The sequence below is a fragment of the Urocitellus parryii genome, chromosome X (genome assembly GCF_045843805.1).
Source record: "Urocitellus parryii isolate mUroPar1 chromosome X, mUroPar1.hap1, whole genome shotgun sequence".
Taxonomy (NCBI): domain Eukaryota; kingdom Metazoa; phylum Chordata; class Mammalia; order Rodentia; family Sciuridae; genus Urocitellus; species Urocitellus parryii.
In genome coordinates, this window is record NC_135547.1 from 38139304 (window position 1) to 38283482 (window position 144179).

General features: G+C 36.8%; 1 protein-coding gene and 1 non-coding gene across 5 annotated transcripts; one reads left to right on the forward strand and one right to left on the reverse strand.

Moving 5' to 3' along the window:
- Positions 1–3494: 3494 nt before the first annotated feature.
- Positions 3495–3562, forward strand: Trnav-cac (transfer RNA valine (anticodon CAC)). Its single transcript has one exon. It is a non-coding gene; the product is annotated as a tRNA-Val (tRNA).
- Positions 3563–17828: 14266 nt separating this feature from the next.
- On the reverse strand, positions 17829–102025 carry Pak3 (p21 (RAC1) activated kinase 3). 4 transcript variants are annotated; one of them, XM_026396781.1, is made up of 16 exons: positions 101851–102025; positions 83247–83347; positions 80000–80062; positions 78385–78429; positions 77060–77213; positions 75156–75193; positions 67552–67683; positions 65684–65849; positions 56921–56984; positions 40371–40419; positions 40040–40152; positions 38713–38830; positions 37185–37284; positions 36488–36684; positions 20045–20182; positions 17829–17918 (listed from the first exon to the last, which is right to left on the reverse strand). In XM_026396781.1, the coding sequence occupies exons 1-16, from the start codon at positions 102023–102025 to the stop codon at positions 17829–17831; spliced, it is 1743 nt and encodes a 580-aa protein (XP_026252566.1). The 4 variants fall into 4 exon arrangements, with proteins under 4 accessions (XP_026252566.1, XP_026252568.1, XP_026252567.1 ...); XM_026396783.1 differs by lacking the exon at positions 80000–80062; XM_026396782.1 differs by lacking the exon at positions 78385–78429.
- Between the last annotated feature and the right edge of the window lie 42154 nt (positions 102026–144179).

Sequence of the window (144179 nt, forward strand, 5' to 3'; positions counted from 1 at the left end):
TCCCTGTTTTTCAAAGATAAGGAAATTAAGGAACAGAGATGTGAAATAAGATGCTCACAGGCCTGGGGTTGTGGCTCAGCGGTAGAGTGCTCACCTAGCACCTGCAAGGCCCTGGGTTTGATACTCAGCACCACATAAAAATAAGTAAAAATAAAGGTACTATATCCAACTACAACTAAAAAATAAATATTAAAAAAATGCTCACAGTTGCTCAGAAAGTAAATGATGGATTCAAGATAATATACTTTTGACTCTTGAACTTGAGTCTTTTCCATGAAAATTTGCTGTGACCAGAAATTGAAAACATCTCACATACCTCTATATTACCAGGTGTGTAACTATAATATTGTACCAAGGACTATGCAAATAGCATACAAAATGTTTTCTCAGAATTTTTACCTCTTAAAGTTCATCTATGTATATAATGTGTAGTTAGACTTGGTTTTCCCAAAAGGAATCTAATGCACTAATACATTCCAAAGTATATTTTCTTTCTTCTTTCTTTTCTTCTGCTTCCTTCCTTCCTTCCTTCCTTCCTTCCTTCCTTCCTTCCTTCCTTCCTTCCTTCCTTCCTTTCCTTCCTTCCTCCCTTCCTTCCTTCCTTCCTTCCTTCCTTCCTTCCTTCCTTCCTTCTTTGAAAGCCAAGTTCAGTTTATTTCATTTTCACACATACAAATGGGGACTATCCATCATAGCTCTCATAGGGGTTTCAAAGAATGAGTGTGAGTGTGATATTGATGGCAATTCACTCTTTTATTGATTAAAAACAACCATTCTGAGGCTGGGGTTGTGGATCAGTGGTAAAGCACTTGCCTAGCATGTGTGAGGCACTGGGTTCAATCCTCAGTACCACATAAAAATAAAGGCATTGTGTCCAGCTACAACTAAAAAAAAAAGAACATCCATCTTGACATGCATATATAAAGTATCTTTGATTCAACATGAGTGAATCTCAAAATAATTGTGCTGAGTGAAAGAAAAAAATATTTGCTTCTTGATTTCATTCATATAATATGTAGAAAATGCAAACTACTTTCTTGTAACAGAGTACTATATTAGTTATGTGGAAGGAAAGAAATATAAGGAGACCTGAGAAACTTTTGGGGCTGATGATTATGTTCATCTCATTGGAATTGCTCTATCTCCTATCCTGTTTTCTGTTTTACTTTATTATTATTTTTTAAATTTTCAATATTTTATTTGGGCATTATAATTAAACATAATAGTGGAATTTGTTGTTAAATAGTCATAGACATGATATAACAGCATAATTTGGTCTGTATAGTTCCCCAGTACTCCCCTTTCCCTTTCTTTCATCCTTGCTCCCCCTGGTCCTTTTCCTATTACTCAACTCCCTTCAATTTTCATGAGATCCCACTTTCTTATCTGTGTCCTCTCAAATTTCCACATATGAGAGAAAACATATGACTCTTGACTTTCTGAGTTTGGCTCATTTCACTTTAACATAATGCTCTCAAGTTCCATCCATTTCCCTGCAAATGACATTCTTCTGTATGGCTGATTAAAACTCCATACCATATTTTCTTTATTCATTCATTCACTGATGGGCACCTGGGCTGGTTCCATAGTTTGGTTATTGTGAATTGTGCTGCTGTAATTTTATTTAGATCTTTTGCCCATTTTTCCATTTTATTATTTATTTGTTCTTTTTAGATATATGTGACAGTAGAGTATATTTGACATATTATTGATACATGGAGTATAACTTATTAAAATTAGGATCCCATTCTTGCGGTTGAACATGATATGGAGTTACACTGGTCGTGTATTCATATATAAACATAGGAAAGCTACGTCTGATTCATTCTACTGTCTTTTCTATTCCCTTCCTTCTCTTTTGTCTACTCAAATGAACTTCTTTTCTTCCCTCCCCCGACATATTATATGTTAGCATCTGTATATCAGAGAGAACATTTGGCCTTTGTTTTTTGGGGATTGGCTTGTTTCACTTAGCACGACATTCTCCAGTTCTATCCACATACCAGCAAATACCATAATTTCATTCTTCATTATGACTGAGTAATACTCCATTGTGTATATATAGCACATTTTCTTTTTTAAAAAAATTTGTTCTTTTTAGATACACATGAAAGTAGAGTATATTTTGACATGTTATACATACATGGAATATAACTTCTTATTCTTGTATACCACATTTTCTTTATTCATTCATCTGTTGAAGGGCACCTAGGTTGGTTCTATAACTTAGCTATTGTGAATTCAGCTGCTATAAACATTGATATGGCCATGTCACTGTAGTATGGCTGATTTTAAGTCATTTGCCCATTTTAATTAGGTTATTTATCATTTTATTATAGAATTGTAGGTGTTATATATTCTGGGTCTCAGCCATTTAACAGATATGTGTGTCCCAATGTATTTTCTTCCATTTTGTGGGTTCTTTTCTATTTCTTGATGATGTTCTGTGAAGCGCAAAATTTTTAATTTTGTTGATGCCTAATTTAGCTATTTTTTATTTTGTTACTTATGGCTTTGGTGTGATATCTGTGTTCTTTTTAAGATTTTTGAAGTTTTAGCTTTTATGTTTAGGCCTTGAATGCACTTGAATTTATTTTTTTATATGATGTGCAGTAAGTGTCCAAATTCATCCTCTTACAAGTGGGTTATTTTTTTTTTTTTTTTAGTTTTAGTTGGACACAATACCTTTGTTTTTATTTATTTATATGTAGTGCTGAGGATCAAACCCAGGGCCTCGCATGCTGGGCAAGCACTCTACTGCTGAGCCACAATCCTAGCCCCTTTATATCTTATTTAGAGACAGGGTCTTGCTCTGTTGCTGAGTTTGGCCTTGAACTCTCAGTCCTCCTGCCTCAGCCTCCTGAGTTGCTGGGATTATAGGCATGTACTATCATGCCTGGCTTCTCAGGGTAAAATTTTAAGAACCCACGTTAATCTAAAATAAAATATATGTGTCTAGCTCTAGATCACTGTAGGTCCATTTCCAAGAATGCTAAATAAATCAATTTCATTCAGATTGCTAGTCAATTTCATTCAGAAGGCCCATACCTTCTGAAGCATCAAAATAAGAGGAAAATTAGTTAGTTTCCTTCCAGGATGGAGGCTGATCTGTAGCAACTGAAAAGACAAATCCAAACCCCATGGGATGGGAACAACTGAACAATTCTTCTCTGATGGACAGTGCAAAAATATCTTCTCCTCCTTACTTCTCCATGAGTTCTCAGCCTTATAACTAATCATATCATCATGCTTATATACTTTTCCTACAAAACTATTGTACAGAAGAATTTGCTATTACAAAATATAGTCAATGTTCTTCACCATCTTTTTTTGTACTCCTTCCTGGCTAAGTGATCACCAAATTTTCTTTTTTTTTTCCTTTTTGCAGTGCTGGGGGCTGAATCAAGGGCCTCTAACGTGCGAGGCAAATGCCCCATCATTAACCTGCCTCAATTTTTATTTCTTTTTTAAGAATTTAACCTTAAGGGCTGGGATTGTAGCTCAGTGGTAGAGCGCTTGCTTCACATGCATGAGGCCCTGAGTTCAATCCTCAGCATCAAATAAAAATAAATAAATAAAAATAAAGATATTGTGTCCACCTAGAACTAAAATTTTTTTTTTAAAATTTAACCTTTATTTATTTATTTGTTTGTTTTTATGTGGTGCTGAGGATCCAACCCAGGGCTTCATGCATGCTAGGCAAGCGTTCTGCCACTGATCCACAACCCCAATCCTCAATTTTGATTTCTTGATGTGACTCTCCTATGTAGTTCCCAGATCCTTTGTGGACCTGCATCTAGGAGCTATACTTTCTGTTCTGAAAGTAATAGAGAAACTCTTGAGCTTCAGGGCAAGATCTACATAAGGAGATGTACCACAGAGCCACTGGCTCATCCTGATGGTGCCAGAGTCCTTGGAAAGAATTAAAACAAGGACATCACCTATTCTGATTCCATTTTAGCAACAACACTAGCAGCAGTGTGAATTAGAAAGATACCAAGAGTGGAATCTGAGATACCACTTTCCTCAGGACTTCATTTCTTATTTTCCTGGATTATTGAACTATTCCCAAATAATACTATAGGCAAAGAGAAAGGGATGGTTTAAGAGATATTTAATGGGATGAATCAAGAGAACTTGGCACTTCTCAGAAGAAGAAATACAATCAATCAATAAATATATGAAAAATTGTTCAACATCTCTAGTAATCAGAGAAATGCAAATCAAAACCACTTTAAGATTTTATCTCATGCCAGTCAGAATGGCAGCTATTAAGAATACAAACAACAGTAAGTATTGGCAAGAATGCGGGGAAAATGGTGCACTCATATATTGCTGGTGGGACTGCAAATTGGTACAGCAAACATGGAAAGCAGTATGGAGATTCCTTGGAAAACTGGGAATGGAACCTCCATTTGACCCAGCTATCCCACTCCTTGGTCTATACCCAAAGGACTTAAAATCAGAATACTACTGTGACGCAGCCACTTCAACGTTGATAGCTGCACAATTCACAATAACTAAACAGTGGAAGCAACCTAGATGCCTTTCAATAGATGAATGGAAAAAGAAACTGTGGTATATATACACAATGTATTATTACTCCACATTAAAAGAGAATAAAATTATGGCATTTGCAGGTAAATGGATGGAGTTGGATATTATCAGGCTTAGCGAAGTAAGCCAATCCCCCCCAAAACAAAGGCTGAATGTTCTCTATGATAAGTGGATGCTGATCCATAATGGAAGGGGCATGGGAAAATGGAGGAACTGGGGCTGGGCAAAGGGAAGGGAGAGGTGGGGAGGGGGTATGGGGGCAGGAAAGATGGTGGAATGAGATGGACATCATTACCTTAGGTACATGTATGACTGCACATGTGGTACAACTCTACATTGTGTACAACCAGAGAAATGAAAAATCATGCTCTATTTGTGTACAATGAATTGAAAAGATTTCTGCTTTCACATATAACTGATCAGAATTAATAAAAGAAGTATATTAAAAATGTTAATAAAGAACTCAAAAAAATTTAAAAAAGAGAACCTGGTAACTGAGGAAATAGTAAGGGTAAATCTTATGAAGGGGTACTCAGGAAGGGTGCCTAGACATCTGACTTGGGTGATACTGAGAGGGAGAATTCAAAGAATAGATCCAATATGATAAATGTGTTTTTTTTATAACTTAAGATTGAGTATCTTTGGGACATATTAGTGGAGACTTTGAATCGGCATTTAGATTACAGTAAGTTTCTGGAGTTGACATGGGCTGAAGATATTAATTTTGGAGTCACAATATGGATGGGAGCTAGAGACATAGATGTGAATACAACAGACTATGGAAACATCCAGGAATACATCCACACATAAGGGATAGCTACAAGTAGGACTATAGAAAAGGAACTAGAGAACTGGTAACCAAAAAGGTAAGACAATGATTAGGAGAGAGTGGTTTCTGAACCAAGAGAAAACAGTTTGAAAAAGTAACAGTCAACCTTCACTTAGTCAACTAAATTTTATTGACTACCTTGTAACTGAGGAAGCCTGCCCTAGTAGTATTAACGTTTATCTATAAATAGTCTGACAATAGGCATAGTAAATAGATAAATTATAGAAACTGAAAGAATTTATAGATGTTATGAGGAAAAGTAGATCAGGAGTTCTGTTAGAAAAAGTATAGTCTAAATGGGGCTATTATAAAAAATCTCAAGAGTGATAAATATGACTTGGATCAAATGAGTTGCAGTGAAGATGGTGATAAGTGGTCAGATTGTACATACACACATTCTTTCTCTCACACAAACACAATCATATAAGTTCTTTTTAAGTTTCAATTTCATTTAAGTATAATTTAAATACAATAAAGTTGCCTGATTTTAATGGGGATTCATGCACTGTCAGCATATTTTACCAACTGGAGCCCACATGGGTGTGCCCTACTGAGGACCAGAAGATCTCTATCAATGGCTATGATATTATGGAAAAACTTTTCTGCTTTTGGACTGCTGGGCAAAATTGACTCAGAGCAGTAAAAACTATGGAAGGTGTTCTAGTCATCTTGGGAATTTTTTGAAAAGGTTAAATAATAAGAGTAGTAACTATTCATTGATTATCTACTTTGTGGCATGGTAAGCATATTGATCAGCTAAGTTTTCTTTTTTTTAATTCTTCACACTCTTCATGTACTTTTTGCTTTCCTTTTAAAATTGAGGAAATTAATGTTTAGAAAAGAAATTCTAATCTTTCTCTAAAATCTTAAATTTGATTCCATATTGGCCTAAGGGGCATCTATAATTTAGACTTGGCAGCTTGTAGTCTAGTCAAGTTGAGGCAAGAGCCACAGGCACTTGAAACCAATATTGGGCATTTTCTTGTACTGCTGTGCTAGGAAGGATGATTTTACCCTCATAAACTTATTTTTGATGAGAAATCCCTCTTCTAAGGTACTGTGAGAGAAGCACTAGAAGTCGTATAGATTTAGGAACCTGTTGAGCATGGTGACACATGCCTGTAATCCCAGTGACCTCAGAGGCTGAGGCAGGAGGACCCAAAGTTCATAAGCAGCCTAAGCAACTCAGTGAGACCCTGTCTCTAAATAAAATATAAAAAGGGCTGGGGGTATGGCTTAGTGGTTGAGTGCCCCTAAGTTCAATCCCTGGTACCCAATAAATAAATAGGAACCTGATATAGACTAAATTGGAAATTATTAGAAACGTGCAGGTTGACCTCTAAGGCATTTTGCAATAAACTTGAATGGAACAAACACAATCATGCTATTAGAGTTTGTTGACAGGAGCTGCATTAAGTGTTCTGGGTACTGTTGAGGAACTAAGGCCTACCTGCCCCCACCCTGGTGAGCCCAAAATGACTGCCCCATCTATATGGGAGCAAATGGGCTGGACCTATCATAGAAGGCTACAGTATATACTCCAGCCAATAGGAAATCAAAGGAAAGCAACCAGAACACCATCCATATGTTTATCAGCAAAGTAAGTGTCTCTCCAGACAGAGTTCATTCCTTTAATTTCCAGACACTTAGAGGCTAAGGAGCCAAGCTTGTATTTGTCCTTGGTCCCATAGCTGCAGGTGCCATATCTGCTAGAGCCAGGTACCACAACAATGATAAATATGGGGTAGGTGTTTCTTCAAAGATGGCAAAAGAAAAATTCTGGTAGAAAACCTGAAGATCTGAGAAAGATGTGAACTCAGATAGGTACATAGCATCTTATTGATTATTAAGCCTGAAACTATGTACTGCACCTCACAGTTCACATCAGAGGAATAATGGCTCCCAGAGGGGTCATAGAGAGTGTGTAGGCCCAGCATAACCAACATTGTACCCCATTAAAATATAGATGTTAGTGAAAATGACACCAAGGACCTAGCTTCTTTAATAACCTATGCAGTGCTTCAGTTGACATATCATTTGATGGAGGTGCTTAAGTTGGTGTTAGTAATACTCAAAAACCTATTGAGTTAGCAAAGATTACAAGAGTTTACCATAGAGCTAATTAGAGAGGATTTCATTGATCCTGGAATTGATGCCTTTGCTCCATATATGAGCACTTCTGAAAGGGAAATGTTCTGGATTACTATAATAATACACATGCCAGTATCACTGGTAAACAGATCAGCCCAAGTGTCATCCATACAACTTTGCCATACAAGCAGAATCTTCCATGGAATTGAAAAATTCATCTATGTTGCTTCTTTTTTTATTACAGCATTGTAGTTATACATAGGAGTTGGGTTCATCCCTACAAAATCATACATGCATGGAATTCAATTTCAGTTCACAATCTGACCCTTTTCCCATCTATCCTCCCCTCTCCTCTTCTCCTTCCTCTACTCTGCTAGACTTCCTTACACTTATCTATTTATTTATTTTTGATTTATTTTTATTTATACATAAAGGTGAACTTGCCTGTGGTATATTTATTTATTTTTTAAAATATTTTTTTAGTTGTAGTTGGACACAATACCTTTATTTCACTTATTTATTTTTATGTGGTGCTGAGGATTGAACTCAGGGCCTCGTGCGTGCAAGGTGAGCGCTCTACCACTGAGCCACAACCCCCAACCCCCTGTGGTATATTTAAATATGCATAAAGTGTGATTTTTTAAAAAGAATTCTGTGTTGCCTCCCTTTTCCCATCCCTCCACTCTGCCTCTTGATCTCCTTCTTCTACACTACTGATCTTCCCCATATCTTTAAGATATCCTATCCTTCTCTCCTTTCCATGCGTTGCTTCTTGTAAGAACTTTTTAGTATTATTTCTTAATATGAAGGATACAACCTTCATTGTTCAGGATTTGGTAATATGACCCTGCCTACTGTGGGGTGGGGTATTTTATATATATATAAATACATTATATATTACATATAACATCTTCATGTTAGTTAGGTATGATGGTGTTGGTTAGATTGATAACACAATCAACTCAATAAAGTCTTATGATAGAAATACCCTGAAAGTAGTTTATAAGAGATACAGTTCTACTTCCGGTGAAAAATAGCTTACTAAACACAATATACCCCAAATCAAAACAAAAATCATTGCTAAAGGTGGACATGGTAACAAAAGGGAGTAAGATTTTACTCAGGGGAATATTTTGGTAATTCCTGCTCCCTATTTGAATGCTTTTTAAATGATTTAAAAAATATCTGAATTGTATCAGCTAAATCAATTTAAATGTGAAAGGGAATTTAACTCCATTTATTAATATCTGTTCAAGGGAGTTTAGAAAGAAAATGTGGAAAACATGCCAGGGTTGTTCAGTTGTGCCTGTGGGGTTTCAGGACATATTTACAAGAGCTTTATTCTATAGTATAACGTTATTAGAACATGGCATTGTCCTTCTGTATTTTCAAAGCAATTTGATTTTACCAGTTGCAAAATAAAAAGTTGTTTCTCATTACAAATTCTATTCCTATGTGACACTATAGGCAAAAGAGCAACTTGATCCATGCTCATAGGGAAGAACTCATAAGCAATAATATTTGAATTTTCTGCTTCCCCATTGAGACCTTATAAGTACCTTGAAGAGAAAGAGTAAGTCCTACTACCTAAAGTGCATGGGACAAGTGACAGGTGGAATTAAATTAGTAGGGAAGTCCTTGATAACAAGGTAATTGAGAGTTGGAAGTTGGCATGACCTCTGAAATGTCATGAGGGAGGCTGTCACATCCGTTACTTTTCTTATTGCAAATTATGTTGATATAATTGTAGATTCACATGTAGTTTTAAGAACTGAGCTCTCATTTACCTTTTGCCTATTTCCCCTTAATGGTAATAGAGTCTTGCTTCTTGGTTTGTAGGAACATATGTCTCTTGAGAATAGGACCAGGATACTCTAGGTAAAATGTTCAAGTACATGTACAATGGGGTCAAACAGCCAATTTCCTTTTTATTCCAAGGTTGGCTGCTTGGAAGAACACAGAAAGTGTATAAAGCAATGGCTATAGCAAAAGCTGTGGATTAACTTCTAATGGAGACAGTAGGCCCAAAAGGGGCTGGGCTATGCAGAGGTTGACCAGACAAGATCCAGGAATGGACAGGGGGAAACTTACTCCCTGGTTCAGTGTCTGTGGAAAACTGAAAAAGCATTCCCACAACAGGTGCAAAGACGCAAGTGAATGAGTCACCACAGTGCCCTACCCAGAGTTCTCTTAGCCTCAGGGACTGGGGAAAATATTATGGATACAATAACTAGAGTGGCAAGTAAGGAATAATCAGACAGTGGTACTGCCATAGGATTAATGCTAACTGGTATAGGCAATGTTAACAGTAGTGCTTAATATAGGTGTACAGGATTCCAACAGATGCCAATCAAATATTTGGGGGTTGAGACACACAGAATATGTAGAAGAATCATAAATCATGGTGCACCTTGGGTGTTAGCTCCTCCCTACTTCAGTAGGAAGTAAGGGACTTGAACCTGACTAGAGTTTCAGCAATCAAGCTAGGAGGGCTAAGCTGCGGAAAAATGCTTGGACTCAGTACTTCCAAGTTTTTGTGGTAAGTGGAAAAGCCTTTTAAATTTATTTTTTGGTAGAAGATACAGTACTTTGCTAACACACAAAAATTATTTCTAGTTTATTTCTTAGAAATAGAAAAATAGTTGGAGGAAACCTGCCAGGGAAGTTGAGAAAGATGCATGGCTAACAAGTGGCAGAGGGAATGCAGTCATTTGTGCACACTGAAAGTAGAGAACTTGACCAAAAGCTCATTCTTGAGATCCTAATTCACTTATCCACTTATATTTACAGAAAAGATCTCTTTGACTTTCAACGTGGAGAGATACAATGAAAAATAAACCTTGTACAGTGAACTAGAAAACAATGAATTAACATTTGGTAAGATAGGTAATCCATGTGTGGAGAATATAGTATCAGTATGTATCCACCTACACAAAAATATATGATTATGTACACATGCTTCAGAAGGATCACTATGCCCACTGTGCAAGCAATACTGGTGCAATAAAACTCCAGTTTTCTGAATCTGGTGTTTTTGTCTTGAGTCTTGAAGGCTCAAGAGAATCTCCTGATAAATGTGACTCAACGGGTGCATCTAGTGGCTTTCAATGAGCTTTACTATCAATTAGTCACCTTAGAGATGATTTTTACCGGAAATATTAACGTTAGCAGAAATGTCCACAGTTACCTGACAGACGATAGTAGTGCAATAAGTGCTCTTTGGGGGAGGGGTACCAGTAATACCCTTTTTATATTTTATTTTAAAACAGAGTCTCACCAAGTTTCTTAGAGTCTTGCTAAATTGCTGAGGCTAGCTTTTGAACTTGAGATTCTCTTACTTTAGTCCCAGTGCTGGGATCAATAAGTGCTTTTTAAGGAACAAGTGGATGAAGGTTCTTAGTAAGGTAGGTTTGTAATCTATTCTGCGACCTGCAGAACTTGACACCAAATATAAGGCAAAAACTAAACATGGTGCAACATTGCTTTATATGTTCACAATTTTCAAACACAAAGATGATAAAAATCAAATGATTTATTGCATGATGTCTCTTGGCATTTTTCCTTCATCTGCCTTTGGAATCTACCAGCGTTTTGCCCTGCATTGAGCATACACATTAGCTTCTTTGAGCTTTTCTATGTCATAGCCAGATGGACACTCAGTTAGTTATTCAGTGACAGAATCTACAGAGCATTTTCTATATTGCTATATAGCTGGGCATTTTGTCACCTCCAAACATCTGAGACAGTCTACCCCTCCAACCTGTACAATAGGTAAAATGGCCAAAGCCAGGAGAACAGGTGAGAAGGTGACAGAAGAGAGAAGGATCAGCACATTGATGTTTGTCATTTTTATTTGCAATACTTTAGGTCCAAGTTTCAAACTGCAATATTTTCACACTCAAGACACAGTCATGCACAATCCATATTTCAATTTTCTATTGCTTCAACCACAATGTAAAGTAACAATATTGGAAACAAAAAAAATCATTAAAAGATCAGATGCTGAGGTCATAAGGATGTAACCATACCATCAGCATGTCTACAAAAGAAATAACTTACTTAAAAATCAAACAAACAAAAGACCATAAATACCTTTAATCCAAAGTTACAGAAGAATTTCACTACACATGGGTTTACAGATAACACATTTTGACAAAAGTAATGCACAACCAAATGAGATACAATTCGATAAACAGTGAAAAATGTAGATCCTCCTCAACTTATTTTATCTGGATGTTATGAGTATAATCCCAGTAGACATCAGTATCCTTGTGATCTGGCTCCTACTGGCTGATGTATTGAGATTTTAAACTCAACCCACTAATGGTTATTGGATTCTGTGAAACATCTTATCATCATTAATGAATATAGTATATGCGGGTCCATAAAGCACACCACACAAAGTACACACATTGAACTTGAATTTCGCACTCAGGGCTGGTTGGCACTCTGCTATAGGCAGGCAAGTGGGACCATCCTCTAACTAACTTCTGGTTTAACCTTTCCACAGCATACTCATACAACTGGCCAATCCCTGTGAGAGTTGTCATCAGAAACACTATCTTTGGTTTCCAACAAGTAAATTTGTCAACAATGCTAAAAGTATGCAATTTCTTCATTTCTCTCTCTGAATCTTGAAAGTGCTTAGGTCCCCTCTTTGTAGTCTCAGCCATTAATTTGCACAGGGTATGCCATCTTGTGCCACTTTAGAATTTAACTCTATAAGGCCCAGCACTGCTTCATAGGAAAGGAGAGGCCCAAATACAGTTCTATTCTAGCAAATGTGACAGTGTATTTCTGTTCTAGTAGCAAATACTGGCCACAACTTAATGAATACCAGACTTTACATACAGAGTCTATGGAAAATGAAAACTGGAACACTCACCAGAAAAAGGACATTAAAACAAAAACAAAACCATTGTGAATGAACTGGAAGGCTGCCACAAGTTTTATCAACATTCTCTAGTACTACTGAGTTTTTCCATCTTACATGGTTCTATTTTTTTAATTGAAATATAAGAGATTCAGGTTTAGGCATGTGGTATTTGCCATCACATTGTAAGATTGAATGTGCAAAGCAACCTATTATACCACAGGATGTTAGAGCTTTTGGAAAGACTCTGGAGAGCAGCTACACAAACACCCTTATTTGACATGAGAAAACAGTCATGGAAAGGTTATGCCTAGGGTCACAATGCAAGTTAGTAATAAAGTCTATTAGTATTCAGGTCTCCTTCTTCCTAGGCTAGAATTCTTTCCACTGTATCTGACTCATTCTCTAGAATTACTGTCAATTTCCTCTTGGGTACTAAGTCAGGTGAACATAGTTCCTGCCTTACTATTGGTATTATAGGATAGCATTCACCTGATGGCAGCTTCCAAAGGAGATTGATGGCACTAACCAGATTCTACAAATTTATCTTTCAAGTTCAATCAAATTAAGTGACAGTAAATGCTACAAGTTGTATAGTATACTTATATGCAGAGGTGTGCATATGGAGGTGGCATCTCAGTTCCCGCATTTGCAGATTCAATTACATACTATTTAATATTAAGCAGACATTCCCAATGTATGAGAAGTTGGGTTATATTCATTTGGTCACTAAAGGAGTGTAAATCAGAAAAAGGAGTGCAAACTAAAAGCTAACCAACAGAATAATTATAGTAGAAATAATTTTTTAATGAAAAACTTCCATAAGAAAAATATTTCCATTATTTCCAAAGTCCCATTTATTTCCTTCCCAATCCACATGCAAATATATGTTCAGAGTCATGTATTAAGGTCACTCAAATTCCCAGGCCTATTAGACTGTCAGTTTACAAATACTGAATTTCCATCCTCTTGCTCAGAGACTGGGAGATGCTTGCACCACTGGCTATGCATTTGTTTAACTAAATATTAACTGCAAGTAGCTCAAAAAAGGACCATGAGATTCAAGTGGGGATTGCAAGGTAAACACCTCCATGAGTACTTTTACACTGAGAATGGCTAATGAAAAGCCTGTGAATTTTCAAGGTATAGGGTCTGTTTCTGATGAAAGTGATTAACATATTTGAGGCCACTACTTCCTTATTAAAAGTCCTCACCTAAATTTTATTTTTATGAGTTGGAAGGAAATTTCTCTTTTGGTAGATGGTCTCCCTTTCTCTTAAAAACCACAATTACTGTGTACAACCTTTAATTAATCCATACAGAAGCACTCGGAGACCACTCCAAGCCAAAACTAACAGGAATGAATGTAACTGAATGCCAACAGGTAGAGATAATCCTAAGTATTTGTCTTAATGATTTCAGAGTCAGCTTTTCATTGCAAGTCATAACTTCTATTGAAATCATTGAGACTTGCCTATTGGTCACTAAAAGAAGAAGTCTACTTAGATGATAAGATCTTGTTGGACAAAGAAATGGTGAGAGTTTGGGATTTTATCCTTTTAATCCTCCAAAATTCAACCTGAAAATCTGTTAAGATGATCCAGAAAGTTGTTACTGGAAACATTTATCAAGTGGGTAATCAAATGGTCATCCCTCTGACTTAAAGTAACCAAAGTAGACACCTGGATGTCACACTAAAGCAGAGGGCAGCCTGTTTTAAAGCAGAACAATGTATTTGGAGTTCTTGTAGTGGCCTCTCCCTAGTTAGGACTTAGATAATAGTCTCCTAAGAAAGCACGTGCCATACCTGAGCGTGTGCCAACCTCAGCACCCAGGCAAGTATAAAGCCTATGGAATATTGTAACTAGCAAATATCTGTGCCCTGCATGCTCTGGGCTCTGGCCAGAAGGCCTCTGCTTCTGGCATCTTTTCTATGTTTCTATAGTTCCCTTTCTGATGTTTATTCATTAAAAAGTAACAACATCAAAGAAAATTGCAAAAAGAAAAAAAAATTCACATAATCCCACCACCCTAACACAACTGATTTCAATTATCTGTGTTCCCTCCCAGTCTTTGTCCATATGCACACTTATTTTAACATAGTTGTAATCCCTGTTTGATATGTAAAAGTGATTTTATAGAATCTCTCTGAGAACTGGCAGCCTCATTAGAAATAAACAACCCATTCAGCAAAGGAATATAAGTATTTACACGATCTTTGAGCTGAGAAATATCCTTTATAGACAAACATCTCAAACTATCAAAACAGTTTACGGACAACAGGAAGCAATTTCGTATTTCTTTTTCTTTTAGCAATGGAATGTGCTTCACAGGGGAGGGATAGATGTGAGGATCAGATGTTTAAACTAAAAAACTGGGCGCAATTCACAAGCTGGAAAGAAATCTGAATAACACAATTAAACAATAAATACTTGAGTTAAATCTTCACATGACTTGGCCATCCAGTAGCCAAAATGGAACATGGACGCACAAATATTTACAATGACACATAGAACGAGATCAGCAAGAACGAAGTCATTACCCAACATGGTGACTGATTTGAGGGGATAGTGTCATCCCAAAATCCTCATGGGATTATGACAACGCACCGGATCCTTGCTACAACATTAATGTTCTTTTCTTTCTTAAATAAATAATCTCTACTGTGCTTCTCACCCTTCCCTGACTTTCCCACTGCCCTATTCCTCTATCAGGACATTTTGGAATCAACATTCGATAATGTGCCCTCACTATCTCAGGGCATACTAGCAACATTAAAGATCTGGATAGACTCACCTATGTCAAGATGAGTGAAAAAAAAATTCAGGGAAAGGGAATAAACTATAAACCATCTGGAGTCCAAGTTGTTTGAGTGTACCAAATGTGAATCTTTCGGCAGCATTTTGGCACAAGAAACAGCTTCTCTCTAATACTTATAAGAAATATACATAACTCCCCAACACAAGGAAAGGGTTTCAGAAGCTTTTCTCACTGAAATTTACATAGATTTAAATTTGTAAGAGTAATGCCTACTGTGATATAATATCATCAAGTCTTGGTACAAAGTGATGGTAAAAAAGTACTTGACTCCTCATTGTTAATATGTTAAACTGAAAGTATAAAGAGCAGCCATTTCTCTGCCTACAGTGATCTGAAGGATCACTGCTCCAGGGTCTCCAAAATAACAAAAAAGGGCCTTTGCAACATATAAGGGATGCTAACTGATGACTAGGGTTTCCCAACCAGGTTTTCGGCTCTTTCTACTGGCAGGGTATAGTCATCAGGGTAATGAATTCTATTTGCACCCCAGGTACTTCATTGAATTACCTGGCACTATGAGTGAACAAAAAGCTTAATTTATAAAGAAATCAAAATTAAGGCCTCTCTTTTATACTAGAACAGTGTGGCATTAAAAACTTTAGGCCCAGACACCTCTTTGCAAAGTATAACATAATATGCTTCAAATTAATATTACCATTTGAGCTTTTTTTTCCCCACATTTGTTGTTTATCCCACTGTGGACCTTGTTTTGCAGGGGAGCAAGAGGGTCAAGCTCCTCCCAAATTTTATAGTCAAAGAAAACAACAGTAGGAAAATAGGAAATCCATCAGTGGTGTCATCTTCTAAACATAAACATGTACACTATATGGTTAGCAGAAACTCTAAAGAAAGTGCTTTCTTTTTAAGGAATGGTCATAGATGTTAGATGGAAAGGTGTACCTCACAGAGAAGGACAGAGGCCTATGGTCATTAATCTCTTTCCCCCTGTGGGTGAATGTAGATGATAGGTTCTATTCAGATTCCTTATATACTTACAAATTATGAAGCCTCCTACAACAGATTGTTAGCTTTTCAAAGGCTTAGAGAAAAAACTTTCCAGAATTTATAAAACTGCTAATACTCTCAAAAGAGAAGCATATCCTTTTCTATGCAGATACCTTCCAGACATTTTTTCTACTTTCAGAAGATTCAGGAAGTACTAAGTGTTGAATTTTTAATCAATAAATATATGGTGAAATTACTGTCAATTTTTGGTATTTTCCCCAAGCCACAGAAGGAATTCAGTTGGACTATTATTTCTTGGAATATCTAATTAGGAAGCAAAATTACTTTCACTGGGGAATTGAAAGATTTTTATGAACATAATTTTGAAATTCAAAGCTCTGAGAACTATATATACACCATAATCCTGAAACAGAAAATTGGTAACACACAGGAAAAATGGGAACAAGTGCTCAGAGCCAAATGTTGATTGGGATGTAGCTTTCATATAGAGTTGAAAGCTTACTATATCTCTCTTCTCCAAATCTTTTGAATTTTTTCTAAAGTGTTATAAATTGCCAAAATAAATCATTTTATCATAAATAAATGTTGCATGAATCTATTCCCTCCTGACGTGCCTATTTTACAGTGTAAATGTTCCACAAAGCACAAGAGAGGATAAAATAGGTATCTTTACCTTTGTTTACTTAATGTCCAACAAGGATTTCAGTATTATACACATATCTTGTTTTCTTTTTGGCTGTCAGAGAAAGTTCCAACTTTGTTTATGTAAGGTTTCTTCTATCAGGATTTTCTAGGTTTCAGGACCTAGACTCACCCAATAGGTATGTCACAGTTTTAGTGTGCCCTTTTTCTAGTATGAAAACTAACCAGCTGGTTTGTGTGACAAATTGACCAACTCTTAAGCATTGTTGTGAAAATGACAGGATTTCACCACTTCAACCTTATTTAGGTATACAGTAATTAAAAGCCCTTCCTGAAAACACATACTCCTCTCTGCTTTTGGAAAATGTCTTAAAAGAAACCTTTTCCAATACAAATGCAGAAAAATAGGTACACAAACCAAGCCACCACTATAGAAGAAGAATAAAAAATTGCAACTCTATTAGGGCATGGACTTCCACATGTTCACACAGTACTTGCTCTATTTTTTTTTGTTTGTTGTGTTTTTTTTTGTTTTGTTTTGTTTTTTTTTTTTGCTTTGCTTTTTTTTCTTTCTTTTTTTAAAAAAAAAAACATCTTGACATCTTTTTTCTGGACATCTAATGACAATGCAAGTGAAAAACATCACATTGGGTAAGGGGTTTTGAAGGAGGTTTGAATGTAAGAGGTACTACTCTCTAACTTAAAAACAAACACAACACTATGAAGAGGGAATGTGCATCTTTGAGAAATCTTTTTCTTCAAAGTGAATGCACAAAATGAGGGGATTCACTACTGGCTCTTTCGCTTCACGGTGGAAGTGACCACTTGATGGCCACTTCGACATTGCTGCCCTGTTTGGGCTGCGATTCAGGCTTACAAATAAATTACATAATCTGAGGGAGTAGGAAAAGGCTTATAAGAAGTTTCTAATCATTTGAAAGTTAAAGAACCCCCACCCTATTTGACTGTCTTTTCTTTCATCTTTCCTGCAGCAGAGTTTTATTTCAGTCTTACTCATGAGGGAGATGGTGAGGGGTAAGGCGTGCAGTCCTAGCGGCTGCTGTTCTTAATCGCTTCCTTTGCAGCGATAATCAGAGGAGTCAGGCTGGAGAGAGGCTTGGCTAGTTTTAAAAATGGGTGCTGCAAAAGGAAGAGAAAAAAGAAGAATTACTGGAATTCTTTCCTTCAACATGTATATTACTTTACATTTTCAAGCAGCCTTTTCTCATTAAAATGTATTTGAGTACCCAATTAAACATCATTTAATTAAAAAACATGGTGCCAGGGGCTGGGGTTGTGGCTCAGTGGTGGAGCACTTGCCTTGCACGTGTGAGGCACTGGGTTTGATCCTCAGCACCACATAAAAATAAATAAGAAAGTTGTGTTCATCACTAAAAAGAAAAAATATTAAAAACAACAACAACAACAACAACAAAAACTCCATGGTGCCAGCTTTTGTCCTTGAGATGTTTCATCTGTGTCATGAAAATCCTCTGGAAACTGATTAGCATCATTAAAAACTCTAAAGTAGGGATCTTGTAAAACCTCACTGAGTTTGTAATTGTCAGACTTTCTTGAACTGATGAATTTTTCTGGAATAGCCCTTATATTTGAAAGTGTGCCTTCAGTTAATGACTACAGAATTTTTTTTCTGAAGCCAATGGCTTTCTAACTGCTAAATCCAATAGTTGTGTCTCCATCATTTTGTTAAGTATTTCTTTTGTAACCTCTAAGGAGCACAATGATAGGCTAACGTTGGAGAATGGACTTAAGGAGATATGCAGATTCTTGTTTATTTGTGTAAAATGAAAAGATGCAACAAATGAACTATTCAATTCACACTTAAAATATAGTTTTGCATCAGTTATCTGACTGGTTCATATAAAAGTACTGTTGGGTAAATAATTAACTAGATAATTGATTTAATGATCTACTTAGCTGTATAGCTATATTTAAAGAACCTGTATCTTTAGTCATCCCTGGAAGAGGGTATAACAGGAAATTATATCAGGGTGTATTTGTGGGGTAGTGGGAGGCATAAAAAATATGGAAGCAAAGCACTCAAAAGTTCAGGGTTTTCATCTGTAATTCAAAGCTGGATTAAGTAGTAGATTAACAAAGTGTCATTTCAGATTTGACATTTCAGGACCCTATGTTAACCTGTGAAATGTCATGGAGAGCAGAAAAGAGAAGGTGTGGTCTCTTTAGTTCCTCCAAATAGCTTGATCCAAGGTATGATTTAGATTTTTTTTTTTTTTTTTTTTTTTTTGCCCAGATGTGGTTCTGTCTTGGAAGGGAGTTTAGAATTCACAAGAAGAGATTTTTCTGTGCAGGATGGGACAGAACACAGTGATTTTGTGGTGAAAGTTGTGCATAAGCAAGTGTTGCACCTTTTGTTTAATTGGTGTGTGTGTTCAAAGTCACAGACAGAATAAGTTGCCATTGTTCTTAGATGTTAAAGGTCTTGATACCTGTCTCTGAGAAATAGTCCCCAGCAGTGAAGCTATGTGTGTAATCCTAGCCATGTGATTCTTTGTCAAATAGATACATCTTTTTAATTGAAATTTGTTTGTGTGTGATGTGTGGTGGGGATTCAGACAATCTAGGGCTCAAATATCAACTCTGCCATTCGAGAGCTCTGTGAGCCTCAGTTTCCATGTCTGTAAAACAGGATAATAATAACCATGCTATAAAGTTTTTGTAAGAATTAAATGAGGTAATGTATGTACATAATTTGGTAGATAATAGGTACTAACTACCATCATATATAGTCATCCCTGAGAGCCATGAAAAGGACAAATGGTTACAGAGGCACTCACCACTGGATGGTACTCACCCAGGCAAGCAGGTGCCTGCCAATTGGCATCACAAGCAAAGGGGCTTTGACCAGTAAAGCATTAGAGTAGCAAATGCCATGGAAATAATTGCATAGTTATGTAGAGAATTACCTCCGGCCAAGAGCACCTGCATACAACATCCAGGGGCACAAGTAAAGTTTAGAACAAAACAGCAACACCAGAGGGTCACATTGTTTTTTTCCCTTGCAAAATAAGACTCCAGGAAGAATAAAAGAGATTTATAGATTAAACTGCCAACTTTTCAGAAGAAAGGTAACATGTCAATCAAGATGCATGCCTATACTTATGTGCTTGTGGTCTAAAATCAAATGGTAATAGCCTAACTCTAACTACATATCTCTTGAAAGAGCTCTCTTACTGTCACACATTGTGATGGAAGACCTCTGTGCAATTGTCTTTTATTTTCACCTGCAAAAGCTCCTTGGCAGATCCTCGCCTATCCACATCCATCTCAAGACAGCGATTTAAAAAGTCACGGAATACAGCTGACAGTCTCTCAGGATTCTGGAGCTCTGGAGTTCCATTAGTGGCTATCAGATATAATGCCTATAGGAAAAAAAATAGAAAAATTCATTCAGCACATACATATTAGGACCATGGGTCAGAACAGAAGGAACAAATCAATTTCATTCTGGTTTATACTCTGGTTCTTAAAAATTCCATTTAGACAATAACAGTGACGTACATTTCAATGTTTCTATAACATCTAGAAATTATTAGTCTTAGTAGTAACTTAGGTTACAATGAGGTATCATATTTTGCAAAAACTTAGAAATAAAGTTATAAAGCTTCCTCTGAAAGTTATGCCTTTAAAAATTTATATACAATGAATACGGATGAAGCACTAAAGAAACCAAAGATCTGCCTGTAAATCTGTGACTACAAAGAGTTGGTGGACACACATATATCCAATCATGCTGAACTGAGTATAACCCGAAGAAGATGCAGAGAAAGGTGATTATAATTTATTACCTTCTTATCTTATATGAAGAATATTTGTGAGTAGATGGGGGATAACAAAAACATATTTAAAAATTATAAAATTACAAAGAACTAGACGATAGCTGTGCCTGGATGGGAGGCAATGTGTAGGACACAAGGACTCAAAATATTTTTGTCTTGTGACAGCTGTAGCCCTTTTGATATTAATTAGATTTCTTAAGAAGTTTTACCTATAATGAAAGGAAATATGAGAAAAGTTGGCATTGGTAGTCTTGGTACCTAATGATGATATATCCTATGATGAAACATTTGCTAATAATTCTTGTATGTCTTTGAGATCTTTGATGTGTAAGATCACCACTGAGAGACATGAATTTTTGGTATGCTGACAGAATCAAGGTCCCTAAGCCTTCAAGGAAGAGAGTTGGACCCAAGATTGTGATTAATTCACACAGGTAAATAAATCCATATTTTGAAGATATGTTTTTTGCAATAAGGATTCATCTATTCAACACATTTTTGTTTCAAATAGGTGTCAGGTGTGAAAGATGCACTGGAGCAAAATAGACATAATCATCTACCTTCATTCAGCTATTGTTTTGCTTTGTTCTTTAAAAACATTTTTAGTTGTGGATGGACACAATACCTTTATTTTATGTATTTATTTTTTATGTGGTGCTGAGAATAGAACCCAGTGCCTCACACATGCTAAGAAAGCGCTCTACCCCTGAGCTACAATCCTAGCCCATGTTTTTCTTTTTTATAAATACCTTTATTTTATTTATTTATTTATATGTGGTGCTGAGGATTGAACCCAGTGTGCTAGGCAAGTGCTCTACCACTGAGCTACAGTCCCAGCCCCCAGTCCATGTTTTACTTATTTTTTTATTCTAAATAGTCCCCAAAGCTGACTTCCTGATGCTTCCACTGAGAAAATAATTCTAGAGCACTTAGTAGGTACTAGATATTGTATTTGACATTGATGATCCAAGGATGAATAAGACAGTCATCTTGCTTCAAAGATCACACAATTTAGTCAGAAAGAGAGACATGTAGAACACTACAATACAGTGAGATAAGAACTAATACAGGAATCTAAATAGTGGTAATACAAAAATGACACAATTTACGTCAGAGTTCAGAAGAAACTTCATGGAGGAGATTGAAATTTGAGCAGGGTCTTTTTTTTATTATTATTATTTTTATTGGTTGTTCACAACATTACAAAGCTCATGACATATCATATTTCATACATTAGTTTGAAGTGGGTTATGAACTCCCAATTTTACCCCAAATGCAGATTGCAGAATCACGTCGGTTACACATCCACAATTTTACATAATGCCCAATTAGTAATTGTTGTATTCTGCTACTTTTCCTATACCCTACTATCCCCCCTCCCCTCCCCTCCCATCTTCTCTCTCTACCCCATCTATTGTAATTCATTTCTCTCCTTGTTAATTTTCCCATTCCCCTCACAACCTCTTATATGTAATATTGTATAGCAATGAGGGTCTCCCTTCATTTCCATGCAATTTCCCTTTTCTCTCCCTTTCCCTCCCATCTCATGTCTCTGTTTAATGTTAATCTTTTCTTCCTGCTCTTCCTCCCTGCTCTGTTCATAGTTGCTCTCATTATATCAAAGAAGACATTTGGTATTTGTTTTTTAGGGAATGACTAGCTTCACTAAGCATAATCTGCTCTAGTGCCATCCATTTCCCTGCAAATTCTATGATTTTGTCATTTTTTATTGCTGCATAGTACTCCATTGTGTATAGATGCCACATTTTTTTTATCCATTCATCTATTGAAGGGCATCTGGGTTGGTTCCACAGTCTAGCTATTGTGAATTCTGCTGCTATGAACATCGATGTGGCAGCATCCCTGTAGAATGCTCTTTTAAAGAATAAGTAAGAGTTTGCCTGTAGGTACTGCCACAAGGGAGGGATATACTTGCTCATGTGACCAGCTCTCTCACTTTTAAGAAGATATGTAACTTCCTGAACTTACTTGGGCTTTGCAGCAAATTATCACCCCCTTTTACCTTTCCCCCACATGAAGCCTAATATTATTATTGCAGGTATTTCTATCAAAGTCATTTCCCAGAGCAGTAAGTAGAGCTCTTTTCCTTACCAGCAACCCCTGCAGGTAGATGTCCATTAGAAAGAGTTAGGAAGGACTTAAGTAATCTGGGGACTATCAACTTCTAGCACCCACAAGAATCATCCAGAGGGCTTGTTAAAACATGGGCTCCTGGGCCACCCCCACCCTGAGTTTTTGATTTAGTAAATGGGAAAGGAAGAATCTAAGAATTTGCATCTCTAACAAGCGTCCTGTTTGATGCTGCTGGTTCCAGAACCAAATTTTGAGAGCTGTTTTAATCCACCCTGATATTTAATAATGGATCAAACTAGAGGTTCTCAGATTTTCTGCATGATTAGAATCACCTAGGGAGATTTAAAAAAAAAAGTCCTCATGCCCAATTCTCATTCCAATACCAATCATGTAAAAATTTCTGCAAGAGAAACCAAGGCATCAGTATTTTTAAGCTTTCCAGAGATTCCAATTTGCAGCCAACATTGAGAATCACTGGCCAAGAACCTGCAGCTCAGCTAGGATTTGATAAATTAGAATCTCTGCATCATAAGCACACTAATTTAAGAGTCACAGCATTCCATAGGAGACTCTTGCATAACAATGTGTGAGACTTAGAATATCCTTAGTTTCAACAGAGTGCAAGGAATGTTTGGGTTGTTCTTAGTATATGAAGATACCCATATGTAAATACAATCCACTCCAAACACTTTACTTTTCCCCACCTCTCCTCACTCCTTTGTAATTTTCAATTCTTTAATTGATGAAGAGCAAATGCAGGTGGCAGTTCCTAGGGCTTTCATGCCAAAATACAAGTCTTAACTAAAAGGAGATGGGATGCACAAACTACTTTTAGGAAAACAGTGAATGGGCTAAAATCAATTGATGCACAGTTTTAACAGATATATTAAGTTCAAAGTGTTTTAATTCGCAGATGTTTAGTGCTTGAAGCACCTTTTCTCACAAACCATTTTTGTTCCCTTATTATAAGAAAATTAGTTGCTGCATGGTACATTTACTGCCTCCTAAAACTCTTAACTTCGGCTGGTTACAACTCCCCCTAAATCACTGTTTTTTACCTACTTTTTTTCCTGCTCTAAAGCCAAGCCTAGTCCTAAACAAACAAACAAACCTTTTTTCCCCTTTTCAAGGTGTTTTCCACTCTCTCTAGGTCTATATGCACACCATACTATTTTTTTCTCATTTTTCTTTCCTCATTCTTAACTGAATACATTCTATTCCATATCATCTTCTTCCTTACAAGTACATGCCACAAGGGAGGGATATACTTGCTACCCAAGTTCTTCTCATCTCTGTTCAATCCATACCTAATTACCTCAGGAATGTACGCTCCTGTTTCCATTCCATTTACGAATCAAAAATGACCTTAATCATAGTTGTTAAGCCTTAGGAGTGCTAGTGATATAGAGCATATAGGGAGAAGAAAGCACTGTAATTTGAAGGAATATGAGAAGTAATAAAGAACTAGTGTTATGAACCTGTACTGCACTTCAAAGAACACACATGTCCTATTCAGAACTTCTACAAAAAATCTGGCTGTGGATTTGTTGGAAGCTGGGGCTGATAATAGAGTGTACTGGTTGATTGCTTAAGAGCTGACTCCAGTCCTGGCTGGTGAGTATTGATCTGACACTCCCTCATTCCCAATCTATACATACTCAACATTATATCATAAATATTTTTTTTCACAGTTCAAAAAATTGCTAATAAATATCATTTTAAAGTCTGCATTTCATCAACTGTTGTTCATCATGTGGATACAATGTAACTACTGCTGTTCAACTGATTAAAAAATAATACATGTACTAATAAAAAGGTTGGAACACACCAACATGTTAACAGTCATTTTCTTTCTATGGTAGGATTATTGGTGACTTAATTTTTTAAAATGTATTTTTCAGTTTTCCAAATTTTCTGCAGTGAACATGACTGCTTTTATTAGTTTTAAAAAACTCTAAAACATTACTGAAAAAATAAACTTAAAAGCCATGGTATTCAATTTACACAAAAATCCTCATCTATTTCATTTTGTCTTCCTAGGATCAAACCTGCTTTTCATAAAGCACTACCCTTTGAGGAAAACAAAAACCCAGACTATTCCTTTTTCAACTATTGTTTTCATTTTAATTGCAACAGTATTATTTCCAACTAATTTCCATCGCAAATATCCACACTTTCAGCTATATTATGGGTGAAACTGGCCTTTGTGGACTGGCCTGGGAACCTGATCACTAAGTATAATGCTGCTTCTATGGGAAAATGCACTCTGGGTTCCAAATAACTAACTAAAAAATGAACTTTTGGAACACATCCTCTGTGTAAATTGGGGACTACCTTAGTAAAAAAGAAAATTGCTACCCACTGCCTTGCTAATGAGACACAAATATAGTCAGTTGTAGCCAACAAAACAATGACAGTAAAAAGGATTTTGCCAGAAGTCAAGTCTTACATGAAGAAAGATTGAAGAAATTAAATCTGGGCATAAGTGATCATATGTTGGCTTTATCTGAGTTAGTGAAATTTCAAAGAAAATGAGCAATTAGAAATTAGACTAGAGATTTCTCATAGAGTTGGCCATTTCTAATTAAGTAAGAAGGCAGAATCATCCTTGAGTTGTTCTTCTTCACCCAGTAACCTACCCCACCCTTGTTATAATCAGTCTACCAGGTTCCATTAATGCAACATCTTTCATACCCATCCACTTCTCCCTTTCACCATTATCTTTGCTTAAGGTCGGGCTTCTCTTAGACAGTTCTAATAACCGCCTAATTGGTTTTCCTTACTCAACTCTTTTCATTCTTCAGTCCACCCCCTTAACAATCTAATCATGTCTTTGCTTAAAAATTTTTCATGGTCACCTATGATCCAGAAATATGGGGTTTTCAAACTGTGCTGTCCAACATTCACCCTGAAGAACAGTTAAGAGGAAAAAGAGGAAGGAAAGTGAGAGAGTAGAGTTTCTAGGATCTGTCCCCCCATCTCTGTTTCAATCAAATAAATTTTGCTTTTCTCTATTTATTTATGCTTCCAAGCAAATAACATTTGTTCATTCATATGTTTATTTTTACATCATATTATGAATACTTGTTACTTGTTTACAGGTCTGCCTTCCCTTCTGAACTGAAAGTCTGAGGAAGATATAAAGTGTCATGATCCTCTCTGATTTTGTAGCAGTTTGCTCAAAATAGTGCTCCATAAATGTTTTTGTTGCTGAATGAAATGAAAGCCAAAAAAGTACAAATTTAACTGATCTTAGAATATAACAGACTGATATAGAGTATGAAAGCTAAAAACCTAAAGTAATTTGTTAAAAATGTAAGATAGGCAGACAATGAAATAAAGCATCTTTTCTGAGTTGATCAGTATTGGCATGTGATAACTTTTCACTAGCCATGACTCAGTGTGGAAGAAAAAGTGCTCGATGAACAGAGCACATAAGGAGATACCATCAAAAGGGGGAGACCTGGAGAAAGATGGCCTCAACAAGTCTGGTGCAAAGAGAGAAAGGGGAGAGAACAAGTGCTTCCTGGGACTTGAAACTTAACTCAGAAATTTATCTTCTCTGGCTGACCTTGAGCAGAGAATGTACTGTTGGTTATACTGTTAGATCATTAAGCAAAATCTATTGTCTTTCTCAAGTGAGACTATATAGGCCCCATGATTTACTGACCTTATGACAAATACAATGATTGGCCCAAAACTGGTAGCATTCTTCATTGTGATATACATATTACCTAGAAGTTTCTAATATTCTAGAATTCTGCAATGATAACTCTAAATATCTTAGCAACAACACACAAACACTAAAGTTTTCACTGACCCCATATGCAACTGAATTTACCTAAGTACTAACAGAAAACTAGTTCATTCAGTTGAAGAAATAATTCAATTTACCTTATTGGCAATTTCCTCAGTTAAGAAAGATCAAAGCAGTCATTATAGAAGTTACCACATTTCTCCAAAGAAGTCTCAAAACAATCCATATGTACCTAATAAATTTTCATTAAGGCAGTTTTGCAACAAGACTAACCATTTAATTAAAAAGCTTTAGTTTGTGACTTCAGTTCATTATAACAGTTTATAAAGTTTAGGTTAAGACATCAGAAAACAAACCAGGGGGCATACATGGAAATGTATTAGCAACTACAAAAGACCTCAGCACCAATACTAAAGACTCACTTTAAAAGAGGATAGGGTGTGGCAAGCTGAATATTTGGGACTCCAAAAACATTTTCCCATGGAAATCATATTATACATGATGAGTGGGCTCCTAGCCTAGTCCACAATAATGTTTTGAACATACAATGTAACTGAACCATAAATGCAAAAAGACTATTTATCTATATCCTAATATCTGTATAAATATGTTCATGATAAGTTTTGATAGATAAAATTTATTGAATGATTACTATTATTTAATTCAATCAACACATCAAGCCCCTGAGGTAGACTATTATGATTCCCCAATCAACAGATAAAAAAACAGTCCTGTGGGATTAAGAAAAATAACTTGTCCCATGTCACACAACTAGTAATGTAGGAATCACTATTTGAAGGAAGTAGGAATCTATTTCCAGTCTCTGAGGTAGGAGTTCTTCTGAGATAGAAAAGGGCCCATCAAGAAATGAAGCAGCCAGGTGTGATGTGCACATCTGTAATTCCAGTGGCTAGGGAGGCTGAGGCAGGAGGATTGTGAGTTCAAAGTCAGCCTGAGCAACTTAGCAAGATCATATCTCAAAATAAAAAATAAAAAAGCTAGGGATGTGGCTCAGTGGTTAACCATATCGCTGTCACCAAAAAAAAAAAAAAAAAAAAAAAAAAAAAAAAGAAAGAAAGAAGAAGCAAGCAAACAAACAAGCAGGCATGTTGTGCATGAACAACTGGTTTGCTTGATTCACCTCTACCAGTACAAAGGAAATGGTCCTTCTGCAGTCAGTCACTCTTCACCTGCTTGGAAATGGGGAACAAAAGGGCACATACCAAGTTAGGGAGGATGCATACTATATCCTTAGTGTGTATGTGTTGATGGTCTTTATGCAGCTTGTACTCTCACTGTTCCCTGCAGCCTACTGCTCTCTGGTTCCTTTCTTCTGTTAGAATTTTCAACTAACTTTGAGTGTTTTATGAGCAAGATTTGGCAATGAGTGACTTGACACCTTCTGACTAAGTTTGCTCATGACCTGGGATTTCAGAGGTTAAAGGCCAGAGTGTATTGCTGCTTCTGATGTGTTTATGGATTTCATGAAGGGCCCTGACATTTCTTTTTTTTTTTTATTTCCTAAGTAGAGAGTGAATGGAGCACAACCTGCAAAAAGACATCACCATATTGTAACAAACACTGTATTCCATACTTGAACTTATTCAACTTAATAGTCCAGTGTGACAGCAATGTGGTCTAATTTAGCTTCCTACTTGTTTGCATAGAAGTTGTCTGTCTCCAAATTATGGGAGGAGGGCTTTATTGTTGTTGTGCTTTGTTGTTTGATCCTTAAAAAGCCATTTAAATGAACTTATTATAGATCTATCCCATTATAGGTTGATAATAAAAGGTAATTAGGTAGTGCTGACTGATTAGGTGCTAGCCTAGCTTTAGAGTACTATTTTCAAGCACAAAGGACTGGCTAATGCCATAAAATAAATACCAGATGACTCTGACAATGCATGTGTTCATTCTAATCTCTTGTTAAGAAATGCAGAGCAGGATACTTGTGTTCATGGGGCAATCGATGGCATCCCAAGTAGTACTCAAGCCTCAGAGAGTCAAGGATTGAATGTTTTCTCATAGTTGAAGCTAGAGAGAGAAAAATGGAATATAAAAGGGAACCTCAGGAAAATAGAAGGGAGAACAGTAGAGCAGAAGCAGGGAACCAAAGGGGAGGGAGCAGGAGAGGAAAAGGGGAAGAACTTGGGAACAAAGTGTTATCCAAATTATGCTATGTGCATGTGTGACTATATCCCAGTGCATTCCAAGTTTATATGTAACTGTAAGGTACCAATCAAAATAAATAAATAAAAGGAAAAGTAGAGGAAAGGGATTGGGGGAAGGAGAAAGGAAAGGAAGGGTTAATAGGAAAAGAAGGAAAGCAAAATGATGCAGGAAGCAGAAGAAGCTGAGAGAAGCAGAAAGAACAAAAAAGTAGGGCAAGGACAGAAGTCAAAGGACAATGTAAGAGAAGGTGGCTGGCTGGTGGGATGAAGCAGAATCGAAACAGAGATTAAAGGCTAGAAAATCTGGTTAAAGGAACCTAGATCCCAGATTCTACTCTGTTACTGCCACATTCTTCTGGTTCTGAAATGATAAGGAGATGGAAATGCTAATTACCCTGACTTGATCAGTGCATGGTATATACATATATTGAAATATCACATTGTGCTCTATTAATATATGCAAATATTACATGTTAATCAAAAAAATTTTTAAAAACTAAAACAAAATTTAAAAATGAGAAAAGTGATCATGGAAAAAAAAAACCATCGATTGTATATATCTTCCAAACTTCCCATTTATCTTCAACCCACACTTAGTTTCTGGTTCCAAGGCACAATTTAACATTATACATTTGTTCACATTTTATTTGAGAGCATTAGAAGGGACTAATTCCCTGATACCTTAGGGTTTTTCCAAATTAACATATTAGGATCAAAACAACCTATGATATGATCTATAAAACAAGCATTATTGCTCACGTACACTGATTTCAGCTTCTATTTTACAGGTAGTTCATCAGCTGACCAGCTCTGTATACAAAAACACAGTTCCTCCCATCGCTCCCCAGAGTATAGACCACATGTCCCTATAATGGCTTTTATCACTACAGTGTTCTTCATTGGCTTCTCCCCAAGATTACTATCTGTATGGAGTTGCTGAGTCCCACATGCGGCATATTTCACATCATGACCAAGTGTGTTTGCTTGGTAAGATGAGAGGGCTTTTTTTACTCTCCGAGATGTAAATTTAGTCTGGAAGTAATAAGATAGATAGCTCTGAACTGCTCTCTGAAGATTATGTCTTTGAAAACACTCATAAAGACAACGCTCACCCAAACTACGGCGCATTTGGCAAAGTCAGGAAAAGCTGTGGCCTATCTACAGCCAAAAGAACACAGGATCAAAGTAGGCAACCCACAAGATTCCCTGGTTTATGTAAGTAAATCTCATGTGATAGCCCAATATAGAAAATGAATTCAAGAGAAACTATTCTGGTGGAACCAAGAACCCTACCACATGATCACTCTCTTGGTATTTTCAGTAGCCCAAGGAACTTCATGCAACTAACTATTGGGCTTTGTGGAACCCATTAGTAAGCCATAACATAATCAAATTCTACTCATTTGAATCAATAAGGGAGTAGACATTCAACAAGAAGTAAGGAATCTTCATAAGTTTGTGGAATTCCTGACTGACCAACATGGAATAGAGTTCAATCTTCAAATCATATGAAGTTTATAGAGATAATAGAAATCTCCTTGTCTAGACCCCTCACATTCATTGGCCACTGACTGGTGAGTTTTGCCATCTGAGAAGAGGGGGGCAATTCTTTAACCCTCACTCCCAAAAAACAAAGAAAGCAAAAGGCAAGACTAGCTACAACAAAAGGTCAGCTTAATTCTAGGAATAATGTTACAACTCTGGTTCTCCCAGCTACAGAATTAAGATTGCCTTCATAAATTAAACTTTCTTTGCTGAGAGGCTTATCTAAGGCATTTCAGAGTATCCTTTTATCAGAATGCAGGGTTTCTATTTTTCCCCTCTTTGAACATTTTTTTATTGGTACATAGTTGTATACAGTGATGGGATTTGTTGTTACATATCTGTACATGCACACAATATTAGAACTCAAAGGGTTTTCTAAAATACACAATCAGGTTAGAAAGGGTATAAATTAAAATGATAATGAAAGTCAGAAATGATCTTTTTTTTAAACTAATTTCTTTCTTTTTTTAATATTTATTTTTTAGTTCTCGGCGGACACAACATCTTTGTTTGTATGTGGTGCTGAGGATCGAACCTGGGCCACAGGCATGCCAGGCGAGCGCGCTACCGCTTGAGCCACATCCCCAGCCCAGAAATGACCTTAATTGCTGGGCGTGGTGTAATCCATGCCTGTGATCCCAGCAGCTAGAAAGGCTGAGACAGAGGGATCTTGAGTTCAAAGCCAGCCTCAGCAACAGCGAGGAACTAAGCACTCAATGAGACCCTGTCTCTAAATAAAATACAAAATACAGCTGGGATGTGGTTCAGTGGTCGAGTGCCCCTGAGTTTAATCCCCAGTACACATCCCAAAAAAGAAATGATCTTAATTATCAAAAAAAAAAAAAAAAAAAAACAAACCTTGATGTTCTTGGTGAAGTCATTTCTCATTGGCAAAAACACAGATTTCAAAAGCCACAGGATAAAAACATGTGACTAGAGATTTCAGTGGGCAAATAAATGCCTATCACTATGTACAAGATTTGTTTGTTTATAACAAACTCTGATTTTTGAGGAATTGAATTACTTGGGTATTAGGACAATAGGCATATGCATCTCTGGCTCATACCCAAACCATCATGTAAGGACTCAGGAATGATAAGCCGAAAAGAATACCAGTCTTGGATAATGCTTGGTCCCTGGTCACCACATTTTCAAACTTTCTCTCATTTTTGCCTGGTCTGAGTTTTTTGGATTTTAGTTTGCTGTGGAAATCAATTCCTCCTTTGGCTGTCTTCTGGGTCATAACTCACCAGTTTAAGCTGTCTGCTTCTGAATTACAATCTAAATGAGACTTGTAGCTTTCCTATGGCTAAGTCTCATTTTCCTAAGCTGAATTCTTGACAACCAATGATTCTTAAGAGCTGTCGATCTTTTGACAGGCAATATATATTTTTTTCTGATTAAAAAGAAGCCCTGTACTGTTCTATAGTTATTTTAGTTGTAGTTATCCCAACTGGCCCCTCCTTTTAGGCATAGGCTTGCCCTCAAAGTAGGAGTGTCAACAACCCATCAATAAACCTTGCTGTTCCCTAGTGGCTTATGGAAAAAGAAGGGAATGCTCCCAGCTCTTCCTGAAATACATTCAAAACAATATTGACTGAGTGCTAGCAAAGTATGCTTGCTTCTCTGGTGCTCAGGAAGTTTATGTCTGACTTTAATTCCAAATGAGCATGCGCCATCAAACCCAGACATTCCAATCCACAGCACAGGTTCCAGTGGTTAGAGGAAACTAGATGCAGTTTGGCCTTTTAGTTGCTGTTTTTCAGTAGCTAGTGATTATTTTAATCTACTTAACCCTCTTTCCTAGGCATTTAAGCTAAGTAGGATTTCCCTGATCCAATAATAATAATAATAATAATGATAATAATAATAACAACAACAACTAATATTTGTGTAGTGCTTTAAGTGTGGGGAAAGGAAGAGGGTGTGAAGTCTCTTAGTGTAGACAACAGGTCTGTATTTAGGTTTCTGACCTCCTCTCTCCCTGGACTTATATAGGCAATGAACTCTTAATCATGAGCACTCAGATTGATAGCTATATTATGCACTGATATGTGCTAGGTACTCCACCAGCAGCTAGCACATTTTAATGATAAACTTCATTTTCATAAAAAGCAAAATTGAAAAAGAAAATGGCATATCATGGAGATATTTCTTTTTTGATAGTGTTATTGGACTGGAAAATCTTAGAATGACACAGAGCAGAACATGATTTCAAGTAGGCTTTGACAGTAATGCTCATAATTTTTTATTGCTTATGATTTTTTATATAAAATGGAAAAAATATGAGCAGAATAATAATGTGCTCTTTCTTGGTTGAACAACCATGCTCAAAGAGGCATGAAGAAGAATTATTTCTGAGTGTGAACAGTGTTAAGAGGGCTTACTGCCTAGCTTTGTATTTGGCCTAGTCCTGGTTACCATTTTCATTTGGGGGTAGAAATCTGGTGTCATTGGTTCTGAACACTTCACAAATTATTCCAATGTGCAATCAAAGAGAAGAACCATTGATTTAGGATCTCTGTTGCATATACAATACTGATATTGTTTTAGCATTGATACCAATAACTGTCTTCCAGTGATCCAGGGTTTTATATAGCACCATAATGGTTAATGCAAGGGTATTAAACACTTACCTGATACAGCTCCATAATGGTTAATACACGGGTATTAAATACTTAAAGTTCATTTCAACTTTGATAAAGGTTTAGAAAATTATACATACAAAAGGTTCCATGATTTGGTGGATACAACTGAGATATTTAAAAATGTGATATTCCATCAAATCCTGTTGATAAGAACAGCCCCATTATGTGTGAATACAAAGTTAATAAAGAGGCACTCTTTTGTGCTGAAAAATGAAACAAACCAAATTTTTGTTTTATACAAATGATCATGCCTCCTTATTTAAAATCAGGTCATTATAATCACAGGTCTTAAAAATATATCCTCAATTAACAGAAAGTTGAGATCAGCAGAACAGCAACATTTGATTTGCACATCCACAGGGTGAGTTCGATTTTTAATCACAGTCACTTTGGCAAACAGAAGGAACAAGGCACTTTATTATTGGAAGCTACATTAAAAATGTCCATGGGCCACAGAACAACATGTCCAAGGCCAATTGTGTAGAGTGCAAAGACTTCAGGCAGTGGGGGATGGTAAGAAGTTTGTCTCCTCTCTGTCTCTGGAAGGGTACCAACCTCATAACATCAGTACAGTTAATAACTCTCTGACCTTTAAAAGGCATTTTATGAGCAAATTAGGTCAATTAGAATGGAGCAAAAACCCCAACCACTTTGTAACCAGGGTAAAAATGTAGCCAATTCCTTGCATCAAATATATGTTAACAGACAATGTTCATACAGGGTTTTAGTTTGCTGAATTAAAACTAACAAAAGAAAGACACAAAGAAAGCCACAGTGAGATGCAAATGACTTTGAAATGTAAAGCCCCAAACTTCACTTTGAACCTATCCTATTCAGTGTTGTCTGTTCATGAGAATTAACTGAACTGTACAGAACCCTCCAGTCCTTAAGGGGATGGGGTGTGGCCAGTGTAGAGGGAAAGTTCTTGGGAACTACATGCTAACTGATTTATACACATTATTCATTTCGTTTTCATGCCAGCTCAATGAGACAGCTATTGTCCCTATTTTATAGAAAGGAAACAGATTTAGAAAGGCTTTAAGGGACACATCCAACTCCTGTCTAGTGAATCAATTATTTTTCACAAGCATGTACCACTCCATTCTACCACTCTTCTTTCTTTCAATAATTTATCTTCTTTCCTTCCACTTCTTTCCATCTCAAAGCCTTAAAACCAGTGGACAGGTGATAGTACTGGAAGGATTTTAAAGGGAAAAAATCCTAATAGAACACTCTTTCATTCCTCTCTTAAAATCCTAGACGATTTTCTGTTTTACCACACATGGCCTGGTCACCAGGATCCAAGGAAGTGTAGGCTCCCTATGGGCTCATGTTATATTTTTTGCTTTTTAATCTCCCCCTGGTTTCAATGACTATGTTTTTCAAATCCCAAATAAGGGCATCTAGCCTGAGACATTATGTTTTTTTAAGAGATCATGAGGATAGCATATTTTGAAATTAAAGCTTAAAAAGTACTCCTGGTGTCTTGGAGAGATAGGCTCAGAATAGGGCTGACTCAGTATGGACATGTTGATTAATTAATTGGAACCTGATCACACAAGGAGAGTAATGAGCAAAGTTAAAATAAATTCTTATCACTGGAATTCAACAGGGTGGTCTTTCTGACAGGTCTTTTTGTCATAGTCTTAATGTAGGCTTTCCTAAACCTTGTGGTTTGTTAACCTGCAAGTACTTGTTTAGATATAAGGCTGTGGATTCTAAAAGACAAGCTGTTAATTATGAGTTCTAATCTGAAGCTAGAAGATGCCTATAAAGATTAAAACTTGTTTCCTTTTTTCTAACAATTAGCAGCCTAGCTGAAGAGCGATCAATTATAATTGAGGAACTGAAGAAGGTAATAAATGCATTACTGAGACCAGTTGCTATACAGAACCATTTTTTTAATCCTTAAATTCTGCAGGTTGTAAATTACTCATTAGAAGGCAGAAAGCAAAATAGCCATAATCCATTTAGTGCCTCCAAACTCCACAGACTTAGAGGAGGAAATCCATGGAAACAACGGGCCTGATGTGTTCTTTCACTGCTATTTCTTAATGGGCAAAGGTAGTTAAACAATAAGGAAAAGCCCCACTAATTATCCTGATGCGATGGTCCATAGGTCAGGGGTGGACTTGATTAAATTCATGGAGGGTTGACCCACAAATGGTGGGAAAATGCCCCTTCTTTTCCACTCAGCGCCACAGGCAGCTAATCAATGTGAACATCTCACTTCCAGATTATTTCATGAGACCAGAGAAATAGCCCACAGCATTCATTAGGGCATTCACTCATATCTGTTGTTTTCCAGTCAGTGTAGGGACTAGGACAAGAAGCCAAGTACCAGAGAGGAATTAGAAGGGGGCCAAGGAGGAGACTGTCCTCCTCTCCACACATAGGAAATATAGCTCCCATTTACAAAATATTCAGCTGTGAAAACAACTAGACAATTAGTTTGTAGGTTTCTTTGCATGTACAAAAAGGCACATATATTTGGTTTGAATGTGGATTTTTGTAAGCTTAATGTGAGCACATTTAACTATTTACTAAGGGGCAATGGTTTTTTAATACCTAGAAATGAAATTCAATTTTAGGCTCTTAGTGGTAATAACACAGATGATATGAATGAGGTTTTTTTTTTTTAATTTTTAAATGTGTTTTAATTAGTTATACCTGACCATAGAAGGCATTTATGCACTTTGGTATATCATACATAGATAGGATATAATTTCTCATTTTTCTGAGTGTACATATTGCAGAATCATATGAATGATTTGGGGGGGTAAAATTCAAATCTGTGTATATTTCTTTTTTTTTTTCCAACAATATAATGACCTTTAAATACGTAAAACAGCTTCTGGGTCACCGTTAGACTAAATACAATAGAATACCTACTGGTTTGCTTCTGTACTGAGAAGAAATTTCTTTTATACTTCTTTGCCTTTTTCCTTCATGATCAACAGCACCTTTCTGAATAAAGATGGTGGGATTAGGCTATGAAATGGAACTTTTTTCTTTGCAGAGGTAAGTGGACCACATGAGGATCAAATCTCCATTTCTGCAGCAGCAAACTGAGTTACCCAACCCCAACTATTTCCATTCATTTTCTACTTGACAGTCTTCTAATGACGTTTGTGATTTCACCAGATTGGCGCTATGTCTATCTCTGTGTTCCATTCCAGTACCCACCAAGTTATTGTTGCTCAATAAATCATTAATGATAATGAAGGGAAATTCAGTTTAAAATTATAGCTGTTTGGAAATGTATTAACTTTGTTAAAGTCATTATAAAGTAAGTGTTTCCTAGATAGATTATTTAACCATGTCACATGATAAATATTTTTGCTTCCCACATCTTCTCTTCTTTCCATTTCTACTGTTCTTACAGTAGAGAGCTATACTAAAGAATTTTTTTATAACTTTATTTATTTTTATGTAGTGCTGAGGATTGAACCCAGTGACCCTTTTCATTAGACATACTGACTTCAAAGCACTTTAGGAAACCATTGAGGCATGGTAAGAAAACTTTACAAAGCTCACAGTAATTTTGAAATTATAACCTGTTGCTTCTATGTTATTTGTCCCAGGAAAAAGTCAATTTTGGTGAAAACCAGAAATGATATCTGGCCTTTCCCCTTTCCTGGGGATGAACTACCCGAGTTCTCTTCTCACTTACCCTGAGTGGATTTTCATTAAGGTAAGGGGGTTCACCTTCCACCATTTCAATTGCCATAATTCCCAAAGACCATATATCAACTTTTGGACCATAAGCTTTGCGAGTCACCACCTCAGGTGCCATCCAATAGGGAGTTCCCACCATGGTGCTTCGTTTACTTTGCTCAGGAGTGATCTGGGCACAGAACCCAAAATCAGCTGTAGAGATGAAAAATCAATTAAAATAAGCCCACACTCTTTCATTCTACAATAGGATACTTTCAGATATGGTTGAACCTTCCTGTGAAACACTGAGCTTCCATAGCTGCCTAGCTCACATCCTTTTGATACTTAATTTCTCAGCTGGTTCTGGTTTTAGTGGGGTCAGAAATAATCATTGATGTCATTTTTACCAAGCTTTAATATATTTCAGTGTCCATTATTGTTTCCTGCAAGTTACAGTATCCTTCACTTTTCAAATTAGGTACTTGTCATACAATCATAACAAAAAACACTAGAAATTGTGAAATATTAAATGCAAAAATTCTGGACACAATCTACAGGAACACAGCATAAAACAAATTAATTAAAATTGGGTTCTCAATGCTTCCAAATAAATTATTTCAGCAGCCATTATCTTCTATCTTCTTAAGATAGGTAGTAAAAGAACAGAAATTCCCTGATATTTTCTCAAACATGATCTGAATCAAAATACCTACTCAATTTAACAGAGCCATCCATCCCGAGGAGAATATTGTCACTCTTTATGTCTCTATGGATCACTTGGTTTGAGTGCAAGAAATCCAAAGCTTGGAGGCACTATTGAACCAGAAAAAAAGTTCCAATTATATCACAAAGAATTTTTTAAATTCTAAGTTTCATTTCTAGACAAATTATTGGGGAAGGATATAATTTTGTGTTGTCAAATGAAATTGATTACCGCATGCCTTAACACCACTTTAAAATAACACTATAACTTAAATCAGTGATGTTACTTAGCAGTATAAGTTTGATGGCTCCCATGTCAGACTAGGCCATGAAAGAGTAAGGATATAAGTAGCACTAATCATGAATACAGCAAACCTAACACAAAATATAATCATCTTTTGGCCTAGTTATCTGCAAGGTATAGATTCAGCTTGGTCTTTTCAGATGTAGGAAGCCTCTGTGTATATGATTTCATTTGATTGAATAGGTTTGGAGTAGTACCCAGGAATCTGCATTTGAAATATGTGCTCTAAACTACTTCTGATGAAGAGCCAAGTTTGGGAAGGTCTCCTAGTTTATAAAATAACTACAGATACTTGTTTGGAGATGCTTTTGTATTGTAATACCAAAAAATGGAAACCACAGGCTCAGGACTTGAATGACAATAAATTTGATTTATTGCATGAATAGAAAACATATGCATTTAGTGGATCTATGGTGTCTGGGGTGCAGGAAATGAGAATAAGAAGAAAACAAAGGAGGAAATTCAAGCAAACAATTTAATACAAAATGTAAAGATTAGCTGATATCATTTATTTTTGTTTTTCTATCATTTGTTTTCACGTTTTAGTGAATCATTATTCCTATTTTGTTTGTAGAAAACTTCACCATAATGAATGAGATAGAGGACAATGCCCAACATAAGACTCTAATGAAAAGTGTGTGTTTTTAAAATTATTGAACAAAATAATTATAACAAAAATCCTTTATTTAGCTTGGAAGTAAGAACATGACACCATTATTGGAAAAGAGACATGCACAGGCCCACTGGAGGGCTATGGGGAATATCCACCTTGTAGTATGAAAGCAACTGCTTTCTGGGCTGAAGGAGAACCTTGTTTAACTTGCCTTCTGGAAAAAGATCGGAATATCATGTGGTCATATTTTACATGTAGTAAGAAATAAATATTGTGTTAAAATTCCCCCAAATCAGGAATAAGTTCCATGTGAACATCACCATTTTGCATATTAATTATAGTGATATGAATATGGCACCTAAAGGATTAAATATGGCACCTCAAGGATTACATAATGGAACTCAAAAGATTGTCAAAAAGAGCAACTAAAATAAACAAGGGGCTGGGGAGACTGATGCAAATAAATGCTACTTAGGTTAAGATTCAAATTGAAGTCAGGCTCTCCAGTTGTTTTTTCATTAGAAAATTTTTGTTATTGTTACTTAGATGTTATAAACATTCTGAGCAAGCATAAATACTAATTTTGGTGTACTCATTCGTAAGAAATGCTCTATTTTCTTACCTCTCTGCAAACAGCTGCTATCTGTCCTTCATCCATACAGGTCTCTGTGACCACATCAGTCAAAGAACCACCAGCCAAGTATTCCATGACCACCCACAGTTCATCACCAACTAAGTAGCTATAACAAGAAAAGAAAAAGACTTTGACTTGTGACCAAGTCTCAGTTCTGAGAGAAGTCAGTTGTGAGTGGAGCTATGTCTATTATCTATAGTTATTCAAGAACAAAACGTGATCAAATATGGGCACAGAGGTCACCAGAGCCTTACTATACAGGCAAAGAGCATGAAGTTATAGAAAATAACTTGGGGCCATGTTTAGACACTTAAGTAGTATCATTGGGTCTCTGGTTCCTTGTTTAGCCAGAGCGAGGATTTATAAGGAATGGAAGGACCCTTGATGTGCCTTTATGCCCACATCACTGTGAAATTAAACTACAATGTCCATAAGATGCACTGGGGAGTCTATTAAAAATGAAAATTCACTGGGTCCATTTCATGAGTTATGGCAAGCAGCCCAGAAACCTGCATTTCTACAAGTGCAAATACTATTTTGACAAAATTATGAATGCATAGGGTCACTTTGCTGCAAGTGAGTCCCCAAGGGCATTTTATGAAACACTGATCATGACTCTCAATTTCCATCCTCCTTTTTTCCTCTTTCCAATATCATTGATCTACCTGGTCTAAAACTCAGACAGCAAGATCTTAAGCTCATGGAGGTTGAAGAACTAGCCTTTTCTTTTGTATTCCCTCAGAACAGCAGAGTTGTGCTAAACAAACACTTACTGAAACTGAAAGAGACAGATGTTAACCACAAGTGAAGAGTTAGTGCTGTCTTTAAATGCCTATTTATAACACTGCTAATACTACTGATGAAAGAAACATTAATTACCTGGTTTAGAAAAAGGTTTAAGTCTCAATTCCCTAGACCTCACTGTCAGTTCCTCACAAAGCACCCATTAAAGCAGGGCCATTGTAGTCAGCCTTTCTTCATTCAGCCTCCTAGAGATCTTACCCACTCCAAACAAACACTAAAAGAAATGCTTAAAGCACCACGGCTCTCTATTTCCTGCCAATGTGGAGCCACAATCCACAAGTAGAAATTACACAAACTGTTTATGTTTAGAACCAAACCCATAAAACCTTTCATGTTTGATGGGCGGTCAAAGATAAGTGGGTAAAAGGTTAGCCATGTATCTCACACTCTACTACTTTGTAGCATTTGAGAAATATTTGACTGTTAAATTAATAAAAGCCCAATAAAATAATTTACCAAGAAAAGGCCATCCCATAAGAACAACACATACATAATGAGAGAAAACACTTACCTATCTAAATAATTAACAATATTGGGATTCTTATTTTCCCTCATAACCAGAATTTCATTAATAATTAATTCTTTTTTGGGTTGTTGTTGAAGGTTCATCTGCTTTATGGCCACCTGAATGATGATGAAAATATGAGAATGAATCACAATTGTCACAATAAACACAAACATCAATATTTTGGGAACACAGAATGAGGCATACAAATTATTTACTAAGCTCTTTCTCTGTACCACAAATCCATGAGTAAATTATCTACATTTTTTCATAAGAGATGTCATTAACAAGGAATAAATATGAATAAAGGAAAATAATCAGGAATGTTAGCACTAACCTCTTGTCCTGTTGCAATGTCAAGTGCTGTATAAACAGTACCCGATGCCCTGTGAAGGTGAAATTTATCAAATGAATAAGCAATAAAGGTGTTACCAATGTATTTCACTTGCAACAAAATACTGGTTATTTGCAGGAGAGGAAAATTAGCAAAGTCAAGATTAAAGGATGAAGTAAAACAAGAGCATATTTTAAAAAATTATTATCATGGTAAGGACATTGAGCATAAGATCTACCCTTTTAACAAAATTTTAAGTGCACAATATTGGAACAACCTCTTTATAAAGTAATTACACCTGAATCATTCACTGTCTATCCCTTGTGGTGGGCTAGAAACTCCAGTCAAGATTTTTTGGCACCAGTTTCTGGGCCATGCTCTATGCAATTATGGGAAACTACTGAAATATTCTGAATATTCCTCAACTCGTACAACAATGAAAATTGAGGGCCTCTGCTTATACTGAAATCTAGTTTAGCAAAGGCAACATCACTTTTTGCTTTGCTTAGGCAAGTAGAAATTAACCTTCACTTTTAGCAGAGGAACAGTGTGGCTCTTTTAATATATTTCTAATTTTTAAGAATATGTTCATCTAACTAATCAACCACATTCAGTGCTGTACCAGTACTGTAGCTACACAAAGGAATAATGTGGTTTTATTATGGCATTAGTTAGCTGAAGTATTGCTTTAGCCAAATACCCTTTTAAACTCCATCATTGCTTAAGGACTGGTAGTATTCAGGCTTCTATTCTAACATCCCATGCTTAAAAATAGAAATTATAAAGTTAAATTCACAGTAACTTTCTGTGAACCACACCTGCATTTTGAACCATCTTTCACCTCCACCCCCAATAAAAAGGAAAAAAAATACTGTCAATTTCATCTGTGGTAAATAAAGGAATTAGGTTTGAAATCAGTCCTGTGATCCACTAGGCATTGTAATGCTCCCACTTTCCTATCTAAACTCTCTGGTAATTGTGTTTCTCTTTTACTCTCCATTTATCCCTTATGTTGTTTTGTTTTCTGAGTCCAGACATTCTTTTTTTATGTCTGGTATTTCCTAGTATTTCTTCTCTCTTCTTCTCCCTGGGTGAGCCAAAATATTTCTCATAAGCCTAGGAATTTTATATTACCTGGTCCCAGGAAAAAATGGGCAGTGTAGTATAAGGAATATTTGACTATTGGTAGAGATCGGAGCTCTAATATTTGGCATACTATCAACAGCCTATATGACCTTGGAGCAATGCATTTCCTTTTACTGTTTTAATCCTCTCACATGAAAACTAGTGATCACAATAACAGCAAACATATATTGAGCATATAGTGTGTGCGCGTGCAAGACACTGTGACAAACTTCATATAACTTCTCTTATTTTTAAATATTTTTTAAGTTGTCAATGGACCTTTATTTATTTAAATGCAGTGCTAAAAATCTAATCCAGTGCCTCATACATGCTAGGCAAATGCTGTACCATTTGAGTTACAACCCCAGCCCATGTAGCTTATTTTATGTATTCTTTACCTTATTTCTATATAAGGAAAATCTATCATTTTCATGGTATATATGAGGACCCTAAGGTTGAGAGAAGTTAAGTAACCTGGACAAGGTTATACAATTTATAATTAAGGTCATCTGACTCTCTCACATGTAAAGTATAGGGAATGGGCTACTTTGTTCCTAAAGCTCTTTAATTCTATCATCTATAACCAAAAACTGTACTTCCCTCCACATCCTGCATGAGTTTTAAATATCTATTCCAACTAAGCTGAAAAATCACACAAAATAGAGACCACTAAACCTGGAATTGATAATTATAGAAATTTCTTAGGTTTGAGGACTATATTAAATAAATTATTCTCTCCATTTTGTGTTTCTGATTCTGGGTTCAGAGCACATAGTTAGTGCCCAACAAATATCTGCTGAATTAACACATTAATAAAAATATCCTCGAGCAAGCATATGATTGCAATAGAATTTTTTCCATTGAAGAAAACATTTCTTCTACTTAAGTCTACATAAAAACACTTCCTCTTGGAATAAGATATAAGACATTCCTCACTTTAAGGGCCAGAATGTGATTTTTTTTTCTTCTGAATTCAGAGCTGTTCTAAGTTCAAAGGAATAGATAGATCATCTCAACCTGGTGTATATTATAGCTGGAATAATCCCTGAGCAACTTCTTATACTGAATTGCAAAATACAATTTTAAATTCATTTGTATATCTTTACATATTTAGGCCATTTTCACAACTCCTTCAGATGCAAAAGAGTAATGATATTTGCAAAGTCAGGTAATAGTAGTACCTATCTCTTAGGAGTGCAGAGACTCAAACAGCAAAATCTAGGTAAGTATTTAGCCCTGTGCCTGGATCACAGTTGATGCTTAATATGGTAACTGTTATTATTATCTGATTTTACTGCTGTTACTACTTTCCTAGTACAGGATGACTGATTCACTGAGTTCTTGGTTGGTCCTTCCCAATCTCCCAGCCAAAACATCCTTGCTAGCATCTGTCTTTATTTTCCAAAGGACAGAGGTTAAGGGTGAAAAAGTGGAACACTTTGTAGAGGTTCCACATCTTTTTTTCTCCCTAGGGAAGTGTTTTTGTCTTTTTCTTTTAAGCTTGGAACACTGTTATCAAATGAAACCACATGCAGGAACCCTCAATATAAAACAATTAAAATGGGAGCTGGTCCAGCTAAATCTGGGGAGGAAGGCCCAAAATGCCAGCCCAGGCAACTCCCCTTATCCTCTACCAGCATTCCTCCAACCTCAAGTCCATTTCACTGTACTAGGACCTAAAACTGTGATTGACTTGGAGTGAAAGGGGGATTAGTGTTTAACATCTCTTGAGCTTTACCTTGCAAATCCTTTGGGGTTTCTGTCCCCTAATTCCTTCAGCATTTTATTGTCTTAAAATTGCTGGATTCTAACCCTGGAATCCTAATATCCTGGGTTTTACGACATTCAGTGGTATAGAATTGCCACAAATTCCTAATTCACAGAGGTTTACAGACCCTGAAACTCTAGATCATCAGTTATTAACTAAAAATGAACTTCCCCCCTCATTTCCCCTTCCCCCACCTGACTGCGTGTACATAATTATTTAGTGGGAGCCATTTTCCCCTTTCCTCTCACCCTTGTTCCCAGTATTAAAATAGTGATATACTCTCCATCCTATTTACCACCCCAAAAACAAACATGTCGCTAGTTGGTTGGAATTCATTGCTCTGATTAGTAAGTGATTGGTTTACCCAATTCCAGCCTTTGTAGAACCCTCAACTAAAATGCACATACTCAAGTATAATCTGCACAGTGAAATTTAGTGCCTTATCCCTAGCTCCCTCTCAGCATGCCTAATAGTTCTTTGCATCCCAAGTCTACTGTATTTCTATATTCTAACAATCTAAGATTCAGTGGTGTAAGTGCAAATCTCTCCCTTCAACAGATGTCAAAAATTTTAAAGACTCATTTATTGAAGCACTTTCATTGCCTATCACTGGGCTGAGATCAGTATCCCTTATTCCTTTTCATCCTAACCTCCCCTGGTTCACATTCAACTACTTCCTAGTTGTATGACACTGGGTAAATAATTTAATCTCACTATGACTCAAGATTGAAGGAGGATTAAATGTCTACAGTGCTTAAAATGTAAACATTCCTGACCTATACTATTTGTCCAGTAAATATTAGTGATAATGATAATTATTATTTGATTGATGGTAGTCTGTGGATGACTAGGAAGCTCTTTAAGTGCCTGGAAGTTTTCAAGATATTTGATATCTCAAAATTCATAACAGAAATTCAACATTCATCTGAATGCAACTAATTCAAATATCATATACATTTTATTTTAGCTGGAATTATATTAACTAATGATTATGTTAGATATTGCATGGTGGCCAGAAGGCTCTAGGCAATAGTTAAGTTATATGCATTTTAAAAAAATTTAGTTGTAGATGGACACAATACCTTTATTTTATTTATTTTTACATGGTGCTGAGAATAGAGCCCAGTGCCTCACATGTGCTAGGCAAGCACTCTTCCATTGAGCTATAGCCCCAGCACAGTTATATGCATTTTCTTTTTGCATATTTAAGTATAAGAAATAAACAATTACTTAATAAATACAATATACTCATCAAAATTATTTACAATCTGGGGTTCATAGAGACTCTTATAGAGGTCTTGGTGGTGAAGGTGAGAAGACCTCTTCTTGTAATAATTGAAGCACAGTAGTATATATGTACTTCAAAAGAAACAATCTTTAAGCCAAACATGTATCACACTGGTTCCTAAAAGATGAATTCTGCAACATCCTGGAGTATCTTAAAGTATCTCAATATATATTTTACAAAATACATTTTAATTCACTTTAACAAAAATAAAGAAAGAGAAAGAAAGAAAGGAAAGAAAGAAAGAAATAAAGAAAGAAAAGAAAAGAAAAGAAAAGGAAAGAAAGAAAGAAAGAAAGAAAGAAAGAAAGAAAGAAAGTAAGTAAGTCTGGCTAGTCCCAGTGGTGCATGCCTGTAATCCCAGTGGCTCAGGAGGCAGAAGCAGGAAGATCATGACTGCAGAGCCAGCCTCAGCAATTAGCAAGACCATAAGCAACTCAGTGAGATCCTGTGTCTAAATAAAATATAAAAAAGGACTGGGGATGTGGCTCAGTGGCTAGGTGTCCCTGAGTTCAATCCCTTGTACAAAAAAAAAAATCAGTATCTTTCAGCTCTGTGGGTTATACAGATACTAGAAATCAATCTAACAAAGATGGAGGTTAACACTCCTAATTCACTGACATACTGGAGCTGTTATGCTAAAATGGTCCATATTGTCAATTCGATTTTTATGAAGCCACTTAATTACATTCATCCTTATTATCCTTCCATTCCTATTATATTGAAGTCAAAGATTGCTGTAGAGAGAACATATGTTTATGCTCGGGATTTTATTTATTCCAAATCTCAGTTCCTTAGATGGCAAAAAGAAATTATGCACTATTAAAACTCAAGGGAAATAGAGATCATCCAGTTTTACCTCCTTATTGCAGATAAGAAACCTGAAGCCCCAAGAGTGGAAGTATATGTGTAATATGACACAACCAGTAAGTAACAAAGGGCTCCTAACTCTGAATTACAGACCTTAGGGTTAACCTACACTCCAGTTAAAGAATATTAAACCAACACATTGTTCATTCATCATCAATTACAGTTGTGATGAATTCTCCACATCACATTAGATACTTTATCAACAGTCTGTCCCTGACGTGGCCAAGTACATAATACTCAAATGGAAACACTGGCATCTAGCCCAAACGGTCTAGTAAGGAAAAAAAAAAAAAAAACAATTCACTATTTTTCCTGACAAGTCAATTTAATTATCAGCACTCTTCATCAGGTTTTGATATTTCCTGCTAAGAGCCAATGTCAAACCATAAACCTGAGTAGCTGCCAAAGCAGCAGCATGGTGGAGCTAAAAGGTTAGATAAATCACCTTGATTTCAGCATGGAAATGAATTAAAGGAGGGAAAGAAGGGCAAGGAAGTGAAGCTAAAATGAAGCTCATGGACTGGGGAAAAAGAAAAAGACATGAGGACTAAAGAGCTCAATGAGGTCCAATGTGAGCCTAGTGGAAATAAGAGTGAGGAAACCTGAAGGATAGGCAATATCTCCATGTAAGGTTATATATATATATATATATATATATATATATATATATATATATATATATATATATATATAGAGAGAGAGAGAGAGAGAGAGAGAGAGAGAGAGAGAGAGAGAGAGAGTGCCAATGCAGTCATGGTAAGGATTTTAAACTCCATTTAGGATGGTTATTTTTTACATCTACTCTTACTTCTACTGCTGCTAGAAAAGCCTGTATCATTTATTGAGACTTTCTGCTAGCTCTCAGTAAATAGAAGATCTTACTTAATCTTCACCCTATACAACTCCATTATCCTCATTTTACAAATGAATAATAGAAACTGGGAAATGGTAAGTAGCTTGCCCCCAAGGTTATGCAGTTAATCAGCAGCTGAGCTTAAAAATGTAGCCCGCGCTCTTAACTATCATTTCTGTTTGAAATAGATCATTAACATTTTTCATCAATGCTAAGTGCATGTGTGGTACTTCCTCATGGTCACAATTGTATCCATTATGCTAAGCTGCTCCCACTCTCAAATATTTATCTTGCCTCTAATTTTCTGCTTACTTAGTCCATGTGCCCCCTTTAAGCCATTTAGTTTGTCTCAGGACATGGTATGTTTGATTCTTTTGATATAACCATACAAGCTGGTTCTCCTGGTTTCTGAGTCAGTTAAGATTATTATGTGGCTGAAGGTGACAGGACCTGGTGTTAGTTGTTAGGACTCAACTTTATCTTCTTCTGAATATTTAAGAAAGTCACTACTTAGAGGACCCTGTGTAGAAACTGCCTCTCTATATTAATGCACTTGACATAAAAATACACAAAGATGTGTATTTCTTGACACTACCATATATTTACTTGTTTTGTTGAGAAATAAACCCTTCAGGGCTCAAGGATGGAAATGAATAGTGTAACCACTGCATGCAATAATGTTCTCATAAAGAAATTTCAGAGCGTTGTCTTTTGTGTAATTTACTTTTCAAAAGTGCATCTCTAAGGTAAAAAAAAAAAAGTTATGTAAAAATTCATGTTACCTTGCTACCTTTCTAAATGTACAGAATGCAGTTGGGGCCAGATGGCATAATGTTTAATTAGTAGAATTATAACTTTTAAAAAGTATTCTTTTTAGTTGTAGATGGACACAATACCTTTAGTTTCTTTCTTTATTTTTATGTGGTGCTGAGGATTGAGCCTACTGCTGCACACTCGCTCGGTAAGCACCCTACCACTGAGCTACAACCCCAGTCCCCAGGATTATAATTTTTAACAGGGAATTTTCTCTTCTTTAGTTGGGCATGACTTTTCCCAGAGTATTCATGGTCATCTACTTTTAAATAGAGCTGTAACACATTATGGGTTTGGGGCTGGGGAGCTCAGTGGGTTACAGTCCAGTGATAATGAGGCCACAGTCACAGGGCTTAATCCCTGGAAAGTCCAGATAACTCTCAGCTACTCATTCCAACATAAGTCCAAGCAGCTGCTTCACAGTGTGTCCCATTGGGTTCAAGAAGGCCTGGACAGGAAAGGAGGGCAGGTGGCTTAATACAAGCTCATTACTGTGGCTGGAAAAAACAACTCAACGTGCAAACCCTGCTAATGATGGCTGATTGAGCGGCATCATCTTTCTTTACACACAACACAGGGCATTTAAGAGCATTAAGTAGAACAAAGGGCATCTCCCTACACTCTATAAACACTGTTCTTCACAAATGCTAATGTATTTCCAATCTCTTACATCACAAAGCCTTTTATAGAGCTCAGACTACAACTATTTAGTGCTTCATAGCAGTGATCTACCTTGTGTGGCCCAAAGTAGATCCAATGAGGAAGCAAATACTTTTGTGGTGGGTGGTCCTACCCAAAGAATAATTTCTGTAAACACACTACACACCACTTTTGCTCTTGCCATAGTTTCATGAACAACAACAGAAACAAGTCAGATGTTTTATTTTCAGTGCTTATCCCTCAGTTCTGTGGTCATACACTGCTTTGTTATATTCTCTAAACCAAGCTGTTATTTATCAAATCTTTAAGATACAAGACTTAAAACTATTCATATTGGATAAAGGAACTTGATGTAATAAAAAGGGGGCTCCTCATTGAATGGTGAGGTTGTTTGAAAATACCTAACATGGTATATTTACTTTCTCAAGCCTTAAAACATCCACAAGTCTGGGGTACTAATTTGAATAAGACTTTACTGTCGCGTATTACCAAAAAGAACTGATAAAAAAGAAAACAAACAAAAAACTAAAACTAATTTAGAGGCACAGGGACTGAAAGCTTGTTTTATTACACATGAGCTAGTACTAAAGTTTGTTTGTAATTATCAATGAATTGATTATGTTACCATTCTGTATAATGAAATGATTGGCAAAGATTCACATGTTAGACAAAATTCGTTTGGACAGAAACATAGTTTTACCTCTGGGAGGAAAATGGTTTCATGAAATATTCCCATTGTCACTTTCTATCAAACATAGGTACATGGCTGTATTAATCGGGGTAGAAAATATCATACAGCTGAACTACACTGGCCAATGAATTCTGCATGACAGCCTTTTGTATTGCCACATGCTTTCTTGTTAAGAGTTGCTTTCTTATATATTTCCCTCTTAATAATCATTGTAGGGAAGGGTTTTTGTTATAGTATTATAATACCAAATAAATGAATACAACTGTGTTGGCAAGATGGCTAGCAAACAGGCATACTCATTATCGTTGGTGGAGTGTTCAATGAAATGAAACAACCTCTATGAAGGGCAACTATCTTTTCACACAACAATTCCACACTTAGGAATTTATCCTAATTATAAATTTACATAAGTGTCAAATGGTTTATCTGTAAGGATATGCATTGAAACCTTGTTTGTAATAGCAAATATCAGAAAGAAACTAAATGTCTATCAATCGGGGCCTGCTTAAATAATTTATAGCTAATCCAAACAATAAAATCCTATGCATCTTTTAAAAAGAATGAAGTACTGGATTGGGGTTGTAGCTCAGTAGCAGAGCACTGGCCTAGCACACATGAGGCACTGGGTTTGATCCTCTGCACCACCTAAAAATAAATAAATAAAATTATATAAAAAAGAATAAACTACTGATATGAAACCATCTCTAAAACAGAAAAAGAGAGGCTCATAATAGAAAAGGGGAAATATAGTCTGTTGCCACTGTGTTAAAAATATGAGAGAGAGATGCACTGTGTTCAAATACAAGGTTCATTTGGTTTTAATCATCAAAATACAGTTTGGGAAATATGTATTAGGTTGAAATATTCAGTGCTAGTTGTAGATATCCATAGAGAGTACCTGTTAGAATTAGAAAAGAAAGGATGCACATAAATTATTTCTGGGGGTGTCGTCTTATAAGTACAAGTATTAGATGTCCTAAATAAGCTTTTAAAAGATCTCTTTCAAAGTCAATACAGTAAAAGGGGTTTCCAATAACTAAAGATGGAATAGTCTGATCATTAAAAATACTGATGAATGGGCTGGGGTTGTGGCTTAGTGTTAGAGTGCTTGCCTCACATGTTTGAGGCACTGGGTTTAATTCTCAGCACTGCATACAAATAAATGAATAAAATAAAGGTTCATTAACAACTGAAAAAATATTTTAAAAATACTGATGAATGAAAATGAAACAAAATGCATAAACTCATGAGTTTATAAGGATGCTTTTAAATAAAAGATAAAGCTTTCTTCCCTTCCTAAAAATATAAAATAAAACCACCACTCATTGGAAACTTTTGGAAGTAACGTGGGTACCAACTCCTTATACTGAATTGGCAATAATAACGAAGGATTTGGCCCTAGGTTTGATCCAACTCTACCAAAAAAATAAAGAATTCATCTTGACTTTCTTGCATGACTACATTTTAGGGTAGCTAAAGAGCCCTAGCTGATGAAGTATAGTTCTTAAAAAAAAAAAATTCTAAGCTGGGTGCTAGTAACACATGCCTGTAATCCCATCTACTTGAGAGGCTAAGGCAGGAGGATCCCAAGTTTGAGACCAACCTCAGCAACTTAACAAGACTCTGTTTCAAAATAAAAAATAAAAAAGGGGTAGATATAGGGCTGGGAATATAGCTCAGTTGGTAGAGTGCTTGCTTTACATATACAAGGCCCTGGGTTCAATCCCCAGCTCCACACACACACACACAAAAAATCAGTTAGTGGGTTGGGGGTGTGGCTCAGTGATAGAGCACTTGTATGTGGGTTCGATCCTCAGCAGCACATAAAAATAAATAAACAAATAAAATAAAGGTATTGTGTCCATCTACAACTAAAAATATATTTTTATATATTTTTTAAAAAGGGCTAGATATGTGGCTCAGTGGTAGAGCACCCCTTTGTTCAATCCCTACTACCAAGCACACATAAAATATTCTAGCTAGCAAATATGGAAGAATGACAGATTTAGAAAATCCCTATTTTTCAATCCCCGGTGAAATAATTGATTTTAGCAACAATCATCAATAGATGAAACTATTGGATGAAAAGTTGATGGGTAACTTTACATGGAAGGTGAAAGTTACCCAATGAATCCTCCAGTCAATCTACTCATCATTAAATACAGGACAATTGGACAATGCATCCTGATGTGATAGAATACAAAACATAGATAGAGCACCACCTATGAAAACTCTTTCCAAATGCTGAACTTGAATCTTACTAAGCCTGTACAGCTAACACTCATTTATAGGAAATACAGAGAACAGATGAACAAGTTAAATGATACTGTATGCAACTAGCAGACAAGTCCAGAAAGAGGTACATTCTGCAAGATGATGTCTAGTTTAACAAGTCAATGATGTCCTACTTTTCTAATGATGGAAAAAGAAGGGAGACTACTTTAAAGTACAGAGACTTAACAAACACAACGAAAGACAATGTGTGGGTCATCTTCACTTGTTAGTTTGAACAAATCAACTGTAAAAATAGCATTTTGAGATACCTGTAGAATTCTGATTATAGACTAGGAGTTAGACAATATCAAACAAGTGTTAATTTTTTGTAGATCTTATAATGGCATTCTGATTTTATTAAAAATTATTGATAAGTGTTAAATCTGGGCAAAATTAATCACAGTGTTCCTGTACTATTTTCTCTACTTTTGTGTAAATCTGAATATTTGTAACAGAAGATTTAAGGAGTGGTATACTGGATATGTCATAAAACTTTATAGGCCAGATTCAGAAAACAAACATCTTAACATTATGGCATAATGTATAAGGAATAAACTACTGATGGACAATCACATGTTAGTTTAATATCTCAAAGATCTCAGAAAGCAGATGATACATTTGGATAGCCACTGGGAGACTCAAAAAGAGGTTCTAGTAATTATAAAAACAACAATGTTAAATATGCCTATGAATATTTTGAAAGCCACTGATTCTGAAATATAAAAGTAGAAAAAATCTCCCCAAATCAATATAATTTTATGTAATGTGTGGTTTCAAATATTTAAATAGGATAAATTAACAAATTAAACATTATAAGTAGACACTTTTGCAGACACTACAGATATCAAAGGGAATGAATCCCATAGTATAAAGTAAATATTCATTTGATTTCTTTCAAATGAAATTTCCCATAATCCCAACTTGTTAACTTCTTATATCTTCTCAGGTCACTACTCAAATGTACACTGCTCTAAGAATTTTGACCTCACACCCCCTCCCTGGTTGTAAATCATTTTACCTCCCTTTCTTTGCCCATAGCTCTTGGTAGGTAAATTTTAATACTTGCTGTATTCTGCTCTGCATAATAGTAGAACATGGGTAAATCTTTCACTCCTAATAATAACTAGCATTAACTAAGTACCTATGTGCCATGAAGTGCACTAAGCACTTTAAATACCTTCTCTGTATTTCAAAATTTATGAAGTATGTGCATTATGCTTTACTATGAAGGAGAAACCGATGCTTAAAGAAATTAAACAATTTGTCCACAGCTTTCTGAGTTTACAATCTTGCCTCTTTTTAAGGAATTTTACCTGTCTAGACAAGCTAAGGTGTAAGAAGTAAATACATGCTGATGCTGGTATAATCTATAAGGTTCTGAAGGGTAGAAGACAGAAAAGGACAATTAGGATCAGAGAAGCCAAGGAGGGATCTATGGGGGAGATGAAGGTAAGTGTGATAAGTGTGAAGATAAGTGTGTGGGCAAAAATATCAGAGAAAGGCATATGCATGGGGGAAGGGGGTATGCTTATATTTTGATACAATTCCCCTTTTCTCGCTGTCAGATATTTAGGGGGAAAATGAACACAGAAGTCGCTGTGAAGTCCCAGAACCTGATTCTGAACAGTATTATATACATAGTAGGCACAGGATAGAAGTTCACTGAAAGAAAAATGTATTTGTTAAACTGGTTCTAAACTCTCTCTTTAAAGTTGCTGCCTCACAAATGTTTTTATTACACTGATGAAGAGAAAATATAACATGAAACTGAAGGGGAAAAGGGCTTATTTTTCAGTGCATTCTCATTTAAGGAAAGGTCTTAAAGTGAATTCAATGTATTAATGAGAAATCTGTGGGAACAGCTGCCAACATTAGTAAATTCAGCCCTCTGTTACATAGCTACTACTTATTTGGGAATTATACAGGCTTGCCAACGAAGGCTGCTAATGGAAAATAAATATTTGATTTTGTTGTCTCATCCTACCACATTTATCAAACAAGTTCTTTTACATAACTATCCTAGAGAGTGAAGATTCTTCTGTTTCCACCACATACATCTCAGATGAATTCATGTTGTTAATGACAATTTGGGAAGTACCTTCCTTCCTTCCATGCCTCCCTTTTTTCTTTCTTTCTTTCCTTCCTTCTTCTTCCTTCTCTTCCTTCTCTCTCTTTGTCTCCCCCCTCCTTACCTCTCTTCATAATTTCACTTTGTATGCATGTACTCAAAATGGCCAATTTTAGAACACTTTTCACAGCAAACAGAGTGAAATAATATCATCTTTAGCTTTTGACTCTTCAGCTATGTCTTCAAATTATTAGACTTGGAATTCTGAACTTGACTTATGGATGACGGATCCCAATGCTTTGGCTCCAGGTCTGAATGCTGGAGTGGCAGAAACCCATTCTGGAAAAAAGTTAGTTTCCCAAGTAGTCAAGGGTGATTAATGAAGAGGTTTTTTCTTAAATCTGGTTCCCAAGAGTGAGCTGTTGTATTCCCTGAAGCTGAAAATGGAATACTGGGGTTGATTATTCCTAGCATTGAATGGTTACCGAAACAATTTGAATGATGCCACAACAATAGGTAAAACAAAACAATAAAAACCCCACACTTAATGAAAAGAAAATAAAAGCTCTATATATTGAGAGTAGAACTAGTTTGTCTAATTTAGGCCAGTAATTCATGGAAAAATAAATTGAGAGCCATGTAAGTAAAAACCAAGTTAATATATGAGTGGTTTTCTGAATCTACAGAAAAAAAAAGAAATATTTTGCTCATTTACTTTAAACTTAACAACAGAGAATACTAAGAACAAAAAATAAAATTAGTAAACAAATGATAAAATCACATTAAATAAATATATTCAAGTTGCTAGATTTTATATTAAAAGCTATTTTGAAAATACATCTTGATTTTATAAAAATATATCTTCAGTTTATATTATGACCATTTGGGATGTGTGTGTGTGTGTGTGTGTGTGTGTGTGTGTGAGAGAGAGAGAGAGAGAGAGAGAGAGAGAGAGAGAGAGAGAGAGAGAGACACAGAGAGGACAGTAGAAGGGGAAGCAAACATGCATGAAAAAAGATGTGTGCAATATCCAAAGGACAAAGAATAAGATGTGGTGAGAAAGACTAAATCATTATGGGAGATGAAGATACATTGACGAGAGCAAGAGCAAGAGTGAAAACACACAAGTCACATATGCATACACACATGAAAAGCCAAAGGAAAGAGAAAGCTATAAAGACAAACATTTTCATTAATTCAACAAATATTTATTGATGCAAAAAACAGTCCCAGAGCAATGGGGGCAGCAGAGGAGGGAAGCTTGGTAGTTAAACTTTGAGTGCAGCCAAAATGAAGTTGGCTGTTGACCATAACTGTATAAATTTTTTTGAAGGCCTAGTATGGGTGGAAGCACTATGCTAGATACTAAAGGAGACAAAAGGAGAAATAAAATAGAATCCTTATCCTCTGAGGCTTATGAAAAGGTTGTTCGCCTGCAAGTGAACTATCTGGTGATTCCACCATTCTTTAAAATGATGAACTCAGTGGAAATTTAAAATAAACCTTCCTGCAGAAGGCAAGCAGGATTTCTGCTTTGATGTTTTAGTTTAGATTATCCAGACTTTACAAAGGTACTCAGAAATAAAGAACTTTACTTTTCACCTTTAGAGGTCAGGGTATAAATAACAGGCAGAAGGGGAAATCTCTTTGGTATGCAAAGTTGCTTGGTGGCCTAATCTTTGTTCTTGTAGGAATTAGTCTTGCTTCATTACCTGGGAGATATTTGAAACCATTTCTTACTTTTTTTTTTCCTTTTTAAATTCAATGCTATTGTTGGCTCAGTTGGGTCTTGGTGGGAATGAACAATCAAAACAAAATCATAACATCTCTCATTCCCACCTCTAAAAAAGAATTTTGTTTGAAGAAAGCTCTTTGTGAATAAATAAATAAATAGCTCCCATTTAATCCTACAATTAAAGCAATTCTGTCCATTAGAAAGATAATGTGAGGTGGAAATAGGACAAAGGGTATTATATCAAACAAAAAGCTTCTGCATAGCAAAGGGAAAAAATAAAGCAAAGAAACAACTTACAGAATGATAGAAAGTATTAACAAACTATATATCTGATAAGAAGATAATATTCAGAATATACCAGAAACTCAATTCAATGTGAAAAAGGATACATTTTTTTTTTAAAAAAGGGTAATAGGGCTGGGGATATAGCTCAGTGATAGAGGGCTGGGTACAAATAGATAGGTCCTGGGTTCAATCCCCAGTACTGGAAAAAAACAAACCCCCCCCCCCCAAAAAAAAATAGACCTGAGAAGATATTTCTTAAAAAACACATACAAATATCCAACAGGTATCAGAAAATAATGCTCAATATCACTCCTCATCAGGGAAATACAAATCAAAATTTCAGTGAGGTATCATTTCACTCCACTAACAAAGACTATCTTCAAGAATACTTAATATAACAAGTGTTGGCAATAATGTGAAGAAAAGGGAACCTTCACATTCTGTTAGTGAGAATGTGAATGGAAGTTCCCCCAAATACTAAAAATAGAATTACCATATGACCTAGTAATTCCACTACTGGTAATATAGCCAAAGGAAATCAAATCAGCATGTCAAAGACATATCTGAACTCCCCTGTTTACTACAGGACTATTCACAATAGTGAAATAGAATCAACACAAGTATCCATCAACTAATGAATGGATTCAGAAAATATGGTCATATATGCAATGGAACACTATGCAGCCATTAAAAAAATGAAAGCTTGTCATTTGCACCAACATGACTGGAACTGGAGAATAATAAGTAAAATAAGCCAGACAAAGAAAAATAGTCCATGAACTCACTCATATGTATAATGCAAAAATGTTGATCTTATAGAAGTTAAGAGCAAAATAATGGTTACCAGAGGCTGGAGAGTGTAGTGGGGAAGAAGGGTTGGGGACAGACTCATCCATGGATACTAAATTATAGTTAGGAGAAATAAGTTTTGTTGCTCTATTTCACAGTGTGGTGACTATAGATCATGATAATGTAATGTATATTTTTAAAAAGCTGGAAGAAAAGACTTGGAATGTTTTCAGCACAAGGAAGTGATAAATACTGGAGGAGATAGATATGCTCACCCTGATTTGAATATTATGTGATATTTGCATGTACCAAACATCACACAGTTGCCTATAAATATGTACACCACTATGTCAATTTGTAACAACAAAATATTTAGAAAGAAAAAGAACCTAATGTAAACCCTATTATAAACCTCCTAGTGTTACAGTTTAAAAGGTTTTCATAAGTACAATTAATTATAATAGTATATTTTATTTAATTCAACATCTGTTGTTTTATCATTTCAACATGTAATCAATATACAATTTACCAAGGAGATATATCACATTTTTTCATATTGTTTCAAAATTAGATGTATATTTTATATTTACAGCATATCTCTTGATTTGGACTAGCCAAATTGCAAATGCTCCACAGCCAAATGTAAATAATGACTACCATATTGAATAACAACGATCTGGAGGGCTATTTCCAAATGGAGTGTATATCTCACCTTTACTGATAGCACTCCCAGATTCTTCACCAATTAAAATAAAATCTAAATCCAGATTTTCTTTTCTTAGTCCCCTTCAATGCATGACATTGTCTGTTTACAACCTGTCTTGTAGTATTTACCATTGAGGAATGAAGCAAATGAGTTGAGGATTGTGACTTAGGAAGGCACAATTTTTTTTATACAGAACTTTTCTACTTCAAACACTGTTGCTTACTCAGGCCCTCCCATTTAGTATCACACTAAGGCCTAAAAGATATACCTAATTATAGCTGACTTGCAGAACCGTTGACCCCTCCCTTCAGCTCCAGTGATCTAACACTGGTTCCCATGTCTAGCTGATGATCAGGAATATCAGGAACTTTTTGCAAAGTTTTGATTCCTAGAGCCCATGACAGACTTCTAAGTCAAATCTCTGGTACCAGATCCTTGGGAATCCAGCAGATATGTTTGTAGGTTTACTTATCAGTCAGTCTGTCAGCTTGAAAGACCAATATTAAGATTGTAAACACAAACACAATCCAAGAAATGACAAGCATGAATTGGCAGGAATCCAAGCTGTTATTAAATTTTAATATCTCTTGCTGGTGCTCATCTTTTGATATCTCAAATAACCATCACTTACCCTTGACCAATTTTTTCAAATCTTGTGTACTTTTTCTTTGGGTCTCCAACACTCACAATGCTTCCTAAGAGAGAGGTGGGGAAAGAGGGAGAGGGAGAGAGAGAGAGAGAGAGAGAGAGAGAGAGAGAGAGAGAGAGAGAGATTGATTGATTTAAACTGATTGATTTCCCTCTAATAAAGTCAATGACAAAAGTTAAGCAAATACTCCCATATTTATGAAACATGCTACTTTTCATTTGTTTTAAAAACAAATAGTAACATATGAATTAAAGTAGTAATAATTATCCATGATGCTTATATTAAAGTTTGATGACGTTTTTATGTTTTTTTTAGTTGTACATGGACACAATACCTTTATTTTTATATGCTGTGGAGTATCTAACTCAGTACCTCCCCTCACATGTGCTAGGCAAGCACTTTACCACCCAACCACAACCCCAGCACGAATTGATGATGTTTGGAAAACAAAACAGGGTTGGTCACAAAGTTTTCATTTCCTAATATTGTAGATTAGGAAATGAAAACATCTAAGAATTTTTTTAGACACTTTTATTAAACTTTATTATTGGAAAGATGAATTCTCTGACTTGGAATAAAGTTAATCACTACACTACATTCAATTCTGCTGTACAAGTTTCTACTGAGTAATTACTGTACACCTAGTTCTGTTCTAAGAACAATGAGAGATAGGGATGGGTATAATGAAGAACAAAGTTTGATCATAAAGTAATGAGACTTTCACTTTTTAAAAACATACATCCCTGGACCTAGGGCCCTACTAGTGCTTCAAATATTTAAATGGCATTATTGACATAGGATTTACATAGCATAAACTTCAGCCATTTAAAGCACACAATTCAATAGTTTTTAGTATATTTGCAGACTTGTGTAAAGATCATCATGATGTAATTTTAGAAAATTTCATCATTTTCAAAAGGTACCTTGTACTTGTTAGCAATAACTCTCTATTTTTCCTGTTTTCTAAACAATCTCTAAGAAAGCACTTAAAAGTTTCTGATCACTGAAGGATCAAAACCAAATTCTCTAGTTGTGCACAGGTCCTTCACCATCCAGTACCATCTGGCTCCTATTAACCAGTGTTGGTATTCTTCAGTATTCTTCTTCTTCTCTCTCTCTGTACTACCTTGAATTTACATGCCATCACTATCCAATGGATAGGTCTTTATATAGACATTCCAATTCCCCTTCCCATCTAACTCATGAATTCATAATTATCATTTAAATATAATCTTAAAACACTCTCCTTTTTGAAGTCTTCTCTGATCCCTCTAATGAGAATCACATGCTTTTCCTGGAGGCCACGAGATTTGGCTTTTCACCTCTAACTTCAGTGCCTAGTACAGTGGCTGCCACTCAACAAATATTTGTCTATTAAATGGATTAGAATAAGAAATTATGGGGCTGGGGTTGTGGCTCAGGGGCAGAGCACTTGCTTAGCACATGTGAGGCACTGGGTTCCCTCCTCAGCACCACATAAAAATAAACAAATAAAATAAAGGCATTGTATCCATCTACTATAAAATGTTTTTTAAAAAGCAATTATGTAGGAGTTGGGATTGTGGCTGAGCAGTAGAGCGCTCGTGTAGCACATGTGAGGCCCTAGGTTTGATCCTCAGCACCACATAAAAATAAATAAACAAAATAAAGATATTGTGTCCAACTACTTCTAAAAAATAAATATTTTTTTAAAAAAAGCAATTATGTATTTGAATGCTGTGCTGTGTCTATAGATGATGCCTCACGCAAATTTAGACAATATCTATTCTCTGGGCCAATGGACAGCTTAATTCATATCTAATCATATACAGAAAAAAATTAGTAAAGTGTTTCACTCATGGACTATTCATCAGATTGTTGAGGTGGTTCTTGTTTTTTTTTTTTTTTTTTCGTAAAGGAAGTCTATGTTTACATGAGGTTAAATAACACTTAGGCAATATGAGTTGATATAACTTTTTTTCTAGTAGTTCCAGTCTCAATCAGTACTACTGTCAATTCACCCACTCTATAGCCTGGTCAGAAATATGATCATCTTTGATTCATCCTTTACCTCACTGGCTCATTTGGTTTCCTACCAAGCTGGCATCTCTTTACTTCCTAGACATCTCTTCTATCTGTCCCTTGTTTATTACTGCTTCTTTACTTGGGCTCTCATCAACTTTTTCTTTGCTTCGTAATTTTTTCTATAGAAAATAATGAACATTTATCAACCTTATTCATTATATATGTGAATCCTAATTCTCTATTTGATTCTCATCATCGTTTGCCTGAATTATTCCAGCAGCCTCCTAAATAGACTTCCTGTTTCCACCCTCTGCCTATTTCAGATCAGAGTCCACACCTCTCCCATGATGCTGGAAATAGATACCTGATCAAAACATTTGATTCTCTGTGGTTCAGGACACCAGGATGGTTCCCTATCATCTACAGGGTAAGGCCTAAAGTTTTTGGCATTGAGTACAAGGTTTCTCATGATTCAGCTCTAATTCTCCCCATCACATCTTTTACCACTAGAATCTTCTCATCTAATCAAAACAAACTTAATTGCAGCTCAAGATTAGCTTCTGCTTAACAGCTTAGATGCCTCTTCTGTAACTCCAACAAAACCCTCCACTACTGATTCTTTGTTCAATTAACACTGAATACATTAGAGTCCTAGGCATATGATGTCAAGTCTTTATCTGAAATGTCCTTCCCATTTTTCTTCAGGGTAGGCTTCTATTCATGCCTTAATACGCAGATGTTTCCTCTTTGAGGAAGTTATCCCTGATCCCTTTGAATAAAGTTAGTAACTTACCCTCTCTGTGCTACTACTATAGTTTTCCTCTCTCACTCTTTAGCTTTTCCTTTTTTTCCGGTCTCCTTACTGGATCATATTATCCATCTGTTTGCCATCCCCTTTGACACAGTTTCTTAAAGACAGGAGTCATGTCGTATCACCTCTATATCCTTAGTGCCTTCTTCCTCAATGCTGTTTATAAAATGTATCAAATACTCAGTGAATATTTATTTAATTGAACTCAATTAAAATTAGGCATTATCTTTTATAAATGCCTCATAGTTTAATATGGGATAAAGAATATATTTTACATGAGCTGTCTCTATAGAATACCACCCACTTAGCAATTTCTGAGTTGCTATTTTATTTTTCAAATTGTCTGAAGATTTCCACATCACTAAAAGCCATATTTTTCAAGTCATTTATTAATGGGTAAGTGCCTGACCCTTTTTTCCCCTAATGAAACGATGATTTTAAAGTCACTTGAAACCATAGTTTTACTAAGTAGTTTATAGTTTTCTAAGAAAGTTTTACTATTAAGTTGCTGAGCAGACTCTTTTCCATAGACTGATCAAAAGCAAAATAAGCTTCAGCCCAAGCCACTTTCTGAATTATGACCAATTCTTATTGGCAGGGTTCAGTTAATGAGGCTCCATGGTAGTAAATTATTCAACTTTTATTTCCATGGTATGTAGGTTAAAAAAAATCTGGAAATAAATCCTTTCATGAGGATTACCAAAAGACAACCATTTTCCTGGGATTCTGCTTCTGAATTTAACTGCTGTTCAAATAAAATGGCGTCCCCTCACCCATTACCCTTCACAGGAGAGTGTGTGCTGCCATCTACTGATGTTAGGCAAGGGAATTGAAGGTCTTGTTTACAATCCTGAGTCTCAAATACAATAAAGCAAAAGAAAAACATTGTGAACCAATATTTAAAAGGTGAAAAAAATCAGCAAACCAAAATTCAGAGAAAAAAAAATAATAGCAATATCAGAATAATTTCTTACCAAAGAAATTCCTTAAACAGAAACCAAACCATTCACTTTCAAGTACAAGGTTTTACAAAATCACTAAATGCTAGTATTTGGAAAAGAGCTCTCACATTGTGGTTTCACTGGCAGAAAACCCATCAATGCATTCTCTAACATATTAAGCTAATCTGAACTCCTACCATTAAAACATATTCTCTTTGACATAATGAAGGTTTTGACTCCTGAGAAAAAGCAAATTAGTTTCCTAAATTACTATCAGTTCTATCTGAGGATGGCTTAGGAAAGTGAGTTTTGAGTGGGAAATACTGGGGTAGGGGAAAGAAAAGAGGAATAGGTGATTGTAGGACCCTGGAGGAATGAGGATAAAGACATATTTCCAGCATTGCATGTTTTGCTGAATGTGGCTTTTTGGAATTTTTAACTAAAATGTAGGACTTTCTTTATTTTCCAACAGATCCAGACAGACCACAATGAACAAGCCAGACCCAGGCGATCTGTCTGTGTAAAACTGAAAGATGATCTGTTCATTTCAGGACTTAATGATCCCTTGGTTTGGCCCCCACAATCAGTATCGTCGTTGGAAGATGGCTCTGTGGTTTGGACTGCCTGCCTCCTAGCAATCAGCTCCCTGAGGCTAAAGGTGAGGATGATTAAATAGAGGCTTCCTTTTCCTCCTTTAGTGGTAGAGTGCTCACCCAGCACATGTGAGTCCACCCTGGAGTGGGTTGTAGGCCATCCTTTTCCTTCTCTGTCTCCCTTTACCCGCTCCTTTGTCTCTCAGCATAGGCTCTTCTACTCCTTCCCCAAACTCTAATGATACCCCCAATTCCAAGGTCCTCAATCACTTGTATAGAGACAATACATTTGAAATTATTTTTACTTTAATTCTGTCCTACTTCAAGTACTGAAAAATATGGTGACTCTCACTTTGTGAAAATAGCATAGTAGTCATTTTTATGCTATTGTTTATTTTTTAGATGTCTTACATATTTTAACTCATTTAGTCTTCACCCATTACATTCTTAATATCATCTCCAGTTTTTCAGATGAAGAAACTGAAGTTCAGAGAGGTTAAGTGCTTTTGCCAGTGTCACACAGCTAGTCTGTGTCAATGATTCGACCCCAGCTGCCAGGGCTTAAGCTCAGTGATAAAGCACTTGCTTAGCAAGAGCAAGGCCCTGGGTTACATCCCTAGCACATACACTAAAAAAAATTGTGTGTTTCATTGTGTTATCTTATTAAGGCTTCATATACATGTAAGAAAAAATAGTACCTACCAGTTTTTGAATAACTACTATGTGCCACATACATTTGCTGAGGTTATTTCATGAATTATTCTCATTCGATTATTACAGTGGTATAAGGCTAATACTTTTTACTGCTACTATCCCAAGTGATGAGGAAAAGAAAGGTCCACAAAAGTTAAATAACTGGATCAAAGTGACACAGGTAGTAACAGAGGGTCTACAACTTTTTTAAAATTTATTTTTAGTTGTAGTTGCACACAATACCTTTGTTTTATTCATTTTTATGTGGTGCTGAGGATAGAATCCAGGGCCTTGTACATGCTAGGCAAGCGCTGTACCGCTGAGCCATAAACCCAGCCCCATGGGTCTGCAATTTGAATCAGGGTGTTTCTCACTTCAATGCCTGTCCACAACCAGAGGTTGAACTCCCTAAAATCCACCTCATAGAGAGACTTCTTAAATCTAGTTATGATTCTTAACTTCATTTGGCAGATAAAAAAATGAAGCTCACTGGGGCAAAATGACTTGTCTAAGGTTACCAAACGTGAGTGTGTTAGTGACAAAGGGCACAGGAAGGGTGATAGCAAAGCAAGGCCGAGACTGTGACTGCATCTACTAATTAAGAATCACTCCTCCATTTCTCTACCAGTTCTCCCTGTCAAGATGCATACGTATAGTATATACAGTCACAGGTGACCTACTGGCTATAGGAAAAAAGATTTTGAGCCCAAGAATAAAGTCCATTACAGGAAAAAACACTCAATTCTTAATAAAAATGGTACCAAAGGCAGCTTTTCCCTCTTCATGTTGTTGCTTAGTGCAGAAGTGAAGAAACAAGAAATCATACAGGCCACATTTCCAGCATTTATAGTTTGTAAGAAAAGCAAGAGTTTGGCCCAGTAAAATAATGTTTGTCAGCTAACTTTAAAAAAAAAAAAAACATTCAAATGGGGGCTGGGATTGTGGCTCAGTGGTAGAGCGCTCGCCTAACACGTGTGAGGCACTGGGGTTTGATCCTCAGTACCATATAAAAATAAATAAAAATATAAAGGAATTGTGTCCAGCTATAACTAAAACATAAATATTTTAAAAACACAACAACAACAACAACAAAACAACAACAACAAAAAAACCAAAACATTCAAATAGGGCTGGGGTTGTAGTTTAGTGGTAGAGTGCTCACCCAGCACATGTGAGGCAGCACTGGGTTCGATCCACATAAAAATAAATAAAAATATAAAGGAATTGTGTCCAGGTATAACTAAAAAATAAATATTTAAAAAACAAACAAACAAAAAACCCCAAAACATTCAAATGGGGCTGGGGTTGTAGCTCAGTGGTAGAGTGCTCACCCAGCACATGTGAGGCACTGGGTTCGATCATCAGCACCACATAAAAATACATAAGTGAAATAAAAGTATTGAGTTACCTATAACTAAAAAAAAATTTTTAAAAATTAAAAGGTACAAATGCATTTTCATTACAATCCATCTAATGAGATTTGAAACAGATACTAAATACCAGTCTGTTTAAGGAAAGCAAGGCTGAAAGATGTTTAAGATCTGATATAATCTCACAGGTCACATCTATGTGTATAGAACAAAGAAAGAAATTAAGGAAATAGACTAAGTAATTGAACTTAAATTATCCAGGAATTCTTTCATTTCTTCCTTCCATTTTACACAAAGAGTTGGGATATGCAAAGCAAAGTGGGTAATGGGAAGAGTGTAAGCTTTGAAGGCATACAGATAAGAGGTAAAAATCTAGTTCTGTCCTTCATTACTGTAATTTGGTGACTTTGTCACTTAAGCCTTTTCAAGCTTACTTTCAGTGATCTATAAAACAAGAACATTCAAATCTACCTCAAGAGATTATGGAGAAAATTAACCCTGATAATGTATGTAAAGTGGGCAGTACAGAAAGTGCCCAGTAAATGAGAATGATTATGGTTGTAATAATAAATGGTTGGTACTGGTGCTAGAAGAATATTTAATCACATAGAGTAAAGTCAGTTTGCTAAAGTCCCACAATTCCAATTGTCAGTGCTCATTAACAACTACAAAGCCAATCTTTGCCTTTCCAAAATACCTCTAGTTCAAAATGTCTCAACTTTAGAACTGATGACATTTGGAGATGAATAATACTTTGTTGTGAAGGGGAACGGAGGGGAAGTATCCTGTGCATTGTAAGATGTTTAGAAACACTGCTTGCCTCTATCCACTAGATGCCAGCAGCACTCTCTGAATTATGACAACACTGTATCCAAACTTAATAAAATGTCCCCAATAGAGTAAAATGGTCCTGACCACCACCTCCTCAGCGCCTCCTTGTGGCCTACAGCTGGAATTGTTCTCTTCCTTTATAAATTAAAACAATTGCCTGAAAAGAGATTACATCTTATTCTTTATTGTACCATGCTACTAAATATTGTCTTTCAAAAATAATGTAAGTTTCTTGGTGATAGGACATTATCTTTCCATTGTGTCCTGCAACTTTTTTGTTTGTTTGTTTGTTTGGTACCAGGGATTGAACTCAGGGGCACTCGACCACTGAGCCACATCCCCAGCCTATCTTATATTTTATTTACAGACAGAGTCTCACTGATTTTGTATGAGTTTAATAAGTATGATGCATAGACCTTTGACTCTTTTAAGAAGAACACCTAAATTTTTATCTTCTTGACCCAGAACTGAGTAGAATGTGAGTGTTTTGAAAAACTGGGGTAAAACGTGTATATGCATGGGCTGGGTTGTAGCTCAGTGTTAGAGCACTTGCTTAGCATGTATGAGGCGCTGGGTTTGATTCTCAAAACCAAATAAAAATAAATAAATGAAATAAAGGTCCATCAACAACTAAAAATAATACTAATACTAAAGTATATTTTTTAAAAAAATGTATGTGCACAAGCATGTACACAGTAATGCCATTGTGGAAGGAGACTATAAGCATTTGCTTGCTCTGCCCCCAATACCACATAGAAATAACGCTAAATTAAGGGAAAAGGCTGCTTTATTTGTGGTAAGTTGCAATTAACTATGATGGGCTCTGAGGTTGATTTTTCTATTGTGATTGATCAGTTGGAATGCTTGGAGAAATCATAAGACTATAATATCCCTTTTGATGGTTTAATTTCTTTTTGTATGGGGGGAGACTAGGGATTAAATACAGAGATATTCTACCACTGAGGTATATCCCTAGTCCTTTTTTATAGTTTTTTTAAGTTGTTGATAGAGCTTTACTTTATTTATTTGTTTTCATGTGGTGCTGAGGATCGAACCCAGTGCCTTACACATGCTAAGCAAGTGCTCTATCACTGAGCCACAACCCCAGCCCTCCCTAGCCCTTTTTGATTTTGAGACAATATCCTGCTAAGATGCCTAGGCTGGCCTCAAACTTGTTATCCTCCTACTTCAGCCATCTGAGTCACTGGGATTACAGGTGTGCACAACTGTGCCTGGATTGGTGGGGTAATCGTAAGACAAAATCTCTTATGTGATTTGTTTTGTCATGCTGTTACCCTAATTGACATGTTTTTCAAGTAAAAATATTTTGTTACTGTTAAGTTAGGAGAGTGAGTCACAAACCTTTCATCTCATGACTCTGGGTATCCTGGAGTTCATACAAGCAGATACAAACTTCCAAAAGATCAATCCTCCTTCTAAATAGATTAGTAGAAAGTTTCTCTTGAAGAAAGTAATGATGGGAAAAAAATAAACAAACTCACTTAGCTTCTCTAGGATCTCCTCATCTGTCATCTTTGATTTTTTCCTTTGCCGATCTGTATTCCTGTACAAAGTACTAGAGTTGGCATTCTCCGCAGAAGGTGGTGTGACTTCTTTATTTGGTGCTGCTGGTGAAGCAATAGATTCAACCACAGAACGAGTATAGATCTATAAAACAAAATAATACAAAGTTCTATAATTAAAACGTACGTCATGGAATAACTATGATATTGAGACACTGTCATCTCATTTAAAGATAATCGTTTAAAGAGTTTTTAGTTTCCTTAATAAGACTTAGAAAGTGCAAGAGGGGCTGGGGATGTGGCTCAAGCGGTAGCGCGCTCGCCTGGTGTGCGTGCGGCCCGGGGTTCAATCCTCAGCACCACATACAAACAAAGATGTTGTGTCCACCGAGAACTAAGAAAAAAAATAAATATTAAAATTCTCTCTCTCTCTCTCTGTCCCCCTCTCTCTCTCACTCTCTCTTAAAAAAAAAAAGTGCAAGAAATAAAATAAAAGTTCAGTAAGTGAGATGGCATCAAATTAAAAAGCTTCTGCACAGCAAAGATAATGATTAGGAGCATGAAGAGAGAGCCTACAGAATGGGAGATCTTTGCCACCTGCTCCTCAGATAGAGCATTAATATCTGCAATATAAAAAGAACTCAGAAAAAAGAAAAAAATCCATACACACAAAATAATTAAACACTTTTGTAAAGAAGAAACACGAATGGCCAATAAATATATGAAAAAAATTCAACATCTCTAGCAATCACGGAAATGTAAAGCAAAACTACACTGAGATTTCATTTCACTACCATCAGAATATAAATAATAATAAACATTGGTGAAGAGGTGGGGAAAAGGGTACACTCATACACTGTCGGTGGGCCTGTAAATTAGTGCAAATACTCAATAAATCAATATGGAGATTCCTCAAAAAACTAGGTAGTGAACTACCATATGACCCAGCTATTCCACTCCTAGTTCATTCTTTGTCCAAAAGATCAAAAATCATCCTATTACAGCGACACAGCCACATCAATGTTTATAACAGCACAATTCACAACAGCCAAGCTATGGAACCAACCAAAGTGCCCTTTAACAAACAAATGAAAAAATAAAATGTGGTATATATACACAATGGAGTATTACTCAGCCATAAAGAAGAATGAAATTATGGCATTTGCTGCCAAAGGGTATAACTGGAGATCAACATACTAAGTGAAATAATCCAGACACAGAAAGTGAAAGGTCAAAAGCTTTCTCTGATATGCAGAAGCTAGACCAAAATAAGGAAAAAACAGAAAAGTGGTAGGGAAAAGGGAATTCTATCAAAATAGAAGTAAGATCAAGGGAGGGAGAAGAGACAAGATAAGGAAAGACAGTGGAATGAATCTGATCGAAATTTCCTATGTAATCATGTGAATATACCACAGTGAATCTCACCTTTATTTATATCCACAAGGCACTAATTTTAAAAAAACTGTAAGTAAACTGAATTAGAACAAATTATGTTCCATGATTTTATAATTAAAAATGAGTTGTAATGTTATGTATAACTAAAAAAACTAATCAAAAATACCATCAGGGCTGGGGCTGGGGCTCAGTGGTGGAGCACTTGCCTAGCAAGCACGAAGCCCTGGTTTCAATCCTCAGCACCATGTGAAAATAAATAAATAAAATAAAGGTATTGTGTCCAACTACATCTAAAAAATATATTTTTTTAAAAAACACAGCATCATATCTGATACTCAAGTTCTGTGAATATAAGATATGCTACTTAGGTTACTGGTTGATTAATTGTATTCTAAGTCTATGTTCCACAGCTCATCTTCTGAACCATGTGGAAATAATCACTTGTAACTTACTGATTTTGTATGCTCTGGTCTTGGTGCAATAACTGGTGGGGGCTCATTGTCATCTTCTTCTTCTTCCTCTTCTTCATCTTCTTCTTCAGATACAGGAGGAGCTAAAGGAGGCTCAGATGCTGTTTTTGTACTCTTAGAGAAAAAAATTTAAGTATCAGGTATTAATTTTCATTGTTTTTCATCAGAAATGAGAAAACAGAAATGAATATTTAAGCATGTAGGGATAGGAAGGAGCTATGTATTTTACAAATGAGAAGAACCATCTATAATCTGGTGTGCAAGATGTGCTCACATTCAGAGATCAATTTGTTTCACAATGGAATGAACCATTTTTTGTTTTCCACTGAGCTCAAAAACAGTGAACTATTTATTACTTTAGCATTTTAAAGTTAAATGTTTTTGAATCCAATGAGTACTTAAAAATCAAACTGCCATTAAATCCTCAAATATGTACTGGATACATTGTCAATTTGTTGACTGATGGTTTGTCAATTTGAGAAGGGCAGAGCATGCATATGGATATTGTATTAATACAGCTCTGCAAATACTCACTAAGAATAAGGAAGCCAGTAAATGTTTCTTCCTTGTTCAGCCTCCTGAAAAGAAGCACTCAGACAGTAATAAAAATGAAGATCTAATCACCTATCTACATAAATAATTGTTTGATATTAACCAATAGGTTAATGTTGATTTACAATAACTAATAAATTATAATGATATCACCAACAATAACAACCACCACCACAATACCTAGGATCATTCATGTTAACACAGGGGCAGAATGGTTGCAAAGTCTATTTTAAAAAAAACTAAGGTTATGGTTCTCAAAGTGTGGTTCCCAAGTCAGCATCATCAAGCAACTTGTTAGAAATGCAAATTATCAGGCTCTTTGCACTTCGGAATCAGAAACTCTGCAAGTGTGGCCCAACAATATGTGTTATAACAAGCTTTACATGTTATTCTGATGCATTGTCCAATATAGGAACTACCAGCCACATATGGTTATTGAACATTAAAATGCAGGTAGACTAAACTGTGTTCTAAGTGTAAAGTACATTCCAGGTGTTATATACTTAATGTGAAATAAATTTTTTTTGGTACTGGGGATTGAACTCAGGGGCACTCAACCACTGAGATACACCCCATCCCTATTTTGTATTTTATTTAGAGACAGGGTCTCACTGAGCTGCTTAGTACCTCGCAGTTGCTGAGGCTGGCTTTGAACTCATGATACTCCTGCCTCAGCGTCCCAAGACATTGAGATTACAAGTGAAACCACCATTCCCAGTCACATGAGATAATTTTAAAAAATGTTTCATCGATACGTATATATTGATGTATTAAAATATTAATTTAATATACTGGATAAAATTAAATATATTATTAAAATTAGTTCAACTATTTCTTTTTACTTTTCTGAAGTGATTGAAAATTTAAGGTGAATTTAAATTTATGGTTTGTATTTCTGCTGAACAGCTCTATTATAGCTGCTTTGTATTTTTTGTTTTTGTTTTTATGAATTTACTAGTTTATTGTTTATATTACTGGGTATATTGCCCACAGTCATCCTACAATGAATTTTTATTCCTTGAATTCAAAGATCCTGGGGCAGTTATAGGTATACTATAAAGACTATTAGGTCAAAGGACCTCAGTCTGTGATTAAAAATTCAATATGGATTTTCTACAGCAATGTAAATACCTACAGTAGAGTCATAAGGTATAACACATATCTGATAGGAGCTAGCAATATTTTTATATTTTGAGAAATAAGGCACCCTAGAATTGATAAACACATGAAAGAATATTTCCCTGATATAGATGTTAAGTGGTTTATAGATTGAAGTTCATGTGTATTAGACATTGGTTTTCTTATTTATCCACCTGTATTTATTATTAACTTAATCATAATAACTGGGCTATGGTATCATATTATGGCTACAGCAATAGAAACAAATGTTAACAACACCAAGATACCAGCTTTAAAAAAAATCACTTTCTTCTTATGAAACACTATCTGTTCAGGGCAATTCAGTTAGGTGCAGGAAGAAATTACCTTTGGGTTATTGTATTTGTTTTGATATTTTATCTTTCTGGAAAGGTGCTCTGTCTTATGATTATTGGAATCAAGAATGTACCTAATGAGGGGCTGGGGTTGTGGCTCAGTAGTAGAATGTTTGCCTGGTATGTGTGAGGACCTGGGTTTGATCCTTGGCACCACAAATAGATAAACAAATAAAGTAAAAAATCCACTGGCAACTAAAAAATATTTTTTTAAAAAAGAATGTACCTAATGACAGAATGTTCATATAAATGAAGTACATTTTTTTATAATGTGAAAAATGCTGCTATTTTATCAGTTAGGCAGTATAAACCAGACTTGGGTATAATAAGCTTTATGCTGGCCTATGAAGACGTTTCAGATTAGAAAAAAATCATCAGTTCTAAAAGGACACTATAAAACTATCAAGTAAATTAATCAATCTATAATCAAATGTCTATTGAGTAGAATAATACATCAACATCACCAATTACTTAAATTTAGCATTTACAGAAATTTCATTACATTGAAAACAAATTGTAGGTTAGATTTTCTTATTTAGCAACAATTCTTAAGTAGTCACAAAGATGTGCCAAGAAATTATACATAATCATACATTAAATGTTACTTATAACCAAATCATTTAAAAAATCAATATTTTAAAAAACCATTTCAAAAATTTACAGCAAAAATATAAAGTGGAGTATAGGAGTTCCTTAATATGGCCTCCAAAAGTACACTTATAAAAATTCTTACTAGGATCAAAGAATGACCCTGCTGGCAAATATTATAACCCAAGGTCTAGTCTTCTTGGTCCAATTCTTAGACTGTTGCAAAAACCAATTAGTGCATAATGGCCAAGTAGCTACCTTTCGTATTTCAAGTTTGGTTACTGTGGGGGACAAGAACCCTAAACTTTACTTGCTTCCCTGATATCCCCTGTCTAGACACTGCTAAGATTCTATAAGTGGTGGTCATTTTTGCTGCTGTAAGTTTAGCAAACTTATTTGTTTAACAAGTTTTTGTAGTAGTCTTTTTTTTTTTTTGTATGTGGGGCCTTGTGCATGTGAGGCAAGCACTCTACGAACTGATCTATATCCCCAGGCCTGTAGTACTCGTTTTCGTAGTGTTTCCATATTCTTCCAGGCAGAGAATTACTATGTCTAAAATTTAAAATTGTAAAAATGTAGATAAAATGTATGACATATTTTTATCTTATCAAAATTAAAGAGGGTCAAAAATATCATGATGCACACATTGGGACATGGGAGGCACTTATTGACCTTTGTTGGGACAAGGACTCTTAACATTCTGAAAAATTTGGCTCATATCTCCAGAAAAATGCAGGTAGAGACTTTTTTAAATGTATACTTTCAATGGTTCATAGAGCTTGTGAAACCATCCCTGAGCTCCAAGTTATGAACCCTGATCCAGAGAATGCACCAGCTAGAGGAACTGTTTTAGGAAACTATCTTTTCTTTGATATTAATTTCTAAAGGCCAAAGGAATTGGAAGAAGGATTTTGGATACTTAGATGATAGAAAATATAGTTTGGGGGTCCTTGTTGGTATTTGTTTAAAATTCAGAATTCATAATTTCAATGCAGATCTATTTTCAGAATAGACTCCTGGAATCTGCACCTTAACAGACGTCCCCCGCAATTCTGATGCACACTGAAGGAAAAAAAAATAAATAACTAGTATATAAACAAACCAGTACTGCAAATCAAAAAAGAGCAATCTGTCAACTACACATTCAGTTTCTTTAGCAAATGATGGCATATTCATATTAATTGTTTTTAGCTTAAATTGCAATAATAGCTCAGAATCCTAAATATAATCAATTCATTTTTAGTAGCACAATCAAAATATAAAATTTAAAATTGGCTTCAAATTGAAGAGTAGGTCACTGAATAGAATTTAGAATTTAATACACTAATATTAAAGAAGCTATATAATAAGTGAGAAGTAAAACAGGCATCTATTTAAAATATTTAGAAAATACAACATTGCTTCTATTTTAATTTTTATCCAGAATATTAAAGGATGCCAAAACTTGTGATCAGTTCAGGCTGTGCCTATACCGAGTAGTCAGAATCATTAAATTAGATCCTGTACGATAATCTCAATATCTTCCAATAGAAATCTGAATCTCCTGAAAAATAATATGCTTACATTTTAATTCACTCACATATCTTTTTTATTTTATTTTTTTTTTTTGGTATCATGGATTGAACTGGGGGCAGTCAGCCACTGAGCCATATCCCCAGCCCTTTTTATATTTTATTTACAGACAGAGTCTCACTAAGTTGCTTAGGGCCTCACTAAGTTGCTGAGGCTGAGCAGGATATGGCAGCAGATGCCGGTACGCCCAGGAGCTCAGGAGGCTGAGGCAGGAGGATCACGAGTTCAAAGCCAGCCTCAGCAAAAGTGAGATGCTAAGCAACTCAGTGAGACCCTGTCTTTAAATAAAATACAAAATAGGGCTGTGGATGTGGTTCAGTGGCCAATTGCCCCTGAGTTTAATACCCGGTAGCGCAAAAAAAAAAAAAAAAAAAAAGGTAAAAATAAGTTGCTGAGGCTGGGTTTGAACTCATGATCTTCCTGCCTTAGCCTCCCAAGCCACACTCACATATCATTTTAAGCGTACAGCCATATTTGATCTCATCCTTTCCTCTAACATACAATCAGTAATCAAAACATCTCTAGAATTTGAATCTAATTTTCAGTCCTATTGTCACTGTCTCATATCAGGGTGCTAGTTCAGTTGTATACAGTATTTTCCTCACTAGTCTCTCTTCATTTGGTCTCACCTTCTGTTCTCAATTCATTCTGGACATTCGCTGTTAGATTACACTTCCCAAAGCATAACCTTTGATCACTTCACTGTCTGGCTTCAAAACACTTCAAGGGCTTCCTACTGCAAACTGGAAAAGTCAGATTCCTAAAAATACCATTTAAGGGTCTCTGATTTTAGCCCCATGTTTTGTTTCACAGTTTCACTTCTGTGTTACGTTTTCTTGCATCCAGACTTTATTCAAACCTATGACTTTTGTTCTGGTGCTCTCCTCACCATCGTGCATTTTCCTCAAACTTTTCATTTTGCTTAGAATGCCCTTCCCCATTTTCACAAATCCAAATCTCATCCTGTCTAAAATAAGGTCTAGCTCCAATACCAACTTTTATATGATTCATTTTCTAATTCAGCATTCAAAAACTATATTGCAAGTGCTTATTAGGTACTAAGCAATGAGTTTAACCTCTCAGAGACAAGTGCCTACTTCCTTTCCATCCCCATCTTAAAATAATCTCTTTTATCTGAATTTTCATAGCAAATTGATATATTCCATGGCATATTAATAGACACATTTGATACTATATATTTAATAAGAATACTTAATGCTATCCATATTACATTATGCTTCTTTATGTTCACACTTATTTACTGTACCACACTGAACTCCATACTTCTAAACTTATGCTAAATAAGAAAACATCTAGCTGCTTTATATCCAAAAAACAAATACATTTTTTTTCTGATTTAATGGAATATTTGTCCATGATATAGACTTAATTCTATATGCAAAACCAACAGAAGCGATCTCAAAAGAAACAGTATATATTTCAGGGGAAAATAAAAACCAGTACACAGATTATCCTAGTAGGTTGATGTTTAAAATAACTGACCTAAAAACAATACTTAGGGCTGGGATTATAGCTCAGTGGTATAGTGCTTGCCAAGCACATGTGAGGCACTAGGTTTCATTGTCAGCAACACATAAAAATATATAAAAATAAAGGTATTATGTCCATCTGTAATTTTAAAAAATTAAAAGAACCAATATCTAGTTCTTGGCCAGGATTGCACAAGTATGATACTAATTAAATTAAAGGAGGTAAAGTCTGTGTTGATAGGGGATGTTAACATTCTTTCTTACTTTCCTAAGCTCTCATGGTAAAGAAGAAAGAGGAGAGGGAAATAGCTAGTTGGATAGGGAGAACAACAATCTGTTGGTTTTTCGATCATACGGTAATTCTTTTTTTAATTTTTGAGAAACTGCCATACTATTTGTTGTGCTCTGGAGATGAAGTATCCTCCAAAAACTTATGTGTGAGATGGTGTAATAATTCTCAGGTGACATGATAAGATTATGAGAGGTGTAACCTAATTAGTGGTAAATCCACTGATATGGATTAAGTGTAGTCAGGTAGAGTATAGCTGGAGGAACTAGGTCAGTGGAGCTGTGCCTTTGGCATTCATAATTTGTCATTGGGGAGCTTGAGTTTTCTCTCTGCTTTCTGGTTGCCATTCTAAGCTGCTTTCCTCCACCATGGCCTTCTGCCATGATGTTCTGTCTCAGCTTGGGTCCAGAGCTAGGAAGTGAGCAAACCATGAACTAAACCTCTAAAACAGTGAGCCAAAAGGAACTGTTCCCTCTAATTTTTTCTGTCAGGTCTTTTAGTCACAGTGATAAAAATGTTAACTAAAACTTTTAAAGGCTAACTAAGCCATTATTCTTCACCACTTATGATCTACTATTGTCACATCCACCCAGGGTGATTTCAAGCAGGCCAACAGTTTTCTTCTACAAAAAGGGAAAAATTAGCCTGGCAATCCATGACTCTTTGGATAAAAATAGGGGACTTTTGCTAATGTCAATTATTTTACCCCTGAAGAAGCATGTGTGTCAGGAAATACTTTCAATCAGTGTATTAGAATGAAAATTCATAGAAAAGGAAACTTTGCCTAAGATAATTTCCTCTTTAATGCATGTGAATATTATTTCAGATACTTTAGCACTTCCAAGAACTAGGTTACATTTATTCCAGTTAGTTCTCCAATACACCTACATGACTTTGGGCAAAGTCACCTCCTGCAATGTGCCTCAGTCTGCTGAAATAAATTACACTAAAATGTTGTGTTGTGACCTTAGACAAGTTATTTCTATCCTCAGTTCCCTCATCTATAAAGTAAATCTTAGTTGAGTTGTAGGAAAGATGAAGCAAGTATAAAATATTAATCCACATTGTACATTTTAAGTGTTCAATAAAAAGAAGTTGTTATTAATATGGTTTTTATTTTTAAGATTCTATACATAGAGAAAGAAAAACATTTGTCCATGTAAAGAAAAATGAACATTAATTTTCACAGTATCTTTATTTGTAATAGCCTCAAACTGGAAATAATCTGGAAAGTCTTCAGTGGGTGAGTGAATAAACAAATAATGCCATAATTATACCATGGAATACTACTACTCAGCAATAAAAGGAACAATCTAGTGATACACAAACTAGTGGCTGAGGATTAATTGTGATCAGTCATGAGAGATTTTACTGGGGTCCTGGAGGCATTCTAAGACTTGATTGTGGTGATGGGAGTACAGGTGTATAAATTTACTAAAACTCGTTGTATCCTTAAAATTAGGGAAATTTTATAAATGTAAGTTATACCCTTAAAAACTGTTTTGTGAAAATTTTATATCTAAAAACTGGATTATGCAATTATATTCTATTGGATCTTAGGGAACCCTGATTATAACAAAGAGTCTTTAATTTTTCACTTACCGAAGGATGTGCTGCTATGTATCCATGTGCACTTTTATCTGAAAAGTGAGAACCAAAAGGTTACCTTTATTTCATGAAGATGATCTCATTTAGAAAAATAGAAAAAAATATCTTTGAGCAGAAGGTAATTCTTCAATTTAGTATTAAATAGATATTATGACAAATGATACCTTTTTTAAAAAATAGCTCACACCATTACAACGTCAGCATGTTCTCACCAAGTCATTTTACAACCTATAGTAAAAGCCCCCAGGTCTTCAGTGTACCTCATCTATAAGGGGGAATATCAAGATTACCTATTCCTAACTGTTATGATTCTATACATCAATATCCATGATTTATTTTCTTTCCTCTCTTCCTCATCATCTCTTCCTTCTGTCCTCCCTTAAAAATTCCCATCTTCTCATCCTCTTCTCCAGTCAGTCAGTTTCAACACTAGAGCATTCAGAAAACATATGTTGAGGGTCGGAGGTTGTGGCTCAGAGGTAGAGCACTTGCCTAGCACATGCAAGGCCCTGGGTTCAATCCTCAGCACCCCATAAAAATAAATGAATAAAATAAAGGTATTGTGTCCAACTACAACTAAAAAATAAATATTTTTTAAAAAGAAAACATATGTTGAGTTTCACTCAGCTAAGTATAATGCAGGAACTCTGATACTATTGAGTTTTGCCATAGTGCCCAGGAGTTCATATTTTTAAGTTAAAATATTTCAGCATCTAGAAATAAGGTGCTAAACAGCAGTGACTACTTGGAGTAAAAAACAAACTCTGAGAAACTGAAGGGTATTAATGGTTATACTGAAATGATTTCTTGAATGCATTTTCAGTTCTGGTAGCCTATTGGAGGCCCACTCCTATTGTCTTAGCATTAAACACTGTTTGATGTATCAACAGACTCTCTCAGGCATTTCATTCCACATGGAACACTAAAATATCATAAAAATGTTTCCTTAATGGTTTTCTTTTTAGAAAAAAGTTTTTAGGTTTTTAACATTGGATGGTAGTTAAATAATCCTCTCATATCAAAAAGTCCCACCTAGTGTATGAATTGCCATGTGCCTTCAAGTCTGAGCTTTGATATTTGACATGGCCAAATCAGACAATCCTCCACTTCCAAGTACATCCTTGTACTATTCTCAAAGAGATCTCAAGCCTGCCCTATATTCAATCCAATGACAAGCCACAGGAGGTCCTTATGTCTAGGATACTATTGATAGCATTCCCTTTATTCTTTGGATATTTAATTATACTAGAGAGATGATCCAGATCACTTTTCTCAAAATGTGAAAGTATTTTTTGGGATTAGGTTTCTTTTGATTGTTTATAATGCACATTTGAACATCAAATTTCCAATCCAAGGCCGGGTCTACACACTAGCAAATTAAAGCACAATTTGGCAGTATGGCTATTTCAATCTTTTTAAATAATAAGACATAGTTTCTTTTTTTCAGTCTGATATTGGGATCTGATCAAAGTAACCTGACAACCACAAAATTTACTCTGTGTCATCATGATATAAATCATTGAGTCTAAGGGGTACAATGTATTTCCATTGATTATGGTTCAATCCAAAACCTCTTACTTCATGAACCCATCACAAGGCCTGATCATAAGATACCGAGTATCTTCCTAAGAAGAATTGTGATTGCTAATTCAAGCTTACCATTACTGCTTCACTCAACAATTTCCCTACTTGGGTTCTGCAAAAACACCCAATTAAAATAAATCTTCTAACATCAAGCCCAAATTCCAATTTGTCTTTTTGGTTTACTTATGGTGAATCCAGTCAGGGAAGGTACTGGAACTGACTTCAAAAGTTCTACAGACATTCTGTTCTAATCATGAGATTCTAAGACTAGAATGACTTTTGCCACCTTTTGATGCACCAGAATTTCTCTTTACCTCCTGATGTAAAGCTCATGTATTTCTGGTTGTTGACGGTTTCTTTGGAATCATAGAATTTGAGAACATCAAGAACGGCTTGTGGGTTCTTCTTTTGTTCCAGTTTTGTTATGTTGGAGGTTTGGAGTAATCTTGCCCATTGCTCAGGAATTCCCTGTGGACAACCAAAGGGAAAAAATGGCAGCTGAGAACATACGGCAGTGGCAATTTCATGTTCCAGTAAAGTTCTTCACCAAGAAGCCCATGCTACCTGTAGGATTACACTTGGGAAACTGAAGTTACATTCTAGATTTAACGTTAGTAACTTAATAATGCAATCATTCTCTTCTCTAATTAAAACACATAGGTAAAACTAGGATCCAACTTAAAAAGGGTGGGTGGGAGTATGACTGTGATAGAAAAAAAAAGCGCATGAAAATCACCTCCATATTGACTCTGCTCATCCATGAAATGATGTTTACAGCTTAGCTTATTTTGTTCTGGTGACTCAGGGCAGACATAGCAAGACTTCTCTAAATTTGTGCACAACATAGTATAGTGCAGATCAATGGGTTTTATATGACTGGAATAACATAAGCTGTTTCTGTGCATGTTGCAATCAGAATATGCTTTAGAATAAAAGGAAAGCCTCACCCTTGGTCAGTTTACACTTTGTGATTACAAAATTCAATTTTTTTGGGACTACAGTTTTAATATAAAGTCAAATTGGGAGGAGATCAAAATAGAATTGTGGAGGAGCAATGACCATTGAGATGCTAAATAGTAAACATTAATGCTGCTTTGGGGATTTTCCCTGCAGCTTTCTCCAGGGTATGCCTCCTCCTCTCCTCCCTCCCTCCCTTCCTCCCCACTTCATTTATTGGTCACATAGAACCTGGGGACTATGAAAACCATGCCAAAACCTTGTGAAAATTTACAATAATCTGAAGTATTTAGAGCAGAGAGGAGGGAGTATTTGAAAATCTTACCAAGGAGAATTGCAAAAAATTACAGAGAAGTTAGTTTTGCATTAAGCATCCAACATTCTTTCCTACATCTTCAGCCTACGTCCCCATTTCATAATTGTCCAAACTCCAAGAGCATCTTGGAGAGAAAAACAGACACACTATTCCTGAAGTGCATCCAGGCACAATTTATGTGGCTTTGTCCTATGAAGTCTCGGCAAAACAATGTGTGACGTGGGCCTCCAGAGTTTGGGAATGACAACAAAAAAGTGAGATAAGCCAAGCAACAACTCTACTGCACACACATGAACCTGCTGCTGCAGTGCTATGACATCTCAAAGAAGCACTTTGATGCAAGCTTCTTTTGGGCCTGTGACGCACCTCTGGGAGCTTCCCTGGGCACATCTGTGAGCCATAGAGATCTGGCTGTAATGGACGTAAATAAAGAAAGAAAAGAAAGTTAAAACAGAATGTGGGACAACTTAGAAGGTGGGAGGAGATGAAACCAATGGGTCTGAATGGGGGGGTCCCTTTTAAAGTGGGGCGGTTATGAAAATAGGGAGGTATTAACTAAATCAGGGACAGGACAGGCTACAGGACAACAGATTTAAGAGAACAGAGAAAACGACAATGTTCCAAAGTTTGGAATTATAATTCCACTTTTGGCCAGGTGCTTACTTCATAAATAGGCAATAATAAGAATTACCATTAAATGATTGGAGAAATTACTAAAAGCAGAAACATGAATTTGGAGGGAAGAAGAATGGCATCATGAAAAGCTTTGACAATAATTTGTAAGTTGTTTTTATAACTTGGTGATCACAGGTAGCCCAATGGCCATGTGATTAACTTACAAATTTCAATTCCCAATTCTGGTTAACCAATTTAAATTTCACATTGAAAGTGTCTCTCTGGCTAAAATTCAGAGAATGGATATAAGGCAATGATGAATTTTTGTTCTCATTGATGTAATTCTTCTATATTTTATTGCTAAAGTCATGGCTGGCTTACAGAAAACTAGGTAAAGGATGTTCCCACACAGCCAGACTCTATGTTTAAGATTCTTATACACTTAAGACTGGGGAAAGGGAAACAATTTCTTTTCAGACCATATGTGAATAATTTACATTTTAATACTACAGTTCCAAATCCCACTTCCCAGAAAATAAGGTCTGATATAAGGTACAGCGTTGTCTAAATATATTCAAATGCTACAGAAACATGCTTTGACCCAACTGGTTTGATTTGGGATATATGTCCTTGATTCCTGGCATTTGGGGTTACTCCAAGCACAGTGAAACAACACTTTTACATGCATTCATCACGCAGTTTGATGCTAAAGCCTTAAGCCAAAAATTGGAACTCAGGAGCCCATGCATGATCCCAGTTCTGATTCTAAGTGCAATTAATAGCATTTGGTTAATACTGTAATGGCCAAAGGAGGTATTAAGTGTTACAAATCCAGGTATGCATTGCACATAACCACTAAAGCAGACTTCACTGGCATGATCATTACCATATTCATTAGAATATTTGTAGTTATTATACATCCCCAGGGTACTTCTAAACTTCTGTGATAATAGTTATGTGATCACTAGACAGCAGAAAAAATGCTGTCAATTGCAGGAGATCTTCCAGACAACTATACTTACCACATAGCTACACTGATTATGTAATTTCTTTTTTCTAAGTTGAGGCAAACCAGTTTATCAATGAAACCTGACACTTAAATTTGAACGTATGCCACAAAGGCACATAAATCAGAAAGCCATCTCATTACTCCAAATTGAGGCACTAATCTCAAAGGTTAGACAGCTAATGAAGACCTAAGAGCATCAGAAGCAGGAGCACATATCAATTCCTGATCATATATACGATAACAAGTAGATGTACATCAAGCTGGGGATTGTCCAGTGTAGCCCAGGAGAATGGTAGCATGATATAACAGGCCAAGCATTATCTTATCATAAGAAAAGATAATTTATATCACTCATACCATTTTTCCCTCTGATTGACTTGAAGCGACCGTCACAGGTCTAGAGGTCTGGAAAGGGGAGTTCTGAAGTATTTGGGACAAAAATGGTAATATAAAGGGTAAGGACTTGTAATAATTTAATACCAAAAAAATCTCACCTCCCAACCTAATTTTAGCTACAGCATCCAAGTATATGACCAGATATATAAGGTTATATAGACCAATTAGCCACAGTGTAATCACCAAAGCAACACACCAAACCAGTGTCCAAATATTCAAAATACCAGGCCCTTTGTAAGACAACTGGATTAAACAATTCAAGAAATTGCTAAACATTCAACCTCAACAACAACAATAATCAAATTTAGTGATATGATCCTTCCAAAACACAATGACTTAGTGGTACTGTGGCAATTAAGACCTACTAAATCCTACCAATTAAATTACTTTTTAAAGTGTATTATCATTTGGCATTTTAAAAGTTAAACAAATAAATAGTATAGAAAATGTAAATCATGTTAAGATGGTAAAAAATAGGCAGAATTTGATATTTTTAAAAATTACAAGTGGGTAAATCATTATAAAATATCATCAAGATGACAATAAAATGCTTCATATTTCTAAATTTACTTTCTGTCTGTCTATATAGTTAATAGATTTATGTCATTTGGCTCCATGAAAATAGTTGTTTTATTTAAAAATTGGTGGGGGATTGTTTTAATGGATTTGGTTGTATCAAACTATTTTTCAAGATTGAAAAGACTGCCCATATATCCCACATATCCCACCTCATCCCTCTGATTGGTTCACTGTATTCTAATTAACAACAAAACGAAAATAGCTAGAGATACAGTCAGCAAGATGGCGGTGATTCACTTCCTTCATTTCCATTCAGAACTTAGTAACAATAAAAATAACAACAAAAAGATAAAGATGGAGAGATTGCATCACAAGATGGAAAGTAAGTTGGAAAAAAGTAGAAACAATAAAACATTGGAAGGAAGCAAAATATCACATGGAAGAGCTAGAAAAGAAAATTTTCACATCAGAAAAAAAAGAAAAATATGGGATGACAACAATAAAACTAAGAGAAATTCGAACAGAAACGCAGAGGGGAAAATGGTCAAAATTGAAAAGATAAAGATATAAAAAGAAAATAGGTAAGAGTTGTTAGATAAAATTTCTATAAATTTTAAGAGGTTTTCCTGTTTCAAATGTCAGAAAAATAATTGTAATCTCTTTAAAATGTAAAATTGTCCAGATTATAAAAATTACTTTTATGTGATGGGGATAATGTGATAGTAGTGTTGATAGTGAAGTTATATTTCTAAAAGTACCTAACAGAATATGTATATTTTTCTACCCAAGGGCACTTTACCACTGAGCTACATCCCCAGTCCTTTTTACATCTTATTTTCAGAGAAGGTCTCACTAAATTGCCAAGGTTGGCCTTGATCTTATCATCCTCCTGCCTCAGGTTCCTGAGTTGCTGGAATTGCAGGTATGTATGTGCCACCACATCTCACTCTAAGAGAATATTCTAACAATATAATAAAGGTTGGGCTCAAACTCAAGACCATTTGAGTAATGTCTCTGACTTTTTTTTAATTATTGATGGACCTTTATTTTATTAATTTATTTTTATGTGGTGCTGAGAGTCGATCCCAGTGCCTCACACATGCTATGTAAGTGCTCTACCACTGAGCCACAACCCCAGCCCAATGTCTCTGACTTTGATGATGAAATTCATTAAATCCTACCTATCTCAATTTTACAGTGGCATTATTTCCTAACACTCTCTTCTGCATACTACTGAGAACACAGGAATAATTAGTCCACACCACTTTATGAGGCCAAGATGTTTACTGTTTGCATTTCATTCTTATAGCTTACTTCCAGAATTGAACAAATAAGATAATGTGGTTGTCAATTCAATAACATTATTTGCTTCTCCAAATCAAATTGACTTGCTCCTTCTTTTTCTTATTGCTTAATCATATGATATAGTCTATTCACTAGCCATCATGGTATGAGAAATGAAATTTTACTGTTTAATATTGACATTTCTTTCTGGTTTAACAAGCCAAGATTTGATGGTAATGGTTCTATTAAAGATTTTCCCCCAAAATGTATTCAAAATTACTCATTGTTTCAGAAAGCACATTTGATTGAGTTCCTTACTAGCAGAGAAAAAAAAAGTAGTTGATCTTCCTAGGGATATATTTTTAGCAATATCTTTTCCCTCACCTTTCTAAAAGAGGTGCCAAATCTTTTTCTTAAAAAGAAAATATAAAATGGCATACATCTGAGATCTTGTGCTCTATGAGCACTACATATCCAAAGAATGGATTGATATATAGCTATGTTGTATCCACAGAATTCTGATTGGTATTTGCTATACATAGTAAGTGTGTGTGTGTGTGTGTGTGTGTGAAGTAAACATATAACTACTAAAACGTACATGATGTATCAGTATTTCTCCTTGAAACATGGAGTTTGTTGTTTTGAATGTCTACAAAATATACCTATTAATAATCTAATTTTGGGCATGATAGTACATGCCTATAATCCTAGCAACTCAGGAGGTTGAGGCAGGATTATCACAAATTCAAGGCTAACCTTAGCAACTTATTGAGACTCTCATAAACTTGACAAGACCCTGTCTCAAAATAATAATGATAATATAAAAAAGCGGTCTATAGATGTAGTTAGTGGTAAAGCACCATTGGTTTCAATCCCCAGTAGGAAAAAAAAAACACAAGAAACAAAACAAAATGTTAAAAATAATCCATGTACTTGAAATCAAATAGAAGATTAAGTTAATTTTATAGAGCTTTTTGGTTAGTGCAGTTAGCTCATCTGTGTAATTCAGGTCCTAATGTAAAGCCTGAATTATTCAGATCAACTGTCATCACTGGCCAAATTGAGTAGATGATTCTCTGATTCACTTCACATAATAAAGAACAGGTTCAGGCAGGGTCTCCTTACCAAGACTACATTTTCTGTGCTATGGTAAATTAATATTTTCAACCAACTTGAAGACTATACAGGGATAAGACATTTCTGTTAAGATGGGACTAAATAATTTTGTCAATATTGTTGCCAACTTCTATTGCATCTATAATTGTGTATGAAAAGTCCATTTTTCTTGGAATCATCAAAAACATTGAGTCTGACATTTGGGGACATGGCAAATCTTGATTGACACTAGTTTTATAAAGGAATTTTTTTTTCATGGCTTACAAAACAAAATAAGGAGCTTACTTACAGTGAATTCCCCGGTGACTGCATCAAACCCCACATGAATCGTATGCTCAAAGTCTGAAGGAAGAGAGATCTCTGGGCGCTCTTTCTCTTTCTTCTTATTGGCTAAAGGCAAAATGTTAACATGCATTTATTTGGGGTATAGTTTTGGCTTCCAAAGTGTACAACTAGGTTCATCAAAACAATTCTAAAGTTGAAAGACAATTGATTCCACTACAATTTTAATAATACTTAATTCCAGAAATTCCAATTATTTGTAGAAGTGGCTGAGATTTAGATGAAAATGTTATGTTGAAATCATTTAAAAATTTATAAAATACAATTCAAACAAAACCTCCATTAGAGTTGATTTATTTAATTTACCAATCTAATGAAGTAAACTGACAGGTGTGAGTGTATTGTGTTTAACTGGTTTTATCAGGTCAAGTGATAAGAAACTCATTACATTCAAGTCAAGCTAAGGCTTAGTATTAGAAAGAATAGAAAAGTACTTCAGCTATCTATAGAACTAATATGGATTCTTTCCATGTTAACATTAGCTAAATACCAAGTGGCTGGAAGTTTCTCAATTTACATATTTACATTATGAAGTGTATTGTAATCTTCTTGGAACAAAGATATTATTACAAGTAATGATGTTATAAATCTTTTTCTATCTTTAAAACCATTTTAATCATTTCCCACACAACACAATCCCAGTAACAATTAAAAAATGTTACTTGTTACTGAATAAATTTTATTAGCTTTTGAAACCTCAAATTAGGTCTTTGGTTTAGTTTTTCTAATCCATAACAATTTTTATATCCCCATTATATTCTGTCATGTTAGCCATTTGAAATCATTGCCTTTCTCAAGTAGCAGATTTTTCATGGTGACATAATTATGAATAAATTGTATTGGTATTTAATAAGTCAAATGCCTTTAAAGATAAAATTACTGAAGAAATTAAGTTAGGAACTATAAGGAAAGTAATATATCTGGAAATGATTCCCAGAAGGAAAGTACCATGGAAACATTTTAAAATGGTCTCTAGAAGCATCAGTAAAAGACATATCAGCAGATTTGAGCATATATCTCTCACAAGAGTGCATTTCACACTGAAAAAAAAATAATACTCACCTTCCTAATACTGGGCAAGTCAACGTGAACCTGGTTTACCTAGTTGAAACTAGATGATCCCTTCGCCCAAGTTACAGGAAATATGCAATTAACCATATACAAATTACTTCAGGTTACTTACTGGTTTTGTAGGTTACATGTGATAAATTTTAAATTGAAAACCTTTCATATCAATATCAGGCTTATGGCTTCTTTTCTCTTTCCATTCTCTTTCACTGCTCTCTATGTTCAGCCAGACAACAGAGATATGGGTCAGTAATATGAAAATTCAAGTAGTCAGGAGGACTATGTGGAATCAGGGGGAAAAAAAGAAAAAATTTTGGAGGCAGAGGGACAAGAGCCATTCAGAACCCTTGCCTGGCATGAAATAGATATAGGACTCATTTTTTTTAAAGTATATATTCCATCTAACCTAAACTTAGAATAGATTCTGTTTTTATACTAAGTCTACTTTATTGATGAATATCATAATAACAGTGGATGTAAAAGCTTCCGTTTTTATTCCTAATGCCTCTGCATGTTTGTATACTACAGTTACCATTTATACTTGTTCAACCATTGTTCATTTGTTCAGAAAGCCAGATCAAACAATCATGATTGTTGTCTTCCAAGGCTAACCTCTCTTTCCACTTCCTTGACAATGTGGTCTTACTTTCCTCCTCCCTCAGTGATCATTTTTCTTTGTCATTATTTCTGTCTCTTCTGCCTTTCCTCATGCTGGCTTTGTCCTTCTGTAATCCTTTCTCTATACTCATTCCTCCAGGATTGAATCCAGATACTAACTCAAGCTAGGGAATTCCTTAATCTGTGGTTGACAGGGGGTGGATTCAGATATTATGGGATGAAACACTTTTGAGAGGCAGGCTCATTTTAAGAAATAACAATAAAAATAAATATAAAATTGCTAGGGTTTTGAAAGTCCCAAGCAAGTGAGGAATTCTGATGAAGAAGCTTTGTTCATTTCATAGTAACTAGCTCTTCGTAACATTTTTGGAGTCAATCTACTATGAAATATCTGAAGAAAGTTGTGGAATTTATCCAAAAATGTGGTATACATATTTGCATATACCTTCAGAGGTTCATAATTCTCCTGGACTCCAGTTTAAGAGCTTATACTTTGATCTTAATCCTTATATCAACTTGCATTCATGTTCTCTATTTCCAGCAAATAAACTCTCCTAACTTCTCTACTAGTATTGGCGTGCATTTGACTCACTCCCCTTGGGCTGAGTTATACCCAGAATTGGCTTTATGGTGTTTCCCTAGAAGGTCATCTGATTGCCAGGCTCTTACCAGACCAATCATTCCATTCCTTGCTTCAGGGCCAAGCACAACAGAGGCAGGAAGCCAAACTGGTTTCTCTATTGTTCCCTATCTCCATGAAAGGAACCACCAATCATCCAAATCAGAGGAGTAAAGACAGACCGGTCCTCTTTTAGGGACTCTAAGCAAGGAAGAGATTGTGATTCCCTTCTCCAACATGTAAGTTTAATAAAAAATAATTAATATTATTTATTAAAGTATAAAAAGTTAAGGAAGTTCAAAATATTTTGATGTTACTATAATGGATAATAAGTCCTTTTAAAAGCTATATATACAGGGCTGGGATTGTAGCTTGGTGGAATAGCACTTGCCTAGCATGTTTGAGGCTCTGGGTTCGATCACCAACACCACATAAAAAATAAATAAAATTAAGGTATGTGTCCACCTACAAATAAAAAATAATATTAAAAAAGCTATATATCCAAAATCATAAAGTTTTCATATTTTGGGCACCCCTGATTTCCTGGATCGCATAAATTTTACTCCATCCACTGGATAATTCAGCAGTGGTCCAGCAGCCAAAACCAAAAATTTGTGAGTCATTTTTTACTCCTACTTTATTTCTACATTAATTAGTCACCAAGTTTCTTTTCATTCTATCTCCTAAACTTCATTCTTTCTTCTCCACTAACCACTTAGTCCAAAGCAAGGCATTACTATTCCTTTCACTGCCTCCAATTTTCTCCCCTCCAATTCATTACTCTTTGAACAGATATCACATTCTCACCTTTTAAGATCCTTAAATGCACCACCATTGCCCTATCAATATGTTAAAAGTTCATGCTCTTTAGAATGATATCCAAGGGCCTGTAAAATCTATTCCTAACTTATCTCTCCAGCCTCTGATTTGGAACCCACTATCCATACTTATCCAATGTTCCTTAAATGACCAGGTTTTCTCTTGCCTCCAAGCTTTGATACATGCTAGACTCAGACCTGGAAAGCCATGTTTCTTACATACTTCTCCCAGATTTGTGTGGATGATTCCCTTCGTCCTTTTATTTTTCTAGTTCTAGGGATGGAACCCAGAGCCTTGGACATGTTAGGCAAGTGCTTTACCACTGACTGACAACCCTGGGAAGTCCTTGTTCTTGAAGGTTTCCACTCCCTTAGTGTGTTCCCTTTGCAGACAAAGTTAAATGACTGTTCTTTTCTGTTCCCATAGAACCACCCAATGTATATTTTGACTTGTCACATAACATGCCTATCTCTTTAGCTAAAATTTGCAGGAAAACAAGTATCATTCTCACATTTTCCATCACCTGCCTTGGGTCTGTTCACTTAAGAACTATCCTTTATGAAACATTCACCATGAGCAAAGTACATCTATGGTTATCTCAATTGATCTCCACAACAATATTATGAATACGTGTATTATGGTTGTATTACTATTGATTTATGGATAAGAAAAGTAAGACTTAAGAGAGGTTAAGCCATATACCCAGGTTATACAGCTGGCAAATATCAGAGCCAATGTTTAAACCTATGTCCCCACTATGTCTCCAGAATCTAAGTTCTTAATAGTTATACTACTTATTATGAATATTTTAAATTAAACATATTTGGACCTTATCCTTCAGTAAATTTCAATGACTGGTGTCTAGATGAGAATGGATTTTTGCTTTATTTTATTTTTTAGGAACACTAAATTGTCTTTATCTCCCTCAGAGAATTCTGAGTACTGGGCATTTATATTAAAATTCAGCCTACCCTGAGTCTTAAGCTAAAACCCAGCCTGATTAGCTCTAGGTTAGTATTCACAAAGAATGGAAGCCCAAATGGGTATCACTTTCTAAGTGTACCTCTAATATCCTATTGGAACCCAGAACAAAGCCACGGATTGCTGGCTGAACCACAAATTGCAAATGAGATTTGGCCTTGGGATCCTCTGGTTGTGCATGAGTTCTGGTTGTAACTCTAATCTCTCCAGAATCTCTTATTCTGACAGCTTTCTCTATTACATTACCTTGTAAAGAAAGAAAAGTCATCTATCATCTCCTCTATATCCACTCTAATATTCTGCCTGCCCTCTAGTGGCTAGAGCTTGTCCCATTAAGAACAAATTCCCCTACATCTTCAACCTCTTTAGTAAATGTTCTCTTCGTTTCTTAACTATCATGTGAGAAATTATTTTTAGGGAGAGGCCATAACCCCACTCCTGTCAATCTGGGATAGGCCCAGTCATCTTTATTTTTTAAGGTTCCTCAGGTATTTCAATTGCATAGCTGGTGTTGAGAAATACTGTAAATCTCACTATCTAATGAGGATAACAACTTCCTCAGATAACCTGGTAGAGTATGCTCATTCTTCCTCATCCCAAGCCTGTTGGCCTAGGGGAACAGGGAGGGTAGACTTTCTCCCAGTTTACCCCAAATTCTTTATTTGAAATCATTACTTCTGCACTTGACTACAAAATCCTCTCCTTTTGAGGTTATTGAAACTTTGTTTTCTTGGCCATGTCCCTGTATCCACTGAGAACTTTAGCTCCAAGTTTTCCCTCCAATACTCTACACTACCATCACTGTGTGAAACATAAGATATGAATGGACACTAAATGGGCACCCCCTTAACACTCTTTCCTCAGGGCTCCTTGACCTCCCTCGACTCTAGTGAACTTTACCTCCCTTCCACTTCTGCAATTTACTCCCATGGCCATACTTTAAGCCACTGGTTCTCAACCAAGGCCATTAGGATAATCTGTAGAGTTCCATAAAATACCAATGTCTACAGCTTACCTGTAACCTACTCTATCAGGATTTCTGGAGCTAAGACCTAGAAAGATGACTTTCTAAACTCTATTGATGATGTGAAAACAAAATACAGAACCATGGCTATTCTGGGCCTTTTTGTTATTCACAATAAACAATTCTCTGAAATATTCCACACTGTTTTCTTATGGTCTAAGCCTCATCTCCCATCCTGCCAAACTTCTAATCCTTTTAAGCCCTTACTCCTATATTACTCTTCTTTGAGCTCAGCTCTTTCCTGGCCTAGACTGTATTGGTCAATCATGTAAATTGGTCTGAAGCCATCACCCTACCCTAGAAATTCTCACCCATTGTTGAACTTGTCCTGCTAAACCCTACTCTGACAGAATCCAACAATGAAATTTCTCCATTTCTATACTAAGGTTCATTGTGAGTTGCTGAGGAATAAAATATCTTGTGGCCATGTAGATTGGTGTTATCATGAAGATCACAGATCTCATTTGGGTCACTAATGATTTTTAGCAATATTTCCCTTGCCCCTTACTAACTTTCTTTCCCAATTCTCTCAGCAAATATTCCAGAATTTCACTCAAATTTCTGCTCTATCCTGTCCTTCTTTACTTTTAGCATATGATGTACATTCTACTTCAAAGAAAAATGGTAATTTTCAGTTGGAACTCTTCTGATCTCAATTCCTTTAACCTTCCTATGCATATATAAGAATCAGTACTCTATATATGGGATGTCCCTATAGATGGGAGGAGATAAGAAGGTGCTACTGATGCCTATATATGCATATCTCTTCCCATACCACTAGAAACAGGTGACTTCTTCCACCTAAGGTGTCTCTCTCCACTGGTGCTCTAGATCCCAGTCCTCTCACTTCTCCAGGGATCTCATTCCACCAATTACATCCATTTCTTCTTGTTTCTTTCATCTCTCACTCCCTTTCTCTCTACTGGTGTTTTGGGCTTAAAAAGCTAAGATTTCTCTTGTCCTTAAAAATTAAAACCCTTCTGCTTCCTCACATCATTCTCTAAGTTTTATGGACATTTGGCCTTTTCTTCTTTAGGTTTAACTTTTTGAAAAAGTATTTTAGAGTTATTAAGCTCTCACTCTCCAAATCATTGTAATGACTCCCTGAAATTACCATTTAACCTCCTCCTTGACCAGGAGCTACTTTTCTGTCCTTAAAACCATTGTCACCTCAGTCAAAACTGACATAGTTAACCACATACTTCTTTTTTAAAATTTTTTTTAGTTGTCAATGGACCTTTATTTCATTCGTTTATATATAGTGCTGAGAATCGAACTCAGAGCCTCACACACACTAGGCAAGTGCTCTTCCACTCATCTACACAGCCCCGACCACACACTTCTTGAAACAAATTCCTCTGCACTTTCTTTTGCACAACTAATTCCTAGAGTCAATTTCTATTTTTCTGGGTTTTCCTTCTCAGTCTCTTGTGTAGGAGCTTCTTTCTGTTGGTTCTTTAAACAGCATGCTCTAGGATCTGTCCCAGGCACTCATGTCTTGCCATCAAACACCTCTCCTTGGTTCATCTCTTCTACATGCATGGTTTCAATCACCATCTACAGTACTGACTCCCCATATGTACTTCCAGCTCTGATCTCTCTGCCATATCCCAAACCCCCTGTACTTAAAAGGCTATTGAACATCTCTATTCTATTGTCCCACCTGAAACAATGTGAAACTACAATCCCCCCTTTGTTTCCTACTTCACACTTCTCTAGCTTCTTCTCTCCCAAATCTGCTTGTATTAAGTCTCCTTTCAACATATTCCCTCTGGATTTCTTCGCCTATTCTTAATGATACTGGCCCTTATGCCACCGTCATTTCCCACTTGCATGTCTCCAACAGGCTGACATGCCTGACTTCACCACAAATCCATTCCTCCTCCTCTGGCTAGAGTGATATTTTGAAACACTTATCAGATATCATTCCTCCTGCTTAAAACATTCCCTTCATTGTCTTTAGAAGCAAATTCAAAGCTCTTAGTATAGCAAATATGAATCCTCCATGATCTAGTCCCACACTACTCCCATAGCTTCATCTCCCACTTACTCCCACACTGACTCTTTGCACTGGCTATTCTGAATTTTTTTGTAGTTGTAGCCATAGAAACTCAACCTGCTACTGCATTATGCCTTACACAGCCAGCTCTATTCTCTTTTTAAAGATTCACCTCAGTTCAGTGGTCACCTTCTCCAGGAAGCCTTCTAACATCTCCTCCCTCCCTTCAATCCTGAATAGATGCCCCCTCTTTGGTGCTCACTTCTGTTTTGTACTTACCACACTAAACTCTATTGACTCGCATGTCTGTGTCCCCTACTAGACTCTCAGTTACTTAAGGAAGGACTGGGACTTATTCATCTCTATACATCAGCACAGTACCAGACTCAATGTTTAATGAATAACTGAACAAACGAATGAATGAACAAATAAATGACCTTTATATGAAATGAGAACCAATATATGGAGACAGTTGATGCTTATTTGCTATGATGTGTTCATGGATGAGGAAAAAATGACCTGGATCTGCCAAGAGTGCCAGGCAAAAAGAGAATATGTTTAAGAGTTATTTTTGTAATTGCATTTTGTTGGTGGCATTGTTGATATTTTCTCCAGTGTCCACACTGACTATATATCCATTCAGACACATCTCTTGTGAGATGCCACATGCATATACTGGCAATAGACAGGGCAGGGGTCAAGGTACAGCAAAGCAATGAATTCTCCCCAGAAGACATCCATGGATGGTGCTATGTTTGCCTCCTGATAGCATTGTAGAAAACTGTCACCTGAGTTTTCTCTGTTGTCGTGGTTCCCTTTGTCATCTTCCCCTAAAATTCCTGGAAGTTTTGCTGGGCCTTCTCATTAGATCTCATTTCTGCATGTCCAGTATTACTTTTTAGAACACTTTCTAACTCCTTTAAAACGGAGCTTGCAGGAAAAGGAAAGGAATGACAGAAGACAGACATATAGAAAGCTTTCCTATATAAATTCAGTCTAAAAGTACAAAACAATATTTAATTAAAAAAAAAGCAACAGAAACCATACAAAATGTTGTGCTCTACATGGCAAGGGCAACATTTAAAGCCACATTAATAAAGAAAGCTAAAAGCAAAGTATTACATAAAGCATATTGTTTAAGTGTGGAAAGAATTTTTCCAAAGGGGAGAAAATGCACAAACTGGCTAGTTCTCCAAGGCAACCATTTTGCAACCCCAGACTTAAGGAACAGCAACCTCTTGCTACTACCTCAGCTTATTTCTCGTGAGTCCATTATCAACTAGAGGTTAAATTATGCATCAATGTAATGACAGAGTACACTAGATGATTCATTAGGAACTCATGTAATGGAAAGTAATTGGGGAAATAAGCTTAAGAAACAAAATAACAACCAATACTATAATACAAAATAAAATTAGGTGCTATGTTGTGAAGAATAGAGTCTAAATGCTTTAATATAAATGCATGTCAAAAGGGAAACAATCACCGTAATCTGTAATGGACAGTCAGGACTTACTAGAAGACACAAGATTTAAGAGATGAGTCAAAAACTTGTTAGATACATGAGGGTAAACTATCTGAAGTAAGAAAACAGAACAAAATCTTAGAAGTTGAACTATATATAGCATATGAATGTAGAAGTGAGAAGACAAAGGTAAATAGATAGCAACCATATGGGAAATTAAAAGGAGAGGAAGATGAATTTGGAGATAGTAATAAAAAACTGTGTTTGGAAAGGTTTTGAGCAGATGGATGCCAACTGAAAAGGGGTTTTCCAGAAATAAGCTAGGTAGTTATGTGCTGCTAAGGTACATGGACCATGGTGGGGGCAGGCTTCATGATGGTTACTGTTTCTCTCAGGCTGAGGAGAAGATATGAAGGGTGTAGAATGGGAAGACAACCTACCAGTGTATCTGTTGCCTTTAAGATTACTAATGGAGCATTTCCTGTCTGTTATTTCTACAACTAGATTGAAAATTACTTGAAGATAAGGAACCTTTTCTCATATGAGGTATCCTTCACAATATTTAGCATAGAATGAGGCAAGTATAAAGCAGACACAAATATTTTCTGGGTGAATGATACAGCAGTTAAAAGCATACTCAAGGTTCTGTTATATCTGATTTCTAACCTGAGATAATAAATTAGATCTGTGCTCAAAGTAAGCATGCAGTTCAGATTGATTTGTTGCCTGGTTGCCCCTATATCTCTACCATAGTCTTTCAAGGAATCCCTAGAGATAAAGGAGGTCTAATAAAACATTTTGTTAGAAGACTTATATTGCAGTTGATGGGTCTGAATCTTTCCTGAGAGGTACCCTTATCCCACTACCTCTAGCTTGAAACCAGAAGCTCTATTCCTTCCTCCAGTCTTTTGTCTGCTTAGCTACAGTCTACTGATCCAGTGTTATATAGTTCTGGAACCAAACAACTTGTACAGAAGAAGCCAAGCAAGTTCTGGCATAGGCAGTGGGATGGCTGGGTCAGAGATCCATCATATTAAAGGTCTGTTTTTCTTCTCAATATTCCTAAATTTTGTTCTGGATTAGTCATCTTGGAATGACATAAAAGTATTTTTAAAAGACCATCCATATTCTTTGTGTGCCAACCTTCCTTTTTCCAAATAGATTGCTACTTAGTGACTTGGTGAATCTTTAGCTCAGTGATAGATACTTTTAGTGGTTCACTGATTTCTCTGTCACTAAAAGACTGCTAGTCAGTGTCCCACAAAAGTCATTTACAAAATGTTGTCTCTGTGGGCTACAAGAATGAAAACACTTTAGTGTCTGCTTAATTATCAGAAAGGTGAATTAAATACTGAGTTTGTCGTCTTTTTTACTTTTTGAAAATGTTATTCTGTTCCATCCTTTGATTTGTGGGTCATAGGGCACACTGTGCCATAACCCTCTAGAAGGAAGCATTCTGAAGACTTCCTTCTACTTGGGTAAAAATAAGTATCCCTGAATAGTACAACAGAAGTCCTGCAAGGCAGTGTCAAAGAGGTTGGTTCTCCTTGTGAGAGCAATAGTGTCAGAGGGGCTGATTTTTGTCAAGGTTCTAATCCCTGATACATCTGTTCTATAAACAAATACCTTCTTTTGGGGTGTGGTATGAGCAAGGACCCACAAGAATTTCTTACCTCCTGGATTTATGAGATGTATATTTTCCCTTACACAGGGGAAAGATTTAATTCTCTGGTTTTCACATTTTGGGGGTAGACTATCATTGAATGGGCCTTCAAATTTATTTCTCCCATTGAAGTATCTGAAAGTATTATGTGGTAACTACAATGGAAAATTATCTATTTTAAAATAGTTATTTAGTATTTCAATTTTATAAGCATCAAACATTATTTTTTTTGTAATAGAAAATCATTTAAAAACTCTCCCCCACTAAATAACACAGGAATAGAAGAATAATGAATTTCACTTTTTTTTTAAAAACAAAGATTGGTAACCTCCTGCTAGCAAATTAGGCCCTCAGGAGAAATTACTTAAAAGACAAAGGAATGACTACTGTCATAATTGCCCATCCACCTAGTTTTCCCCTGCTTCTATTAAAAACTCCATTTTCAATATTCTGTTGGTTAAACCTATTTCAAAAACAAGTTTCTCTCATTTTATGGTAAGTGGTATAATGTTCTACCACTGGACTAGTTGGAGGATATAAACTCTAGGTCTGCCTTATTTTGTTATTAAGTAGTTGGCAAATTTGTAGAAGTCATTTAACATTTCTGCTATAAAATGGGCTAGCAGAGGAGGTTTGAAGAAGTAACTGATATGAAAGTACTTTAAACATCATAATACCCCCATAATGGCCTTCCAAAATACATCTTCTCATTAGCAATGCACTAAGTAACAAGATGACTCTTTGCTGGGAAACTAATGTGAAACTTTTTAAACCTAGCACTTCCATTCTATGAATGATGTCCTTGGGAATAGAACTATCAAGACAGAGGATTGAATTTAGTTGTTTTAAATATTCACTATTTTGTATCATAATATCATTTATCATATTGGCAAATCCTAGAAGCTTAGAGTAGGGAAGGCTGATAATGGAAGGTCCATTATTCACATAAATCCCTAAGAGGCCCAAAGCAGAATCTAGAAAAATTTACTGTAATCCATAGCATCTAATTAGTCCATCTGGAATTTCTTTTTGTCTAGTTCTATTCCCTCAGGAGGAATATTAAGTCTATTTCTTCCTGCCAGGTCTTCAGTGACTATGGAAAATAGTATATACAAATAAAAACTCAAAGTGGTACCTAATTGTTCAAGAGCAGTTATAAAGCTAATTCATGAGTTGGATGTATCATGAGGATGATGGAATGGGGGAAAGGAAATGATAGCCCCATGTGAGCCCTTTAGTTGCCCCCACAAATACATACAGGTAGCCATCACCTTCAGGAGTATCATCTTAAAAAACATTAAGCAAGTATAATCATTCTGGGAGATAATTAAGAAGTTTGCCACCTATTCATCTCTGTCTAGGCAACACATACTGACTCCCCTCTCACTTCTGCTCAATTCACCCATGCAATAATTTCAATGGAAAATGTTTGAAAATAAAATGCAAAGATGAAGCAATGTCCTAGCATGATACTTCTGATCATGTGTATAGTTTTACATAGTACAAGTTTGAGAGGAAAAAAAGGCCTCAGTTGTTCTAAGGAGGAAAGCAACTTCATATCTTTTAGGCTATTGTCATAGCTATTATCATTGCTTTTTTCTTTGCAACACTTCATTTGAATATGTGATATAGAGCTTTTCTGTCTTCCTATCCATCCCCTGTATTTTCTCCACCTCTCAGTCTGCTTCACAAATAGTATTTCCTCGTTACCTTAGTGTATATACTCTCCAATCCCACATTCTATATTTCTCTTCAATTTAGCTGTGTTATGTTTTAAGTGGGATACCATATTCATGCCAAGTTTCCCTGTTTAATGGCCATGAAGTAGAAATTCAGGCCCTAGTAGATAGGAAGAGGGTATCCTTATCCCACCTTCTTCCTACTTCAACAGTGGACTTCTAGGAGTGAACAAGCAGATAGGAGGCTCTTCTCCTGGAGGAAAAGCAAGAAGTTATGCCCTCCAGGCTTCCCAAAGGACAGGGAAAGGGTCTCTGAAAAGCACTCTTCTCAGCAATATGGGTTACAATTGGAGAAGAGGAATGCAAGCATGATTTAAAATGCAACAATCTCTGACATATGGCTTTCTGATAACAGAACCCGCAATTAATTTAGACTCCCACACTTTTTGGTGACATGAAATCACCTTAGGCTACCTCAAGATCCTGAAGGGTCTTTGGCATCACCAAAGAAAGATTGCATACTGTTATTACACTAAGTATATTTTATTGTGCATTATTTAGATGAAAATAAGTAATGTGCATTGATCAAGACATTTGATTAACAAAACCATAAAGGATTTTTGTGAGTTTTCTTTAATATAATTGTTATACAGCAGTGCTTCCTGCTGTGTGGGGTATATAGAAGATGACATACTTTGGTATTAGAGCAGCAATATATACTGGATACATTTACAAAACTATATACCACTTTAAGAACTTTTGCCCATTTTGTGATCACACCCATTTAGAGCTTCAACTTTCTAAAGCAATCAACATGTAAGCTTATGAAGCATACACTCTATGATGATAATCTAACACACAAAACTCCAAATCAAATGTTAGCATATCTCTATTCTGAATAATATTGTCTCACCATCAATTCTTTTAAAACAAATATGAATTTTTTTCTTTCTTTCCTGCTGAGTGGTTATTTAAAAAATCCTCTTTTCTGAAATTCAGACACATTTCAAAGTACACTGGAGTCTTTTTAAGGAAAAATGAAAGCCACTACTGGCCTCAGATGCTAAGAACATAGTTTACCACATAATCCCTTTGTCACATTGCAAGGCGATATAATATAGGAGGGTGGAAAATAAACAGGGTTTAGAGTCACAAAGACTTAGGAGATTTCTGGCTTCTTTCCCTTGCTATCTGGTCCTAGGCTATCTATTTAAATGCTTTGAGATTAGATTGCCTCATTGATAAAAAGGGGATAATACAGAGTAGCTATAGGGATTAACACTGAATGCATGTATAGTACCTGACACACTGCTTGACACCCAGTTACCAGATAGTAAATAATTGATCATTCCCTATATGTCTTGATTTGATTCATACAAAACTATCCCCTAGCAGGCTCAGGAAGAGGGAACAATCCATCATTCCCCAGCTCACCAAGTTCCCAATTCTCTCTGGATTCCCCACAAACTAAATGCACATGAATTATACTCTTACAGACACAGCCCTTCAAAACATACCTAATGCTCAAAGCAACACAAGACACAAGACACATAAGCACACTTCAAAAGACACAAATGTCACATAGAACATGTCACCACTAAATGCAGCCTCACCTGATTCTTTCCAATATGTTCTTCCAAGCTGCAAATCCTTAATATCGATCATTTGTAGAGACACTATGTCATTTTGAAAGTCCTGGTTGCATTCATTTGCCTCATTGCCTATTCCTTATTGATTTATTTACTAATGTATTGAATATATTTATTCATTCATGTATGTATTCCTCACCTTGTTCCAAAATAGATGTCAGGTGGTTTACAAGAATACACCAAATACAACATGATAGTATAAATTCAATGTAGACAAGAAAGTAAAAGAAAAGCAAAACAAAACAAAATCAAAAACACAGGAAAATAGAATGGAGCCTGGAAGACAGTTAATACAAAGTGCATACATACCATGGAGTCCTTTTACAAATGCTATGCATGGACCACACATTTGGCTCTAAACTTTCCAGTAGTCAACAAAGGAGAAACCTGATTAGTCACACACTTCACAGGCTCCATAAAATAAAGTAAAATTGCTTGTCCAGGATATTCTTTTCCTGGTCTAAATCTTGAAACCTTTCTATAGTGAAGTAGCAAAAAATGGTGCCAAATTTTCCCTCCTAAATTGCTCTAACACCAAGATTCAGCTCCTGGAATGCACTCAAAAAAAAAAAAAAAAAAAAGACTCTCGATCTTGCAATCAGATCTATTGCTTCTTATTTTTCTTTTACCCATCAAAATTCATTTTGGACAATGCAATAGAACTATTAACAGTCTTCTTAAAAAACAATCATGCTCAATGCTCTGTGTAAATGAAAACATTTAAAAGGGGGCTTATAAATCTTCTGCTCTCATCAATCCAAATATTTTCATTTAAGAAACAAAATAGTCATTGCAACATTATTTATAATGACAAAAATTAGGAAAGGACTCAAATATTAAAAAAAGAAAGAAAGAAATTGTGGGTGGGTCTGTAGCTCAGTGGTAGAGCCTTGCCTAGCATGGGTAAGGCACTGGGTTGGATCCTCAGCACCACATAAAAATAAAGTTATAAAAATATATTTTAAAAAAAGAAATGGTTAAATAGATTGTGATGCTACTATATGAAGAACTAATTTACACCATCACAACTATATTTATAAAGACTTTTAAAAGGTAGGAAAATATTCATGATATAAATGTTAAATGAAAAGAATACAAAATTGTACACATTATGAATTTAAGAATGTAGGAAACTATATATGTGCATATATAACATATATAAGAAATCCACCAAAATGTTAACATTGATTCTAGGATTTACAATTGTAGGTGATATTTTATTATTTTCTATATGTTTGTTTTTATTTTCCAAGTCTTTGACATTGATGAACAATTTTTATTTGATGAGAAAAAAAAAGTATGTGGAAAAGTACCAATGCAGTTACCTTTGGCTTGTGAAATTATGAGAAATTTTTATTTTCTTTTTAAATTCTAATTGACATATAAATTCTATTTATGAAGAAAGTTATTTAGAAAGAAACAATAATTTGAAAATAGGGCTTTTTGGTGTTTGTCTGGAAGGTCTGAAATACTAAGTTGACACTTCACAATTATCTAGCACTTTGTAAAATTTTTGTTTTGAGACAGAGTCTTGCTGAGTTTCCCAAGCTAGCTTTCAACTCACAATCCCCTGCCTCAATTTCCTGAGTAGCTTGGATTACAGGTTTGCATCATCATGCCCAGCTATGTAGCACTGTTTAATTTTACTTTTAGTAGCATCTGGTATACACAATTACATTCGATTATCACAAATATCTTGTGAAATAGGCCAGATAGTATTATCCTCATTTCATCGGTGATAAAACTGAGGCTCATAGAAGCGAAATGACCAGCTCAAAGACACAATCATTTCAGGCAAAGCTGGATGCAAACCTGGCTCTCCAGAACCCAGGTCCAATGCTCTTTCTGTGAGCTTAAGACTGAACAAAAATAGTAATTCTTCCCCACCCATAAGAGTCAGGTATCTAGACAAACCCAAGATAGCAGAGTTGAGCTGGAAGAATCCTAGTTTTAGGAGGAAAAAAAATTAGAAGGAAGGAAGTCACAAGTGAACTTTTGAAAGCCCTTATAAATGTTCTATGTGCAATAAAATAAAACAATAACAATTTATTACATAAAAATTGAGAGTTTACATAGTTTCAATTAGTAAAAATGATAGGTTCTTCAGTTTCCATTTAGATCCTGATATGATTCCCAGAGGTGATGAGGATGTATCTATCATTTATTATGGTGGTGGAAAATGAGGGTGACAGAGAGGCAATGAACAGTGGACATTTGAACTGTTAGTTCAAATCATGGATGTCTGTGTTCTCAAGAGTCACTAAAATCTAATCCTGAAGTTGTAACATATATTGCTTTCAGCTTTAACTCTATTCATCAAGTGAATTTAAGTGGCACTACTTAATGACTTTGGCCCTTCTGAAGATGTCTGTCTTCTTAAGACTTTTTTGAAGACACCTTAGCACTTCTGAACAGACTTCAATTATAAATCATTCAAGCCTTGTCTGAAGGCAACTTATCAGCTCTCTATTAAAGGTATTTAAATGGCAATAACCTGATGACTTAGGCTTTTCTGGCATTGCTTTCTTCCCAGTATGGTCTTTATAATATAAACACTCTTAGAACCTTTTTTTAAATGTTCACTTAAATCATTCATCTTTGTCTGAGGTAGCTTATCAGCTGTTCAGCAATGGTATTAAATGGCACTTGATTATTTAAGTTCTGTTGAAGGTGGATCCTGTCTAATGTGATTGTTTTTGAAGGCATCATAGCACCTATTTTTAGAATTCTGCTAAATCACTCAAGCTTTAGACTGGTAAGCTATGACATGTAAAGGTACCAATTTTCAGTTCTTTCCATAAGAGTATTTAATACGGTTCTAAAGAAATTGCATCTGTTGTTTATAACTGCCTCTGTTTCTAATCTGACAACCACCTAATTGTCTTCATTGTCATTTATAATAATCACCTCTAGGGTACTGTTGACTTCCTGAGGATCATACTAAAGGAGTACCACATCATTTAAATTAGTATGAACAGGTTAAATTCAACTTATTTGGTGATATATCCTGTGCCACATGTGTATCCTTGTCCACAGATTCTTCTTGATCCCTTGATTCTGTCTTTGGATGGATCATTGAAAATAGTTCACTGCCTTTGGCCAAATCTTCTCCCATTTTCTGTTAAAGGCAGGCTCTTTTGAACTATTTAATGCTTTTTAAAGAAATAGAATATTCTTTTAAAAAATAATATTTTCTGAACAATAAAATTATATATTAGTTTAACATGACTACTTGAAAGCTATATCAAACATTGATCTAATGGCTTGAGGATATGAGATATGGCTACATACAAAGACAAGGTGTACTTTAAGATTAGCATTGGCAAATGCAAGTGGGGCACATGGAGTATGAAGAATGAACAGGAATTTAATTCATGATTTTTTTTCTTTTAGGTAGTCTTGAATTTCTAAAAAAAAAATTCACTGTTCAAATTATTCCTTGAGGGGAGTAAGAGTCATCCAAACTCTTCTGTTTGCATGCCAGCACACTGGAAACTTAGCTCAATTGCTCCCCCTGAAATCTGTACAGCAGCAATGGTTTCACCATGATATCACCTGAAGTACTGGCCCAAAACCAAAATGTCAGCCTCTGTTTTTGCTAACCTCATATCAGCCTCAGTTGGCTCTTGCTCTTCAAAATGGCAAGCAGGACTATTCAAGGGCTCCAAAAGCATGCCAATTTCAATAGCACCAAAGGATTTGTGCAGGCATGTAATTCCCTTCCCTCAATCGATTTCTACAGTTGCAGCAGATACAACATAGAACATCCTTTCTTTGGCACCACTGTCACACAAGACTTGGTCTCTAGGTCATGGCACACCTTTAATCCTCATACCATCCCTTGTTGCAAGCAATTTTTTTTTCCCAGATCCACTTCGGTGTCTGTAAATATATTTTTTTAAAACTCCTCTTGTATGGTCACAGATCCCTTGCATGAAAAGTGTTCTGTTATTCATTTGCTTATCTTCAATTCAGAGGTTTAATGTAATTTGCCTCTTTTCCATATTTCAGGCATAAGATATAAAGTACCTTGTAGGCATATGATAAGAGTTTCAATTGTCCTTATAATATCCATTGTTGACTCACTAACACCATATAATCAACCTACATAGCTACTTGTTTACATTGAAGAAGCAGGTCAAGAATGTGCCTTTTTCTCTTCTACAGACATCACCTTTCTTACCCTTTTGGCCACTTTCTGTGATGCCAGTGGCCTTGTACTGGCTTTACTCATATATGCCTCAGTAATCACATCTATGGAAACCATGTATCAGCTTTAAGATTATTAATACAATCTGAAAGTTGTTTACTAGGAATTTTATATCCCCAAATGTCACAAATGTTTAGCATATGACATTTAAGCATCAAAATGGCATTATGAACACCACATGGATAAATGATAATATATTGTGATACTCAGTGCACATGAGGCTGATTGTGTAGGAGACCACTGGTAGAAGACCAAAAGAAGAAACGAATGACTCGGTTTCTTCCCACCTTGTAACACAGAGAGACAACACTGTGGTGACTTGGAGTGACTCCCATACACTCAGTTGAATATGTTCAGTTCCCAAAAACATATACAGAAGTAAAATCACCTATATTCAAATTTTCAAAAAGGACAACTTACAGTTACGAAGGTATTATTTTAAATTCTAGTCTAAGTTATCAGAAAGTCACTGTTTATATATTCAAGACAATACCATTGCTATGATTCCCCATGACTTAACTCTATGAATTCAATTTGCTCTGAAAAGCAAACATAGCATACATATATTTTTTCTGTCAACCCACAGTAAGTCCATCAAACATGATCCTCTGACAAAAAAGCAACCTTGGAAGATGTAGATGTAAATGGCAGGCAGGCCCTGAACAGCCAATGGCTTAAGAAATGACTACATGAGAAAAAAAGTGACAATGAAACAATAAACTAGCCCCCTTTCAATGCCCGACCACTGATACTTTACTTTTATCCCCTCCTCCTGGGAAGATAGAGCGAAGCCTGGCTTTCTTATTCTTCTCTTCAGGGGCCATGGGAAGTGGTTTGGAGCTGTGGTTGAGTGCTGAAGAATCCCGGTTGTTACTATTCATCCTCAATGGGGGAGCTGGGGGTTTTTCTTCATTATCCAGACCGTCAGACATTTTCAGTTGTAACTGATTTCACAGCTCCTAAAGAAAAGCAGGAGGAAACAGGAATTAAGGAAAGAGAATTCCGAACCAAATATAGTAAATATGGAGGTTCTAACATATTAGAAACAACAGCCTTAGTCTCATGTTTTCTTAGGTTTTACATGAATCAACTTGAGGGATTTCTCTTCAGGACCAAGAGATTTGCCTCCCCGGAAGACCAACAATATAATATCTAAGTGAGGAAAGTGACAGTAACAATTAATGACAATTCATTATGTATACACAAACACATTTCTGCTGTCCAGTCTCTTAATGAACCACGTTAAATCTTTCTTTGAAGATTCCATCTTGATGATCATAATGGTTAAGAAGCACAAACTCCTGAGAGTATGGAACTGACAAAGGTTTGGCTGTTGATTTTTAACGGCCCACAACCATGATTCGTTGGCTGCTTTTACATTACAATGGTTTTGATACCTGTTTCTTACCTGTGTGTACCTGATTTACAAAATGTGTCTGCTGTATTTATAGGAATAAACTCAGAAACCATCCCATAGGTCTGGTACTTTCACTAGAATTGGGATGTACTGGTAGGGCAAAAAATGCCCCATCTTTTCCTAAGCAAGTAAAAGATGAAAGTAGACGGAATGTCACCATGAACAAAAAGGAGATCCAGAGGAGAGGGCATATCCTGAACAGATGTTATAACCTTATTTCATGTTACATTTTATGTCCTAAAACAAGGAACAGGGAGTTGACAGAGACTTGTAAGATTCAATCTGGGTTTTAGGAATTTATTTATTCTTAACTTCATTATTTTTAGTACCTTTATGTTTTTAATTTATTTTTTATGTGGTGCTGAGGATCGAACCCAGTGCCTCACACATGCTAGGCAAGTGCTCCACCACTGAGCCACAATCCCAGGCTTAACTTCATTATTATTTACTATTTAGAGTGTAGGTTTGAGTACATTCAGGTTTCATCCTACTGGGAGGATGATGTGAACTGGAAAAGCATGGACCTAGCAAGGAAATGTTTGTCTTCAGGTGTTTTCCAACTCTAAGTCAAGTCCTTTCGTTATACTTCAACATTTGCCAGCACAATTCAAGTACTAAGAAAACCTTCCAAGAGAATCCCTAGTTTGAATACAAGGAAAATCAAATCCCATTAGTATGAAATCTCTGTAAATTCATCAAGTAGTACCCTGCACTAATTTGGAACATAAGAATTTCTCCAAATACAACCAACCACATTACTTTATTCTGACATTTACTAGAAGCGAACCTATTTAGGTACAAGAATAATAAAAGCCAGGGTCTATTCATTAACTGTTGAAATGAGGAAATATTCTTACATTTCACAGTCTTCACTTTAGCCCTTTAATGGTTACAACGTGTTTGTTTTCAGTAGTCAGAGCTAAGTTACATCATGTTATGTGGAGAATTTTTAAAAATTAGCTATGCTTTAAATTCACTCAAATACACAGTCTGTAATTACTCAAATAGGTTAGAATTAATTAATATCTTCTCCTTCTGCACAGGTGGCTGTCAACTAACAATGATTGGCTTGATCTTGATTTGGACACAAGATCTCTTTTCTTTTGCTTTGCCATGCCTTGCATTATCTTAACAAATTAAGACCACTTCTTTTATTTTTTTCAGTCAGTGCATTAGTGAAAGTATCCACTAATAAATGTTTTATCACTACCAACAATTTGATAAGCCTCACGTTTTCCAATGTAGGTATATCTATGATATCAAGAATGAAGTGCATGCATACATACTAATTAATGGTATTAGTAAATATTTAACAAGAATATGAAACCAATGCTAATATGTCTACATTCTCTTTTGCATTTTGAGTTTTAGTTCTTTTAAATTCATTCTTTCTCCAAAAAGTCAGTTTAATCCTCACTTCAAAAATGGCATTAATTTTTATCTGAGAGGCTGATGGATTTAATGTGGCCACTGAGAAGAATTTGCTACCAGATTGACTTTTCTGGGTTCAAAAATAATTCCCAAATATAAGGCATATTTGGGATATACAAAATCTACCTTGCTAAAATGAAATTAGAAAGTTATTGGAAAGGAACTGAGCATATAAAAAGAAATACCTAGAAGACAGATTTCTGAAAAAGAAAATGTGTCTCACAGGCATAGAAAGCCACCATTTTCTAGATGATATGTATTTCTGATAACATATTACTTAAGATGATAGAAGTCACAGAAACACACATGACCTCTTTAAAAAAACAAAGCTGATCTTGCATAATAAGGCAAACAAGAGTCTGGGCCAGCCAGGGTTCTAGGACAACTCCATAATTTAAAATTCTATGCTCCTTTGTTCTTGATAAGTAGGTGTGGCTCACCACACAGTGGCCTTTTTCTTTCCTAATTACATTCTCTAACCAGAGAAGCAGGTAGATGCCCTGATTCTTTTCAGGCTGCTGATTATGTTGATGTTACTTGACCAGGTATATTTTCATATGAGAAGAAAGGACTGCTTGGGATATAAAACTTGAACTATACTCTTCCATATTGAACCAGAAATTCCTAACCAAAAGGTCAACAGCATACACACATGCTCTGCAGTATCAAAGGTGATCTGCAAAGGACCTAGCTTATATGGCAGCTCATTCTACTTCCTACCAAACTGGAATTGTGTCGATTCCATTTAACCCATCAGGAGATTATAAGAATAGTTGGAATAAATGTTTTACAGAGATGAATCAGTGGAAAGGGAGTGTAGGGACCATGAGGAAGCCTCATGGCTAACATAATATTTATTTCCTAAATGGGAGGGGTCTCCTGCTCTCCCACAAATGTAGAAAAAAGGGCATTCTATTATGCTATGTTTGTAAACAATACCAATTTACTAATCCAGGTCCTCTTCTGAAACAGCTTTCCACAAAGGATACTATTAATGGATTGCTGGTTCAATCTGCCTATGATGTCATTATTTCCAAGATCTTGAAAGGGACTATTTTGTTGGGGCCGGCTGTAGGCTCTATTTCAAGAATTGTACAAAAGCACCATTATTTTCTAGGAACCAAATCAAAAACCTGTTTATCGTTAAAGTTCAACTGTTGTTGTTCACTTCTACAACAGAAAGGAAACCTATAAGTGAGTTACACATTACATCTAGCCACAGGCCATTCGTTTCATTTTCAGAAATTGATCTTTGGCAACATGGAGAAATAGCTAAAATTAATGGACAACCAACAACAGTTTATATCTGTTCATAAATTGATTTCATACTTAGCTGCTATGTTTTTCAGAAAATATTCAAATGGTTTTTCTGAATGGTGTGTATTTTTAATCTAGCCCTTGGGACCTAATGTGGCTTACCAATACTCTGTAATTATAATTCAAATTCATCAGCAGTAAGAAAGAAATCCCTTGTTTCATGATAACCATGGAACCTAAACTTTTTATCAGAGTATGAGGATTACCTTTCTCTTTCTCATCTGTTTTTTTTTTTTTCTATTCATCCAGGCCTCCATTCAAGTCTGAGAAAATGTGTATATAGATTATCATAGTTGGAATTTGAAATGTCCCTCAAAGGCCATGTGCTAAAGACTTGGTTGCCAGTCCCTGGTATTAGTGAGAGGCAGGGCCTCATTGGAGGAAGTATGTCTTCTAAGGCATGCCCTTGAAGGACATATTTTGTCCCTGAGCCCCTTCTTCTCAGTCTTTCTGTCCCTCTCTGTTTCCTGGCCACCAGGAGGTAAGCTTTGTTTTTACATGCCCTTTTGCCATGATGTTCTGCCCCATCACAAGGCCAGAAACAATGGAGCCAGCAGACCAAGGACTGAGATCTCTGAAATCATGAACCAAAATAGATGTTTCCTCCTTTAAGTTGATTTTCTCAGGTATTTTGTCACAAAAACAAAAAAATCTGACTAATACAAATATGAATACATCAGTACAAACTTACACATGGCCCTTCACTGACTTCCTTCTTGACACTGAGCTTTGCTACAAAGCATTTTAGAGGCAAATGTCCATCAAGATACATGGTAACTATCATGTACAAACACAAGAATGGGATCCTAATTAGAATAAGATATATTCCATGTATGCATAATGTCAAAGTATACTCTACTATCATGTATATCTAGAAAGAACAAAAAAATACTCTAGCCAATGTGACTAAAATTCATACTATAGCATATGAGTTTTATTGGATGCAACCAAAATTGCCAATTGTGCCTACTTGCCACAGGTACTTTACCCAGGTATATAAAGGATGAAAATCCAGAAATTCTAGTCCTACAACTTGCAAGGCCACCTATTAAGCCATAAGCAATTGAAACAAATATTTTTATCAGATCTGATACCGTCAGAGACACATACAGAAACAAACACATGTCTGCATTATTCTGTCGGCGTTCAAAATTAAATGACTATTATTTGCATATTTTTCTTAATAAAAAACAAATGAATAATGCTTTTCTTTCAGAAACAAAAGTCCAGACTGGAAGATTCACATGATCTAATGAACCCAGAGGTGAGCTCCAAAACTACCAGCAACACAAGAGAATTATCATATATTGGTGAGCATACCAACATTGTTTAATATCCTTTTCATATCAAAGTAAAATGTTGGAATATAGCTTAGGAGAACTTTCCAGCACGAACTTCTTGATGCATCTGATGAACAGGGTTGCAAGAAACTTGGAACTGGGCTGGGGTTGTGGCTCAGTGGTAGAGCCTGTGCCTAGCATGTGTGAGACATTGGGTTTGATTCTCAGCACCTCATAAAAATAAAATAAAAAGTTATTTGTCCATCTACAATAAAAAATATTAAAAAGAAACTTTGAGGGCTGGGGCTGTAGCTCATTGGTAGAGAGCCTGCCTCGTACATGTGAGGCACTGGGTCCAATCCTTAGCACCACATAAAAATAAATAAAGATATTGTGTCCAATTAAAAAAAAGAAACTTTGAAGTGATGAGATGACAGTTCTATTATGACAAACTGACAAAAGCACAAAAGAACAAAGATGGATTATAGGATTTTAAAAGTATATTAAACTGATCTATGGTAAAGCATAAAAATGTTTCCAATTTCTAGATTCTGGGAAATTTGGGGGAGTTTCTTTATAACAATAATTAGCCCTATAAATCAAGAATTAAACTTTTAATGACAGCTTCCACACATCAAGGTATTAAGTAAACACAGACTTAAAGTCTGCTAAAGTTTCACTAGATAATGATATTAATGTTGGACTGTACCTTTTATGTGAAGATAGGGTTGCTGCTTTTACTAGAAGAATGATGTGTGCACTGAATTATACTTTGGTGGTAAGAAAAGGATTAACGAGTTACACCGCCTGGCTTTTTTGGTGGGGCTTCCTCTTGTCCTAAGGCACACATTTTCAAGATGTCTAGCAGAGCTTTTAGGTAGAGATTTGACTGGGAAACAAAACCTGTTTTGCTAATTAGCCTAAGCTGACAGTTTCCCACTTTATCTTGGATGCATTATTAGCAAATGAACCACTCAGTACAGACACTTACAACAGACAATGTAAAAATATACTGTAGACTTTTTAACTGTCAAAGAAAAAGAAAAGAAAACTTCTCTAGCCTTCCACTAAAAAGACAACATCTTATGATTTGAAAGAAACATTGCTCTGTATTTCTACAGCAACTTGCATCTGAAGATTTCTAAAGACTTTCCAGAAATTAATTCCCATAATATGCTATAATGCCAAAGAGGTCATTTTGTAGGAAGGAGAATGAGCCAAGTCTGGTCTCCCAGAAGCTCTGAAACCACACTGCAATTTCCAGACTATATTTACAAACGGTAGCCCAACTTGGCATTTCCATCATCTTGTCTCAAACTGCACAGTCATTTTGCATGTTATTCCCCTCACTTGATTGAAAGCTTCTTGAGGGTAAGAGCCCCTCAGCCATAACTGTATGCCTTCATATCACCTAGTACAGTATCTTGTTTCCAGTAGTCATTACATGTTGAGGTAATTAAATAGAACTCTATACACTCTGTGCATTAGTTGCAGCTATGAGTAAGTATTTCATAATGTTGCATAAACTTGTATTGCCTACTTATATTGGGTCTGAGTCAAGAAGGCATGTTTGGAAATATCAGCACTAGTCAAACTGAAAAGTAATAGGGCATCATTTAGAAGCCAGCTACATCTGTTTAGCAATAACTCACTTTTAAAATATATGACTTTCTAATGTCTAAGGAGCTTCCAGTCTTCTTAACTCTTTTTGAGCCTGACATCAATACTGTGAAGAAGGGATTACTGTCCTCATTTCCCACATGAGGAATTGATAAAGAACAATGGTTAATTGACTTTCCTGGGGTCACAAAGTAAGTTAAAGAACAGAGACTAGAACCCCTTAAACTCCTAAACTCCTGTCAATTCCCTACATGCTATACTAATACAATGTGTATCCAAGAAAACACAAATGCACACACTCTTCATATATACATTTTTATCCTCTTAAAATATTAATACAATAGGTCTAACTTTTTCATTTAAACTCACTTCAAGGCTGGTACTTACTGATTCCAATTGCTTTTCCCATCCATAGACCAAGGGTTGGTGGTTTACTGATAAAACTCCAGCAGATTTTGTTGGCCGGTTGTACCAATTCTTAGATGGCCTTGTTTTAGAGCTTGTCTCTTCTGGGGCACTCACCAAGAGAACTTTGCTATCAGAGACAGGGGTGTGCTGTTTCAGAGAGCCTCGCCAGGGAGATACCATTACCCTGTGTAATGGAGGGAAGCCATTTCTAAGATCATTTGATCAGGAGGAGCTGAGCCACTTGTTAGGCAGATTTGAAAAAGCAGCCAGACAAGCAAGGGAGGCACTAGCTCTTTTTACAGCCTCCTAGTTTCAATCTTAGATTATGCAAGAGATAGCTCACTGCTGACATACATATAAGCACAGTCACATAGAATACATTCATGATCTCTCTCACACAGGCAATTGAGGCTGGTTCTATAGTAGTCCTGTTCCCTGCTAACATTTTTATGAGTGACTTCCATTGTTTTCTGTAGGAACATAGCATTAATTGAGTCCAATAAACCAGCATATTATAGTTGCAAATTTCAATGTCAGGTGGCAAATCAGGAAATTGATAGGTACACACTAGCATCCAGACCTCATATACTACATATATTATAAAGAACAAATAATTCTTTTTTCTAATGACTTCTTAAGCTATTCTAAATGTACATAACACCATACTTTAGTATTCATTGTGTATGCTGCATAGCTAATGCCAAGAAAAATGCTAATGATTATCTGATGTGTGTTTATATTTGCAAACCAATGCATTATTATGTTTCATCTTTTCATTTCCAATATTGATGTTTCTAAGAAGAGAAAATAAGATGCACAAAGAGCAGAGGTAGAGATTTTTAAAGCATAAAAAAATAGAAGTAATTACTCTAAAAGATACCTCAAAAAAATTGGTGCAAAAAAGAAAGGAAGTCAACTTCTTTGTAATAAAACATTTCCACATTCTTCAACACAGAATGTAACATCCTTTGAAACATTCAGGTGGAAAAAATTAGATGCAGAACAATAGCCCAAGTGAGCAAGATAGGTAGGCATTCAATGTCCTGAATCTCTGGAGGTCCAATTGATCTCTGTTGCAATGCATGGATGATAATTATACTCTTCTCTTATCTACCCTAGTGAAATGTCCAAAAATTCCCCCAAATTTAAGCTCAGAAATTCAATTCCTGATTTTTCTAGCATATTCTACTTGCCATTTAGATGTTTGGATGCTGTTTTCCAACTTGTGAATCATGGCTTATCATCCTATGTCCTTACTGTATTCCAATTTTCTCCGTACCCAAACTGGCTTTCCACAAGGAAGGTATGCATGACATATCTGAAGAGAAGAGCTAAATGAGGGTAATTGAGACCTGATATTATTTCTAAATCAGGAGCTTAGATCCATTTAGCAAGAATCATATTTCACCAAAAAAGTGACTTCTTGCCAGTTGGCATAAAATAAGCAACACTTTCTGGAGCTTTTGCCTCTTACTGAAAGTTTACATGTCCACATCTAAGCATGTATTTCAGCATCTTATTTGGGAGCTATAGTTAAGGAAGGGGAAAATATTACCTATAGCAAAAGAGTTCCTCAAATGCTAAAGGAAGGATGAAAGATGACAGGACCTACTTTGTATCTATCCCATTTCACAAATGGGTGAGGATAAACATTCAGCTGATTAGACCCTACTTTTAGAAATTCCCCATATTTGACCCTACCGCAAAGACAAATGTTTTGAAGAAAACTGGGTATAAGAAAAGAGAATAATCTTCTGAAACAACTGTCTAGAAACCAAAAGTCTGATCTGAAATATGACCTCACAAATGACTATATGGGCTTGCCCATGGCCTTTCTATGACCAGCACTTCATTTTCTAATAGTTGGATTGGTGAAGTAGCTTTTTTAATAGTTGGATTGGTGAAGTAGCTTGCTCCCATTATTAACCTTTAATCTACTATCTCATTGCTGCTACTATTCACTTATAGAAGATAAGACTCATGACTCCTTCATATGGAAGCGCATTCCTATTCCAGCACATGATCAGATTTGTTTCTCCAGTGTTCAAACACACACTGTTTCTGTGGCCCCAGGAAGTCTCCATTCTGAGACAACAGGGTCCAGCATGCACCTCAAAGGAAGTAATATATGGCATTCTCAGAGGAAAATTGCACAAAAAGTAGAAGCAGAGTGGTATGAGGACCTAGAGTCAGCAGGCCAGAAGAGGAATCAGTAAGTAGTTCCCAAATTAGTCCTGTAGAGCCTAGACTGTGGCCTAGAACACATCCTGACAAAAATATTGGGGAGGGAAGGGAGAGGGAATCTGAGAGTTCATTAAATATATATGTATAAACTGTGTGAAATGATGTTCATCTCAGAGAGTTCTTTCACTTTTGAGATTGAGCTCCATAAGTTCCCTATGGCATAGCATGCTAAATCATGTCAATTAACCACTAGCTGGTTTTATGGTCTTGGGCAGATTACCTAGGTATGCCCTATCCTCTTCTGTATAGCTTAATAATAGGGGTCTGTAGGTTCCACACCTGAAGTAAAAGAAAGTATCTTATCTCAGCCCTTGTATTGTACAGGAAAACACAATGATCCTTATGGATTTGGGTTTGTCTTTCATTTAAAAGAAGTCTGAGACTAAACCACATAGTACCCTTTGAGGGGACAAAGAATGTGATCTATTATTAAGACCCATTAAATAGCCAACGTATGCATGCATTCATTTACTCAAACAACAAGTATTTCCTGGTGCTCATGTGCCAAGCACCATGCTAGGTGATAAGCATAAGGAAATAAATGCATGCCTAGTCCTGAGTGAGGTTATAGGCTTGAGTTATAGGTTTCATCTGTGGCTTCACATTATATATAAAATTACACAAATGCACAGGAAAAAAAATAGAACTATCAATCAAGTAAGGGTATGCAGAATGTAAAATTAAAAGTGCTTTTAAAAAAAGAGGGACTAAAGTACTTCAGAAGAGGGCAAGACTCTCCTTTACTGACTACTGCCCTATTTTATGAGAAATCAGTGCCAATAAATCATACTATCACACATAAGTTAAGGTATTGTTCCAAAAAACATCACAGCCCAGATTTACATCCCCATGCCACCAACATTCCTATGTGCCAGGTATGGCATCAGGTGTAGGGGGTATACAAAGAGATGAATAAAGATCACTACTTGATCATGTGCTGGAATAGGGATGTGCTCCCATATGAAGGAGTCATGAGTCTTATCTTCTATAGGTGGACAGTCGTAGCAATGAGGTAGTAGATTAAAGGTTAATGAGGGGAACAAGCTACTTCACCAATCCAACTATTAGAAAATGAAGAGCTGGTTGTAGGAAGGCCATGAGCAAGTCCAAATAGTCATTTGTGAGGTCATATTTCAGATCAGGCTTTTGGTTTCTAGAGGTCACAGTAGTGAGGAAGGGGACATGTGTACCTACAATAGGTACAAAGTGATGCAACCCAAATAGGTACAAGATGCTTGGGAGAGACAGAGTAGAAAGGAAACTAATGTTCTCAGAGGGGTCAGAAACTATACCAAGTGAACAGGGTATAAAGTACACAGAGGAGTTCACCAGGATTTAAAAAGTAGTAAGTAGTGGGGTTGTATTATTGTTCAACAGTATTTCCAATCTGCAAATACATTTTTTCACTTTGGGCATCTATTCCTGCCGAACTAAGTGATTTTGAACATATCTCAAACCTCTTTAAGAAAGTAAAATGTGCAAGACTAAGAGCCAGGACATTTTCTAGAACTGTAGCCATATATGAACAGACTTCTTCTGGGGAAATGAATTAGGAACATAAGCCTTGAAAAAATAAATTCTTTCCTAGTATGCTTCAATGAAGAACTAAGTTGCATCTCATTATGCATTCTGAATTTTTGAAGTTGATTTTTAGTTCATATGTTTTTTATAAACTCAAAAGAATCCCAGCTCTCCTTCTGGATTATTCTGTGATATTCACAAAATCATTAAACATTCTTAAATCTTCAATCTATCCATTAGTTCAGCATTTACACTATGATTTTGGTTTGTTTATTTGTTTGTTTGTACTGATTATTGAACCAAGGGGTACTTAACCACTAAGACACATCACCATCCATTCTTATTTTTTATTTTGAGACAGGTTCCTGCTAAGTTGCTTAGGACCCTGCTAAATTGGTGAGGCTGTACTCAAACTTGTGATCCTCTGGCTTCTGCCTCTGAAATCACTTGGATTATAGGTACACAATGTTTATTAAGTGCCCAGGCAGGCAAAAGATACTTCGGAAAGACAGTGGGTGAAGGGTAGCTAATACTGCTCAAAGGTGTCAGAGGATATAGCACTTCAGCCAGAAGAGTGAATAGGAGTTCACCAGGTTTTAGGATGACAAATGAACAAAGAACAGTCTTTTCCCTGGGAGAGACTAAAAATGTAAAGGGTGTCAGCCTTGACAGCCAAGTGTCAAGATGAAAACAGAATACTATCAAAGAACACAGAGAGAGACTCCCAATCACCTGATGAAGGAGGCTTAATAGAAGAAGTACATTTAAATTAAATTAAATTAGGTAGAATAAATAACCAAATCATGTGGATGGCATGTTTAAGGCACAAGGAACAATGTGTATTAAGGCCCAAAATAGATTAGAGACCCAACGAGGAAAAGGTAAAATCAGTAGAGGCAAATGAAGAAAGGTCTTATATGCCTTTCTATTAAGTTTGGATTCTTTCTGCCATATGAAGAGGTATCAAGTAGTGGAATAACATAATCAGTTTTTAATTTTATTAACTATTATTTAGGTGACAATGTAGCAAATGTCTAAGACCAAAGACTTTTTCCCCAGATAGCAATATGGGAATAGTTTTGCAAAGCAACACTATGAAGATGAGCCAGGGGAGGAAAAAAAAAAAAAAAAACATGGGCGATATGCAAAAAAAGAAGACGGGGGAAGCAATTTCAAGAGGAGCCTCTATGCCTCTATTTAGGACACTGACCAAAGATGGCAGTGATGCCAGTTCTGGTGGAATTAACTGGTCTTGGAAACCCAAAAGGTAACCCATCCCAAGAATTTAGAGAAAAGTAGAGGGCTAATGATTTTGGTAGACTTTAGTTAGTGTTTGGGATTCCAAACAGAACTATGCCACAGTTTCCAATATTTGTGAAATAAGAGTAACCAACTAGCTTAGAGTAGTGATGGAAAATAAATTTGGTGTGCTGACAACAAATATGATTGTGTAGTACTTTTCTTATATTAGTAGTTACTGGGCCACCAGCAAGTATTACATTCTCAAGAGAATAAGAACACATGGTTCTACTGTCTTTGTCCAATAGGACAGCATTTATAATGAGTTTTAGAAAAAAAAAATCATCGAAATTTTTATACAGATTCTATGAAAAAACATACTAATTTTAAAAAGACAAAATACCCACAAATAAAAAAACATGTATATAAGTTAATATACAAAAATGAGAAGATGATAAGAGTGACATATTGGAAATCTCTATAGAAATTCACTTAGGTATATCTAGTGAGAAGAAAGATAAATATTTAAGCATCTTGTCTTTGAGAAGTATTTTCCACATATTGAGTCAAAAAGCTAAAGGAAACTTTAATTCACATGTGATAGAAAAATATATTTCTTACTAAACTATTATTCTCAGAAGAGAAAGCAAGATAAAGACAATAAATACAGTTGCAGCAGCATCCCTAATACGTTCATTTGACATTGTGGAATTATTCAAAGGAGAGTTGGACATATGGGCTGAAGATTTTAAGTTGAAGGCCACCAGCATGGGAATATGTGCAATTACCCAGAAATAATAAAGAATAAGACAAAAGAGAAGATCTTTGGGGAACACTAATATCTCGGAACTACAAGAGGAAGAGGAGTCCCTGATCACTGAGGAAGATGGTCAAAGAGGTGAATAGTATGATGTCATGGTAGGAATGATTCAAGATGAATATATTGCAAGGAAGTAAATGTTACAGAGAGGTCAAAAGCAAGTCTTTTTACCCACCTATCCTTTTTCCAAAGTTTACTAAGCTTGCTGTCATTAATTTTTGTGCCACAAGAGAAATTCCCAAGTATACCAGAGGTCTGTTGATGTGTTTCAGTACGTATTAAGAATTCTCAGACTGGATATTCACTGTAACTGGAGCAACATGATCCAAACCACACAGTATGGTTCAGTTAAGAAAGAAAATCTTAAGAAACATTTTTCTTTTGGTGGTGAATGGTACCACTGTGGCCACTACTCAGCCCTGTTCCAGAGGGTACTGTTATGAGCTCACATTTTTTGCCTTCTTGCAGCATGCTGGGCATTGCACAGGACAGAAACAAACATACAGAGGTTTTAGTTAGTAGATAAACTATAGGCAGCATTTAGATACTCGCCCCCCCACACACACACACAAAGAAATATGCTCAGTTCTAATAGCTTTTATTTGCTAACTGTAGCCTCAGAAGACTTTGCCAAATGAAGATGTAAATATTCAGTCTGATCTGGTACTTGTTCAGCCTATCACTGCTATCAATAAGCTGCAAGGCCTTGGAATCTATTTCTTTATCTGGAAAACGGGACCACCTCATCATAAGGTTAAGACATTCTACATTAAGACATTCTACATTAAGATGTTTACAATTACTGCCACAGGTTTCACAAGCCAGAAATAAAGTTGCCATCATTCATTGAGATCTAATCATGCCTCAGGCAGTCTGCTAAAAGTTACTCATGTACAAGTTCACATAACCTGCATCACCACACAAGGCACTAGTATTTTCCATTCTACGGATGAAGCAACTGATGTTCAAAGGCATTAAGTCACTTGCCCAAGTTCATAGACTTAGTAAATGGATAAGTAGGACTACACAATCCCACATCTGTGTTGCTCCAAAGCCCAATGTTGTTGTTTATATTCTCTCAGTCATGCCAAGTGCATATATGATGTGTTCTCAGCTATTCGCAACCTTTGCTTGAATATGAATTATTCTTAGGGTCTCAACGTAAGCGAACTGTGTCTCCACTGTGGTGTTGGGGACCAAACTTTGGAAATGAGAAAAACCTCTATCTACAAAACAGACATTCAACATTAGGCTTCATGGATTTCAAGGAAGAAGTTGTATGACTAGAGGGGACTTCTACAGGAACAAGAAACTTTGCTGCAGTGGCAAGATAAATGTGTCCTAAAGTGATACAGGAAATGAGGAAACTCCCCATGGGTTAATCCTATTTTTCACTCATCTTCTTGGGTGGGCAGGAGCACTGACATGTAGTTTGTAGCTAAGAAGAAATAAAGATGTAAGCAGTTAGTCCTGTGAAAATAAGGTCTTTGGCTGCAAAGAACCATACTGCTCTCTTGTTATCTTAGGGTTCTGTCCCCATGAAAGGCTGTGGTAAAGACAATAATAGTATTTATCATTTGTTGAATGCTGAGTGAGTATAGGCAAGACATTGTATCAAATGCTTTCATAAGTTATCTCATTTTATTCTCATAATAACTTGATGAGGTTATTAGAACTCCCAGTTTACAGATGAGGACACTGACTCTTAAGAGGGGTAAGATATTACTCAAACAAGTTGCACACTAAGGAAGTGGCCAAATTGAGATTTAATGCTGATTTGTATTTGATGCTCCCAATGTCTTTACCATAATGAAACAGTGGGTTATTAATATTCTAAAACCATAAAATGATCACATAAATGCAAGGGGTTGGGTCTTCTCACCTAGTGCTTCTCAATAAATTTAAGTGAATCCAGGCAGTTGGATTTTTTCTTCCTGAAATTTAGCTTTTCCTGTAAATTGTATAAATTGCCTTTGATACATCTCAGAATATCAGCAAGACACTATCAAATGTAATCCTGCTAGGCTGTTTCTTTAAGGCCATATTCAGAAGGATGTAGTGGCTAAAGCTTAATTAAATAAAATAATTTTACTAAAATTCATAGCTGACTTGACAAAGGTCTCTGTTCCACAATCTTCTGGAAAGATGGCACAGCCCTGGCCACAAGGAGATTTACTTTGGCAAATGACTTCCCTGAATCCTGACTGCTGTTCCCAATCACTTGTGGCCTTTGAAGTTTTGAGGAGTCCAAAAGCCACTGAATTACATGACAAAGACCCCTCTGATCCCAGATTTCAAGACTTCTAGCATTGTATTCCTGTTTCATGGTGACTTCATCTTCCCCACACAAATGGAAATACCTCAAGGACACAGTATGTATCTTTCACATATTTGGATCTCTCTCTGAGCTTAATGCTATTTAGAGCCCATAGAAGATCCCTGATCTGGACTGGTGATATCACTGGAATTATAGGATTGAGGAAGACAAACACAGGAACTATGGTGACAAAATGTTCCTGCCCACCTGTCCCTTTTAGTTTCTTTTTTATTTATTTATATTTATTTATTTATAGTTGTAGGTGGACACAATAACCTTATTTTATTTATTTCTATAGTGCTGAGGATCAAACCCAGCGCCCCATGCATGGGAGGTAAGTACTCTACCACTGAGCCAGAACCCCAGCCCCCCTTTTAGTTTCCTAATTGAGATTCACAAGTAGATGCTCTGGGTCCAGCCTTTTGCTAGGCAGGAATTCAAAACAGGTAAGATGATATCATTTCTGTTATTAAAGAAGTTCTCAATGTAATCATGGGAGCCAGAGTACTTGGTACAGTTCCAGAGTATAGTTCTTCCACATGGCACACAAGACCCACAATCAGGTGTATGCTTAGGTATGTTTTCCATTCAATTTTGTTCCAGGAAATCTCCAGCAGGGGAAACCAAGCATTTGAGAGGTTCCTACAAGGTGTTCTCATGTTTTTAAATCTCGTGGTACACAACTCTAGCATCAGGTGCCTGATCCACTTACCAAATCCTAGGTTTGTTCTTGTTTTCACCCTTTCAGGGAAATCTATAGTCTGCTGGGAGTGCAAGGAACTTCCTACAGCTCCTCCTGACCCATGCCCATGGAGAAATCTCCTCTGGTAACTTATTAGTAACAATTGCTAAAATTTCACCTATGCATATATACACTGACAGTTGAAATTTATTTTGTCACCCAGCTAGTTCATTGGCCTTTTCTTTTCCTTTTTTGAATGTCATGTTCCAGATACAACTGGATGTTGAGTAGACTTGTCTAGATTAGAGACCTGTTACAAGCAAGCCCACTCTTTCTATGTGTGTAGTCAACAGACAATTCCAGATCATAAGCGTAAAACCAGAAACATGCACTTTTGCATAGGAAACCATTAAGACTCCATAAGAAAACATTTTTCACCTTTTCCTCTCCTTATAAGAGAAATTAAGTTTTAGACTTAAACTTCCAGAAAATAAACCCCACCTTTGTCAGACAGCATTGATTAAAACTCTACTTGAGATGATATCTATAAAAGGAAACTATGGGGAAAGAAAAGAAAACTTAATTGGTGGGGTTCAGCTTTGTCTCTTTAATCCTAGACAAATTCTCAAAGGATCTGTTCCTGACTGGTACTCTTCTTATGGCCACTGGTTGCCAGAGAAACTTTTAATAGTGGATAAGGAAAGCACTAGAAGCAAGTAGGAAAAAAAAAAGAATGGCAACTCTGATTATGAACTATTTTCTAAAATTAGGTGTGTCATGGTATATGTATTATTGAGAAAATGTATAACCAGGAAAATCAGTGCTGGGGGCATGTGTAAGAATTTCAGATGGTATGAGTATGTACATGAGAGTGTGAATCACTAATCATTTGTGTGAATCAATGTGAATGGATGAGTCAATGTGATTATCTTAGTGAAGGAGTGTATGTCAGTGTCAATATGTCCATATGAGATTGTGAGTTAAGAATATATGACAGTTACAGGACAGCATGGAGGGCATGGAGGTTGATGCAAGCAAATGTATCAAGGTACTCAGAATGTGGCTAGGGTAAATATGTGACTGAATATGCATATCAGTAATTGTCCTGTCACATGTAGTATCAGTAATTGCCTGTGTGTGAGTACATGTATCCCTCTATGTGAACTGACTATTGTGATATGAATTGGATATATCAGTATGGTGTATGCCAGTGTTAATGCACATCAGTAACTATATGTACCTCACGTGCCTGGGTGTAAATGTATGTAGCAGTGTGAGTGAGGGTGTTTTAGTATGAGAACAGGAGAGTGGGAATGTATAAGAATATGTGCCTGGTATGACTGTGCTACTGTGAAATTTTAGAAGGTATGTAATTTATATGAGTTGGCATGTAAGAGGGTATACATTTGAATGTACATTAGTGTTAGAAAGTGTAAGTGTCTATGGGAATGAGTAGGAATGTGTGGTTGTAAATATAAGTGTCAGAAAATGTGAGTTTAAGTTTGTGGACATGGCTCAGCAGTAAGTATGTCTGTTAGTGTAATTTAGTGTAAGTAGTGAATGAGAATGTGTCATTGTGAATATATCTGTGTGAAAGTGATTTGTATGAAACTGTGTATACAAGCACTATTTCTCAGCATCCAAGGGTTTATTTAAATAAAGACTCTAAATCTTCTAACTTAAAAAAAAAAGTGATTATGTATGAGTGCGAGAAGGTCCCATGATGGCTGTCAGTGACAATGGCTGAGTTCACAAAAATGAGAACTTGTATACTTATATTTCAAGTTGTGTTCCTGCATATTTGGTGGAGAGGGCAGTTATATCTCACTGTGAAGAAGGTGAGTACATGAATGTGAATGTGTATTCCCATGCATAAGTATGGTTTTGTGTGAATGTCACAGGGGAAGGAAGATGGTTTCAATGCTATAAATGTAAGTGTAAGAACATGTCATTCTGAGTGTAAGAGTGCAAGAAAGTGTAAGAGGGTAAGTGAGTGAGATGGCATGTAGAGTATGAACATATATAAATATGCAAATATGAGCATTATGCACATGTATTGCCCTGTAATGGCTTGTGTGTATACTGTGAGGAGTAAATCGTGATGAATATAAATATGTTGGAACCTATGAAAGTAAGTATGTGTATGGCTGTATGAAACTGTTTCAATGTAAGAAAGTCAATGTATATCTGTGTGTTGCATGTGTATGTGTGTGTGTGCAATTATGTAGACATTTTAGTGTGCAAAAAAGTTTATGTTGTATGTGGCTGTTTGTGTGTGAGAATATAAGGAAGAGTATAAAGGTGTGAGTGAGTGGGAGGATGAGGATGGGGTATAGGGTAAGTATCAGTGTGTGTTAATGTGAAAGTGTAAATATATGAAGGTGAGTTTGTGGCAGTATAAATATCCCTGTATGTAGTATGTTTGTAAACAAGATCATATGCAAGGGTGAGTAGGATCATCACTGTGAATGTGTTCAGTGTGCTAAGTGAGAGTGAGTCGGGAAATAAATGTGACTGCATGAGAGTACAAGTATGCTTGTGTGTGTGTGTGTGTGTGTGTGTGTGCACGCGCGCACGCGTGCTCAATGGTACTACAATAATTGGTAGTCTGGGAAACTCCAGGAAGCATCTTTCCCTCCAAAGCCACAGCATACCTCCTATTACAGGCAGGTTACATAGCCACTCTTAACTTCTATCTCATCAAAGATAATATCTAACTTGAGCTAGTATCACTTGTATAATCAGAAAGTAAAAATATTAGAGAAAATACCTACCTTGAAGGGTTACTGTAGAAGCAAATGGTAACACGCAAAACTGAAGTGCTTAGTAAAGAGCTGGCAACAATAGATAATAAATAAAAGTTGTTGTTGTAGCTGTCATAGAACACCCAGGAGTGATCCCAGGGCTTGCTTCTTATTTTAGTCAGTTCTAGTTACCACCTGTCAGTCAAAGTCTATAGAGGATTCCCTACCGGAACATCTCTCGAAAGTTGAATGCATCAGTATTGACAAGGCTGTAATTTCATACCTTCAATTCCATGGCTGAAACACTGGGACTTCCCTTTCATGAGAAGGCATCACAAACACCTGGTGCTGAACTATAGCTTTTATTTTGTCCTATAGTCCCAGGGCATGCTCAGGGTAAAAGGGAATTGGACTGTATATTCCTTGTTTGTTTTTCTTGCTGTGTGTGTGTGTGTGTGTGTGTGTGTGTGTGTGTTGGTTTGTTGCTTCTCAACTTGGGCAACAGGACAGATGCCTAAATAGCTGACAAAGAGACAGAAAACAAGACAGAAAGATCGAAGGACAGCAAGCTACAAATAGGTCGCTGGACTGCAGGGTACAGAAAGCTAGAAGAAGCCAATAGAGGAAGCTACAATGACTGAGAGGCAGAGACAGAGGTAGATGATCAGAGAAGCAGGCTGAGAAATCTGAAAGAAATGCAGAGGAAGAGGGAGAGACCCAATTTGCAAAACTGCTGGGGAACTGTTGAACTTTTGTAAAATAGACTAGAGACCTGTAAGATGTAGCCCCCACCCTTGAAGAAATGTCACTCTAGTTTACCTGACCAGATGAAGATTCCAGAAACTGTGAGAGAATTTTTTAAGGCAGGAGAGAAACAAGTGCCTTACTGCATGCTACATATTCAAGTGCTGAAGAGCTGGAGGAGAAAGTTTGCCCTTACCACTTGGTTGGGTGGGAAGAGAGGGAAGTTTCAGGAAGGTTTAAGTTAAGCTTGGCAGGCCAAGAAGAGGGTGGATGGGTGGGAGTACACTTCGAATAAGAAGGTAAAAATAAGATTATGGGGCAGTAAAATCACAGAAACCCATTGGCAGATTTGTGGTGTGTGGCTGAAATGCCACTTAGACATCAGGAAAGGAAGAGAACAGGAAATGACAGCTTGATGGGAAGCAGTTTCTGTGTTACAATGAAGCTCTTAGACACTGCTTGACATTTGCAAAGGACCTGGCAATGATTGTTATGTTGTTTCTCCTCCTCACCCTGAAATGTAGGTCAAGGCTGTCAGTCTCATATTGGAGATAGGGGAATCAGAGAGCAAGGGAAGCTGTACTAGGACAAACTCCCCCAGTAAGTAGGGGTCATGCCCTGAGGCCTAGCTGGTGAGGCCTGGACAGGGTATTTAGTACTGGTGCCTCTGATGGAAAGGCAACATTTACCAGAATTTTGAGATCCATAACTCTCTGCCTTGGAATCTATTACTCACCTCACACAGCCACTGCTGCAGGACCTCAGCACAGGTAGGAACTGCCCATGAGAAGGGGCTGGGCTGGCTTCAGCTCCGGCAGACTCAAAACTAAGCACAACAGCTGCCACAAGATGTAAGAACTCAGCTTGTCTTTCTTGGGGGAAACCTGCCAAAAGAAGCATCGTGGGGGAGAGGGAACCTCTTTCTCCACCTGCTACCACTCCCTAGTCCAACCCCCCCCCCATACATGTCACATGCATATACACTATAGAGAATTTCAAAAAATTCTTTTAAGAAAGCCAGAGAAGCAGAGAGGGAAGAGTCCTTTTAAAGGGGAGAAAAAAACAAAACACTCTTATGCAGGATTCCAGAAAGGGCACTGAATTAGTATTTCAGAGATGGGAAATTTAAGTTGAGAGTTAATGTTTGTCACTTCACTTCTCTGGGCCAATTTGCTATCAAGAGGAAAAGACTCACCTTAGTCACCTTGGGAAAGTATTGGGAGGGCTAAATCAAATAAGATAGATGTGAATTTTTATATAATTTGCATGATCATGAGTAAATGTGCATAATTATAGGAGGTGACAAAGTCTTGAGTACAATAGGAACTAAGCTTTGTGATGACTTGGCACTATTATTCATTTCATTCCTTTCCTCAACTCCATGTCTCCACTTCCATTTCCATTCCCCTTACCACCAACCTCTTTCACAGGTGAGGAAGAAAATGTCTGTCTTTCAGGCAAAAGCACTCCAAGTTCCCCTAAAGGCCTCAACTCTGAAACTATTTGGGACATCCCTCTACATTCTTCCTATCTCCAGCACAGAGAATTATTCTACAGTCTTCCCAGATTTCTTAGGTTGAAGATATAATGTTTGTTGTTATCATTTTGGCAATGATTTACCCTATCCTTCCCATATAGGTTTCCATGTAACCATGAAGTCAAGTCTTTCTGTATCTCCCCCCACACCTGTAGTGCTACGGATTGAACTGAAGACATCATGCATGCTAGGCAAGCACTCTACCATTAAGCCAAACTCACAACAGAAGATGGGTTTTTTAACTACTCCATTTTCTGCCTTTTCTCCCAATCAGTTGAGCCTTTCAAAGAAAGGCTCTTCCCTTTGTAGAACCCAAGCTCTTCAGTTTCTATTTTTTTATTCCTCCTCCACTCCCATCAATGCTGTTTATCCTCAAAGAAAAAGCAGAAACTATATGCTAATTTCCAATAGAGCATGATCCAGGCTAGCATCCATTTTATTAGAAGATACCAGAATGTACAGTGCCTTATTCCAAAGATATGGATGGATATATATGTAAAGGTGAAGATGGCAAAATTGAAGCCTCAGGAAGCTCAGAAAAGCCCTATGATCTCCAGTTTCCCTTCTTGAATAAAAGACCAAGCCATACCCTGGGTCTGCCTCTTGCTCTGGGCAACACTCCAGCGCATGTCTGTCCCTGAGCCTCCCTGGCATTCCCTGTGTACTTCCCACATGCACACTCCAGGCAGCCTTTCCAAATCCCACCCACTGCGCCACTGTGTGGTGTACCACCCCCTTCCTTGCTGCATGAGCTCACCCTGCAAAAGGGTGGGGGTAGAAGGAGAGGAATAAGGACTGCCAATGCTCCAGAGAGGGGCAGGGTTCAAGGACAGCACAGAAAAGTTCTCAAGAAGCCCGCTGCCCATCCTTAGAACTGAGAGCTAACTGGAGAGGCAGCATCCACTCATTGGGGTAGGGAACAGTGCTACAAGAAATGGGGAAGGGATACACACCAGCTCAAACTAACCAAGAACCTCCAGGTTTCTGACAAGATCAGAAGTTTACCTTGAACTTAACTCTACCTTCCCCCAGCTGCCACAGTTGAAACATTTTTAACTCTATGGCAATTAGCCTTGAACTCACCAGATTCTCAGCTTGAGCCAATGCAAAAGGACATGGAAGGACACAGTGCTGGACCAGTTAGCCATACTCCTCTGCTGTCTGTAGGTGTGTTGTGTTAAGTGTGTGTGTCTGTGTCTCTCTGTGTGTGTGTATGTGTGCGTATGTGTGTGTAGGGTAGTATGCTTTGTGTGAGTACATGCACATGCTGGGTCAAGTATTTGTGTGCTGTTGCATGTGTGTATGCTGCATCATATCTATATCACGTTGTATGTTCATTAAGTCCATGTCATGTTGGGTGCATGTGTAGTGACATGTTTATATCACGTTGTATATGTGTATGTGTATGTCAGTATGCTACTTTGTATGTCCCATGTGTCTGTATTGAGTTGTGTTTGTATTGCACCTCTACTGTGTCGTGTGTACATGCCAGTTTTCTAATTTGTACTGTGCTATGTCTATGCCGTGTTGTATATATCGTGTGCCTATATCATATTTTATGCCAATTATGCCTTGTTGTACACCTGCAATCTCAGCTTCCTGTTGGAGACTGGGATGGGGGTCAGTGCACATATCTTGTACATACCTAACCCCCTTTTGCCTTATAGCATTCCAGCTTCATGATAAAATCCTTGTCTGGGGATAAGGACTGTATGTACCTTAGTGGTGGGAGAGGGGGTGGGGATGGGGGAAGATGTGGACAACTATTTTACCACAGACCCCCTCCCTTACTAATTCCCTTGCCTAGCACTGACAATCTCTGGGAAAAGCATTTTGGAAACTTTTTCAGGCCCAAAGAAGAAAAGGATATTGGGTTGGGGAAAGGGAACTATGACTTCCTCTCTAAGCCCATTCATATGAGAGAAGGACTTGAAGGAATGGCATCTTCCCAAATTTCTCCTTCTGGCTGGCTGGAAGGACTGGAGCCTTTCATTTCAGGGACTGTAAGCTGCACATGTATACTGGCACCCAGGTTGGGTCACAGGATGGCAATGGGGAGCTGTGTTAAAGGTATCCCTGTTAGGGTCACTAGAGGGCGCTATTGTGCTGTTAGGGATAGTGTCTCTTTAGGGTGCAGAATTCCAAAGTCCATGGGACTCAGGTAGAGATGGGGGAGAAAGGCATTAAGAGAAGAATATATACTATCATCCCAAGCCCTTCCTCTTTGGACACTGAGTTAAGGAGTGAGAGGCACTACTGACTATCCACCACTTGCCAATACCCTGGATTCTGTCTATAAGACCACCACATAAAGCTTTCAGGGCCTTGGTTGTAAGTCCCCTAACAGATTCTAGACTTGGACTTCTTTGATTCCTCTTGTACCCCATTCACATGAAGTAAAAGTAGAGCCACAATGCTGAAAGAAAAAAAAAAGTGTGTGTACTGTCTGTGGCATTATTTTGCATTGTCTTCCCCAAAACCCCAGGATATCCAAAAGGGCGTGTAATATAGACTGAGTATTTGGGAGGCGGTAGAGGAAAGCTGTATTTTAGTAAACCTGACATTACTACCAAGAATAAATGGACCTGCTTCCTAAAAATGCCACCACCATCTTAGAGAACACCTAGTCCAACTGTATCATTTGAAAGACAAGGAAAATAAGGCTCAGAGAAGAATAAGCATGCAGGAGCCCTGATTTCTGATTCCCAAGGTTCATTCCATCCCAGCTTCTGGTCCTCTAGTCCCTAAAACACTTTCTTCTCTAAACTCAACCCCCTCCATCTTACAGGAAAACCCTGGCCTCCATCTCCACTATGTGGGCTTTGCCACAGCAGTCCTATTCCGTCTCAGGATCAGACCCCTGTGACCACACTTTGCAATGATTTCCTCTCCTCACCAGTAAACTGTAAATTTTTTTCCATCTTCAAGGTCCACTACCCCCATTTTGCATCCCACCTCTAGACCCAACTGTAGCTGCAGTTTGTCCCCCTCACTGGGTGCATCACAGATTGCCAAACCTGCAGATAATTGACCGAATGTGCAAATCAGACACGGATCTATTGAATTGATTAACATTTCCAATTAAACTCCCGGGTTAGTCTGTGTGTATTAGAGACTCAAGTAATCACTGAGTATGTAAATGCAAATGCCTTCCAAGGCCGCAGAGCCCAGTAGGAAGCAATGCATTTCTGGGAGGAAATGGAAACAGACTGCAAGACTCAGAGTTTCATTTGGTTCTCCAGTACTCCAAAATAATATTTTAAATATATGGCTGTTGATCCTAGGCTCGGGCTTCACACCTGAAATGGAGGACTTGGGTCCTGCGTGTGGATGCATGCCCTTTCCTGCCCCCTGCTGGAAAAGCTGTATAGTGCGGAGTTGGCCTGCAAGTCCTCCCAGACCCTGCAGAGGGAACCACCTAGTCCCTGGCAGGTGGGGCAGGGAAGAGGGAGTCGTGATGCCAGGGCTTAAACTGCATTCCAGATGTCTTGACAGCTGCACTTACCTTCCAGGGTAGAGGTTTTACACTGTGCCCTGTCTAAACACTGGATCAAACAGGCCCCTGGGAAGGAGGATTTGTTTTTTCCTTTAAGCAGGGCCCTCAGACCTGGTCCTACACTACCCTACTGATTTTACATATCAGTCAACCTGTCTGGGCTAGATTCATAGCAACCGCGCTCCCTTTTCAGGTCCTGGTCCCCCCATCCCTTCTCCTTACCAATGAGGAAAGTGGCTGTTGTTGAGACTTCACCAAGCTTCTTCTTGTTCCCTTGACCAAAGTTACTGGCTCCTGAAGGTAGGTTATGCAGGTGGGCATGCTACCGATTCCCTGAGTAGCTAAAAATTGTCCCTGTAATTTTGGCTGAGCCATAACTGCTTCAACTACTAAAACTTTCCTGTATCACCGGGATAATCAGGGCCTTTGGGCTGGAAAGACCATGTTTTTTATTCTTACACCTCTGTAGGGCTTTAATCTGCACCCCATCTGATCTCTACTCAGTCTGATTCTACCTACTCTGTCTGATTTCTAGATCTGATTTTTTAAAAAATCTTGGTCACCCCCTTTGACCTCATAAAAGCAGACTCTGATGGCAGCACCTTTCCTTCCCTTCAGTTATTCCTCATTTCCCTCACCTGTCATGTCTGCTACCTACTCTCCTCCAAGATCCCAACAAACTTGTTTGCTCTTTATACTTTTTCTGACTCTGACCAGAAAAATCTCCAACCTGTGGGAATGGCCAGCTAGTCAGAATGTCCACAGGGTGTTACAGCCCTTTGCCTGTACCTTCTTACATTTAAACCTCGGTTTTTTGATAGGTCTCTCCTATAAGGCTCACTTGCCTATCTGGAGGCTTGAAGGATCTGCCCCTTGACACCCCAAGGTCTCTCTGGACTGTCACCTTAACACAGCATACCACCTAGTATCTTCTCATTTTTGTCTTGCATAGGCATGGAGGAGTATGACATTTGTATTCAGAAATCCGAGCCCAGTCTATTAAATATTCATTACCATATTAATCCTCTTAACCCAATGGAGCCCTTGATTGGGAACCACAAGTGCCAAATCGCAGATGTTGCCCAATTATAATTTTGTAAATGGCCCAGTGAAAACCGCACTGACCTTTATACCTTGCTCATCCCAGAACAGGGCCACAGTGTTGTCACCAACAGGAATGGACCTCCTTCTGTTCCAAGACCTCAGACAGCCATACAGTTGGCCTGGATTTGAGTCTGCAAAACCATGGGGGGAGCAAGACTAACATGGCTAAAGGCTTCCCTGCTGAAAGCCATTTTTTTAAAAATAGCATTGCAACCGCCCCCATCATGCTTCCCAAAGCCAAGCCACTCACCCTTCTCTCCTTTGCTTCTAGAGACCAAAGACCAGACCCTCAAGTCCAGAATCTGGAACTGGATTCTGGAAGGTGGGACCAAAAGGGGAGGGGGGAGCCATACACACAAATACACACACACACACACACACACACACAACAAAAACCCCCAAATGGGCCCTGTGATCTCTCCTTGCCAGAACCACCTGCCGCCCCCAACCCTCACCCCACTCCTTAACCACCTAAGGAAAGAAAATCTACAAAAGAATCTAAAAACCTACAGAATCTAAAATGTTCCGGTTGCCCAGAACTGCGGCAATAATCTTGCCAGAGCCAGTTCACAAACTGAGGGCAATTCTCCCTGTGAGGTGAGGGGGACAGGGTAGGGGGAAGGCACTAGACCCAGTGACCCCACTCCCGCAACACAAGGGCCAGCTACAGGATTCCAGGGCTTTCAGGGGCCTTATTGCATCACTTCCACAGGAGAAGAAAAGAGTCCTTCTGTCATTACCATCCCCCCACCAAAAAAGGGGAGGGGGATAAAGAGAAATTTATAGAAGTGGGTAAGGCACCCATTTAAGAAAATCGTCACTTTTTCTGTTTGCTCAGGTTGAGCTCTTCCACTGCTGACTTGGTCAGACAGCGACCACACCCCCTCCCCTTCTCTAAGGGGCTGCTGTCACAGCTACTGTGGTGGTGATGGGGGGGAAGGAGGGTGCGGGAAGGTGGTTTAAGACTTACAAGCTGACGTAGCTCTCGGGCGGATTTTGCCTCAAGCGGCCCAGGCCCCAGTGAGTGAGTCCAGGGCTTGGCCGAGCAAAAAAGCCCGGGCCCTTCGGGAACGGCCCTGACACACCCACTTGTCCGCGTACGCGAACCAGGATCAAGCAAACTGCTCGCTGGCTCCTAGGGCTACGGGGGTAGCCACGTAGGAGACTCTGGGCTGGAGGGACGTGGGAGCGGGAGAGGGTACTCCTAAAGCAGAACATCTGCTCAGCAGTCTCAGAGCTGATCCCAGCCGCCACCCCCTCCTCCGAGCTAACAAGGTGCCGGTAGGTCGCGGGATTTACCTGCCACGGGTCCAGTCACCCTGTCAAGACCTTTCCTCTACCTCCAAACGCTCTGGCTGGCGGGGCTGGGGAGCCGCAGCCCCGCGGCCGCAGCCGCAGCCCCGGGCCCAGCCCGCTCCCCAGGCTCTTCTCCCGCCCCAGCTCACTCGCTCCCGGAGGGGAAAAGCTGTAGCCCCCAGTGTGAGATCCCCAACGGTTCGCTGCCACAGCTGCCCGCCCGTGATAGAGCTCTTGCTTGCCAACCGCTCCCTAGCCCTTCTCTGCTATGACGTCACCCGGGCTCTGCACCGTACCTAGGCCAATCAGATGGTGAGCAGAAAACTAAAATCGCCCTGAGTGGGCTACTGGGGACCAATCTTTTGTTTCCAGGCAGGAAGCGCCCGGGAGGGGGGGGGGACTGAAGGGGAGGGAACAAGGAGAGGGAAAGAGAAAGGAGGTAGAAACTTCTACACCGTCGGGGTTGTCTAGACAGAGGTGGAGCCAGCAAGAAAGAGGTACCTAGATAGAGGAGGGGGAATTTCATGTTATCTTCCTTACTTGCCCCACTGAAGAAGACTGGGCTTTCCGGGGAGGAAATCTGACCAGCTACAAGGACACACATTATTGAGGAAAATGGACTAGATTTGGGACACCACCTGTCAGGCAAACGGGTTACACAGAAAACTCAGAGAGGGATTCAAAGAGATGGTAATCTACATAGGGAATCTCCCCTTCTGAAAATGAAACGCATTTCAAAACACACGATATTATACAAGAAAGAATAATTATTCCACTTCAAATGATTTCATCAAAATGTGGTTCTCCCTGTCCATCCTTTCCCCAAAACCTCCAATGGTTTCTCTAGTCTCTCCTGAAAAGTTCAAAATTTTGCAGATGTCCAAAGCCTTCTAAAACCTAATTCCGAAAATCATCCCTTACTACTCCAAAATCCAGGAGGATTTGGCTACATTATATAAATTATGGTAAATCCTTGCAAGGAGACAGTAAGCTGGCATAAAAAGTCTAATACAATATAATAAGTATATTTATAATGAAATGATATAAAATATGCCTACAGAAAACAGAAGACAACATAAAATTATAATGGTTGGGTTAAAAGAGTAGAATTATGTGCGTTTTTTTCCTGTCTACTTTCCAAGTTGGTTAAAATGGGTCATGACCATTTTCAGTTTGAGAGAGAGAGAGAGAGTGTGAGTGAGTGTGTGTGTGTGTGTGTGTGTGAGTGTGTGTGTGTGTGTATGTGTGTTTTACTAGTGATTTAACTGACAGGCACTCTACTTCTTTTATACATCCACAGACTTGCTTTTCATTTTGAGATAGGGTCTCCTTCAAATGCAGAAGCTGTCCCTGAACTTGTAATCCCGCTGCTTCAGCCTCTGTAGTGGATAGGATTACAGGTGTGCACCACCACACTCAGCTTCAGTGCACTTTCATTGAATTTCCTCAACATTGTATAACATTCAGCAATCATTTCTCCATAATGCCCACAAAATATGTTTCAAAACCAAAAATAACCTTAATATATCTTCTCCTAGGTCCTTTTAGAAAAAGTCACACCACAGATCTCCAGATTTACTGGTGATAATTTCTCAGGCAGTTGGAGAATGGAATATTTCTTTTGGAGTAATTCATTTTGAATTGTGATAATTCAGGAAATTGATAAAAGAACACCAATGACCCAATCAATTACAAAATGGTAAAGAGGAAAACAAAAACTAAATAAACCACATAATCCAGATCACTTTTCATCTTGTCCTCCTTAATTAAAATATATATTTATGCATACATATTGCATGAACATTGTAGAAAGTGGCAGATCTGGGCTACCTACCTAAATCTTAATCCAAAGTCTGTGCATTTTTCTAATGTGCTACAGTGTACTCCTACTAAGAATTAAACATGGTACTTCTGACTTTGTTAAAATACATACTTGATTTTAAAAACAGACTATACAAGATTGGTGGGGTTTTCAAATCCAGGCATTTAAAAATATAGTTTTTGTCGTGTTGTTGTCTTCTAAACCAAAAATGCACAACAATCTCCCTCTCAAATCCCTGATTAATAGGTTTAAATCAGAATGATTCTGCTTCTGATGATTTCACAGTTATCTTTTTAATTAACTTTGGTGTTAAAAAGAAGTAATCACATTACATTGACTTTTTTTACATAATGGTAAAAGTAACCTAAAGAATATTACTCACTTAAAGTAATTTCATTTACTTAATGTTAACATATATGATGTGTAAAATGCATTTATTTGGGTTATTTTAAACAAGAACACTTTTTTTTTAAGAAACGGGAAGATATAACGAGATTTTCCTGGCTAATGATTAAACATGAGTCTTCTAAGCTATTGATTTAAATTGTAATTAAAAGGTATTTGATTTCACTTTAATCCTCCCATATACCTCAGCTGTAACTCAGAGCTATTTATGCAGTCACTGCACATGGTTATTTAAACGTTTCATGTGTATATTTCTCCTCACCCTGGTGATTACAGAAACTAGCATGGGGCCAAAATCCTATTAGGTGCTTGACAAATTAAAGCATAGTGATGCCATCCAAAGAGGACAGGAGTTAGGACCCAAGCCCAGCACAAAAGTCTTGGGTCTTCCTATTATAAAAGTGATAGCCTATATTATTTTTGATAGCAGAAAATGGTCTTTACTGTCAGTAATGGTTTGTTTTCCAAGAATATAAGATTCTAAGCTGGAATAGCTTGCAGATTTCATCTGGGCAATTTGTCCACCCAGCCCCACCATCCTCAGCTCTCTTGTTTGGGAGCTCCAAACAAGATTTAAGGATACAACAGTACTACCTTAATAACCTCTTGGCATGTGTACCCTATTTCTCAGATTACAAACCGCTATTGTATCTTCCTATTTAATCCTCACAACAACCGCAACAGTTTACTTTGGCAATTATTATGATCTGTATTTTGTGGATGAGGCAATAGATGCTCAAGGGTTTGAAGTCACCTGTCCAATGCTTCACAGTCATGGTCCCAGAAACCAAGTCTTCTACTTTCATTTTTTGTGATCTTTGTATTACCCAATATGGTAACTTAAGGGAATGTGTGTGGGGTTGGGGGGGGGCATTAAGTGTTTTCTTTATATGCTCTCTGACTTATAATGCTGCCACTTGTAATTTTTCAAGTCTGTGATGGTGCACAACTGATAAGCATTCAGTAGAGACCACACTTCAATTTTTCAATTTTGAATTTATGTTTTTCTGTTGGGGCCTTCCAACCCAATCAGCCACTTGATTCACATATGTGAGAAGCTATGGAATAGGGCTTGTTGCAAGACAAGTAAGCTAAAATGAATCTTCTAGCCAAATCCTGGAGGAAGGGAACATTCTCATACACTGTTGATTGAAGTGAAAAATGGCACAACCCATTGGGAGGAAAGTAAATAATATTTACTTTTTTACAATTCCAACACAAGGAATCTGCCTACAGATATCCTCATAACAATATACCAAGATGTGCTCAAGTACATTCACTACAAAATCTCCATCAATAAGGGAATTATCAGAGAGTTTTAAAGCACTTTATTGAGATCTGATTGCTATGTAAAAAGTTGTATACATTTAATGTATACAACTCCATGACTCTGGGGCTAAGTATACTATACTTGTAAAACTCTCAATACTATTGATACTGTAGACATCTCCAGAAGTTCTCACCTGCCCTAATAAGGGAATTGTCAGATAAATTATGGTACGCAATATTTTAGAATATAATGCATCACCTAAAAAGAATCAAGTAGCTCCCTATATACTAAAATAGAAACATACCTGAACACATTCTTCAGTGGAAAAAAATTGCAGAACAGCATGTGTACTATGATTTTATTTTTGTTGAAAAACAAACCCTCTGTGTTTGTATTTGTTTAAGCTTGAATTATACACAAAATGCTAATAGGGTAACTGTGGGAATAAAAATGGGAAAGAAAAGCATGTGGGTACGTGTGTGGTATGGGGAGTATTCAATTTCCTTGGTATAGAGATGGTATCCAACTTCAAATGCTGAAACTTACAATTTTTCCACTTTGGGATGGTGCAAAAGCAATATGCTTCCAGTAGACGTTTTACTTGGAATTTGGAATTTGGATATTTTCCCAGGCTAGTGATATGTAGAATGATACTCTCTCAAAATACTGGGCAATGGCTGCAAGCCACAAATCCGAGTCAGCCATGTGATTACAAGGGGGAATAACATGTACTCCACAGTGGACTATGTAGCTAAGGTAGGATGTTCAATAGGTTAGGTGTATTCAAAGCATTTTCAACTTATGATGGGTTCACTGAAGTGTAACTCCATCAAAAGTGAAGGAGCATCTGTACTTCTGTATTATTTTTATGTTTCTTTTACAATAAGCATATACTGCATTTTGGTAAAATACAGCATTAAAAAAGGAAAATATAGCTTTCTTTGGGTTAAGACAAAAACAAACAGAAAAAGCACTCAGTTATCCTGAAAGAAGTCTGAATGGTAGGTCAATGGTTCAGGTAGAATAATCATGGATGTGGCATGGTAGGCTGAGCTAAGCCAAACCAGGGCAGGCATTGGATGCACAGCTATGATGTACAAGCCAATGGACAAAAGCAACCAGAATTTCCTGGCTCCCTTCCCACCACCACATCAAGTTCCCCAGTCAGAAGCTGCTCCCAGTAGTGGACTCTGAGTCTATAGGGCTCTCAGTCTTCACATCTTTTGCTCTGTCAGATATACATTTTAAAAAATCCCCCTAGCTTGCTCTGAATAGGAAAGAACTTGGCATCAGGTGTAGTGGCACATGCTGTAATCCCAGCAGCTCGGGAGGTTAAGGTAAGAAGATGGCAAATTCAAAGCCAGCCGCAGCAACATATAGCAAGGCCCTATACAACTTGGCAAGACTCTGTCTCTAAACAAAATATAAAAAGGGGCTGGGGATGTGGCTTAGTGGTTAAGTATCCTTGGGTTCAATTCCCAGTACCAAAAAACAAGAAGAATAAGAAGAAGGAAGAAGGAAGAAGGAAGAAGGAAGAAGGAAGAAGAAGAAGAAGAAGAAGAAGAAGAAGAAGAAGAAGAAGAAGAAGACGACGACGGCGGTGGCTGGTGCACAGGGTAGGATCACAGTGCCCACTTCTCTTTTACTCGGGGTCTAGTCACTACAACTTGTTGCCATCACTGCAGCCTGGCCTTACCAAATTCTTTCGTTTCTGCTTCACACTGCTATCATTAATAGCAGATAGCATTGTGCAAAGAGCAAAGAGACTCGGAGATGCCAAGAAGTGTCATCATCCTACGTCCTTGAAAAACCAGAGGCTGGGAAAGAGAGAAGCTCATGGCTAGGAAATTGCCATTGTCTTGGGTCCACTGAGTTCTGGCTAGGAATCGGAAGACTCAGATTCTAGTTTAGCCTCTGGAGAAGAAACCTTGAGCAGGACTCCAAATTCCTGGCCATTATTTTCCCTCTTTGCCAAACCTGTTCTGAACAGTTGAATAAACGAGAGTACATAATGAAACAAGAGTGTCCTGGGCATATTTCAGAGCTGTAGACCTCCATACTAGACTTGATGAGCCCCCATTTACGTGTGTTCCCTAAATGGTATGCACTTGGGATTGGAGGGCCTGTCCTAACCTTCCTTTACTATAATTAGCCCTCATTAGAGACATGCCCCGCAAAACCTATGAGCTAGGAAGCCCACCACCTTTGCCCTCCTCCCTTCCAAGAGGGAGTTAGTGAAGGAAAAGCAGAAGACAATTAAATGCAGGAGGCTCTGGGTGAATTAATGTGAGAATTAGGAAGTTCCTCTCCTCTGACTTGGTTTTAATTAGCCCTGTTTCCACCATGGTCCTACATATCAAAGCATATTATTTAATTGAGCTGATGTTCTGTTTGACTTTTCTCTCAAGGGGATCACATTATACATTCCTATCCCACACATTCACAGTCACTGCACTGCCAGAACCTCAGTCAAACTGCAGAGTGAATTGAATTTGGAAAGTTGATTTTGTTGCTCTCCCCCACTTAAAAAAAAAAAAGAGAGAGAAGGAGAAAGTGGAGGACAAAATCCAGGGGACAAAGAACCAAGGAGGATAATAGAAAATCAAATCTTATTATTATGATTTTTTTGGACCGGCTGGACTGTGATGTCATGATTTCCCAGCTCACCTGTGATTGGCTGCTCAGTTCAGCATCTGCTGAGAGCTAAAGGCTGATTATTTGCCAGAGATACAGACCTTTCAGGGAAGCTTTGAATCATTGCTGGTTGTCGTGACAACCTGGGCAGTGTCTGCTCCTGATAACCACATAATGAGGTTGTCAGGAACAGTAGTGCCCTATTCCCACACCCAACCATCTGAAGTGGTAAGCCACGAAACATTTGTCTCAGGAGGTGAAGAGGAAAAAAAATAAGTGACCAACAGGCAAATGGGGACGATCCCCTCAGAAAATTAATGTGAGCCAAATCCTGGAGACAATCTCCTTAGGAGTCCCTTACTTGCTACCTTCAGATCCCTCCTGAACCCATGTATTCTTTATAAATCAGAGACCTGAGGAACAGGTGGTGAAGGGATAAAGCATCTCTGCCACCCTCTAGTAAAACTGAACAGAGGGAGGTATGAGTGGAATGCATTTGATTATGGGAAGGTGCATTATCTGTCTTCAAATGATGCCATCATGAGCAAGGTCCAGGTGCAATGAGGAGCATGTGTGAAAGATGGTGGAGCATGGCCAAATCCAGTCAAAAAAGCAAAACACAAAGAAAACTTGAGGGGAATATGTTGTCTGCTCTTTTGCCTACTACTTTCACTTCCTGGGGGGCAAACACCTCACTCTCCATTATCTTGAGGGTGTGGATGTTCTCAAAAGGTACCATTGCTAGGACAAATTTATTGAGCACCTACTAAGTGCAAGGTATACAGCAAGATAATACAGATGAACCAAACTTGGACCATTTCCTCAAGAGTCTTGGAATCTAGTTAGAGAGAGAAGATACACACTCAGGCAACAGTAATACAAGACAGATGTAGTAAATATTAAAATGGAAGTGCAAATCTTTGATTTCAGTGAGAAGATAATCACATCCTGACTATCATATTCCAGCTTCAGCCCATCATTCCAGGTTCCTTTCTCATCACTCTTCCCTCCTGTCCCAAGTGTCAGCCCCACCAATCTATTCTGTTTCTTTCATATCCCTTGGCTTGCATACCTTTATGCCTTTCCTCCTTCTCTTCCCCCTACTTACCCGGACTTCCTTTCTCTTCTCCCTATGTGTTGATATTTAATGCACATTTCCAAAATGGCATTTTGGTGAAAAAATTAGCCCTATATTTCTAACCCTATGGAGATCTGTAAGTGGAAGACATGGATATTGAGCAGTACTCTGACATCACTACTGAACCCAATATTAAAAATTCAGGGACAGGGCTGGGGTTGTGGCTCAATGATAGAGCACTTGCCTAACACCTGTGAGGTACTGTTTCTGGATCCTTGGCACCACACAAAAAAATAAATGAATAAAATAAAGGTTATTTTGTCCATCTAAAACTAAAAAATATTTCTTAAAATATCAGGGACACGGGACTGGGGTTGTGGCTCAGTGGTAGAGCACTTGCCTAGCATGTGTGAGGCACTGGGTTCGAATCTCAGCACCACAATAAAAAAATAAACAAACAAAGGTATAAAAATACAATAACATTTTAAAATCCACGGACATCTAAGAGAATGTTGATCCAGGGACATCTAAGGGAATGTTGATCCAGGGACATCTAAGAGAATGTTGTTACAACCAGTTTTGGATTGTTCATAGAACTGTATAAAGTCAGACTACTTATGAAATATCTTATTTAGATAATCATCAGAAACCTGCATTCCTATAAAACATATTTTATGGCTTTTAAAAACTCTGAAGTGGTTTAGGGTTCACAAGAAGTTGTAAAAATACGGCAGAGTTCCCATGTACCCTTCCCAGAGTTTCCTTCACCAAATGCCTAGCAACATTTTGATACAAGGTGCATTGTTAAAACCCTGGAAATTGACATTATTATAATACTACTAGTTCAACTATAGAACTTCTTCAGATTTCACTGTTTTTATCTTCCATTAAATATTTTACCAACTTAGTTGAAAATAGTAAAACTATTAATATTTGATATGAATGTCCACTTTTTTCCAGGGCTTACCCCTTTCAGTAAAGGGTCAAAACCTGAAAGAGTCAAAACCCACTAGGATTGAAAGAATAAAAGCCAGTATGGAGTGAAAATAAGCACTCCTGCCAATAATCATGCTGGGAAGATAGAAAGATAAAGACACCTGAAAAGCTTACAGAAAACACTGTTTCTCCCAAGGTCACACAGCCATTGAAAAATGCCATAAGGGCCCCCTCATCCCTTGAGACACTACTGGTGTCCTTCCAATGATGCCCAGACCTGCTTTGCTATTGACGATTGTTTCTGCAGATAGCCAATGGATAAGCCATTCAATAAATCTGATTTTGTCTAATACTCTTTGGCTAATTAAGTTTCAATATAACAAATACTGGGATAACCTAACTAGGGTTATCAGAATGCCCCCTGAATCATCAGAAGTTTACCATATTTTCTTGAATCTACGGTGTGACTGAAACTGTGTGTCTTACATAGAAGATGTCTAATGAATTCTCACTGCTTTGACCTGTCCTATGTCAAATTTGTTGGAATGGTGCTGGATACTCTGATAAAATTTGGGGAGACATCATTACATAGAAATTCAGCATATAAATTCTACGATTAAACTTAAAGTTGACTCTGCATACAAATCCCAGATTCATCATTTTATAGTTTTAGAGACTTTGGGCAATTTATTTAGGCCCAGTGAACCTCTCAGTTTCCTCCTCTGTGAGATGGAGGCTTCCTTCTTAGTGTAATTGGGAATATTAAATAGAAATTAAATGCCTGTAAAGAAGGAAAGTATTAGGGTAGTGTTCTCACCTCTGATGCACACAGGAATTACCTGGTGACCTTTATAAAATACTGGAGGCTGGCCTCTACCTTTAGATATTCTGATTTAATTGGATGGCCTGAATCTGAACATTAGAAGTTTTAATAATCTCAGGTTCTAATCTTCTCATATTCTAATGTGTAGCAAAGAGGGATTTCATTACTTAAGGAATATCCTCCAACAGGTTTTTGGGTAACATCTCCCTATCTCAGTGTCTGAATTTCACAGAGCCAGAGAGTAGAATTGGGGATTTTTCTGAAAGAGCCAGCATTTAGATTGGATGCTTTCTGAAGCCTCATCCAGCTTTTTGCTGCAATCACCATCTAGTCTACCATGGTTTGCTAGACTTGGTAATGACTATAGCCTTCTTTGTCCACAGCAAAATGATGAAGACATTCGATATTTGGGTAAAATTGGAGCTGTGTTCATCTCTCCATTTTCTTGTTCTCAAACACTACTCAGTCACACTTCCATGAAGTGGTCTCAAGTGTGAATTCAAAAACAAATATGTGTATGCAGCAGCATTGGCTGACAATCGCAGACGTGTTTAATGGATGCAGATCTCAATGTGCAGTTGTTCCTTATAACTGAGCACCTATTGTGCCTCATAATCAATCTTTATTTTGCTATACAGCAGCAACTCACAGCCAATGTTCTCTGCTATTCACTTGATAAGGTCACTTGTGAAGGAGGGGCATTCAAAAGAATCTGTGCCTCCCCTTTTTTAACAATCCAAGAGAATATATTTTCTATTCAGTAAATCGTAAATATGAATTAACTGGCAAAATTTAAAGGTCAGTTAGATAGAAGTTTAAAATATGGTCATGATGATTTTTAAAAGTGGTTCACCATTCCTCACCACCCCCCACTCTCCTTGTTCAATTCGGCTGCTAATATGGGAAATTTAACGAATTCTGACATGCTAGGCTAAAGTTTACTGCCAAAAAGAGGGCAGATTGCTAGGCAAATTAATACTATAAACATAGAAAAGTGACAGCCTGCTAGGGGAGTATGCTAACACATGGGTTTTAAGCGCTACTAAGTGCACTTTGCATTCAAATGACCAATATGCTAATTACAGTCCTTATCTGTTTGTTCGAGGCCTTAAGAGTCTCAGAAGCTCAGTGCACAGATACCAGCCAGCAGTTTGACTGCAGGTTTTTAGAAATAATAACATGGCATTTCTTTAAACATATTTTCAAATTCAAGCTTCTTACAAATCAAGATTGGCCTTTCTCCCATTCAGGGAATTAGTGAGGCTTAAGTGTGTTCACTATGGTGCAGTCCCCCACAAACCCCTGCTCACAAAAGCTCTGACTCCTACTACAGCACAGCCTGTTGGGGCAGATTTCCATGGTAATTTGCAGGTCTCTTTTGAAAGACATGGGGCGTCTTTGTAAATGGGATTGGTAGATGGCAGGGGGTAGAAAGGGTGTACTTTCTCACTAATCTTGGGATTGTCTTTGACCCTTTTTAATTTCATCACCCTTGTAAGGCCAGAAAGCACCCTTAACCCAGCTTTTGTAATTTAAAGACAACACTCCCTAATTCAGTTCTGAAGAGAGAGGTAGAGAGACAAAGCACCATTCTCCTTATATTCCAGCTGAAATGATCAGACATTTATAAGAACTATACTGGGGATGGGGGACTGAGGATTTATCACTTACTCCCCCCTAAACTCTATTCGGATTTGCCTGGTGGGGTGGGCACAAAAAGTGTCCTGTTCTATTAATAACCCATAGCCTTCAAATTCCCTCCTTTCCCTTCTAAGATGTAAAATTCAAACTATACAGAATCTCACAAACAACAATTTCAAACATAAATGTATTTTACTACATTCCACTTTCTAGAAAACTCCTCTCTCTTTCTCTCTCTCTCTCTCTCTCTCTCTCTCTCTCTCTCTCTCACACACACACACACACACACACACACACACACATATCAAAGTCTTCTCTCCAAAGAGTAAGACAATGATCTGTGAATATGATAGGCTTATTCTAAAATAAATTTTGAGACTAATCTTAATGTTTTATTTCCCTTCCTGTGCCCCATTCTTCCTTCCAGGGACTTCTTCAAGCCCAATAAGCTAAATATGTCAATCAGATTGCATCTTTCCCAGATCCAGGAAGGAAAGAAGCAGCAGCTCTAGGTCCTTTGGGCCTCTTTCATCCCCAAATGCCTGTAGTGCCTCTACATTTTCACATCCACATTTCATTCCTTTGATTCAAGCATCATTACCCACTTGAGAAAGATTCTCCTAAAATGCACAGATACTTTTATTTTTTAATTAATTTTATTTTTTGATACCAGGGATTGAACCCAGGAGTGCTTGGCCACTGAGCCACATCCTCAGCCTTTGGTATTTTTTATTTTGAGACAGGGTGTCACTAAGTTGTTTAGGGCTAGCTAAATTGCAGAAGCTGACTCAACCTTGTAATCTTCCTGCCTCAGCCTCCTTAGTTACTGGAATTACAGACAAGTACTACTGTGCCTGGCAACAGATTACCTTTAAAAAGCAATAAATGAAATCACTAAGGTTATATAGCAAATAAATCATTTTATTTTATTTATCAGTTATTTCTTTCCTTAAAAGCACTGAGAAATTTCATTTAATCCAGTGAATCAGTAATCTCTTGAATTTGTTAGTTCATATGTAATGCAGAGATGTGGCTCTGAGCTAATTTCCATACAAACTAACTCAAACAGGCCCAGTTCCTGCTCTTCAGTACTTACCAAAACAGCTAATTCAGAGAAGCAATGGAAATGTGTGTGGGGGAGGATATTGGATAGAACTTGTGCATGGTGTATCACATGACCCCCTGTGGATATTTCATAGAAATAATTGAATGTACCAGCCACTCAGTTCTCCAGTACACTGTGAGGTTACACTTCAAGAAATGCAGATTAATGGCTGGGGTGGTGACTCAGTGGTAAAGTGCTGCCTAGCAAGTGTGAGGCACTGGAGTTTGATCTGCAGCACCACATAAAATAAATAAATAAAATAAAGGTATTTTGTTCACCTACAATTAAAAAATAAAGAAATGCAGATTAAAATTTAACATGGGATTTAACAGGATAATTACATCTTTAACCAAAAACATAAAAATAATTTTCAAGTTGCCTTTAACCTGGCCATGGCTAAAAGAGTTAACTGTCCATAAATGAAATACAGTCATGAACCTCATACCAATATTTGGCCAATGAGGGAACTCAATATAGAACAGTGGTCCCATAATTATATATCACCTAGTGATGTCATATCCATCTTAGTTTGTGTAAGTACTCTGTGATGTTTGCACAATTATGAAATTGTCTAAAGGTGCATATTGTAGGGCTGGGGTTGTGGCTCAGAGGTACACTGCTCACCTAGCAAGCATGAGGCACTGGGTTTGATCCTCAGCACCACATAAAGTAAAATTAAAGACATTGTGTCCACCTATACCTAAAAAATAAATATTTTTTTAAAAAGATGCATATTGTAGAACATATCCCCATTGTTAAGTAATGGATGCCATGGCCACAATTCCTATTTTCTCTCTAGTGCCTAGACCTCTATCCAGCATCTAAAGTTATGCAGTATTTATGAACCAACCAAAAATATGCTGTATAAAGAAAATAATTGATACATAGCAGTAGGAAACCATAAGGCAACTATAGGTACAGCCTGGGTGGAGACTCTTCCCTGCTTACCCTCAAAAGTAGAGTTGCATCTTCCAAAATAAAAACTTGAGAGACTATGTCGCATTTGCTGCAGTCTATCAATCAAGCTAAGAATTGCCTAAGATGAAAATAAAGGAAGAAGGAAGAGCACAAACAAGAATATAATTAATCAGCTCAATTGTTTGGAGTGCATTTAGAATGGCAAAGGAAAGGAGGAAACTTGCCACATAAAGAAGAGGTTAAAGAACAGAAAGGCTCATGTGAATAGACAGAGAAACAAACCAACAACTAACATTGTAACAAGAAAGGACATGAAGTAAAAAATGATTTGAGCTTTTTAAAAAATTTGCTTTCAGACAAATGTATAAACTAATTCGGGTAAGCAGCAAGTCACGAAGGCCTCAGATAAAGAGCAACCAACTAGCGAGGTGCAGTGGTGCATGCCTATAATTCCAATGACACTGGAGGCTGAGGCAGGAGGAGTTCAAAGCCAGCCTCAACAACTTAGGACCTAAGCAATTTAGTGAGAACCTGTCTCAAAATTTTAAAAAATAAAAAGGCCTCTGGATAGTGCTCAGTGGTTAAGCACCCTTGGGTTTATATCACTGATAAAACAAAACAAAACAAAGAAGCCATCAACCAGAATAAGGTAAGGGGTTATTTAGGAAATGTGAGCCAAGGGAAGCCAACAGCTATGTTATACTAAATCATAAAAAGCGTGGTTATACTTTCAGAGTTGTATTCTGATTTATGGGGGAAACATCATGACAAGAAAAATAAACAGGAAAACCTCATTAATTTGAATCCAGCCAACTCAGTCTTGAGAGATACTTCCATATCTAAGATGGAATACAATAACCCTTTGCATTTCCTATCAAAGAACAATTTGTTGAGCAAAGTATTAGTAAACAAACAGGATTTAAGCAGTTTAGGAAAAGAGAATTTCTTTAAGTGTTTCTGTGGCAGAAATTTGAATATAGTAATCCACATCCTAAGTATCAGATGACTCATTCATTCAATGAACAATCTTTTTTTTTTTTTAAACATCTACTAGTTGTTGGGAAGCATGCTGGTAGAGAAGAAACAAAGACAGGATTACATCCATACTCCCTGATTTTAAGAAGCTCATAATCAGGCATCAGGGAAGGAGGAGGGGTATACAGAAGGGAATATCAGCCATTTAAAAAATATTACTGAATGGAATATCCACCATATGTCAGGAAAAATTCTATAAAGTTGACATATATAACTTACATTTCCACATGCTTAGCCAGCACATGGGTGCAAATGAATTCACCTTAGGAGTAATAACTCAAGTAAAACTGGCTTCTTCTTGGCACAGTGGAGAAAAACAGAAAACCTTTCCACCCCTGAACCAAATTGCCTCTCCCTCTTCTGAAGTAACATCACAAGGTGAAAGGTAGCAACTAAGCTCAAGAAGAACCTGCCAGAATAAGCTTCTGCTCCTCCATCTTTGGCATACCCCAAAGATCTTTAAAATTAAAACCTTTCCAAGAGATACTTGGTGCCTATATTAAGCTTAGCTGTCTAATACTCAAAACTTTTTAGAAGACATTCTGAATCTTTAAAATATGCTAGGTGTCAAGATCCCCCAGGCTATACATGATCTTGATTACAAATGAGATTACATGAATTTTCATAACTCACTCGTCACTGAATTGAGTCCCTATCTGCACAATATCCCTCTGTCCCCCTAAAGGTCTCCTCTAGTTATTTCTGTGAGTCCTCAAGAAGAGTCTTTTCATGTTGTTGTTCTATTTGCACTATCTTCATAAATGTCCACTGCCAATAAATTCATTCACCAAATGTTACTTAATCATAGGCACTTGCCCACATCCTAGGGACTCAGTGGGGACCATCACATATAAGAAAGTTCCTTTTTCTAAAGAGTTTTTATTGTTTTTTATTTTGTTTTGTTTTCCTAATATGATTTATCAATTTCCTTTTCATGTTAAAATATTCATGTTTATATATATATATATATATATATATATATAATTTTCTTTATCCAATCAAATTTTGATAGAAAATTGAGTTGATTCCATAACTTGGCTCCTATGAATAATAATGTACATAAGGTGAGTGCAGATATTTTTGTAACATTCTGATTTCCTTTCCTATAAATACATAATCAGTAGTGAGATTGCTGGATCACATAGTCATTCACATTTTTGAGGAAAGTCCATACTGTTTTTCAAATTGGCTGCACTAGTTTACATTCCCACTACAATGGAAATGTACATAGATGCCCATTTCTCCATATCTTCACCAACACATCTTTTGGATAATAGCCATTTGGATGTCTCACTGTGGTTTTAACCTGCATTTCCCTTTAGTGATGTCTAGCATTTTTTCATGTATTTGTTACCTATTTGTATGCTCACCTTTGGGAAACGTGAATTCAGGTCCTTTGTTCATTTTTAAATAGGGTTATTTGTTTTCCTCCTTTTGCATTGCTTGAGTTCTTTATATATTTTAGATGTTAACTCTTTACCAGATGTATATTTTGCAAACATTTTCTCCCATTCCATAGGCTATTTCTTCAGTGTATTGATTGCTTTCTTTCCTATCTGGAGGATTTTACTTTGATTTTCTAAATTTCTAATTTCCATTTCTCTGTTGCTTATGTTGTGTCTATGCTTTTGTGTCACATGCAAAGAAACACAGCCCAGACCAATGTCACGGACCATTTGCTGTATGTTTTCTTATGGTAGCTTTAAGAGTTTTACATCTATGTTCATCCCTGTAGACCATTTTGAGTCAATTTTTATATACAGTATGAGATGAAGGCCTAAATTTATTCTTCTGCATGTAGATATCCAGTATTCCCAACACCATAAGAAACTGTCATTTTCACAATTTATGTTTTTGGCATCTTTGTTGAAAACCAACTGACCTTAAAATATTTAAGGTTATTTCTGGGTTTTCTGTTCAGTTCTGTTGGTGTATGTGTCAGCTTTTAGGAAGCACTATGCTGTTTTGATTACTAACTGTTTGCTTGAGATTGTTTTGGTTATTTGAGGTATGTTTGATTCCATACAAATTTTAGGACTGAATTGTCTATTTCTGTGGAAAAATAACACTGGAATTTTGATTGGGATTGCACTGAATCTGTGGGTTGATTTGGACTATATGGACATTTAAACACATTTAGCCAGCCCTCTCCTCCTCCCTCTCTCTTGTTCCCCTTCCTCTACCCTATTGGTCTCCCTCTCA

Coding starts and splice junctions, on each gene's coding strand:
- Pak3 (XM_026396781.1), bottom strand. CDS start 102,025: ATGTCTGACGGTCTGGATAATGAAGAAAAACCCCCAGCTCCCCCATTG. Junction 56,985..65,683: donor GGAGATCCTAGAGAAGCTAA/GTGAGTTTGTTT, acceptor CCTCTCTCTTAG/GAAGCATTGTGAGTGTTGGA. Junction 20,183..36,487: donor TTAATGAAAATCCACTCAGG/GTAAGTGAGAAG, acceptor TTTTTCCTATAG/GCATTATATCTGATAGCCAC.